The sequence below is a fragment of the Danio rerio genome, chromosome 16 (assembly GCF_052040795.2).
Source record: "Danio rerio strain M-AB ecotype USA chromosome 16, GRCz13ab, whole genome shotgun sequence".
Taxonomy (NCBI): Eukaryota; Metazoa; Chordata; class Actinopteri; order Cypriniformes; family Danionidae; genus Danio; species Danio rerio.
In genome coordinates this window covers 22672569-22816747 of record NC_141036.1, presented here as the reverse complement: position 1 = coordinate 22816747, position 144179 = coordinate 22672569, and the positions used below count along the sequence as shown (strand labels likewise).

The window sequence follows — 144179 nt, the reverse complement described above, 5'->3', positions numbered from 1 at the left end:
TAATTGTAATTTTAAAGTTGTATGTCATTTATAACAAACTGCCTGCAGTGTCTTTTTAATCTGTTTTTATTCTTTGCATATGCAGCTGGTGAATGATCTGTTTTCAAAGTCATGAGAAGAGCACGAGGCATTATCCATTCTTGTTGCAGTATTAAACTCAAGTAATGTAACATGGTCGTTATGACACTCAATCCTTCAATATCTGGATGTGGTTGCTGGGAGACTCTCACCATAACAAGGATGATCACTAGACTCCATAATAAGGGCCTAGAATAGAAGGATTGTTTTTTTTTTTTTTTCGTGTACTTGTGTATGTGTGACAAATGGAGAAAGGTTTCTGTTACTCAGAATAATTGTAAGCAGAGGCTTTCTTTGAGAATGTATTCCACAAAACATATGTGTAGATACCAAACATGTTTCTGTAACTAAAAAAAAACATTTATTAAATGGGCATCGTAACATTTTTTAAATAAACTGGGTTCCATACACAGTGGAAAAAACTTTACCTATGCAGCGCTGCTCCATCATTTCCAGGGGCTGATGGGAAAGCATTCGGGAGGGTGGACTGCAGAGGGGAATTGGCACTTGGATACCAAATTAACCTCTCGCAACACCCAAAGCAATCTATCAACATCAACTTGGCCCATGAACAGAGTTTTCCAGTGACCTGAATTCAAGCTTCTTGGAAGGAGAGGTTTAAAGTTAATTGGATAGCAGCCATTCAAACAGAACATAAAATGTTCTTGATTAAGCAATATCACACATGCTTTTATAAAGCACTTCAATAAACGAGAAGTTAATGGACTAGCTTACGTAATCAAATAGAACACATGCTGCTTTTCCATGTAAAAATAAATATTAATTTGCACAACACAAGTCAAAACTTCACTTTATAGAAATGTACAATATTGTGTACATATATAATATATTGTTTAGCATGTATGATGTTAAAAGCAACAGTCCAAGTACTGAGCCCTGCAGTACACTACTGAACTTGATTGATATCATATCTCCTCATTTACTGCAGGGCTGTCAAACTCAGTTCCTGGAGGGCTGTAGCTCTGTTTAGTTCTAACCCTGCTTCTACACATTTGAAGCCATGGTCACACTGGACTTCTCTCCCCATAGAAATCCATGAATACGCAGACCAGAAATGCAAGCTCGTGCAACAAGTTTCACAGTTTGCTGTTTTGGAAAGTTCAAGCTTGGTGAACTCTGATTTGCGACATGGCATCAAATGACTGCATGAGACTAATTGAAGTTTAAAACATGACCTCTCTGTACAGAAATATAAAATATGGACCAATCACTCGCTCGCTAATCATTTTGTTCAATCCCACTCCTTTTTACAGCACTGTACAACAGAATTTCACAAGCATAAACTCTAGTGTTACCATGGCATTACCTGCGTGTTTTAAAGGCTGCATTTACACTGCATGATTCAAGTGACTCTGTTCCGATAAAAAATAAATTAATTAAATAAATTCTCCCATGTGGCAAAGAGCGAATAAGTGTACCTCTGTAAACTGTGCCCATGATAAGTGCCTTGATAAGTGTGCCCATGTATGTGTAAGCAGGAAAAAATCACATGGATTCCGATTTACTCAAATCATATTCAGGCCTTGTTCATATGTGGAAATTTATCTGATATGAATCAGATCTGTGCACCCGTGTCTGCAGTGTAAGCAGGTACAGAGCATGCGGAAAGTATTCATAGAGCTTCACTTTTTTCCACTTTTTTTATGTTACAGCCTTATTCCAAAATAGATTTAATTAATTTATTTTCTCAAAATTCTACACACAATACCCCATAATAACAGCCATTTTCAGATCTCTCAAGAGATGTTTAATAGGATTTAGGCCTGGGCTCTGGCTTGGCCACTCAAGGACATTCACCGAGTTGTTGTGAAGCCACTCCATTGATATTTTGGTGGTGTGCTTTGGGTCATTGTCCTGCAGGAAGATGAACCGTTGCTTCAGTCTAAGGCCAAGAGCTCTCTGAAGCAGGTTTTCATTCCGGATGTCTCTGTACATTGCTGCATTCATCTTTCCCTCTATCCTGACTAGTCTTCTAATTCTTTCTGCTAAAAAACATCCCCACAGCATTATGCTGCCACCACCCTGCTTCACTGTAGGGATGGCATTAGCCTGGTGATGAGTGGTGCCTGGTTTTCTCCAAACGTAACATCTGGCCAGTGGTGTATAGTAACTAATTACAAATCCTCAAGTTACTGTAATTGAGTAGTTTTTCTCAGAAATTGTAATTTACTAAGTAGTTTTAAAAATGTGTACTTTTACTTTTCCTTGAGTACATTTTTAGTGCAGTATCTGTACTTTTACTCTCACTACTTTCCTTCAACCTGCCGTTACTATTTTTTCTTGTGTATGGGAATTAGAAAAATCAGTCCTGTCCAATCAAATCACACATAGAAGGTAAATTGCATCATAATAAACTACTTCAAGACATGTGCACTTTACATTGCAGCAAACTGTTTGGAAGCATTTAGTATCCAAGAAGATGTTCAAAATCTTTACACGCATTGACCCAGAGACTGTTTAGATCAGGGATGCACAAGGCGGTTTCTCAATTCCAAGAACGCAGAGAACGGACTTGCGTTCTTGTGTAGAACGGTCTTGCCAGGTGTCCTCGGAAGAACAAACTCAGGAGACCACGAGGACAGAGAACGCATCCTTTGAGAAATGAGATGCTGCGTTCCTCCTGATGGTCACATGACCTTCATGGGTTTTAAATGGTAAATCATTTAAACATTACAGCTTTCATACAACGATTTATTGTTTTTCCCCCATTTCAAAATATATACTTTGCATAAAAATATTATCAATATACTCTGCACAATATAAATAAAACAGATTTTAATACGAATTTCAGCAAACAAACACCCTTGTTGTGTTTATTCCTTTATTAAGATGTCCATGGTAATGTTTCAAGAGTTCACACTTAGCTGATGATTGATTATAAGCAAGTTTGGCATGCTGTCCCGGGAGAGAGCCCTGAGCTCGAAGGTTCTTGAGCCCTGGGCTCCCTCCCGTTTGGAGGAAGAGAGGGGAGCCTCGAGCTCAGGTAGATCTCGACAACTCCCCTTTTTATAATAGCTAAAGATTAAGATTGAAGGCTATTAAAAGATATGCTGCATTATTAGATTACCTGTATTGAAATTTAGATTTAACGATTAACTTGTTGTACATGTTTTTGAAATGTGGGAGGAAACCGGAGAACCCGGGGAAAACCCACGCAAGCACGGGAAGAACATGCAAACTACACACAGAAACGACCACCGGCCTGTTAAGGAACTAGAACCGGTGACGTTCTTGCTGTGAGGCGACAGTGCTAGTCACTGAGCCACCGTGCTGCCCTATGGAGGGAAAGGTGAAAAGGTAGGGGTGGAAGGGGGGATTCTTCAAATCGAAGATGACTGTAGTGAGAAAACCCTGGCTCTTTATAGTGGTTAGGAATGGCCTGATTGGTGGATCAAGCATGCTAATGCAGGACCAGCCGTGTTCAATCATAATCACGTGCTCCTCTCGAAATTAGTTTATGAATAAACTTCACTTCAAGAGTTCACACTTAGCTGATGATTGATTATAAGCAAGTTTGGCATGCTGTCCCGGGAGAGAGCCCTGAGCTCGAAGGTTCTTGAGCCCTGGGCTCCCTCCCGTTTGGAGGAAGAGAGGGGAGCCTCGAGCTCAGGTAGATCTCGACAACTCCCCAAAATGCTCCGCTCGGGACAGCAGCCGCGTATTTGAAGAACCCCCCAAAAGGCACAGGAGATTAATGCCATATCCGGCTGCTGAAAAGTGATACAGAAATAGCTTGGAGGAGCAACAGAGACTGGTGTGGGTGTAAAAATTAACTGAAGGTGCTTATGTATGACTATGTGTGCCCCCGGGTCCTGTTAATTGTAAGGACCAGCGGGAGAGTGAGTGGGGTAAGTGTAAAGGTTTAAAACATATGTGGTGAGTTTCGTAAAGGTTTAGTATAGTAGTGATGGAAAATGAAGCTGTAAGGTTCTGCGGAGCTGTAGCTGCAGATGAGAAGCGGTTAACTGATTAACCGCTTTGGCAGTCCAATGGGGAGTGTGTCAGTAATGGTATGGATAAATAGTAGTGTGCGTGAGCTCCGGTGGAGCGACACTGCTGCAGCAGTGGTGCAGGGGGGATGAAGCTCGGCTGAGCGTCTCTGCGACTGCAGAGGTGCGATGGTAGTCAGTACTAAGGGGAAGAATACGCTTCTGCAGCAGCGTTTTAACTGCTTTAGCAGTGCTGGGAGTGACAGAAGTGGTATAAGTGTAATGGAAGTGTGCATGAGCTCCAGCAGAGCGTCACTGCTGCAGCAGTGGTGCAGGGGATGTAAATGATGCTCGGCTGAGCGTCTCTGCTGCTGCAGAGGTGCAATGGAAGTCAGTATTTGTAAGGGAAATACGCCTCCGCAGGGACGTTTAACTGCTTTAGCAGTGCTGGAGAGTGTATCAGTATTGGGTTACTAAATGAAAGTGTATATGCGCTCGCTGAGCGTCACTGCTGCGGCAGTGATGTGGAGGGGAGTGATGCTCGGCTGAGCGTCTCTGCGACTGCAGAGGTGCGGTGGTAGTCAGTCCTAAGGGGAAGAATACGCTTCTGCAGCAGCGTTTTAACTGCTTTAGCAGTGCTGGGAGTGACAGAAGTGGTATAAGTGTAATGGAAGTGTGCATGAGCTCCAGCAGAGCGTCACTGCTGCAGCAGTGGTGCAGGGGATGTAAATGATGCTCGGCTGAGCGTCTCTGCTGCTGCAGAGGTGCAATGGAAGTCAGTATCTGGAAGGTAAATACGCCTCCGCAGAGACGTTTAACTGCTTTGGCAGTGCTGGAGAGTGTATCAGTAGTGGATTGCTAAGTGGAAGTGTATATGCGCTCGCTAAGCGTCACTACTGCGGCAGTGATGTAGAGGGGAGTGATGCTCGGCTGAGCGTCTCTGCGGCTGCAGAGGTGCGGTGAAAGTCAGTTTCTAAAGGGAAGTGCGCTTTGGAGAGCTGATTAACAGCGGTGTAGCAGATAGGAATCAGGCACAGTAGAGCAACTCTGTGGCTGCAGGGGTGCATAGGTATTCAGAGTCTGGTGCATTATATGTGTGAAAGCAATACATGTTCCCGCTAAGCCTTTACAGCTGTATTATAGCGGGGAGTGTGGTGATGGAAAATAAATTGATACTACAATGCAATGTAATTGAGTGGAGCTGCTGTAAAGGTGTGATGGTGGTCAGTATGTAAGCAATACGAGTTCCCGCTAAGCCTTTATGGCTATATTGTTGCGGGGAGTGTGGTGATGGAAAATAAATTGATGCTACAATGCAATGTAATTAAGTGGAGCTGCTGTAGAGGTGTAATTGTAGTCAGTATGGAAGCAGTACGAGTTCCCGCTACGCCTTTACGGCTGTATTATTGCGGCGGAGTGTGATAATGGTTAAATTGTTTTTTTTTTTTTTTTTTTTTTTGAAAAGTGTACATGTGAGCTCTTAAAGAGCTTCACTGCTGTGGCAGTGGGAGCTTGGGGCTACCCCTGTGGGAGTCCGAGCTGCGGAGAATGAGTGCAAGTGAAATTGAAAAATTATGAAGAGGAAGAGAAAGGAAGTTTAATAAAATAAAAAGGAAAGTTTAGTAAAAATGAGTCCTATGCAACTAAGACAGAAAGTAGGAAGAACAGACAGAGTCGTGCTGCTTGGAAACTAGGTTGAAGTCTGCAACCGAGAATCAGCTGGGCTTCTCTGAGGAAATATTGGCTGAGGCAAATTAAGGATTTAGAGGTGTTAGAGGACCAATGACAGAGTTTATATCTGTTGTTGGAAGACTGTTCAGGCAGGGCGTCACTGCTGCAGCATTGGTGCAGGGGAAAAAATAATCTCAGCAGAGCTTCTCTGCAGTTACAGAAGTGCAATAAAATCAGTGGTGCAGAGAATTAAGGCTAAACAGCCGTCTCTGCAATTGCAGCTCAGGCAAAGCTTAACTGTTGCAGCAGTGGTGCAGAGGGAGAATAAGGCTCGGCAAAGCGTCTCTGCAGTAGCAGAGGTGCAGTGGTACTCAGTATTAGCGCCTCACACGGAAATACTAAGTACTATTAGCAGTGATATTTAGAGATGAAAGTGAAAAAGGGGCTCAGCTAGAGCGTCACTGCAGTTGCCGTGATGTTAATGGGGTGTATAGTTAAGTGGAGCACCTAAACAGTCGATATTAGTAAGTTTTGAGTGCTCCCACAGGGACGTTAAATACTGCCTTTAGTGATATGTAAAGATGAAGGTGAATAAGGCATATGCTAGAGGTTCACTGCGGTAGCAGTGGTGCTTTGGGTGTGCAACTCTGCGGAGCATTTCTGCGGCTGCAGTGGTGTAGTGGGCCAGTATGGAGGCAACTTGTGCTCCCGCAGAAGCATTTACTGCTGTATTAGTGCGGGGAGTGCAACGATAGTGGTATTTAGAAAATTTGTAAGTGTATGCAAGCTCATTTAGAACGTTCCTGTTGCAGCAACTGAAACTCAAGACAACCCCTGAATTGGTCGGAGCTGTGGTGAATGAAAGTGAATAGAAGTATAGGATAGTTTAAATTTGGAGAGAAAAAGTTAAAGCTAGAAAAACAGGGAAGGGTAGTGAAGGAGCTCCTATGTTAAATAGGAAGGGAAATAGGAAGGAAATGACAGAGTCATACTTCATACCCAATAATGCATGATGGTGGAAGTTGGCTGGAGATGATCGGCTGGGCTTCCCCGAGGTGTTATTGCTCTTCTGTGGTGTAAAAATGCTAAGAGGTTTAGAACCAGGGCCGGAGTGGGACACCTTTTCAGCTCTGGAGTTTCAAGCCTCAGACCAGCCCACCTCAGTTCACGACTGACTATATTAAAATAAGTAAATAAATATTTCCAAATCAGTTTCTAATGGCACTATCATTTTTTTTTTTTTTTTTTTTTTTTTTTTATATAATGAATAAAAAGGCTGTGGTCAAGTAAATGAATTAAAAAAGTGTCACTGCTGAGAGCAACAGATTCTGGAGCTAGGGACACCGGCCCTCACGGCCAAAAAAAACGGACCGGCCCACCGGGAATTCTCCCGGTCCTCCCGATTAGTCAATCCGGGCCTGTTTAGAACAGGTGTGTGGGGGAACGGATATCATCCTGCATCCCTTCATCCTGCGAAGATAGATCAGATATGGTTAGGTGTATCGTTGAATTGAAATGTCATACTTAGTTCAGAAGACTTAAATTAAAAAGGCTAGTGTGAATATGGCATCGAGGGTGTGGGCTATGTGAGTGGAAAAGTGTCATTTGCAAAGAGCGTAAATGTATTTAGAAATGGATGTGGAGTGTAATAGGTTGGATGAGGGTCAGCTTCTGCAACCAGCTGACATGATCTCTGAAATGAGAAAAACAAGAGAGAATCAGAAATGACATTACAACATGGTACATGTATGGCAAACACAATGAATTATTTTAGCTGATAACCATGCGGGGCGTCTTAATAAGAGCATGGGCAACTAAGTGTGGAAGTGCCTTTGTTAATGCATGGTACGAAGCCTCATTGTCGCAACGAGCAAAGATAGTAGAGGTAGGCATTTGTCCCTCCTAAGGATAGCATATTAATTGGGAAATCTGCTCGTCTAGTGGTCCTGATGTACCTCTTGAAGACAGGGTAGGTGGAATTATAGTGGAGTTTAAACCCCTTGGTTGTATCTAACGCAGAGTCAATTGATGAAACATCAGACATGTCAGAAATGTCCTCCTCTCATTCGTGGAAGTCAAAGCGGGAAGTTTGTTTCTTTGCTGTTTTCACATCTAACCAACTTGCCATTATAAGCTTATGGCTTATAAGTGTATGGACATGAGTCACTGGGGCATATTACGATTGGACTACTATGCCTAATGGGTTGAATGTTTTTCAATAGCAGAGTAAACTTTTTAGAAGTTAAACTGCTATCAGATGTGGCTTTTTTTTTTTTTTTTTTTTTTTTTTTTGATTTATACATTTTATAATTATTTATTTTCTTTATTATTTATTTATTTATTTATGTATTTATTTATTTATCATCTGCCAACATCAAACCCTGAACTTAAATTAATGTCACCATTTAGTAGTAATTGTGTAAATGTAATGATAATCATCCATGAGCTTGTCATGAGAGAGGGTGGGACCATCTCAAATTTTTGAGAGTTCATTGGATGGTGATGCTTCTCCTTTCAGCTATTGGCTCGAAGGAGTGTTAATCAAAGTTGCAGAAAAAGGCTGGCGGCCATTTTGTTTGCCAGAGAACTAGTGTTATGATTGGAGACGCTACTCTATTGAATGCACCACAGCGACTAGTTTGGAGGATTAACATGGATGTTTATCAATGTATGCATAAGTTGTGGACTGATGTTTTAAGGATTGGATTGTCTAGAACCTTGATTGAGAGGTGAGTCATTCTATTCACGCTAGAATCATCCTTTAAAGATGGATGTTTAATCTTAGTTGTAGTTTGTGAGGCTTCCCCTTAAAAAGTGTCATGTATGTTATCGCTGGTGCACCCCTAGAAGAGAGTTCAGCTTGGATCGCAGGCATCGAGAGTTTAGGCAAAGTTCATGGATGGTGATCGAGTTTTTACTGTGATCTTGTTGGAGAATTGGGTTGAAGACACAGAGATTGCATTGTGTGAGGCAATTGAAGTAGAAGGTTGAGAAGTTGTAGCTGGAGAAGTTGATGTTGGAGAAGTTGTTGTATTTGGAGAAGTTGTTGTAGCTGGAGAAGTTGTTGTTGGAGAAGTTGTTGTTGTTGGAGAAGTTGATGTTGGAGAAGTTGTTGTAGCTGGAGAAGTTGTTGTTGTTGTTGTTGCTGGAGAAGTTGATGTAGCTGGAGAAGTTGATGTAGCAGTAGCAGTAGCAGTAGCAGTAGCAGTAGCAGTAGCAGTAGCAGTAGCAGTAGCAGTAGCAGTAGCAGTAGCTGCAGAGCAGTGTATTCTTCAAATCGAAGATGACTGTAGTGAGAAAACCCTGGCTCTTTATAGTGGTTAGGAATGGCCTGATTGGTGGATCAAGCATGCTAATGCAGGACCAGCCGTGTTCAATCATAATCACGTGCTCCTCTCGAAATTAGTTTATGAATAAACTTCACTTACTTTCACTCTTTCATTTAGGGAAACTCCTGAGGTAAATAAGTTAAATCTCTAAACTTTAATAATAAATTAGATAAAATGCTGCACTTCCCTCCTCACGCATCCTCTGTTCTTGCTAACTTGAGTATTGGAACTGATGCTGATGATGACGTTACACGAGGATGCAAGACCGCTGAAGAATGCATATTGAGAAACAGCCACATTAGCTAGGCCAGGTGCTTCTAATTGGGATTGACACAAAACTTTGCAGGACACCAGCCCTCCAGGACCGAGTATGGGCACCCCTGGTTTAGATGCATGTCGTGATGAGAAGATGATGGAAATTTACTGTATGTAAACCGAAATGGCCTTAAACACCCAGCAGGCACAAGACGTCAACATGCCGTCAGATTGAAATTGTACCCTAACGTCGTGGAGATGCTGCATTTTGTTTGGAAATGAAAATTGTGTTTACATCAGAACTCAACGTCGGCCCTATGTCAATGTCCAACGTTCAACCTAAAACCACCCAAATATCAATGTCTAATGATGTTACAGCTTGACGTTGTTTCGACGTCACCAACATAATATCTATCAGATGTTGAATTTTGGTTGCCATAACTGATGGATAAATGTCAGTATTTGACATCAATAGGATGTTGATTTAAGATGTTGGCTCGACATTGGATTTTGGTCAATTTCTAACAACCTAAAAATCAACCAAATATCAATGTCATTTAATGTCATTATAGGACATTAACATAATGTTGTCCTTAGACGCTGCCAAGCCATTAAATTTTGGTCACCTGACATCACAACCTAAATCTAACCTAACATTAACATCTTATGACATTGTGTGCCTGCTGGGCAATCACTAAATGCACTACAAAATGTTACGCTTACACACATCCACAAATTACATGTAAATACATCAACTTTTAACAGCATAATACTCACTTCTCCCTACTCATGAGAACTTTTAAAAAGGCTACTTTTTACTCCTACTTTGATTATTTTTTTACAACAGGTACTTTTACTTTACTCACACTACATTTTTAGGTAAGTAATGGAATGTATGCTTTTTCAATACTCTTTCCACCACTGCATCTGGCATTCACTCCAAAAAGTTCAATTTTAGTCTCATCAGATCAGAGAATTTTGAGAGTCCTTCAGATGACTTTTGGCAAATTCCAGGCAGGTAGTGGCTTCCGTCTGGCTACTCAGGCCATATTGGTGGATTGCTGCATAGATGGTTGTCCTTCTGTAAGGTTCTCCTCTCTCCACAGAAGAAGCTGGAGCTCAGACAGAGTGACCATCGGGTTGATCACCTCCCTGGCTAAGGCCTTTCCCCCCAATCACACAACTTAGATGGCCGGCCAGCTCTAGGAAGAGTACTGGTGGTTCCAAACATTTTCTACTTACGGATGATGGAGGCCACTAAGCTTATTGGAACTTTTAAGAGCCTTGTGCCTCGCAACAGTCCTGTCTCAGAGATCTACACGGAATTCTTTTGCCTTCATGCTTGGTTTGTGTTTTGACACTCACTGTCAACCCTGAAATCTTATATAGGCAGGTGTATGCCTCTCCAAATCATGTCCAATCAACCGAATTTACCACAGGTGAACTCCAATGAAGCTGCTTGAACATCTCAAGAATGATCAGTGGAAACAGAATGTACCTGAGCTCAATTTAGAGATTTTTCAGGCTTTTTATTTTTAATAAACTTGCAACAATTTCAAAAAATCAATTAGTCATTTTGGGGTATTGTGTGTAGAATTTTGAGGAAATAAAGGAATTTTATCCACTTTAGAATAAGGCTGTAACATTTTCAAAATGCGGAAAAAATGAAGCGGTATGAATATGAATATGAATATGAAAAACCATAGCAAATAACATCAAGACTTTTTCATTTCGGAACATACTTTATCAGTCTCAAGCCCTAAATCTCATACACGAGGACTAAAGAAGCTTATATACTGTCATATAGCACAAGTATTTAAGCATGCTAACGATTATTGGTTTAAAAAGGCCTAGATTAAAAAAGATGGGCAAATGATAACTTTTCTGTCATATATAGTTAAACAACTTGTCTAAAATAATAATAATATTAAACCCTGTGAACAGATTAAATACAGGAATGAAGAAAGTGCTCTTTTAGTATCAGCTGTCAGTCAACGCATGCTCATTTTATTTTTATCCTGGTCATTGCGCATTTGCCTTGTGTAAATACAGACAATCGGATATGATTCACTTTTAAAGGATGATGTAAGCAGGTCAGCAAAAAAATTGAATAGTCAAAATATCAAAATTGACCATCAAGATCTGCAGTGTAAATGCAGCTAAAGAAGCCTGAAAGACTCATTTAGTTTGATGAGGTGTGTTTAATTAGAAATAAGACTAAACCTGCGGTCACACTAGAGTTTAAGGTTGCAAAATTCGGTCATACAGCGCTGTGAAAAGGGGCGGGATTAACCAAGATGATTATACACAAAAAAAAAACGAGAGATTGCACCATATTTTTTCAATTTTTGTACAGAGGAGTCATGCTTTGATCCCCAATTAGTCTCACATAGTCAATCGATGTGATTTCACTAAGCTTGAACTTTGCATCGCAGCGACCACGAAACTTGACGTATGACCTTGTGTTTCCAGTCTGACGCATTCGTGTGCATATGAATGGAAATCTATGGGAAGAAAAGTCCAGTGTGACCACAGCTTTAACTGTGCAGAGCTGCAGCTCTAAGTTTTACACCTGTTAGACCACAAATTGGTAACAGTAATATGGGTATGATATGAACCATGCTAATGCCAAAAAAGATTTTCAAAATGCCATGATCCATTGTATTAGTTAAATATCCCCTATAACTTCCCCTCATGTCACAACCCTGCATCTTGAATTTTTCACTTTTAATGAGCCCTATAACATTTTGGTCATAAATCATGAGTGAGTGTTGTTCCATTAAATGTAATAAGGAAACTAATTCAAACCAAATGCCCTTTCTTTACCTTTTTTTTTTAAAGATTTTGCACATACACACAACTTGTTGTCTACTATTGGTGAAATAAAACAAGTGTTGAAGGCGAGTTAAGTATTAAAAATGGCAGAGACAGACGACTGTTCTGTTGTCACTTCATTTTACCTGAGAATTGCAATATGCTAATATTTTCAACAACAATTTTCTCCTAGGGCCTGTTTAAGAGAAAAGGTCAAGTAAAACTCTTTTTTTTTACAATTAGAGTTTACCCTGCAATGAGAAGAACGTTCGAGGTTACTAAAGTAACCCTTCGTTCCCCGAGGAGGGGAACGGAAGCACTATAAGTGGATTTGATTTGTAAAATCCACGCATTGGGAGGATTCGGATCAGAAGCCGCTTGTCTGGAGAGTATTGAACGGGCCAATGAATGAAATTAATTGGCAGCGTAAGCCTGCGCAGGTGTGCGACATCTGCAATTATCTCAGCATATAAGCACACCTGAAGCCAGCAGACGCCATCCTTTTAAGCTGAAGAGACTTTCAAACAGCTAAGGGACAGTCATTATGGCGACGGAGTATAGTACTTCCGTTCCCCTCCTCGGGGAACGAAGGGTTACTTTAGTAACCTCGAACGTTCCCCTTCGGGGGGAACTTCAGCACTATAAGTGGATTTGATTTGTAAAATCCACGCATTGGGAGCCCATTGAAAGCGCCATAATGACTGCACCTTACCAACACCCCCGATGAGGAGATAGTCAAGCAAGCGTGACGCACCCACATCATGGGGGGCGCGGTCCTCCAACGTGTCCCTGGCCCTAATTTATCCTACTTCAACAGAAGTTTTACGGATTTAGATATATTTTTTGGGAAGTCGTGAGCATCTAGATAATTCTAGGAAATACGACAGTACGTTGGGAAGCGTGCAATCCCGATAGGGAGGACGCTGCGGAGGCCATCCGTTACCCAAGGGGGGGATAGATGGCAGAATTTACATATGGACTAGCCCTAAAAAGGGGGAGTACGCATAGCAAAAGAGTGGTTAGCGGAGAGGGAAGACACGGGTCCGCCCAGGGGGGGGACTTAACCGTGGCAGAATAAGCATATGGGATCGCCTAGTGGGGTCACGCATAGCAGGCACCTATACCCAAAACGCGGGCTGACCAGCGGGCAGACCTACAACGTAGTGGGCCAGCAAGTGACTCCTCCGCTGAGTCAGTGCTGGGGGCCACGGAGGAATCTGCAGGGCTCACCTGACGGGGAACTTTACTGACAGATAAAAAAGGCGCACGTACCTCCGTGTTAGGGAGAATGGCGCAGCAAGCGTGTTTCAACACCCTACCGAGTTGTCTCCTCAATCACCAAAGGGTTACCTAATACCCTTGAGGAAACCGGCTCCACTCGCAGATTGTAAAACCTTGCAAATGTGTTGGGTGTCGCCCAGCCCGCAGCTCTACAGATGTCTGTTAGAGAGGCGCCGCGTGCACGCGCCCAAGAGGATGCAACGCTCCGAGTGGAGTGTGCACAAACTCCCGGGGGACACGGCTGACCTCGACTCGAATAAGCGAGTGAAATGGCATCCACAATCCAGTGGGATAATCTTTGTTTCGATACGGCACTTCCCTGCTGCCGACCGCCATAACAGACAAAGAGCTGCTCAGATGATCTAAAATTCTGAGTACGGTCCACATAAATGCGCAGAGCGCGAACTGGACAAAGTAAAGAAAGGGCTGGGTCTGCCTCCTCCGGGGGCAGCGCTTGCAGGTTCACTACCTGATCTCTAAAGGGGGTGGTAGGAACCTTGGGCACATAACCGGGGCGGGGTCTCAGGATGACGTGAGAGTAATCCGGCCCGAATTCCAGGCACGAGTCACTGACCGAAAATGCCTCCAGGTCCCCGACCCTCTTGATTGAGGCCAACGCAACCAGCAGAGCTGTCTTCAGGGACAGAAATCTTAGAGATACTGATTCGAGTGGCTCAAAGGGATCGGATCGCAGACTCGTGAGAACGAGGGCGAGATCCCAAGAGGGCATGAGAGGGGGGCGAGATGGATTAATTCGCCTAGCACCCCTAAGGAACTGGATGACCAGGTTATGCTTTCCCACGGTGCCGCCAGCTACCGCGCTATGATAAGCGGAGATGGCGGCCACGTAAACCTTGAGAGTGGAGGGCGACAGCCTGCTGTCCAACTTCTCTTGAAGGAAAGAGAGCACAACACTAATCTGGCAATTTCGGGGGTCTTCTCTGCGAGAGACGCACCATTCAGTGAATAGACTCCACTTCAGGGCGTAGGCGCGCCTCGTGGAGGGGGCTCTAGCCTGAGTGATGGTATTAACCACCGCAGTCGGTAGGTTACCTAAGTCTTCCTCGCGTCTAGGGACCACACGTGGAGGTTCCAAAGATCGGGGCGAGGGTGCCAGATGGTGCCCTGTCCCTGAGAGAGTAGGTCCTCCCTCAAAGGGATCCGCCAGGGGAGGGCCGTCGCGAGGAGTGAGAGCTCTGATATCCAGGTCCGGTTGGGCCAAAGGGGCGCAACTAGCAGAACCTGTTCCTCGTCCTCCCTGACCTTGCACAGAAACTGCGCGAGCAGGCTCACTGGGGGAAACGCATACTTGCGCATGCCCCGAGGCCAGCTGTGGGCCAGTGCATCCGTGCCGAGAGAGCCCTCGGTCAGGGAAAAAAACAACTGGCAGTGAGCGTTCTCGGGGGAAGCAAACAGATCGATCTGGGCCTCCCCGAATCGCGCCCATATCATCTGAACAGACTCGGGGTGGAGTCTCCATTCTCCAGGGCGTAACAGCTGTCGTGAGAGCGCATCGGCTGCACAATTGAGCGTGCCTGGGACGTGAATGGCGCGCAGCGATTTCAGCCGCGGGTGACTCCAGAGGAGCAGACGGCGGGCGAGCTGAGACATGCGGCGAGAGCGCATACCCCCCATGCGGTTGATATACGCCGCCGCCGCCGTACTGTCCGTCCTGACCAGCACGTGTTGCCGCTCCAGCACCGGTAAAAAGCGGTGGAGAGCGAGGAACACTGCCAACAGCTCTAGGCGATTGATATGCCAATGCAGCTGGGCACCCTTCCAGAGGCTCGCAGCCGCATGCCCGCGACACACGGCCCCCCAACCCGTGTTGGAAGCATCTGTTGAAACAACAACATGGCTGGACGCCTGTCCTAGAGGCACACCGGCCTGTAGGAACGAGGGGTCGTTCCAAGGGCTGAGGGCGCAGCGACACAGCGCAGTAACCGAGACCCGGTGTGTGCCCGCGTGCCATGCGCGTCTGGGGACCCGATCGTGAAGCCAGTGCTGAAGTGGTCTCATATGGAGCAACCCGAGCGGCGTGACGGCGGCTGCGGATGCCATATGCCCCAGGAGCCTCTGAAAGAACTTCAGTGGGACCACTAGTTTGCTGTCGAGCTCCCTCAGACAGTTCAGCAACAGGCGAGCGCGTTCCTCGGAGAGGTGCGCTACCATGGTGATCGAGTCCAGCTCCATCCCGAGAAAAGAAATCCTCTGCACGGGGGCGAGTTTGCTCTTTTCTCGGTTGACCTGAAGCCCCAGTAGGCGGAGATGCCGAAGCACCTTGTCCCTGTGCATAATCAATTGCTCCCGTGAGTGGGCTAAAATCAGCCAATCGTCGAGATAATTGAGTATGCGAATGCCCGCGAGCCGAAGGGGCGCTAGGGCACCCTCCGCGAGTTTGGTGAAGACCCGCGGAGACAGAGAGAGCCCGAAGGGGAGGACCTTGTACTGCCACGCTCGACCCTCGAACGCAAACCGCAGAAATTGGCGGTGGCGTGGAAGAATGGAGACATGGAAATACGCGTCCTTCAGGTCTATGGCTGCAAACCAATCCCGAGGACGAACGCATTGGAGAATGCGCCTCTGCGTGAGCATTCTGAACGGCAGCCTGTGCAGACAGCGGTTCAAAACGCGCAGATCTAGGATTGGCCGTGACCCACGGCTCTTTTTGGGTACGATGAAGTATGGGCTGTAAAACCCACTCTCCATCTCGGCTGGAGGAACCGGCTCGATTGCACCCTTCGCCAGGAGGGCAGCAATCTCCTCTCGCAAGACAGGGGCGGACAGGGGGCTGACCCTGGAGAAATACACGCCCGTAAACTTGGGGGGCCGTTTCGCGAACTGAATCGCGTAACCGAGTCTGATTGTGCGTATGAGCCACCGCGAGGGGCTGGCCCGCGCTAACCAGGCAGGCAGAGCCCTCGCTAATGGAGTCATCGCTACAATCGCTGACGTACCAGCGGTGGGGCAGCGCGGAGTGGGTGTGCTGATCCGGGAAGCACGAGGAAGAGCTGGAGGAGAGCGATTCGCTCTGGCTCCGCACCCTGACTCCGGAGAGGGGGCTGGAGGGCTAAGGGAAGGGAGACCGTCCCCCCAGCGCTCGTGAGCCACTGGCGAAGCACGTAGAGTCTGCGAGCCGGAAGGCAGCGCGTCCCGGACTGGCAGAACTCGTGCAGTCACATCCGGGGAAGGGAAAAAGTGCTCTTTTACTGATGTTTTGGTGGCACTGAAAAGTACCGTTGTTATCGGGGCCCCGCCCTCCAGCGGGGAAAGAGCAAGTTTCCTCTTCTCCGGATGGCCTGTCTCAGGGACGCTTCGCGGTCCGTTTACCGGACTTAACGGCGCCCTGGGCAGGAGGGGCTGCCTGCTTTCGAGGTGAACGCCGCGCCCGCTTGGCCGGAGGCGCAGGCGGGGGCGGGGCAGCACTCGTTGGCGGGCGCCCTCGGCGAGGAACAGCGGAGGTGGATGGCTCGGCGGGCGGAGCGGGCTTACGGCCACGCCGATAGATGACATTGCCCATCGCATCCGACTGCTCTTTCACCGCCTTGAATTCCTGGGTGAATTCACCGACGGTGTCGCCGAACAGGCCAGCCTGGGATATGGGCGAGTCAAGAAAGCGAACTTTGTCAACGTCGCGCATATCGGCCAGGTTTAGCCAGAGGTGGCGTTCCTGAACCACAAGTGTGGACATCGTCCTCCCCAGCGCACACGCGGCGGACTTAGTAGTCCGAAGAGCATAGTCGGTCGCGGTGCGCAGCTCATGTAATAAGCTTGGGTTGGACCCGCCCTCGTGCAGCTCGGCCAGCGCCTGCGCTTGGTAGCGCTGGTAGGTGGCCATCGCGTGCAAAGCAGAAGCAGCCTGGCCCGCAGCCTTATAAGCTCTGGCTCCGAGGGAGGCAGACAACCTACAGGCTTTGGACGGGAGGCGGGGCAAACCCCGCCACGTAGAGGCGCCGCGCGGACAAAGATTGACCGCGATAGCGCGCTCCACTGACGGGATCGCCTCATACCCCCTGGCAGCTCCGCCGTCAAGGGCGGTGAGGGCGGAGGCACACGCAGCACGGGCAGAGAAAAGTGCCCTCCAAGACTGCGTGAGCCTACTGTGCACTTCCGGGAAGAAGGGGACGAGAGGCTTCGAAGGCTTCGCCTTCTGGTCCTCTACGTAGCACCCATCTAGTCGGTCCGGCCGCGGAGCTGGGGGATAAACCATCTCCAACCCCACGGCCGAAGCAGCCCGGGAAAGCACGGCTAACATGTCCGCTTCAGGATCCGATTTGACAGCGCTCACCTGCCCGGAGGGGGCGAGCGGGTCCGGATCTTCGTCGGACAGTGAAAGCCCACCCTCCGATGCCGCGGAGGACATCTGATCTCCGGTGTCAGCGAGTGTGAGAGCTACCATCTGGTTAGACGGATCACTCTCACCACCCGAAGCTTGGATGGAGCGCCGTGAGGAGCGAGAGGTCCGCGAGCCCGTGGGCGGCGGATTATCTCCCGCTGAAACCCTCAGATCTGCCCGAGCGCCCGCTGCTTTTTTAGAACAGGAGGCAACTGGGGTGGCTCGCTCTCTTGCGAAAGTTAGCCGCGATCTTAGCTGTGCAACGGTCATGGCATCGCAATGACGACATGAACCGCCCGCGAGCACCGCATTAACATGCTGGACCCCCAAACATGCAATGCAGTGATCGTGTCCATCATCCGGAGCCAGGAAACCCCCGCATCCAGAAACGCACAGTCGGAGCGCCATCCTGAAAAGGACGTGCTGCACGACTGTGTTGCTCTTTTAGGAAAGTTGCAACTATACGCACCGCTCTGGAGGACCGGACCCAAAGAACCGCAGGCAAGGGAGTAACCCAGCTCGACCGTCTGCCACCGCGAAGACCCACTCTGGACCGGGAGACACACTCGTTCGCTCTGAAGTGCTGATCAGCAAGAGGAACCCTCATCGACTCACTCAGAAAGGATCTGAAGCGAAAAGGATGGCGTCTGCTGGCTTCAGGTGTGCTTATATGCTGAGATAATTGCAGATGTCGCACACCTGCGCAGGCTTACGCTGCCAATTAATTTCATTCATTGGCCCGTTCAATACTCTCCAGACAAGCGGCTTCTGATCCGAATCCTCCCAATGCGTGGATTTTACAAATCAAATCCACTTATAGTGCTGAAGTTCCCCCCGAAGGGGAACCCTAAGAATGTGGCGACCTCTGATAAAAAAAATAAGCCAAAGGAAAGTAAGAAGATGTTTTTTATGTTGCTGTGGAGTTGTTCCATGTCCTTTTCATCACAATGGATCCTTTTCACAAGACCATTATGACACGTTTAACTGTCATCATAACCTTAAATCCTTAAAGGGTTTTAATATATAGATTTTTTTAATAGCGTATGGACATTTATTTGCATTTTTGTATGTATTATGTTGTCTTTGCATCAAATTACCGCTTATGTGAGGTGTTTGTAATACAGAAAAATATTTGAGATGGGCTATTTAGAAAGTCCAATTTGCATACTTTCTTACTGATAGATCCTATTTGGAGTAAATACAAACAAATGCACTAGATCTATTAGCCCTTTAGCTCAGCTATATTTCATACTATTTAGAAGAAGCAGTTCTTTGCAAGAAGTGCAAATAATAATTAGATTATGTTTCTGTTGCACCTCAGTATTGTAACAGGATGCAATAGCAGGCGGTGTAAAGGATATAGTTATTCAAATAATAAATACTTTATGAAACACTCGTTAGACAATTCCACTTTCAGAGCAGTTTTAAAAAAATAAAAAATACATGTAATTAGAAAATTGAGGAGATTAAGACCCATTCTACCAAATCATGCGCTACTCCCATATACCTAGCTTGTTACTGGGTTAAATAAATCATGCAAATTCAACTTTTAGAAGCCGTTTGGACAGATCTGTGTGTATGCATGGTGTATCTACAGTCATACTGGAGTGATAGAAACACAAGAAGTCAAAAATAGGATTCAAATGCCAATTATTGTGAGGCCCACCAAAACATGCAGTTTTCCTCAACCAATATAGATTGACATGCGATGCGCGTTTTATGGTGTTTCATTAATGTGTATAATCATGTCCACAAAACAGAATTTTCAAGAAACTTGGATTTAAAGATTTGTTTCAACTCTTTGATACAACTCATAAAGAAGTGCTACACTTTTTATTTTATAGCATTTTTAACTATACTTTTTGGTTACAATTCCTTCAAAAACGTTTCATTTCAACAGGGTACACTGTAAAAAAAATCTCGTAATTTTAAGTTTTTTTCCAGCGTAAAAAAAACAACATAAAATATTTTATGTAAACGTTAAATGTTTACAGTAAATATTTGTAATTAAACGTCTATTAATTTACAGTAAATTTCTGTAATTTAGCATTCTTTATTCTACAGTAAATGTTAGTAATTTAACGTCCTTTATTTTGCAGTAAATGTCTATTTAACAGCTATTATTTTACAGTAAATGTTTGCAATTTAACAGCCATTATTTTACAGTAAATGTCTGTAGTTTAACGTCCTTTATTCTACAGTAAATGTCAGTTATTTAACTTCCATTATTTTACAGTAAATGTCTGTAACCTAACAGCCATTATTTTACAGTAAATTTCTGTAATTTAGTGTCCTTTATTTTACAGTAAACGTCTGTAATTTAACGTCCATTATTTTACAGTAAATGTCTGTAATTTAACATTCATTATTTTACAGTAAATGTCTGTAATTTAGCGTCTATTAATTTACAGAAAAAGTCTCATTTAACAGCCATTATTTTACAGTAAATGTCTGTAATTTAACGTCCATTATTTTACAGTAAATGTCTGTAATAAAGTGTCCAATATTTTACAGTACATTTCTGTAATTTAACGTCCTTTATTTTACAGTACATTTCTTTAAATTAATGTCCATTATTTTACAGTAATTGTCCATAATTTAATAGTTGCTATTTACAGTAAATGTCTGTAAATTAAAAGCCATTATTTTACAATACATTTCTGTAATTTAGTGTCCTTTATTTTACAGTAAACGTCTGTAATTTAACGTCCATTATTTTACAGTAAATTTCTGTAATTTAACGTCCTTTATTTTACAGTACATTTCTTTAAATTAATGTCCATTATTTTACAGTAAATGTCCATAATTTAATAGTTGCTATTTACAGTAAATGTCTGTAAATTAAAAGCCATTATTTTACAATAAATTTCTGTAATTTAGTGTCCTTTATTTTACAGTAAACGTCTGTAATTTAACGTCCATTTTTTACAGTAAATGTCTGTATTTTAACAGCTGTTATTTTACAGTAAATGTCTGTAATTTAACGTCCATTATTTTACAGTAAATGTCTGTAATTTAACATTCATTATTTTACAGTAAATGTCTGTAATTTAGCGTCTATTAATTTACAGAAAAAGTCTCATTTAACAGCCATTATTTTACAGTAAATGTCTGTAATTTAACGTCCATTGTTTTAAAGTAAATGTCTGTAATAAAGTGTCCAATATTTTACAGTAAATTTCTGTAATTTAACGTCCTTTATTTTACAGTACATTTCTTTAAATTAATGTCCATTATTTTACAGTAAATGTCCGTAATTTAATAGTTGCTATTTTACAGTAAATGTCTCTAATTTAACATCCATTATTTTACAGTAAATGTCTAATATAACGCCTGTTATTTTACATTAAATGAACGTAATTTAACATCCACTATTTTGCAGTAAATGTCTGTAATTTAACAGCCGTTGTGTTACAGTAAATGTCTGTAATTTAAAGTGCATTATTTTACAGTAAATGTCTGTAATTTAACATCTAGTAATTTACAGATAAAGTCTCATTTAACAGCCATGATTTTACAGTAAATGTCTGTAATTTAAGGTCCTTTTTTTCTACAGTAAATGTCTTTTATTTAACTTCCATTATTTTACAGTAAATGTCTGTAATTTAACATCCATTATTTTGCAGTAAATGTCTAATATAACATTTGTTATTTTACAGTAAATGAACGAAATTTACCATCTGTTATTTTACAGTAAATGTCTGTAATTTAACGTTCGTCATTTTACAGTAAATGTCTGTAATTTAGCGTCTGTTATTTTACAGTAAATGTCAGTAATTTAACAGTCATTGTTTTACATTAAATGTCTGTAATTTAACCGCCCTTATTTTATAGTAAATGTCTGTAATTAAACATCTGTTATTTTACAGTAAATGTCTGTAATTTAACAGCCATTATTTTACAGTAAATGTCTGTAATTTAACCACCATTATTTTATAGTAAATGTCTGTAAATAAACGTCTGTGTTTTTTTACAGTAAATGTCTGTAATTTAACCGCCATTATTTTACAGTAAATGTCTGTAATTAAACGTCTGTTTTTTTACAGTAAATGTCTGTAATTAAACGTCTGTTATTTTACAGTGTATGTCTGTAATTTAACGACTGTTATTTTACAGTAAATGTTTGTAATTTAATATCCTTTATTTTACAGTAAATGTCTGTAACATTACGTCCTTTATTTTACAGTAAATATCAGTAATATAACATCCGTTATTTTACAATAAATTTCTATAATTTATCCAGCCTGATCTCACGAGAAAAACGTAAGTATTTATGTGTTGGCAGTTTAGTGGCTAATTTGTTCAAATTGAGTTCAGTCGTACAAAGTTGTACGTTTTTAAAAAGTAGGCGTGGCACCTAAACCCAACCGTCACTGGGAAATGAGCAAATCATATTAAAATGTACAAATTATATTATACAAATTCAAACTAATTAGCCATTAAATGAAAAAGTTACGAATTGCCGTGAGATTGTGTTGAATTTATCAGCCGTTATTTTACAGTAAATGTCTGTAATTTAACAGTCATTGTTTTACATTAAATGTCTTGTGCTTTCACACCTGTGAATCGATTCAGTTGTGCCGAAACAAAGATTACAATTGTTACATTGTTGCTCTTTGCTCTTGGTGAAGTTCGCTTTCACACTGCAAAGTTTCTAATCGGACCAAAAGAGCTAAAACAAGTGCGGATCCTAGCGCGATTGCTGAGGAGGTTAGCTTCACAGAGTAAATTACCATGGTAACTGACTGTGAATATGTTTAATGGTGCAGTATGTTAGTTTGACACCCCGTGGTTGAACTAGATATTGCACTCCTGGATCAGAACAAAAGCAAGTGCAGGTTGCCAGATTGAGGACAGAAGAGAATGATTTAAGCCGTGTTCTATATAAAGTTTTATAGAGTTTTTGTCCTGACCTCCAAGCAGTGGCATAACGGACGGGCCCGCAGGGCACGCATCGCGGGGGGGCCCCGCGTGATTAGGGGGCCCCACGTCGTCGCGATTTTAAATAATTGAAAATCCAGGAACCGCAAAAATCAAACTCTTGGGAACAACTGTGGTCGGAACCAAAGTTCACAGGTCTGTATTCTCTGAATTCATCTCAAGCGGTGCACTACTTCGTTCTGATTGCTTGCCGCCGAACCGCGTCATAGCCAATGAAGACGCGCCGCTGTTTCTCGCCGCCAGTTCTCGTTAAAAAATTAATGACTTCTGGCTACTTTGACGCTCTCGCCGCTTTCGGTTTTTGATCGCTCCTCAGTTTGTGAAGGATTCCCCGCGTTGTCGCTCCACACCGCCTCCTTTCCCCGCTCCTCAATTTGTGACACAGATATATACACTAGATATCGCATAGGGACCCCGAGCATGCGTCTATAGCGCCGCCACATTGGTACAGTGCTCCCAGGACAAATGTCATTCAACAGCACTAGTCAGGACAGTGTTATTACGTGAAGATGCGGGACTTTAGCGCTGTCTACAGGTGTAGTAACGAGCAAACAAAGAAAACAAAGCACAAAGGCAGAACATTTCATAGGTAAGATTAAGTTTTTTATGTTTTTGTATGTTCAGAAATTTGTGCTAATCAGGTAAGTTAACGTTATTGATGATAATACAGTCACTTACTGCATTCACCATACGGCAAAGCAGCTCCAACTCGCACTAAACACTCGGCTTATGCTAGTTTTGTTGAATAAAATCAGCAAACAATGCAAAAGAAATATGACAACGAGATGCTGCGCTGCCAGAAACTTGTTTTATTGTCGGCTAGTGAAGGAGTCGTTCATAACGGAGGATTCATACACAAACAAATCACTCCTTCCGTCAGTATGAGAAGTGAAAGCAGGATAGGAGGTGTGTTTCAGGACATGATAAGATCAAATTTAACAGGGAGAGTGAATAGTACATTTCTGTACACACAAACACAAACGTGATGTAAAATTATAATTTTCATAATTACAAAAAAATTGCATACTAACATCAAGGAAAACTCCCGATCATAGATATATGTGTATATGTGTATATCTCTGCCCCCCACCCCCGCCTTCAACTAGCGGCCCCGTCGGTGATCCCTGCAGGGGGGCCTCCGCATTTTGCGCTACGCCACTGCCTCCAAGCAGCGCCTGACCCTGACAGCTTCTATTTCTCACAGGTGAAGAACAGAACAGAAAACTTTGACCTCAGGTAAACCTAATGTCCATGTGTTTTATTTGGTGTTTTTTAGTTATTTAGATATTTTCAAAGCGGAATATCTGACTTCAGATAAACAAGAATGTTTACTTAGCATGTTTAGCATGTTAAATATTTGCAAACATATGGTGTTTTTATGCTTTAGAAGAGTCAAAAATGTACATAAAGCACCTTTAAGAATACTGTAAATGGCTGTACTTTTATATTAGTACCCTATAGAAGGTTGATTTTAGACACCACTTACGATTAAGACATTCTGAGCTACAGACAAGAAGATTAACAGAAAGTTTCCATCCAGCTGAAATGGAAAGTCCTGGCCAGCTGCAGCGAAAATAAGACCCCATTTGAGCCCCAGGAAATGCAACATCACACCCTGTTCCACACGCACCCCCCTCTTCAAAGTCTCACGTTGGCATCTTCCCAACAAAAGTTCAAAATCAGATTGTGTTATGCAATGCATATGCAAGATATCGCCTAGCTCATCTGCAGGCAAATTACCGTAATCAGATTAGTGGATAAAGATATGGCTGTCTAATACGGTTACTGAACGGCAACCATCTAAAAAAAATCTCCATGTCCAGCTCAGGGTTCCTGCCAGCACACACACTTGTATATGTGGCTTACGGGGACTCTCCATAAAGATAACGTATGTCATACTGCCAAAAAGTTTTTACAGTAGTAATCATTATATGACCTTTGCTTACCCCTAAACCCAAACATTTTAGGAAACGTGGCAAAATTTGAAAGTCAAAAGAGCCCATTAAGTATGTATTTATTTTTTTTACGTTTAGAATTTCGAGCACATAAGGCATCTACTGTTAACCAACTTGCCAATATGACTTCCATATTATTTGTTTTTTCTACTATGAAAATCGGTGGTTACAAGTTTTTAACTTTCTTCAAAATGTATTTTGTGTTTACCATAATCAGATTGATTGTATTGAATTCAAAAGAGGATATTTTGAAGAAAGTTGAAAACCTTGACTTGCCAATTATTTGTTTTTCCTGCTATGGAAATCAATGGTTACAGGTTTTTATCTTTCTTCAAAATATCTATTTTTGTGTTAACTGTAATCAGATTAATTCTGTTGAACACAAAAGAAGATATTTTGAAGAAAGTTGAAAACCTGTAATCACTTACTTCCATATTATTTGTTTTTCCTACTATGGAAGTCAGTGGTTACAGGTTTTTAACTTTCTTCAAAATATTTTATTTCTTGTTCACCGTAATCAGATTGATTCTGTTTAAACACAAAATAATTTATTTTGAAGAAAGTTGAAATCCTATAACCATTGACTTCCATATTATTTGTTTTTCCTATGGAAGTCAATGATTACAGGTTTACAAATTTCCTCATAATATCTAATTTTGTGTTTACCATAATCAGATTGATTCGGTAAACCATTGACTTCCATATTATTTGCTTTTCCATATTATGGGTACATTTTCACATTTTGGGGTGAACTATATCTTTAAGTAACCATGTCATTACACAATTTTGTATTCCTGTAAACCACATAAACCATACATTCACATCGACATACAATTATATATAAAGGCAGTCTAAATCCACTGCACAAAATGTTTACCAGCTGAATGGTCAGTTCTCCAGACACTACGAAGAGTTTCTTTCCCGGACAGCATCCCTTCTGTCTTTGTCTGTCACCTTCTGTCTTCTCTGTAATCAATACGCTGTCAGTCACTGTTAGGCCAAACGCCCACATCTACAGTCTGAGAGCAGCAGAAGCAGAAGTGCTGATGTAACTGCGGCTGGCTGTGATCAACCCAGCTTACTCAGCTACAACACCTCGATGAGCAAACAAAAACTCACATGCAAACCAACGTAAACATCAACTAAAATGTTAGACACTAACCTTCGTATTTCACAAGCCAAAAACAACTTGTGGGAAAGGAACTAAATACTTAAAATACCCCTATTATACTGTTTTAAGGGTTGCAGATTTCGATTTGAAGTGTGTGCATCCAGACCATAAAAACGACGTAATTTTCTTGTTTATTACAATTTGAAGTTGTGAGGAGTAAACAGATGTTTTGTAAGCATATTTCATGAGTAACATATATTCTGTAGCACACACATGAAATAGCACAGTAATTTAACCTTCTACTGCACGCATGATAAGTCTATAAAAAAAAAGACTTTATTTTCTTAAAATGGCTTTGGAAAAAAATGTCTTTGTTTAAGGTACTTGATGAAATTTTGCCATATGGCAACAACATCCAACAGTGGATCTAACTTGATATTTGAAATCGATTTACAAAAATTGAATTAATATGTCATCATAACTAACTAGAGGTAATTTTTTCCAACTTTTTTTTTTTTTTTTGTGGATCTGACATAATTTGATCCTTTGTTTTTATTGACGTTTCCATTTGCATTTAGCAACTACCCACAATAAATGCGTCTGTCAAATCACACCACAGAAAACATTGCATGTCATGTGACTTAACCAAAGCACACCATTTGCTACACTAATCTTCTCTTTCCAACAAAAATAAAAATCAACGTTGGTCTTAAAGATATGGCATCATCATGCAGAAGAGGGTTAATTTGTGTATACATTCAGAATAATTCTAGTTTTTAATGTTAATCAGGTGTGTGCTTGGAGGAAAACTCTATAAAGTCCTTAAGAATCAAAATGCTACAGTTTACTACCCTTTGCTAATGGAAAACATAAGTTTGTTGCCAAACCCAAAAATTCTAACCTATGTTGACTGAAAGAGCTCAAACATGCTTTAAGAAAACACAATAATAGAAAAAACACTAACTTATTGAGAAAGCATCTTTATCAATTCGACAACACACACATGTAGTTTCTCACACATGATAATACAGAAACACAGCTAATAGTGCAGACCAAAACAGAAATATGTTGACAAAGAACTGCCCTTATAACCCAGCTGGTTCCTGTTTAGGGTTTATAGATTGAAAATCTATAAATTGAGGGTTTAAAAAAATAAATAAAAAAATCCTCACATCTCAGTTTGTCAACAACACTGCCAACACTTTTTAGGGGTCTCCGGACACATTTCCAATGTTGCCAATGAAAAAACTATTTACAGCCCCAAATCAGAAAAAGTTGGGACATTATGGAAAACGCAAATAAGAAAAGAAAGTAGTGATATATAAATTAACTTTGACATGTATTTCATTGCAGAAAATAAAACAAGCATTATTTAATGTGTTCCTCATGATTAAAATAAACAAGTATTGCAATTTTAACTACATAATGTGGTATTTTACAAAAGGTTTACCACACCAGTTCTGAGCCCATGTGGTGATACGGCTTATAGATGAATGACGATTCTTGATGCAATGCAGCCTGAGGGATGAGAGATCAGTTGTTCAGCTTAAGCTTGCACATGTCTTCATGCACTGAAATTCCTCCAGATTCCTTGAATCTTTAATAATGTTATGCACTGTTTAAGGTGAAATATCCAGATGTCTTCCTATCGTTCTTTTAGGAACATTGTTTTAAAACCTTTAAATAATTTTCTCGCATATTTGTTGGCAAAATGATGATCCTCTGCCTAGCTTTGCTCCTTTTGTACCAAGTCAAAATTACAATCACACAATAAATGCATTAACATTATTATTTAACTGCCCACATAGAAAGACTCCAGAGTTAATTATATCCATGGACGCTGAAAAGGCTTTCGACAGAGTTGAGTGGAATTTTTTATTTTACACTCTTAAAAAATTTGGAATGGGTGATTATTTTATTTCTTGGATAAAGCTTTTGTATACTTCCCCTTTAGCCTGCGTACGCACAAATAATTACTATTCAAAATACTTCCCTCTTGGGAGAGAAACAAGGCAAGGATGCCCACTCTCCCCTCTCCTGTTCGCTCTGGCTATCGAACCTCTAGCCATTGCCCTCAGAGGCAGTTCAATGTTGGGCATCACTGGGGGGGGGGAGTTGACCATAAATTATCCTTGTATGCAGATGACCTTTTGCTGTTCATTGCTGACCCGGCCAACTCTATCCCAGTGGTGCTTGCATTGCTAACAGAATTCGGCAAAATTTCAGGCTACAAAATTAAATCTGACTAAAAGTGAAGCAATGCCTATTAATAATGCTGCCTCTGAATACTCTTTATCTTCCTTGCCTTTTAAGGCCACTTTACACAGCTTCAAATACTTGGGTGTACAGGTGACAAAAAAATTTGAAGAGCTGTTCGACCAAAATTTTTCTCCATTGCTTAGTCGTCTAGCACATGATTTTCGCCGCTGGTCTCTTCTCCCATTATCAATAGTAGGCATAATCAGCTGCGTAAAGATGAATGTACTCCCTAAATTCTTATACCTTTTTTAGTGTATTCCAATTTTTATCTCAAAATCTTTTTTTGCTACATTAGATAGTTCTATCTCTCAATGTTTGTGGAATGGTAAGACCCCGAAGATTCGGAAGGACATTCTACAGAAACCTAAGGGCTTGGGTGGGATGGCCCTCCCTAATTTTTTGTCTTATTATTGGGCTGCGAACATACGATCCTTATTATATTGGAAAAATAAAAAAAATCTAGACGGTCCCCCACCATGGTTAAATATTGAGAACGCCTCATGTAGATCTTCGGACTTAAAAGCTCTCCTCTGCTTTCCCATCACGCTATCTCCACTTAAATACACTGATAATAAAATTGTGAAGACCAGTCTTAAAATTTGGATTCAGTTTTTACGTAACTTTGGCTTTCAAGCTACCCCTTTAACCGCCCCAATACATTTAAACCCATTGTTTTCTCCATCTACATTGGATGGAGCATATGCCTCTTGGAAGAATCAAGGGATACTCTCAGTAGCTGATCTTTACATCGAAGGTGTTTTTGCCTCATTTGACCAACTGAATGCATTGTATAACATTCCGAGAAATCATTTTTTTAGATATTTACAAGTACGCGATTATGTTCGTAAACATTTCCCAGGTTTTCCCAATGTCCCTCAACTATCGGAGATCGACAATATTTTATGTCTTAAAGCAAGCAGTAAAGGCCTAACCTCTAAACTAATATTTGTAATATAGTATTTTTGCAAATTTACAGTCTTTTCTAGGTGACAGTCTCCGCACCAGCTGGTCTGCGGACCTTAATATTGAAATAGACCAAGATACATGGGAGGCAGTTCTGGACAGGGTTCATTCTTCATCTATATGCGCACGTCACTGCCTCATTCAGTGTAAAGAGGTTCACAAAGTACACTGGTCGAAATGTAGGCTCGCACGGATCGACCCAACTATTGATCCAGAATGTGATAGGTGTCATTCGGGTTTAGGTACTTTAACCCATATGTTTTGGACATGCCCAGCTCTTTACTCATTTTGGGGCTCAGTATTTCAGTCTCTTTCAGCCATTACTTCTAAAGATATAGCACCATCTCCCATTATTGGCCTGTTTGGCGTGATGCCAGATAATTATGCATTACCCACTTACCTTTTAAACTTCGTGGCCTTTCTTACTTTGCTTGCTAGGCGTGTCATTTTATTATACTGGAAGAACCCTCAGCCACCCTCACATGTACGGTGGCTGAAAAATGTTTTGTATTTTGTAAAACTAGAGAAGATTAGATATTCCCTGCAAAGACCTAACAGAACAGTTGCCAAAATTTGGAATGCCCTTTATTTCTATGTTAAAACTCTTCAGCTGGATCTAGACTGATCACCTGAGCTTTTGATCACAATAGTACATCAGTTTGTAATCTTTCATCACTCGAAATGTAACATTTGAGATTACTGTATAAATGTAGACATTTGCCTCGCATTAATTGTTAATTTGTTAATTTGGTTTTATTTTATTATTATCTTCTTTTTTTCATTTATTTATTCACTTTTTTATCAATATGTTATTTGTATTTATATTTATATATTTTTTTCTATTATTATTTCTGTAAGGGTTGTTTGATATGTTTGTAAAATGGAAAAATGTTAAATAAATCATAAATAAAAAAACATTATTATTTAACTAATTTACCTGATTACTAGCCCTAAATTGTTCTTGTCCCAACTTTTTTTGGAATGTGTTGCATGTCTGAATGACAGAAAATAATGTATATGTACAAATGAAATGAAGCTGACCAGACAAAATATAAAATATGTTGTTTTCATGTTGTCTGCAATGTAGTACAAGTCAAAGTAAGTTTAATTATATATTTAAAACCATACTGGAAAATCTCCCCAGTAAAGATAAAGTGCCTCAACACAACTTATAAGATTATTAATTTGTTTTGCTCTAAAAACTGTTGTGCTTAAATAATGTCCCCCTGCAATCTGATGTGTCCAATAAATGGGACTCCCCACAATACAGGCTATAGTATGTTGATTAGCATTGAATTATTAAAGGGACAGTTCAAGCTAAACAGATAAAACAACAACAACAACAAAAAATAATCTGCCATTATTTACTTACCCTTCTCTTGTTTCAAACCTGTTTGACTTTCTTCTGTTAAACGCAAAAGAGGATATTTCAAAGAAAGCATGGTTACAAGTTTCCAGCCTTTTTCAATATATCAGCTTTTGCGTTTAGCATAAAAGTCTGAAACCACTTGAGGGAGAGTAAATCATTAAAAAATTTTCCTTTTTGGTTAAACTATCCCTGAAAACACCTGAAAATTTCTAGTATACCTAGCTTAATTAGCTGGTTCATGTGTGTTGAACCAAATAATGCAGGTTGGAACTAAATGATGCAGGACACCGGCCCTTCAGCACCGAGTTTGGGCACCACAGTTCTACGTAAATCTAAGATATGTGTAATAAAATGAAATGACACAGAAAAAACTATTGAACACATGAAGAAAGGGAGGTGTAGAAATGCAGTGAAAGCCCAGACTGCTGCTAAAATCTCTAAAGTAGTTCTTCAGCAACCCTCTGCCCTTTGTCAGTGTAAATGAATATCAGCTGCTTAAGTCCAACATCTACATTAGCAGGATGATGAAGATAAAACCAGAGTGGACATTTCAGCAAGACAATGATCCAAAACACAGCCAAGGAAACTCTCAAATGCTTCCCGAGAAAGAAAATTAAGCTGTAGAATTGCCCAGCCAATCACCTGTCTCGAATGGCAGATGACTCTCATATGGAGAATGAAGTCACATGCATTGCTCACATGTGATTTTTCTCACAGACTTCAACGAAGTGTAAAACTCTTGATGGTTCTGTGGGTCTTCTAATATCTAAACTGATATTTACTTTATATTTTCTATTGGATTCAAATCAGGTGATTGACTGGGCCATTCTACAGCTTGATTTTCTTTCTCTGAAACCTTTTGAGAGTTTCCTTGGCTGCGTTTTGGATCATTGTCTTGCAGAAATCTGCAATTTTACGGTTTATTTCTGGCAGCTGGGGTGCTGGAAAAAAAAAAAAAACGCAAAATAATTTACTGTAAAATAACAGGTTGAGTTACAGACATTGACCAGAAATCGAAATTTTAAGAAATTTCTGTAATTTAATGTTCCTTATTTTATGCAAAATTTCTGTAATTCAACAGCCTTTATTCTACGTTTTTTTCCAGCACCCCAGTTGCCGAAATAACCGCAAAATTACAGATTTTTTTTTTTTTTTTACAGTGTGGTTTGATCATTATCATCCTGCTAATGTAGATGTCGGAATGAAGCAGATATTTTGCATTTACACTGACGAAGGGCAGAGGGTTGCAAAAAATTACAGAGATTTCTGAGCTGCTGTCTGACCTTTTACTGCCTTTCTACACATCCCTTTCTTCATTTGTTCAATACTCAATACATTTCATTTTATTACACATAACTTCATTTGCAAACTAAATAGATTTGCTTAATGCTTTTTATATATGTATTTACGTAGTTGTTATCATCATCTGGTCAACAGCACGTTTAGAAATATGTTTTCTAAGGAAAATGGGGACGTGTGATCAACACATATTTCCCCCCCTCATCATGTTTGTTTATTCATCATGTCAAAATCTTCAAGGGTTTTTGTCCCCCTTCGTTAAAAATAAATAGACATGACTGTGTATAGCACTCCATACTGCTCACATTTCCCGAATTCTAAACAATTTAGGAAAAGAAAATATAAAGAGATTCATCAAAAGTCAGCTTTTCAAGCTTTTATTTGAACATCATTACAGGACAGTATCAAACATATCTGAACACTAACAGGAGATAACAACAGGACAAAACATTCAGTCTCTTTTTGTATTTGTTGTGCAATATTCGATGTTAACATCTTTCCTCTAATCGTACAAATATGAGGATAACAGTCATTTACAAGCGAAATGCACTTTTAACTCCAAAATCGGCCATAAATATAGCGAAAGGTGGCAAACTTGCTCTTTTTAACAAGAGTATATAATAAGAACATGCAGATGCACCAGGATAATAACTTCAAGACACTTATTTCCATATCTTTTCGATACAATATTTACAGGTAAGTCAGGAATATCACCCCAGTAATGTAAGCAAAGAGGTTTCTGTAGCAAATGCGTCATATAGCTTATGGAAAACTGGCTTATAGTTAGTTGATTTAAAAAAGGTAAAGGAACTCAAAGATACTTAAGCAAGATTTCACTGTGTATAACAGTAAGTAAGTGCTGTATGCTACACCTCAGGTCCTGTAAGGCTTAAAAAGCACGCCATAATAAATGCTGAGGTATGTTCAGACTGTACTTTGGCACTGGCTATAAATTGATATTTAAACTTTTTTGGGCATGAGAGTAACAGTCCAGCCTTTATCCAACAGTCTTTAAGCCTGAATAGCAGCAAAATGCTGCCCCTGCAATAGCAGACAGTACTAAATGTTCAATAACAGCGATAGAGTCTTCACATAAACTATTGTTTTTCCGACACAATCTCATTTATGCAAGTTGTATAATCTCGCTGGTACATTTCCGTACTGCTTACATACACAAAACGATGGCTAGGTTTAGCAATCTAGCATCAAGTCTATTAAAATGAACATGCGATTACACACAAAATCGTTAGCTTGTTAAACCTTTTCACATGAGGATGGTTTCTCCTCCCTGCTTTAAGATCTGTAGACCCATAACCTGAATAAACAAACCGTTTTGCGCTTTATTTCAAGACTACAAGAGGAATATGTGCACCCGACTCCACACGTGGAGATGGAGGGGTTCTGGATAAGTAATTTCCTGAGATATGATGGAAATGTTAGACTAAGTGTGACCCCTGCAAGACAAAACATTTTTACATCCTTAACTAATACTGTTAGACAGTAGTATTTGTAATATTATTATGGTTACTTTTTAAGTACATCTATGCAGCCATTAAGTAGCTTTGTTCAAAAAATAACACCCGCCATGCATCAAACTGGAGTAAAATGTGATTACGATGAACAATTACATGGATTTACTGGCCATTTGGGTCACTGCTGCGTTGCGTAAAGCCAGTAAGTTGAGTGTATGATTGGATTATGAGAGGTAGTGGTTTATTTAGGAAATCTAGTTGACATGATTTCATAATGCTTGTTATTTTGTCGCATTGCAACTTTGGCAAACACTGTACAACAACAGTACGTGAATAATGATGTGTTAATATGTAAACTAAACATTACTTTATTATAAAATAATGATGAACTAAGGTGCGCGCTAATCATGAACTAACTTTAACTATAACATGAATCACATGAGTTCATGTGTGAATATAGGCCATATTAATTATTTGTTAGTTCACAGTAACAATTTAGTACTTAAATTAAGATTTAAGTTTAAGCTAAATGCAACCAACATGATCTCATAAGCTGTTAATGTATAATTATGTCATGACTTTACTTGGAGGGCACATTACCATTAGCTCAACTCATGAACTCCTGTGTTTAAACTGTTTATGATGTTTACAGAACCCTTTTTTTTCTCATTCAGTATAAACACACTAGACAGATGTGCATAAGAAGTTCATGAGTAGTTAAGAATGGATTAATGATGATATAATTATACTTTAACATATCATGAGTTCCTGATGGTTAAATTATGCATAAACTAGTGTGATTATTAATACACTAATCAACAAACAATCAGGTACTAACAAGTTATTAAAGTGGCTGTTATTCACACTTGAATTCATGTTGTAGTTAAAGATTTGCGCATAGTTTTTGATTGGTGCATACATTAACTTATCAATAGTTCATAATAAAGTCATGTTTAGTTTACATATTAACACATCATTATTCATGTACTGTTATTTTAAGTGTTAACCGATTTTGTAATGATGTTTATTGAACGCAACAACTAAGTCTGATTCGCCAACGTATAACTCTAAAGCATCATTATCGAGCAAATTCATTCTTCTACTGCTTTTACTGAGACTGCATTTAATTGATCAAATCACATTAAAACAGATGTAAAATATTTGCTGAATTTAAAACAACTGTTTTGGTACTATTTCTATGAATATTTGTTTTCAAACATAAATAATTCGTGTGATTCTTCAAAAATCATTCTAATGTGTTTTCTAATCGAGAATCATTTCTGATTAGATAAAAAAAATTGAATGAATTGTCAGGTTTAAAAATAGTTGCACTGCTCCATTTTTATGGATAACAGATTTTACGTTATCATTCGGAAGTATATAAAATGAATATATACATTTTTAAATAATCAAGTATATATTTAATATATTAATATATTTATCAAATATATTTAATTCACTATAAATAAATAAATAAATAAATAAATAAACTGATAGTGAATATATTTAAAATATTATACATGATTTTATACAGTTGGGCCCATAAATATTGTAATTGAAATTTAGATTTAATTTGAGGGTATTTACATCCAAATCAGGTGAAAGCTGTAGGAATTACAACAGTTTGCATATGTGCCTCTCACTTGTTAAGGGTCCAAAACTAATTGGACAATTGGCTTCTAAGCTGTTCCATGTAGAGATGTGTGTTATTCCCTCATTATCCCAATTACAATGAGTGGATAACAGGTCCAGAGTTCATTTCAAGTGTGCTATTTGCATTTGGAATCTGTTACTGTCAACTCTCAAGATGAGATCCAAAGAGTTTTCACTATCAGTCAAGCAAGCCATCATTAGGCTGAAAAAAAACTAAACAAACTCATTAGAGACATAGCAAAAAAATTAGCCATGACCAAAACTGTTTGGACCCTTCTTAAAAAGAAAGAGCACACCAGTGAGCTCAAAAACACCAAAAGACTCGAAGACCATGGAAAACAACTGTGGTGGACAACCAATGAATTCTTTCCCTGGTAAAGAAAACACCCTACACAACATTTGACCAGATCAAGAACACTCTCCAAGAGGTAGGTGTATGTGTGTCAAAGTCAACATGTAGTCAAGAGAAGACTACGCCAGACTGAACACAGATGGTTCACCACAAGATGTAAACCACTGTTGAGCCTCAAAAACAGCAAGGCCAGATTAGAGTTCTAAAGAAGTCTTCACAGTTCGGGACAGATTAGTTCGAGATCAACTTGTACCAGAGTTATGGGATGAGAAAAGTATGGAGAAGGAAAGAACTGCTCATGATCCTAAGCAGTGAAGCATGGTGGTAGTAGTGACATGGCGTGGGCATGTATGGCTGTCAATGGAACTGGTTCTCTTACATTTATTGATGATGTGACTGCTGATAAAAGCAGCAGGATGAATTTTGAAGTGTTTCAGGCAATATTTTTTGCTCATATTAAGCCAAATGCTTTAGAACTCATTGCATGGCGCTTCACAGTGCAAATGGAAAATGACTCAAAGCATACTGCAAAAGCAACCAAATAGTGCAATGTTATGCAATGACCAAGGCAATCCCCTAATGTGAATCCTACTGAGCAAGCAATTCACTTGCTGAAGACAAACTGAAGGGAAAATTGCCCAAGAACAAACAGGAACTGAAGACAATTTTAGTAGAATCCTGGTAGAGCACCAGCAGGAATAAACCCAGCATCTGATTATGTCAAAGTGTTCCAGACTTCAGGCTGTAATTGACAGCAAAGGATTTGCAACCAAGTAATAAAAAGTTAAAGTTTGATTTATGATTATTATTCTGTCCAATTACTTTTGCACCCTTAACAAGTTTTGATTTGGATGTAAATATCCCAAATTAAAGCTGACAGTCTGCAGTTGAAGGACATCTTGTTTGTTTCATTTCAAACCTCTTGTGTTAGTGTACAGAGCCAAAAATGCTAGAAATGTGTTGATGTCCAAATATTTATGGACCTAACTGTATCTATAAAACTGTTTTTATTTTGAACTTTCTATTGTACAAATCTCCTAAAAAAAGTATATTGTGTCAAACTTATGACATAAAATGTGAAAAAAAAAAATCTCTTTTGACAATAATAAGAACCGCTACCAATGCTTGATCATGATGGAGCAACAAATGATCACTTTAGAATGACTTCAGAAAGATCACGTGGCACTGAGGCGGTTGGGGTTTTGAAGATTCAACTTCACCATAACAGAAATAAAATAACATTTAAAAATATATTCATAGAGAAAGTACTACTAGTATTTCCTGACGTTTTGTTTCATAATTACTAGAAATGTTTGTTTCAATGCTCGCAATTAGAGCTGCACAATATATCGTTTCAGCATCGATATCGCAATGCAATCATTCGCAATAGTCACATCGCGAGCATGCGTAATCTTGAGCCTAGATTATAGTTGATCATTTCGTGAGTGTTTCTTGAGGCCTCTGACTTTCTGGGGGTTTTAAAAGCATTCAGACCTAAGAAATTGTTCTGTACTGTTGTAACAAATTATTAACAATTAAATTATTTATAAAACAAAGACTATGCGGTATCCTTTTTACATTTGATTATCCAGTTACTGTACACCAAAATACAGTTTGACTCATTGGATAACAATCAAACGCCATTTATTTTATAGGTATGTTTTTCTTTATTAAATTTACCTACGCTTGTAGACTGTTTCTTATATTTAATCCACATGTACAGAATCGTCCCAATCTAAAATGGTTAATTATTTCCAAATAGTTATTCAACTCATGTAATGGAATTCCATTCATATCGCAATATATATCGCAGAATAAAAAAAATATTGAAATGTTTGATTTTGCCAAAGTTGTGCAGCCCTACTTGCAATAAACGTTTCAATAACAACTGAAATCATTTTGCTTGATTTTAAGAGCCAACAGCTTTTCCCCCTCCAGTTTATTTCTCAGTTTACGAATGATGGAGCTGTATGACAATAAGCTAATTTTGGACCCAGTTTTCCAAAACTGTACTACCCCTAACATACATCTTTGATATTTAAGAGAAGATACACTTTTAGGTTTCATCCGAGCCTAAGTCTAAAATCTTATACTATTCTTCAAGATGTAAAGCTGCTATTGTTTTATTTTCTCAGTAATGATCTCTGCTGCCGTCTTCAGTAATCTCAGCCCCATGCTTAATATTATAGTAACACATCACATTCCACAAACAGAGCACCAAGGTGGACCAGGAGAAAATGTCTTCCCTCTGAAACAGTACACAGTACTTTGAGGTAATGAGGAGTCCTTCAACCATCTCCACGAGACACCCGCCTCTCCCGTTTACAACCACATTGGCCCAAATTGTCTCGCCGGTGCAGAGCGGCAGACAACAGAGGCTGAATGAATGGAGAAATGCATCCTAGTAGAGTTTCTAGGAGCCCACGCCGACCCGTGGCTCCTTTCCCAAATGAGCTACAGTACATGGCTTCTTAGCTAATGTGTGTGTGTGTGTAATGATCCCCCTCAATGTTTTCGCCTCTGATTTTTTCTGCTGAATCCAAAGTTTTCAGTGTTGTTGTTTATATGGATCTCGCCAGTTGAAACAATACATCGCCTTTTTGTGTCCTCATGTGAAATACTTGCAGTTTGTTGAGTCTATGAAACAGTCAGCAGTGCACTTGAGGTGCCCATAGGATCTGTGGACAGGAAGAATTAGACATTTTTTATTTGGAGATTTTGCACAAAATTAGTTTTTTTTATAGAATTTAGGTTTTTATAAAGTATTGACTAATAATTGGTATTGAAAGTAGTTAATGATCAGGGCCAATTTTATCCTGTCAATCAAAGAGTGAAAGACCTTGAATTCATGCTTATTAAACAGGAGATAATCTTGTATTGATATTTTTGATATATTATTATTATTATTATTATTATTATTATTATTATTATTATTATTATTAATCAAAGTGTTTGCTGGTTAAAAGAACACATTTTTGGAAAAAGGCTTATTTTACAAGTCAAAAACCATTCAGCCAATCACTTGGCCTGGTATTTTTGGCTTTGACCTAAAAAAAAACAGCAACTTTCATTTTTCATCAGTCTTAGTACACAATGTTAATATGCTAATAGTCTAATCCAATTAAATGATTTATGCTAAGCTAACGTAAGCATGCTATTGCCAGACCCTGAGATCGGCTGTATAGATTTAAAAATAGTAAAACTCAACTGTTTAACTCTTGGGGACTTGTAAAATAAGCCTATTTCCAGAAAGAAAAAAAGTGGAGTGTTCCTTGCTAACTTTTGCTAGTTTTGTTGGCTTGTGTGGAGTGTTTGAATAATTTTAGTGCAACTACTGTAGCGTCAACTTATTTGTTAGAATACATAACTTTGTGAGTTTTCAATTATTGAGAGTTTAAATCTGTACTTTTATATTCATCATAAAATTTTTTTCTTACCCAGGCAAAAAGGATCTGCATGTGTGAAAGCCAAAGTCCTTTCCATCACACTCTTCAGCCTCTTCGTAGCGATATCCATCCCCACAATATGCAAGTTTGCATTCTGAGAAGGAGAGGGAAATGTATGTGAAATGTACAGTTAAAACAAAAACACAGCTCTGGCTACTAGAATATATTCTAAATATGCATTCTTAATTTACCAACAGCCACCTTAAAAACTAAAGCAGTAAAAAGATGATAATCAGTAAGTTGCTCTTCCACAAACTGAGGTAAACGCTTGTATTGTGCCGTACACACAAATACAAAACACCAGGCTTTTATATAAGAGATAAAACCATGCATTAGTAGAATACATTTTAGCCATAATCTAATAGTGTGAAATACTTTTACTTGGTATGTTTTTAAGGCCGGCTTCTGTAAAATTTAAACTATTTGGGCACAAGAAATGATCAAGTTTGCTGCTTTTACAAAGATGAATTGTGTTTAATTATTTATAAAACGAAGACTATCCAGTATCCAGCTTTATTTTAGATATGATAAATTAATGTAATGTTAGATTCCACCGAAAACCTTAAAGTGCTGTTAGTTTCATTTTATCTTTATGCTGTTGTTCATAATCTTCGTAATTCATTCGCTATTTAATTTTTAATTAGGCCTACATTTTTAGGATATTTTACACAGTTGCACTTACCGACAAAAATAACCACGATTAATGTAAAATTAATACTTATTTCCAAACAGCTACTTAAGTCATATTGTGAAACTATATTCATATGGTAGAAATACAAAATATTGCAATGTCAGTTTCTTCCAATATTGTGCAGCCCTACCATACATACTAGAACAGTACTAGTAGCTCTTAACCTGTACTTTGTACAGCAATTAACATCACCCTTTTGGTCACACTTTTTTTTTTTGATAGACTGTTTGCTGAATTTAGGTTACATTGCATCTACATGCCAACTAATTCTCATCAGATTAGACTGTTAGGTTGGGGTTAGGGTTAGTGTAAGTTGACATGTAATTGCAAAGTTTCTTATAGTCAGTTTCTTATAGTCAGTTAAATGTCTGTTGAAGGAGCAGTAGCAACATATATTATTTACTACAGTCTACAGACTACAGACAGTCTACTAATACTCAAATGGACCATCAAAATAAAGTGTTAGCTCATTTTTTTTAAACAACAAACTGTCAATAATAGTCATTTTGTTGAACATCAGAGTTATATTTTACATCATGGTTTTTGGAGCAGAGATCAAGGTCATAAAGTGCAATTCTAAAGCTTGAATAGTAGGCAAAACATCCACGAATAATGAACTCCTGACTGTTTCTAAAAAAATCAAACAGATACATGAATCTAATAAAATGTGAATACTATAACTAAGAAACAAGAATCTTTTAACCATCAACTGTGCACTATAATACTCATAATTCCAGGAATTGCTGTGATTTCTTTCTTGTTTTGGTATTAACACATTTTTCCATTGAATTTATGAATAAATAGACACAGTGTGTTGATCAGCATAAAATAAATGACCTACTGTCCATTATTTAGTTTTTAACATGGTTGACAATAAAAATAAAATAAAGTTAAATGCAAAAAATAGAGATTAAACTGATTTAAATTGGATCATTGAATTAAATGAGAAGAAAGAGCCCACAGAGCGATATGAGAGATGTAAACCTAGTGCAGCTATGCATGAAATTGAATGCCTGGGATAACAGCCAGTCATACAGTTCAGAAAAATATTTGACCGCAGAATGCAGTGATCGACCAATAAGAGATGGGCAGCGTGTAATGAATTAGGAGAGCATATGTTTGGGTGTTATTCTCAGCTTCACTTGCTATACGGGAATACGATTATTCTTCCATTCCCATTTTAGAAAACACTCTTGCATTAAACTGCATTACAGCGTGTTGTTGGGAATAAGCTGTCATCTGGAACACCGTCGTTTTCAACTTGATACTTACTGACACAGCCATCTGTGACCACCTTATTTCCGTCATCACACTCCTCTCCGTTTTCAACTTGCACAATGCTGTCTCCGCAGAATCCCTCCGGATCAGGATCGCTCTCCATCGACTGGAACGGTGTTAACTGCAATCACACAGACTTTTACAGTGCTTGCAGACTAAAATCACCACACACGTAAAACTATTAAGACAATCTGTGCTCGAATTGGGTGGTTGGCACATGTTTTAAAATGCATTGTAAATTGAGTACTTAAAAATGTTTACGGTTTTACAACCGCATTAGAAATATTATATGGAAAATTTGAAATTTATTTTATTCATCAAAATTTATGCACAATCAATCTTACTTTTAGAAAAAAAAGTATTTATGTTACACACTGGCATGAATTAAATTAAATTAAATAACATTTAAGTTAAAGGAGTAGTCCACTACAATATCATATTTTAAACTTTAGTTGATGTGTAATGTGGCTGTTTGAACATAAACAACATCTCTAAATGTAATATGATCAAAGTTCAATGCAAAGGGAGACATTGGCTTTTACAGGGTTAGCTTTGTGAAGCCTACAGTGAACGAAGTTTGAGGATTACAAAAAAAATAAATCCAAGTTATTGAGATCACAAATGCTTCAGGTTACGCACATTTACCACACGCACACAACCGGCACAGCAATTAGGCGTAGCCAGGTGCACAGTAATGTTATAGCAGTACTTGAAAGTGTTTTTATTTGCTAAAATTGATCTATTACAATGCATAGTTTCTAGCGTTACCTGTATGTTGTTGCGAGGACATAAACAAGGATGTAAACAACGGGAAATGCTGTTTGGCACTGTTAACAATTTAGCTACAAATTCTTACTTATCCGTCAAACCACTCTAAACACCCACAATCTTCAGCAGCGCTGCAATGTGTTCCTATGCAGACGCTTTCCCTGCATTCTACATCTCAAATAATAAACGCGCAAAAGATATGTGAGCCTTTCATATGTCTTACTGATGCTTATCCTGAATACATGTGAAAGACACTTGTCAGATGTTATTATAGAGAGCAGGCGTGAGGTTCAACTGTGTCCTCTTCATTTTCTGTCTGATTCAGACACAAACTGATAAGGCTAACAGTAACACCTACTCTGACTGACAGTATTTACAGAGCAGAGGCAAAGCATGTGCTTGTAATGGCGTGGCGCTTTCCCTGGTGATGTGGAGCCGATCCACAAGTCACAACACATTATTTTAGCTGATCAATCAGAGCCTCTTGAGGGTGGGCATTTCAAAAGAACTAAAAAGTATGGCCATCGTTTTTATTTTAGCTGAGTAGCTGTAAATGAAGAGTTCAGATGCAAAAACCTTTAAATGCCACGTGGAATTTTCTCCTAAAATTAGCTTTTCTGAGCCTCCTATGTTTATGTTCAAGTATTTTACTTTAGGCAATAAAAATCTGTCACTAAAAGTAAAATTTCTGAGCCTACATACAAGAGTCTGAGAAAAAAAGCTAATTTTTGAAGAAAGTATCAAAAAACATTTAGAGGTTTTGCATCTAGACTCTTTATATAATCAAACATATATGAAAAACTACTGTGGAAGCCCCAGTATAATAAATGGACTAAGCCGAAAAAGAAAATGAATGAATGAATCAATAAATTAACTTACTGCAAACAGATTTTTGTGATTAAATCTTTAAATTAATTTAAAATAATTAAAAATGTACAAATTGGATCTGATTTTACCTAAATATGCATTTATTTAAACGTTTGTTTGATTTTAACATACAACTGAAAAATGTTTGAATAAACTAGTAAATTTTTAGAACAAAATTAGTAAAGAAAAATTTATAAAAACAAAAATAATGACTTTATATAGCACCTCAATATATAAATACATTTGAGTACTATTGAACCCTTGAACTTGCCAGTGATAACACTATTCTCCATTGGTTGAGCTGCAAAAAACACTGATGAAAGCAAAACTTGTGGCTGTGTCATATGCCAACTACCCATATATAAAGTGTCTTTTGTTTACAGACGTGCACCTGAATTGGCATCCAGCCGCCAGTGTCTTTGAAGTAAAGTGACCTCTGATCTTTACGAAAGGCCAACGCGTTTTCAGTCTGGACACGGTTCAGCTCCTGTTCATTATTCACCACAAATATCTGCAACACAGAAGCAAAATCTCATCAAATGCCTCAACGTGGACTGTCAAAATTAATTACGGTTTCAAAAAAAAATTTTGTTTCATATCATCCAGCAAGAATCAACACAGAAAAGCCCACATGTACATATCTGGAAAAATCAGAAAATGTAAAAAAAAAAAAAATAGCTAGTGTACTGCTATAATTTTATAGCAGTTACTGTACCAAAGAGGCATCGTAAACTGTGGGGTAGCACAGGGCTCAGTTCCTAGTGCCCTGCTTTTTACACTGCATTTACTGAAATTCTGTTATCTGACCTTAATGATTAGGCTCAGTTTGTAATATTGACTTACTGCAGGCACTCTGGGATAGATACTCCAGTGCAGGTGGTCCAAAGAGGGGTTGGCTGGGACATTACAGCTACAGCGACCCGGACTACCTTGTTGTCCTTTGTCTCCTTTTTGTCCGACCATATACAGTCCTGAAGGACAGATAAACAAAATAAATGTCACCACATGTGATTTCAAGTAATGGAATGAGTTTAAGAGCTACTAAACCTGGCCCTCATCTATCACGAAGAGAGAGCAATTGAGTTAATATGCACAGAAACCAAAACAAGACAGCAGCTGTCCTTTGAATAAAGTGATGACATAATGTTTGTAATTCTGCAAGAAGCTTGGCAGATCTGTCCGTCAGTTAAGGGCATGATGTCATGACTTCAGTCTCCTTCAGGGCTCCTGTTTCAATCTAAGATCAGGTTGCTTCTGAAGCTAAATAGACCAGTAGTGGGATTTCCTACAGTGATTTAAGATCCATGTGCTTCACCTTCTGTGAACGTCAATGGCTAATGCTGCAATAACACCATGTGATCCTAAACAAATGCAACAGATTTAAAGAAATATATAAAAAATGTGTATTAATCTTTGTTTTTTTTTTTGTAAATAATAATGGACATTAATCAAATCTAACTACAATTAAATAATTCTTATGGAATTATTTTTATTAATCTATGATGTATTTAATGTATAAAAAATAGAGCAAAGCCTTTTAATTACTAACAAATAAAAAAGGGCCAGGACACGGAGGCAGCAGTCTCAGCAGGGAACCCTGAATTTCCATCTGTGACACTGCTGCCAGCTCCTTCAGGAGATTCCAAAGCAATGCCAGGCAAGCCGAGAGACATAGTCTCTCCAGCGTGTCTTGGGTCCTTTATAGGGTCTCCTCCTGGTGGGACAAGCCCAGAACACCTCTGCAGTTAGGCATTCAGGAGTCATCTGAACAGATGCCTTAAGCACCTCAACTGGTTTCTTTCGATGTGGAGGAGCAGTGTCTCTACTCTGAGTTCCTCCCGGGTGACAGAGCTACTTACCCTATCTTGGAGGGTGCACCCTGGCACAGAGATTGTTTCTTTTCAGGCATTCCATAAAGTTTATTACCATACACTCTCAGAAAAATAGGTACACGGTGGTACAAATAATGTTCCTTGAGGAACAGTTTTGTACCTTTCTAAAAGTTATCTTATATGGTACAAAAAAGACCTCTTATGAAACTGTTTTGCACTTTTTATGGTACAACTAAAATGAAAGTACATAATTTTTCTCATAAAAAAGGTACATAAGTGTTAGACACCTTCTTTATTACAATATCTGTGAAAATAAATATTACTGGAAAGGCAAACTGATTTATGAATGATTTCCATATTAAAACTTGAATTATCATTTAAAAGCATGTTTAAAGAAACTCATAACCATTAATTATTAGGTTCTATAATACAATAATACAAAACAACTTGTAAAACAAATTTTCATGTGAAGCAACACACCCCTAAAACAGCGACCTGTTTACATGCCTCCAAAATTATACTTTTTAACATATTATAATAAAAAATCTGAACTGTGTTTTGACCTGAACTTAAACTGGCACACTCAGAACAACCATAATATTAATATTAAATCTTAAAAAAAAATGGGTAATTAAATAAATGTTTGGTAAACATTTTTGACACTGTTAAGATACAAATTGTATTGTCACTGTAGCGGTAACTTCATGGATCAGATGTGTCCCTTTGATGAAGACACATTTATTGTATCTGCAGGTTTTAAAAACCAAAGGTACATTCTGCTTTCCCATGATACAAATCATGTCCCTAAAGGTACAAACTGCAATGGTACAAATTTGTCTCTTTGTCTTGAGGTACATTTATGTTCGATAAAAAGGTACTGGCCCAGTGACAAGGGTTTGTACCTTCTTTGGTACAACTTTGTACCATTTTTTCTGAGAGTGTAGGAACATATATTGATTGTGATTGACTGAAACCTTTGCCTTTTGCTTTGCCGAACAGACCATTACATGGACCAAATTACTGCTGCTGCTGTACCAATCTATCCATCTCATATTCTATCAAAATACGGAGCACTCACACTTGTCAGTTAAACCAGGAAACGTGCCTGGGCATGGTTTGGACAGCATAGTGTGAGTAAGCCCTAACTCTTACCAATATGCATCTGAAAGTTTGACGTGTAGCAAACAGCCAATTACACGACACATGACATGATCATCTTGAGTCATTTTTCACAAAGAAGTGTAATTCACTTTTCTTTTGAAGATTTAAAGATATCAATGTAAGGAATTGGATGATTTTAAATACCTTTACAAGGCAGAAATAAACACTTGATTGTTTGAGAAGACATCTTGGAGAAAATATTATCAAATCAATGCAAATGTAGGTTCATAAAAAGCTTAACAACTGTCATGTTAAAAGCATGATATAAATGTCATTAAAGCAGCTATAAATGTTCATTAATTCATTTTCTTTTCAGCTTAGTCCCTTTATTACTGAGGGGTCGCCACAGCAGAATAAATCACCAATTTATCAGATTTAGCAGATGCCATTCTAGCCGCAATCCAACACTGGTAAACACCCATACATTCTTGCATTCACACACATACACTATGGTTAATTTAGTTGATTCAATTCACTTGTACCACATGTCTTTGGACTGTGGGAGGAAACCGGAGCACCCGGAGGAAACCCATGCAAACACGGGGCTTGAACCAGCAATCTTCTTGCTGTGAGGAGATCGTAATATATTTTTTATTTATATTATTAATATTAACTGACAATTCAAAGCTATTTGAATCTGTAAAAAAATATTAATAATTCATATAAAATATATAAAATAAATCATATAAAATAAATCAATTATTTGCAACAATGTACAAATTTGACTAACAAATGTTTTTAGTGTAAAAGGTATTAATTGGAGCAAAAAAGTTCCAGTACAGGGACTGGAAGTGGCTTTGTTTCATAATGTAACATTTCTCACAGCTGATTGGTAGAGTTTAGGTTTGTGATCGGTAACCCAGAATGATTCAGTTACTGTAGTATTGTTTAGTTATTTTACCATGCACAGCATGTTTGTTCAAATTAATGCACCTTTTATGAGACTTTTAAATACTGTTCTTAAAACTAACATTTTAAATACGAGTTATATGCAGAATGTCACAAATGTATTAGGACAGGCATTAAGAAATTCCTTCCACATAGGTCATACAAGACTTGAGTTTTGTTAGTACTTGTAGTTTATATATTGTATTTATTTTACCTGAGGCGGACACTCCAGGAGGGCCAGGATGACCAGGGGCCCCAGGAGGGCCTCCAGGTCCCATGGGTCCAATTGCACCAGTGTCACCTTTTGACCCCTAAACCAGAAATCAATAATAACAGTTGTTTATTTCCAATGCATTTGCACTGTGTTCATGGTGCTGTTAAGTGTGTGAGGACGGACCACCTGCTTTCCTCTTTTTCCTGGGCGGCCAGTGGGTCCCCTGTTTCCCGAGCTTCCAGGTTCTCCTTTAGGGCCCATTTCACCCTGAGAAATTATTTTACATTGAAAACCAAAATTAGAGATTAATCTACAATTTAAACTTGGGTAAAGAATTAGCAGTGTGAAACATGCGTGTTGAATGTTTCTAATTTGAGAGTTTATTATATTAATATGTGAATGTGCAAATTTGTTAATGTTGTAAATTAACAAATAACAAATACTTAAACTACTGTAAGTAGTTTTTCTGAGAAATTGTAATTAGTTAATAGTTTTAAAAATGTGTGCTTTTTACTTTCCTTTGAGTACATTTTTAGTAGTATTTTTATTCCACTACTTTCCTTCAACCTGCAGTCACTACTTTATTATTTCCTGTCTATGGGGATTAGAAAAATCAGTCCTGTGATTCCTGTCCAATCAAATCACACATAGAAGGAAAATCGCATCATAATGAACTACCTCAAGACATGGGCGCTTTATAATTGCAGCAAACTGTTTGGAAGCATTAAAAGGGTCCAAGAAGATGTCCAAAATCTTTAAACGCAATGACCCAGAGACTGTTTAGATGCATGTCACTAATGAGAAGATGACAGATGTTTTCTGTATGATGACCAAAATGGCCTTAAACCTAGAAGGCACAAAACGTCAACATGACGTCACATTTGTTGCATTTTGTTTAGATATGAAAATTGGGTTGACGTCAGAACTCAAAATCAGGCCAACATCAATGTCCAACATCCAACCAAAAGCCAATCAAATATCAGAGTTGTGTTGTGTGGATGTTACCACTATGATGTCTGTTAGATGTTAGATTTAGGTTGCCATACCTGATCAATAAATGTCAGTATTAATACCAAGTAATAATACTTTTACCTAGGTATGATTTTTCAGTACTCTTTCCACCACTGCTCCTCTCACAGATCAATCATAACCTTTAGCCAATCAATTGTGAGCTCAGTGTTCAAGGAATCAGAACTCGGTGAAAGCGGTGTAATCATTGCAAGCTCGCATTTGATTGGCTAAAGCAGGGGTGAGCAAACTCTGTCCTGGAGGGCCAGTGTCCTGCATAGTTTAGCTGAAACACTAATCAAACACACCTGAACATGCAAATCAGTCTCTTCAAGATCACTAGAAATCTATAAGCAGGTGTCTGTGATTAGAGTTGGTGCTAAACTGTGCAGGACTCCGGCCCTCCAGGACCGAGTTTGCCCATCCCTGGGCTAAAGGGCTACCTTTTACCAATTAACTGGTAGATTCTATTAAACGTTTTGTATACACACTTTTAAATCTGTAAATGGTGCGAATAGTCATTTTATGAATAAGTATTTTTAGGTAACACTTTATTTTAATGGTCAGTTTGAGTATTGGTAGACTGTCTGCTTATTATCTGTTGATAGTGCTCCTTCAAAAGACATTTAACTGACTATAAGAAACTTACATGTCACCTTACACTAACCCTAACCCCAACTTTAACCGTATAATGATAATCTAATGAGAATTATTTGGCATGTAGATGCAATGTAAATTAAATTCAACAGAGGGATAATCAAAATAAAATGTGAGCTATTTTTATATTGTGCAAATGAATTATTTTTGTAAATATTTATAAATATTTTGCGCACATGAATTTGGATTCATGAATGTGACTATGGCTATGCATGTGTAAATTGTGTTGTTTGCTTGAATTATTATTGAAACTAATCTAGCTTTATAGAAACATGGTGGAAGTTAACCCTGGGTCTGCTTTAGCCAGGCTTTAAAATGTGAATGTAAACGTTTAAAATGTGACATGTTATTCCATTAATATTTGAAAACAGAACACTGCATTAATACAAACAGTACTTACTGTCAGGGTGTGATTTATACATTGAAGATCACTTTTCGGTAATATTATTTAATGTAATACATGCTTCAGCAAATCAAATTAAAAGACATCTATTTTATTAATGCAATATATTTAATTTAATTTTTTTTGTGTGATACTTTGTGTATTCTGACCAACAATATCCTGTGATTAGCCATGTCAGAGGTTACTGTGGGTTAAACTGTACACTCTCAGAAATAAAGGTATGTGAGCGGTCACTGGGGTGATACCTTTTCAAAAGGTACAGATTTGTACCTAAAAGGTCCATATTAATACCTCAAGAGTACATATTAGTACCTAAAAAGTACAAAGTGTTCTAGTATATACTTTTAAGGTACCAATATATGTACCCTTTAAGTACAAACGTATACCTTTTGAGAGTGTACAAACAACACATATAATTTTACTTTACTTTGGTTATATGTAGAAACAAACACATAGTTTACAAGTAAAGCGTTTTTGTGAATACTTACGCAACAATTATGCATTCATAGTGCTATAATCCATTATAGGGGTGGTCAAATGTATATTTAAATTATCTATAATTTATTTAGTAATAAGTATTTAAGATCAGAGCAAACTATTTCTATTTAGAGGATTGACCCCCCACTCTTGTTGTTTTCATGTCCTTCAGGGGGAATCAAACATTAATTAGGGTGGGCAATCCCCCCTAAAGCCCCCTGTATTTTACATCCTGCTTGCTGTGCTATAATTTGTTCAGTATAAAGTTAACCTCTTTAAAGCACATTTTGTTAATCTTGTCAATGACTAAAATGCAATAATATTTCCAGTACCTTTTGTCCCAGCATTCCAGGTAGACCCATTGATCCCTGAAAAGGTAGAACAAGCCATTTGTGTACTAAAACTAATTATATGTTAGACAACTTACAATTTGCATTAAAACACAACTTACTCGGTCACCTTTTAAGCCAATTTCACCTCTGAAACCTTGTGAACCCTAAACAACAACATCAAGTAATAATGAATGTACACGATATAATAAACAATTCAATGATGAGCAACAGGTAAACAATCTAAAGAACGACAATATAATGGCTTCAGAATGGTAAACTTACTTTTTCCCCTTTAAATCCATGTAAGCCCTGCATCAATCATAAATCAACAGCATTCAGCACACATTTATGACAGCATTACAACTTTAATTCCAATACACAAAGTAGAGACTGTTTAGACCTTGGGTCCCATTGGTCCTCTAGCCCCTGGCAATCCCATCAATCCCGGGTCACCTTTCTCCCCCTGTTAAAAATATACAGAGGTCAAACATCACTATGAGCTAAAGAACAATCTGTGATCGTGTCACAATATGGTGTCCTAATGTATAGAAAAAACTAAATACACAAGACATGTCACTCGCATCTTTTTGAATGGGGAAAAGTGTAACGGTCAATATGGTGAATAAAGCCCCACCTACTAGTTCAGGAGCCAATCATCGATCGCTTTATTGCAAATAAAGCCTGCTTTCTGGTAGAGGAGCCAATCATCGATTGGTATTTGCTTATTTCACGTGGCCGCCATTTTAAAGAACTAAAGCAAGGCTGCGGTGGGAAGAAACCCGGAAGTATAGGACCAGCACTGTAAACATTGCAGTAACATGCTTTGAACTACAAACCTCCAGCTGTTGCCGAGATTTCAAAATGCAGAAATGGTGTAAACATTACTTTAATATCATTCAGTAAGTGTAATTAAAACAATTAAAAACAATTTAGCATCAAACAACATCACAATCTCTTTAAGAGTAATGGGCTTAAGTGTCCTCCTAGGCTTCAGTTCATGGCACCAGTTAAACACCATGGGGGCGCTTTCTTGCTTCAGCCTATGTAACCCGGTGAGCGATACAGCACTGCAGTCCTCTGTAGCACACCCACGTGATGTCTGTAATAGTGTGCTCCCACTACTGAAGTTTTCAAACCTTCTATTTCCCGCTAACATTGAAGCGCCGCTGAGCCGGATGATTTGACTGATCTTTACGGCTGCTTCACGCTCCAGTCTTTGTGTATCTTTGTTTGCACTCAGTTTACCGCTCTTCATCTAGTGCAAACACAGATACACAGAGACTAGAACGTGGAGTAGCCGTGAAGATCAGTCGAGTCATCAAACAGATCGCTCGTTTGTGTTTGTACTCCGTAAACAGCGGAGGGTGAACTGATGACCTTCTCGGCCAATCACAAGCATTTCTGTAGAGCACGTGAACAATGGCAAATCAACGCTGTTTTAAGAAAGCCATCAATAGTGCCTTAAATGTTAGCAGGAAATTGACAGTTTTTCTTTTAATTCAGTATCATGGAAAGTCTAATATAGTGAAATAATCAGTTTATTAACTCGAGTTTCATAAAAGGCATCTAAAACGTGTGTTTGGGAAAGAAAATGCTAGCTAACTAGTGCAATTTCCCTTAACTTAGCTAAAAATGAGGTCAGATATCCCTTTTTATTTTGAACATTCATTCAGAACAGACCTTCGGGTCACTTTGAAGGCAGTGAAATTATAAATTTGTGTCACTTTATCTTTGCTGATAAGATATACAGCCGAGTACAAAACGTTCCTATGTAACTCCCAATGATACTTCTGGGTTTCTTCCCACCACAGCCTCGAGGTTGCTTTTTAAAAATGGTGGCCACGTGAAATCATTCTACAGACCGAGGATTCTCTGGGGGAGGGGTTTGGACCAGACATGAGTTTCTGCAGATTGTGTGTGAATTGGATGTTTAGAAATTAAACTAAAGGCACAGTTGTTGTTTAATTTTATTGGGGATGCCTAATATGAAATTCAATGGTACGCTTGGAACCAGTTTTGGAGAATTTGATGTTTCCCCATTCAGACAGAGTTGTTTCAAAGATGGCCGCCGAGTGAAATGGCTTGCCCTAAGGCAGGCATGTCCAAACTCCTAACTCCTGCAAAGTTTAGTTCCAACTCCAATCAGACACAGCTGGGCTAGCTAATCAAGCTCTTACTAGGCTTTCTAGAAACATCCTTGCAGGTGTGTTGAGGCAAGTTGGAGCTAAAATCTGCAGGACACCGCAGAGAGGTCTGGATACAGACCAGGTGCAGTGCAATCTGAGTTGCATCCAATGCTTTTTAATACGCTCACCTAACCCCACCCCTAACCTGTCACAGTGACATCACTCACTCCATTGAGTGCATTGTGTCTGACATGGCATCGCTGGGTGATGCAATCTCAGCGAATCTGTATAGGGCTATAACAATTAAATGTTTGATTTACATTCAAAGTCTATACCTGATTATAATGAAGATATAAAGACAAATGCTCCCACTATTATTCAAATGTCTAGGGCCAGCAATATATATATATATATATATTTTTAAAGAAACAATTTTTCTATTTAGTTAAAAACACACTCAAGTACATTCATGTGTTCTTGTTTTAAACGCAAGCACAATACTTTAATAAATATGAATATTAAATGCTAAATATTAAATATTAAATATGAAAATATATAATGGTTCAGGGTTATTACAGTAGACTCAAATAAAATTAAAATATTCCTTTAAAATGAACATTAACTATATTAAAACAATATTTTAACAATTATATAGCTTGTAGCAAAATCAAAATGTAAAGTTAGTAAATAAAAGAAACTATAAATGAAAAATGTTATTTGAGTACCATATTAGTATTTAAAAATTATTTCTCTCTGCATAATGAAGTAACTGCTGATTAAAAAATACATTTTTACCATCACATGAATAATTAACACAAATTCTGCTTACTTTAGGCCCAGTTGGTCCTTGCCATCCGCTTGGTCCCTGACGTCCTGGAAGACCAGGAGGACCAGTGCGCCCCTGTAACACGTCAATTATTAAAATATTGTAACAGCAGTGAATGTCAAAGTGTGCCTAATATTCTTGATTAGGCTTATTTGCAAAGACACAACATTATGATGTATAATAATAAGTCACCAACAATATACTAAAATTTGGTAAATAAATGTGCTATTCTCAAATCTGGTAAACATTCAGATTAGCCGATGCTGACTGGACTAAATCAAAAATCCAGCCAAATTCTGAATCATTTTAAAGCTGGATGTTTGTAATGACAAAAACGGAACAATTCAATTGATATTTTAAATTAAGAAATTGAGTAAACATAAATAATAAAAAAATGGAGGTATATTTTAAATTATGATAATTTCTTGGTATAGCTTGAACTTTTTCATAGTGTATCTGAATATCAGCTCTGCAGGCTTCCTCAAACATCAGAAGTTGTATACTGTAGGATAACAACAATGGCAGTGAGTGGCAAACAAATGGCAAACAAATTGAACCACCCAACCATCATGAGCACAACTCAAGCATGACTTCGATGGTAAATATAGATTACAGTAACAAATAACTGCTGATCAGATGAATTCAGATTGGTCACCACTGAAAAGTTATGTTGAGTGTGTTAAAGTTCAGTTCTGCTCTTTTTTCAGCAAATTCTCATCATAAGCATCTAAGTGCAGATGCAACATAAATGATTCATCTAGAGAACATATGTCAAACTCAAGGCTCATGGTATCATTTAATGTATGTGAGCATGTGATTCACAGAAAATACAAAAGAATAAAAAAAAATTTATGAATTCAATGCAAACTGGTTGACACAAATGATGTAGAACATGCAATGTGTTTGCAGCGAACACACAGATATAGCCTCAGTCGCATCTTTCTTGCAAGTTCGAGTTATTCAACTTCAGTGGAAAAGTTTTGTGAAAAACATTCCGCGGGTAAACTAGATCAAGTGATGTGGTGCTTTACACTTTTTTTGTACACCCAGCATTATAATAAGTCCATGCTGCTTTATATCGTATGTTTTGCTTTGACGATACTTGCTTTTTGAGGTTCAGAGGATAATGTTGTTTGATGACAGCCACTGAGACCGCTGGCACACATGATGAAAATTTAAAACCAATCTAAATAAATCAGAAACTGAAATTAGAATTGTTGACGACCAGTTTCTGCATTGGGAATCAATTAATTTAGGTGACAATAACTTTATGTATGAAGTACATTACTCATGGCATGAATGGTATTATTTAAATAGGCACAACCAATATCAGTTAACTGAGTTATGATATGGTCTTTTTTTTATTAGGTTTAATTCTTTTACAAATACTTCACTCTCATGTTGTTTTTAACGTTTTTAATTTATAGTTATTAATTTCTATTTTTTGGTAGTTTTTCGACGAATGTTTTTATTTAATCTTTATTACATATACCATGAATAATTAATAGCTTTGATTTAAGTTAACAACAAACACACTGATACAGTTGATCAGAAATTGTTATGCTCCACGTTAGTTTAATGTATACTGATTTTTCTCACCCTCCTCTTTCTGTTCTCACTTCACTCTTAGGTTACTTATTGGTTCAGTTAATTGCCCATTGACGGTACCAGTTCCACCAATCCCTGGACAAGCCATACGGATTTAAAGATCTGGTGGATCAGTGTGTGGTATACACTAAGTCTCGGTGTACATTTGTGCTCCATGCATCTGTGTTTTGTCATGCTAAGTCTGTGATTTATTGCTTCAGTTTTTCTAATGTAATTCGAGTTTACTTGTTGAACTTTATTAGCTTTAAATAACTGCTTTGATGGTTGCTGTCTGATGCTAAACTGAGCAATATGATATCTTTCTTAGGTTTGCTTTAGTTTAGCTTGTTTTTGTTAGATTAGCCCGAGTGTTTTGCCATCTAGAGTTTTGTAGTTCAATTAGTCTAGTTTGAGTGTTGTGTGGACTGAAGATGTCAGGTTTTATTTTCATAATATATTTTTGACGCCTAGTTTAAACGTTAGATTCAGAGGATTGTTTTGTTTTGTCAATTTATTTGATTTGGCTTACATTCATTGTCTTTATTTATAAAGAATATTGTAAATGTTTATGACCTATAATTATAGGGACACAAAGTTAACATTAGGTCTTCTGTAAAAGATCTGGGTGTTATGGTAGACAGCAACTTAACTTTTGAAAAGAATCTCCCATGTCACAAAAACCGCCTTCTTTCATCTTAGAAATATCGCTAAGTTACGAAGTTTGCTATCCATCTCAGATGCAGAAAAGATAGTTCATACTTTTATGACTTCTAGGCTGGATTACTGTAATGCTCTGTTTGCTGGCTGCCCAGCATCCTCTGTTAATAAACATTTCAACTAGTACAAATTGCAGCTGCCAGGGTTCTTACCAGGTCTAGAAAATATGATATCACCCCAATTTTATCCTCCTTACACTGGCTGCCAGTTAAGTTTTGTATTAATTATGAAATATTCCTTCTTACCTATAAATAATCTAGCTCCTGTTTATCTAACCAACCTTCTGTCTCACCACAACCCAACCTGCTCCTAAAGATCTCAAAACTCAGAGCTTCTGGTAGTACCAAGAATAGCAAAGTCTACTAAAGAAGGTTCAGCCTTCTCATTTATGACTCCTAAACTCTGGAATAGCCTTCCTGATAATTTCTAAGGCTCAGACACACTCTCTCAGTTCAAACCTAGATTAATGACCTATCATTTTAGTAATGAGAAATTCTGGGAGTTTTCCAGAAGACAGAACAATATGGGAGATGGGAGGGAAATGTGTCTGAAATAAGAGAGACTCCTGGCAAACACAGGAGTGTTGGCAGGTATGCTTTATTAGATTCACAGGTATGTAGATACTCATCCCGAGGCCCCTAGAGATTATGCAGCGCCATTGATGCAATCCAAGAGCTGTGGAGAAATGATGCCAAGGTATCTAAAATCTTGGACCAGGCCGTATCCAGAGCTGATGCTGTGGTGTCATGGAGGAATGGAGTGCATGAGATTGATTCCTGAAAGACCACAATGACAAATGAGTCCTCGCATTGATCCTGTGGGCCAGCTTGTACACCAGACGATGACCTACACACCTGCAGTTCTCCACCATGGACATGAATGCTTATCTCTTTATTATTAGCCCCTTTCAAACAGTGATACCAGATGCCGGTAAATTCTGACATCATTAACCAGAAAAGACCTCTAAACGGCTGTGCTTGTGTTTGTAAACATTTGACTACATTACAAACTCTTCGGATGGATCAGTATTGAGTACAACTCCAATGAAAACAAAGAGAAACACTTTCGCATGTCGAGATCTTCATGATATGTGTGTGTGCTGGCGCTATGGGCGCTCACGGGCACACGCAAAGCTTGAAGGTAAACAAACAACGGATTATCATAAACATTTTATCGATAATTATTTACTCAAGTTAGCATTAAGAAGGAACATAGAAACGTTATCTGACTAACATCTAGCAGCTAAAGGTGCCTGGAAAAATATTCAAAGGCTTTTATTCTCATAAACCGCGCGCACGTGAATGCGTCTGACTGTTCTAATTGGCTAAAGCAGGCGTCTCACGTCAGCACGTTCTAGACGTAAATTTCTGCTTCATCTTTGATCTGTCGTGCACATTACACATCTCACCTAAATGTTACAGTATCTCTTTTAAACACCGTAAATTTTAAACTGAATGCATGTGGCCAAAGTTAAAGAACAAAAATGTTCTTTGGAAATTGAATAATTACACTAATTTCAAGGCTGCGTGGCCTTTGTTCCTTTCCCAACACTTCCAGAATGTAATCTGTGCAACACTTAAAGATGATTGGCTGCTCAAACACAGGACAAAAGGACAAGGTGAGGACAGCATGTCTTCTGAGTGCTCCGAGGGACAAAACGGCCATCAGGAGAGTGAGAGAGAAAAAACAAACCAAACTCCATCAGTCTCCTGGCTTTAATTAAATTATGTGCTAAGGGGCAGGAGCCGGGGATTGTGGGAGAGCGGATGATTTATTGGGCTGCCCCAGCACTAAGCTAAATTACTATGCAATGCTGCAAAGCTTCCAACGCCAGCATTCTCTGAGCCTGTCTGGAGTCAAACAATACACCAGCCCACACAGAATCCTGTGAAGGTTTAGTGGCTTCTCAGTTTACCAGACCCAGATGCGTTCCAGGAAACCACACAAAACCCACAACATGATTGAAGGACAGGAGCTATGGAGATGTTCCATTGTGGATTGACCTTAATGATGGTGATCACAAGAGTCCCCTGATGTTTAGCTCTGATAGAACATCATGCAGAATCATGTTACATCTGTATCAGTCTAAAGTTGCACGTACTGTGTGTCCCGTTTGTGCATCTCTCTGTTTTTTTTTTTTTTAATCCACTTATTGCAAAGCAGAGGACATTGAGTCTCACCTTTTGTCCAGGTCTTCCAATTTCACCCTGCAATCACAAAACAAAAAGAGAATGTCCTTTCATTAAATTACTCAATAAATAAAACTCTTCTTTTCTGATTTTCTGATTCTGATCTGTATTTGTGTTAAAGGCATAGGGCTCTATTTTAACGATATAGGCACAAAGTCTAAAGCACAGGGCGCAAAATCATTAGGGGCTTGTCCGAATCCCACTATGGCATTTTAAGAAAAAGGAAAGGAAAAAGGAAAAAATACAATCTGTGCAGTGATGAATGATCTAACAGGGTTGTAATTATTCTCTTAATGAGTTATTGGTATGTTTTGACCATAAACCAATCAGAGTCTCAACTCCCACTCCCTTTAACAGTCAGTTGTTTCGCACAATGGCGCATTTGATATTTACATTTACATTTTTTTGGACCTTGTAAGTGGAAAAATGAATGCTTCACTAGCGAGAGAAGAGTGAAACAGAGCATGTGCAACACAAGGATAAAGAATGAGCCTCCTTCAATTGGCCTTTACTTTCACTTTATCTTTTTCTCTTTCGTGGATGGCATGTTGTACACTCCACTAAAGACATCAATTAGCCTGCATATTTAATTTTGTTTGTTAAGCTAAAAATTTTGTTTCAAAACTATTTCTAAAATCAGTTCTAATTTTCAGCAAAAGATAATAATGAAGTGTGATCAAACAACGGAGTTATAAAACCTGACAGGTCTTCTTTTATACTCCACAGTAGAAATATGGTCATACAGGTTTGGAATGACATGAGTGTAAGTAAATAGTTTTCATTTTTAGGTGGACTTTAAATATATCACAAGGACTGCCAATTGACCTAAAGGTATCTTCAAGGTACAGCATTTGGAATGTTAATAAAAAAAGAAGAAATCTAACAATCTCCACAAATGTAAACCAACCAAAAGGTGCAGTCACAGTTATAATAAATGAAGGAAAAATGTATTTAGGCCAAAGAGTAAACAATGGTTTAGATAAAAACTATAGCAACAAAACTTGCAATACTCAAGGGTAAATATCACTTTTGGCATTTGTGACAATGTTATTTAAGACAAATAAATAAAACAATCTAACACACCTTAGTTTATAAAGTAAGCAACATTAGCTTTCAAAGTAATGCAATTACAAAACAAGTCTGTAGGGATATCCTGTCATGACCTTAAAGTACATTTACAGTAATAGCTTTAAATATCAGATTACCGGAGACATCAAGGTTACAGTATATGCATTAGATTGTACCAAGTAATAGAAGTAGTTAATGGGTTAAGGCTTGGTTTAGTGAAAGGTTCAGTGTTAGTTCCAGTAATTAAAAAATATAGTTCTACCATGATATATAAGGGGTAATGTTCACTCTCAAAAATAAAGGTACGCGAGCTGGCACTGGGGTGGTACCTTTTCAAAAGGTACAAAATTGTACTTTAAAGGTCCATATTGGTACCTAAAAACTATATATTGGTACCTACAAATTTTAAGAGAAACACTTTTGTTCTATTTAAGTACTAATACCCTTGAGGTATTAATATGGACCTTTAAGGCACAAATTTGTACCTTTTAAAAAGGTACCACCCGAGTAACACCTCGTGTACCTTTATTTCTGAGAGTGTGGGCAGTTGTTCTAGCAGAATAAGATTATTAGCCGCCCGTCATGACATCTAACCCATACCTGCCAGCACAACCATTTTTCCCTGAAGTTTCCCATATTTCAGACCCATCACCCACCACTTTTCTGTTATTTCTGGGTAAACTCCCAAAATTTTACCCCCCACAGTTTTCTTGGTACAGTCTGTAACACCCTTGGGTGGCCAACTTTGGTATAGTATTCAATCATAGTGGTTGCCCGAAACCTAATCCATAGTACATTTAGTAACACCACAGTATAGTTATTAACCTGCCCGGTAATCAACAGTGTTATTCAGATGCACCTCACTCCCGAACAACCCCACTCCACCCCAAATGTTGGCAGGTATGATTTAGACTGTGAAAACAACTGCCTAGATGTACATTATTACGGTTATTACACAAAACAATAAACTATTTTAAACTCTTTTATTAAAAATAAATTCACAGAAACAAAATGGCTGAATGCAGCCTTCACTAATTACCGAAAGATAGAGCTGTGATGCGATGTGAAAGATAAGCATATTGATATGAATGTATATAGTCAAAATGATTTGGAGTACCTGGGGGAGACATTAGTTTTTGCAATTAGTTTCAGAAGTTGTTATCTGATAATAGCTTATCTTAGAATGTAGCGATTGACCAAACAGAATCAAGTATTCCAGAGAGCCGTGTAATAATAATCATCATGTTATATCAGCCTAATTTCTATCACCGTTGTCTTGTGTTTTCATGCATATAAACATGAGGATGCGTCATTCAATACCTTATCTCCCTTTGGTCCCTTTGGTCCTGGCAGTCCAGCAGGACCCTGTAATAACATGAAAACAACTGTATAATGTTTCACCAAGACCTCTTCAAATGTCAGATAATATTACTATATAAAGCCAAAGCAACTATAAAAAATGTATTCCAACACTATAAAAATGTCTGTCACCAAACTGGCTTCCCCATTACCACCCATTGGTTAAAACAATACGGCTAATTACTTTCTAAACTTGTGTTTGCAGCTAAGTGAACATAAGAGCGTTCAAAAGAACAACTATACAAAGTCAAAGCTGTTAGCAGCTGCACTATGACAACAGGATTTTTTATACTCTTGGCTGACATCTCTGTAATATTCACTACATAATTAATAACATAAGACAGAGATCAAACTGGATTCACAGTTGACTGAACTTGAGGGGATGGGATGAACCCTCTCTTGGGGTTTCGAGTGTCTGTCTGTGTCTCTCTCTCTCTCTCTTGGGGTTGTTTCTAAGAATGGTACGATGGAGCAGAGCCTGGCAATGGAAAAAAGTCTATTTCCATCTGGTCTAAATGTGGAGTGTTAATGGTCGCTGTGTCGTGAAAGACCAAACTGGTCACATCCGTGTCACTACAGAAAGACGTCTGGGGAACTCACACGCGTCTCACATGCTGAGAAGGTTATGAAGGCTAATTACAGCGCTGTAACTGACCGTTGTGACAACACAGAGCCCTGCTTCCTTCAGCAACTATGCAAACTTCAATAAATTTTCATGTGACATGTTTTTACTTTAGATTTTAGTCTGGCAGGGATTGTTTACTAATATAATATAATATAATATGAAAATATTGTTATCATCTACTCACCCTCTACTTATCACAAATCTATTTAAGTTTGTTTGTTTAGTTGAAGACAAAAGATGGTATTTTGAAAGATTTTGAAAACCAGTAGCCGTTGACTTCCATAGTACTCTGGATTCTTCAAAATATGGTCTTTGACAGAGGAAAGATATAAGAAAATAATTCTTTTGTGTGTAAACTATCCCTTGAAGTTCCACTAAAAATGAACAAGTATTTTTCTGTTAACCACAAAGGTTCATATTTGGAACAATGTTAGTTACCAGAAAGTTGACAGTATCCAATGATGTTAATAGTGCTTTTTTAACCTATTATGGAAAGCAAATGCTAACAAACTGCCTTTTTACCAACATTCATCATATACAGTTGAAGTCAGAATTATTAGCCCCGTTTGTTTACCCCCACCCCCATCCCCCACCCCCAATTTCTGTTTAACGGAGAGCACTTTTTTTAAACAAAATAGTTTTAATAACTCATTTCTAATTACTGATTTATTTTATCTTTGTCATGATGACAGTAAATATTATTTTTATAGATATTTTTCAAGACACTTCTATACAGCCTAAAGTGACATTTAAAGGCCTAACTAGGGTAATTGCAGTAGGGTAACTAGGCAAGTTAGGGTAATTAGGCAAGTCATTGTATAACTATTGATTTGTTCTGTAGACTATCAAAAAAATATGGCTTTACTGTGCTAATAATTTTGACCTTAAAATGGTGTTTAAAAAATCTGAAACTGCTTTTATTCTAGCTGAAACAAAACAAATAAAGCTTTCTCCAGAAAAAAAAATATTACCAGACATACTGTAAAAATTCCCTTGCTCTGTTAAACATCAAGAGAAACAAATTCAGAGGGGGGCTAATAATTCTGACTTCAACTCTACCTTTGTTTGCATTCAGAAGCAGATTAAAAACTCATAGAGGTCTGGTACTGGTGAAGGCTGAAATAATGTAAAAATCTTGAATTTTTAAAAGAATCATCTATATACACCTACAAAATAGTTATTAGATCTCTTGTGAAATTTTCCCAAGTGATGCTTAACAAAGCAAAGAAATTATTTCCAATATTTTCTATCATATTTTTATTCTGGAGGAGTATTTATTTATTTTAGTTTGACTGGAATAAAAATATGTATTATAAACATTAAAACTACTAAGGTTAATATTATTAGCCCCCTTAAAAATGATCGGCTATACAGAACAAATGATTGCTGTTCAATGACTTACCTAATTAACCTTCTTAAGCTTTTAAATGCTCATTATTAACTTTATTATTAACACTTTAAGCTCAATATTAGTATCTTGTGAAATACATAGTATAATAGTATGTACTGGCATCATGGAAAAGATAAAAATAAATAAGTTACTAAAACTATTAGGTTTAAAAATTTGGTGAAAAAAATCTAATCTGAGGTCTTTAAGTATAAATTATCAAATCACTTGTCCACCAGTTTTAAGTAATTTGTTACAAAAATAATAAAAAATGTGTGTGATGTGCAGCATTGGGTGCACTTTAAAGAAACTTTAAAAACAAAAAAGTAATTAATTACTCATTACATTATTAAAATTGTATTTAAATTATATTTTTAATTACTGTGTCTGAAAAGTAACTCAATAAGTTATTAAATTACTTGACTCAACAAAACTTCAACTTCAAAAATTCAATACATAAATGCACTACATATAAATCTCAATACCACATACGCAATAGAAATTAAACACAACGACTTAAATCAAAGCCAGACAGGACAATTTAGCTTTATTAAATCAATATAACACTTTAAAAATAATAAACATTGTATGTATCAAAACAAAAATAATTTCACACATGCCAAATATTGACAAATTTCCTACTAATTTCATTGTTTCTCAAGCATGTCCATTCTACTTGATCAATTCATTACTCTGCTTCTCTTAATTGATTTGTCCAGCATTGTTGATTTGATCTAGAGTTTAACAAGTACATTATAAGTAGGGCTGGGCAATTTGGTCTAGAATTAAATGAACATTTTAACTCAATTACAGTTAGTGAACAATTATTTTTTTTATATTATTTTATTGCCCTGATAGATCACTGATAAATTTAGTAAACATGCTCACAGATTACAAGTAAGAGATTTTTGAATGAAGGGTGCATTACTTGATTTTAAAACAATTAAAGGAAACACACACTATCTACTATCTATTATTATTTATTGAACGTTGAACAACCAAGTCACCTTTTTCTTTAAAAAAGTGAAAATAAATACCATGCACTTTTGGAAACAAAATAAATCAATTTCAATGTTTTTCATAGTAGAAAAAATTACATAGTACTTTTACATAGTAACAAGCAGTATCTCTTCCAAATAAAATAACTTTAGTATATCCTATAAATAATGCTTTAAACAGTGCATTTATACATATTCTGTTAATAATAATTTTGATGTAATTAATCATTTTGTTGTAATGGAAAAAAAAGGCGTCTCAAGGCATCTCTGATGCAGCTTCCAATACCCATCAATGTAGTGCAAAGTAAGGCTTATTTCCAGATTTTTGAGAGGTGGATATTCGACCATGCGAAGGCTGAGCCAGACCATACACGTGTGCTCAACATAGATGTCTTAACAGAGCAGGGTCAAGTGACTCCACTCATGGTAGGGACAGTAATTGAAAAAATCAACATGGAAAAATTTGATCAATTATAGGTTCTGAATGACGATTTCCATTACAATTTTGAGTCCTAACTATAATTTACTATAATTAAATTACCTGAAAATAAAAAGTAATCCCTTACTTTATTTTCTGACAGAAGTTAATCTATTTACAGTAACTAGTGACTTTGAAACAAACAGTGGTGATATGCTATTTCTATTATTTCATTGATAAACCTTTTGTCATTGTAGATCAGGGGTGCTCAAACTCGGCCCTAGAGGGCCGGCTGCCTGCAAAGTTTTGTTCCAACCCAAATCAGATACATCTGGGCTTCCCTTTTTTAACCAAGCTCTTACTAGACTTTCTAGAAACATCTGTGCAAGTGTGTTGATGCAAGCTGAAGCTAAAATCAGTAGAACACCAGCCCTCCAAGACAAAGTTTGGGCAGACCGGCTGTAGACCATTACATTAAAACTCTTCTTGAAAATAGAGTATAAAAAGATCAGTGAACAGGGTGTCCACAGTGTCTTAAAAATCAATTGATAAATCAATTATGAGAACATTAATGTCCTTAAAAGGTATTGAAAAGTCTTAATTGTAGACTTGTAGAATTGTAAAGTTTTTAAAAGGTCTTAAATTTAGTTCAAGCATTGTCCAAAGTTTTTGACTCCAACAAAGCATAAATAGATTTATTTTCCTGCTAATATTATTAACAGTTTGCTCGATCCACGTGTTTGGGCGAGGATGCGTCCGGCCAAGCTCCTCCGTCAGAGTGATGTCACGTAATTTGCGACAAACGCAGGAAGTTGATGTGACACTCACCACATGACGAGGTCTTAAAATATTCCGAAAAGGTCTTTAAAAAGTCTTAAAAAGGTATTGAAATTACCTTTAGGATTCCTGCATATACCCTGGTAAATATAAAGAGTTTTTAAAGAGAATCTTCTCTCTTATACACACTTTTTAAAACCATCTCTCCACATTAGCTTGTTTTAAATAAACAAATTAGCATCCAAACAGAAGCACAAATCACTATATCACTATCATCATCTAAAATAAAAAACGTTTATAAATATATTGTGCTTAAAATGCATACTAATAGATCTTACATCTGGTTTAATAGTTTAGGCCCGTAGTTTCTATAATCCTTCTATAACATTTACATCACATCTGAAGCACATACCTGTGGGCCAGGAGGTCCTGCTGGTCCTGGGGGCCCAGGAGGCCCTGAAGAACATGTGTGGGTTGTAGGATTGTGCTTCTCTTCTGTGAATCCTTCATTTGCTGTAACACTAGTCTCAGTCTTTGTCTAAGACAAGACATAAAAAATTACATCTGATTGATTGAATGATAATGAAACAGGAAAAGGGTGAAGTAAATACCATAGATGGAGCAGGTTGAGGTGCTTTCAATGCAATCTGCAAGGAATCACATCATTACTGCACAGTAAGCTGACCTGACTGTCCAGAAAATAAAACTGCTTGGTCATCATTTGAATGGTAAACTATTAAAGATTAAAGAGATAGTTCAAACTAAGATTTAAAATCTATCAGCATTCTTGTTCCAAACATGTTTGAGTTTCTTTCTTCTGTTCTTCTTCAACACAAGAGAAGATGTATTGAAGAATGCTGGGAAAAAGCAGCTATTGACTTGTGCTCCGTCTATGGACGTCAATGGTTGCTTTTTATCCCCACAACACTTGTTTTGTGTTCAAAAGAAGAAAGAAATAATTTGAGGGTGAGTAAATTATAAATATCCTTCAAAAAGTTACAAAAATCCTTCAATATCCTTCAAACTTTAAAGATTTGAAATTGAAATTGAAAGGAAATACTACACTTTCAAACAAAATCAATCAGACAGATAAAAACAAAACAGCTTTGCTACCATTCCATAGGTCCATAGATTATGAAATTGGTCTGAAATTGCACGTTTTTTAACAAGCGATTGATTTGTATCCCATATCCTAGTGGTTCACAATCTGTGATCCGTGTACAAATAGTGGTACACATGCTTCCTTCTAGTGGTACGTGGAGGAATAGCTGAATAATTAAAGTAAAAAATGCACACACTTTTAACTCTTTAACGTGTAAGATACCACAGATGTGATCAGTACAGTGATTTGAATAGGCTAAACCTTTTATTTTTAATTTTCTAATGTTTGTTATGTATTCTATTGTTTTAAGCTAATTTCCTCCTCATATTTGTAACGGTTGTTGGGGCGTATCTCATATTTTTTTCTCCCAATGTTGACAGGTACAGTTTAATCACTTGCTTTTCTGACACAATTAGCCTACTCTAACGTGCAGTAAGCAGACCAATTTCTAATTTAAATATGTAAAATACAAGTTATGTTCATATTTCAAAGATATACAAATAAGTCATATATTTAAAAATTTATCAAAAGGAGGTTATAAATCAATATGATGACATATAGGTTATATTTATGAGGTTTAAGGAACTTTCCAGTTGTTGAGGAATCGGCTACTACATGATAATACTTTACATTCAAGTACAGCAGTTTTCTTTTTACTTTTTAGAACAATGGGTTCTTTAATTAACTTTTAAAAGCACATTTTTACTTGGTAAAAAAATTGGTAAAAAAAAGTTTGGGAACCACTGCTCTAAGCCAATGATTTCAAAAATAGTTTCTATTAGTCTTGAACACCTTGATTAGTTGGATCAGGTGTGTTTATTAAGGTTGGAGCAAAACTGTGCAGAGCTGTGGCCCTCCATTAATCGAGTTTGAGACCTATGCTCTAAGGTCAGACAGTGGAACAACATCCAAACCAATAACACACATTTAGCAACATGAATAGACTGGAGAATCAAGTTACAGAGCTGGTACAGATGTATCTGCATCCTGTATGATCACTCGCGGGGATATTTTAAATACTCTTAGTGGGTTGTGGAAGTGTCCCCATGTTGCACAGCATATTTTAAAGTTCTAAACATTATTTTCAATGAGTGCCCCCTACACCGCCAGCACCATTTAGTGTCTGTCTGCAGCAAATAGAAAACAATGTAAAGATGTGGCATGCCGTAGTGGTTACGGCAAATCTCTACCTGTCTCATAGCTGCCACAGTTGTTGTGCTTAGGGGTACAGGTGGGCAGCATGACACCTTTACAACCCAGCTCACTGCAGCAGGGGGTGTCAGAACCTTTTTGTCCTCAAACAAAGAACAAAAAAGCCCTCCGTTGGAAGTGAAACCTTGTCCAGTGTGTGAGATCTTCAAAATCTCTCTCTGCTACTTGACCCTTGAGCTTGATTTATACCTCTGCGTCGATTAATCTGTGCAACCCACAGTGCATGCCTTGCGTGCTGCTGTGCTTCCGTGCACTGTTTGTGTTGCTCTGCAATAGCACTTCCAAAACATTAGCTGGCAATGAGGTTTTGTTCCTCTCTGTCGAGTTTCTTAGCTGGTATTTAGTTTTTTTTCTAAATGCTACCTAAATGCTAAGTTTCTCAAACTTGCCCATTTTGCGGTGGGAACCAGCAAACGTGCAACAACTTAGGTGAACACAAAACAAAACTTTACATCTGGAGCTCCTTCACGGGACTCGACACTTGTAAACACACGCTCCAATGGGCTCGTGTGGCTCTCAGTCCCACCTACACTCGTCAGCGATACCAAGCCGACCAATCACAGAGTTTGCGCTACACGTCGTTGCGACATGTAGTTACATTTTTTGAGAGGTGTGCATCAGTGTGCACGAGAGCTACGTGACAACGTGAAGGTGTGCCATGCGCTTGACGCAGAAGCATAAAACAGCCTTTAAGTCTATTCATGTTGCAAACTTGGAGCTGTTAAGTAGTATGCTGATCCACTGTCTGACCTCTGTGGATGTGAGATATGAATCAATCACTCACAAAGAAGGTGAAATTCCAGAGCACGCACATCTATTGTATAAACTCCGAGGACCAATGGTTGCTCAAGGGTATTTAGATGCCAAAACAAACTCTACCAAAGGTTTTGGTGAGGTGTTTCGAATTGCTTAAACGAACTCAAAACACAGCATTCTGGGCCAAATTTGTCAAAAATTTAAAAACTTTATGCTGTTATTCGATTTTGTTGGAAGTACCAACCCTCCAGCTCTACCACAAACACCTGTCTAGACTTGCTAAATGATTTATGAGAACCTTTTATTTTAGCAAAAGCTGTTAAAAGCAATTAGTTACTTGTCTTAAAATTTGAAATTGTTGACCTTTATTTTTTTGATTTTTATTATGCACTCACCGGCAACTTTATTAGGTACACCTTACTAGTACCAGGTTGGACCACATTTTGACTTCAGAAGTGCCTTAATCCTTCAAGGCATAGATTCAACAAGGTACTTGAAATATTCCTCAGTTGCTGCAGATTTCTCTGCTGCACATCAATGACGGGAGTCTCTCGTTTCACCACATCCCGAAAGTGTACTATTGAACTGATATCTGGTGACTGTGGAGGCCATTTGAGTACAGTGAATTCATTGTCATGTTCAAGAAACCAGTCTGAGATTATTCAAATCTTATGACACTCCCGCTGGTCATCAGAAGATGGATACACTGTGGTCATAAAGGGATGGAGATGGTCAGCAACAATACCCAGGTAGGCTGTGGCATTGACACGATGCTCAATTGGTACTAATTGGGCCAAAGTGAGCCAAGAAATTATCCCCACACCATTACACCACCACCTGCCCCTCACTGGATATTTTCTCTTTTTTGGACCATTCTCTGTAAACCCCTAGAGATGGTGGAGCATGAAAATCCTATTAGATCAGCAGTTTCTAAAATAAGATCAGCCCATTTGGCACCAACAACCATGTCACGTTCAAAGTCACTTAAATCACCTTTCCTCTCCATTCTGATGCTCCATGACTGTTTGAACTGCAGCAGAACATGTCTACATGCCTAAATGCATTAAGTTGCATGCCATGTGATTGGCTAATAAGAAATTTGCGTTAATGCAGTTGGACAGGTGTACCTAATAAAGTGCCTGGTGAGTGTGGCTCATTTACATCATTTTAAGCCAGGGTTTACTAATAATTTTTTTAAGTCAACTAGAGACAAAAAGTAACATTTACTGACATTTAAGTAAAGTCAACTAATCGCTTACTGCAATGAGCAATGCTAGTCCAAAAACACTGTATTTGCAGTTTCAGGTATACACACATAATTCGTTTGACTTTTATTTACATTTATTGATGACAATGATTAATGACAATGTAAACAGCAATTTCCGTTGCTTTACTCTGAAATGAGTGAAGTAAACAACCTGTAACCTACACATCAGATGCAGGATCTCGATCAGTGGTGGTGTATCAAGACTCACCAGAGACCCCTGCCTCCACAGTGAAGGGGGTGGGGGAAAGAGAGGGGGTGGAGGTGGACTCAGTAAACAGCAGGGGTTGAATTTCTTCCTGGTTTCCAACAACTGATGATCTAGATGAGGGGAAATGAGGTTCATGAAAAGCATGTCAACAAACATATGGTTGCACTCCACTGTTTTAGGAAATAAATAACAGACTGAAACACGTGAGAACTGAAAAATACTTTAGTGAATAAGAGCGTTATGAAAAGTCCTCCATCCGAACGTCTAAAATATACAGTTCATAAATATTTGGACATCGACACAATTCTAACATTTTTGGCTCTGAACACCAACATAATCCATTTAAAATTAAATGACCAAGATGTGCTTTAACTGCAGACTGTCAGCTTTAATTTGAGGGTGTTTACATCTAAATCAGATGAAGACTGTAGGAATTACAACAGTTTGCAAATGTGCCTCCCACTTGTTAAGGGACCAAAAGTAATTGGACACAATAATAATCATAAATCAAACTTTCAATTTTTAATATTCGGTGGCAAGTCCTTTGCTGTCAATTACAGCCTGAAGTCTGGAATGCTTAAACATCAGATGCTGGGCTTCATTGCTGTTGGTGCTCTGCCAGACCTCTACTAAAACTGGCTCCAGTTCCTGCTTGTTCTTGGGGCATTTTCCCTTTAGTTTTGTCTTCAGCAAGTGAATTGCAACCTCAATCGGATTCAGCTCAGGTGATTGACTTGGCCATTGCATAAAACTCTACTTCTTAACCCTTCAAAAACTCTGTGGTTGCTTTTACAGTATGCTTTGGGTCAGTCTCCATCAGCACCGTGAAAGCATTTGGATTAATATGAGGTCACTGGTGCGTTCTTTCTTTTTAAGAATGTGCCAGTTTTTTTGGCCATAGCTAATGTTTTTGCTATGTCTCTGATGGGCTTGTTTTGTTTTTCAGCCTAATGATGGCTTGCTTGACTGAGTGAAAGCTCTTTGGATCTCATATTGAGAGTAAACAGCAACAGATTCCAAATGCAAATTGCACACTTGAAATGAACTCTGGACCTGATATCTGCTCATTGCAATTGGGATAATGAGGGAATAACACACATCTGGCCATAAAACAGCTTAGGAGTCAATTGTCCAATTCGTTTTGAACACCTTTACAAGTGAGAGGCACATGTCACAAAAACTGCCTTCTTTCATCTGAGAAATATCGCTAAATTACGTAATATGCTATCCATCTCAGATGCAGAAAAGCTAGTCCATGCTTTTATGACTTCGAGACTGGATTACTGTAATGCTCTATTTGCTGGCTGCCCAGCATCCTCTATTAACAGACTTCAATTAGTACAAAATGCAGCAGCCAGAGTTCTGACCAGGTCTAGAAAATATGATCATATAACCCCAATTTTATCCTCCTTACACTGGCTGCCTGTTAAGTTTCGTATTGAATATTTTAATATTACTTCTCACCTATAAAGCTCTAAATAATCTAGCTCCTGTTTATCAAACCAACCTTCTGTCTCGCTACGAACCAACTCGCTCTTTAAGATCTCAAAATTCAGGGCTTCTGGTAGTACCTAGAATAGCAAAATCAAGTAAAGGAGGTCGAGCCTTCTCTTTATGGCTCCTACACTCTGGAATAGCCTTCCTGAAAACGTCCAAGGCTCAGACACACTCTCCCAGTTCAAAACTAGATTAAAGACCTATCTGTTTAGTAAAGCATACACTCAATGCATCACCTAGCGGGTTCCACACTGGCTTCTGCATCTTGCTTATATACACTATGAACAGCAGCTACGCTAATTATTCTCTTTATTCTCTATTTTCACCTGGGGATACTCATCCCGAGGTCCTCAGATTAGGCGGAGTCACTGATTGGATCCAAGACCAGCGACGTGATGATCCCAAGGATTCCATATCCGGGACAAGGCCATATCCTGAGCTGCTGCTGCGCTGATGGTCGTGGGGAGTGGAGAACATGAGTCTGATTCCAGCGACGCTCCAGGGACAGACGAGTCTTCATTGAGGCCATCTTCCAGCATAAACCACGGCGAATGAAGTTCTGCACAATACTTTTGGCCAGCGGAGAAATTAAAATGGTCGTGCCCAACTGAGTCTGGTTCTCTCAAGGTTTTTTTTCTTCACTCCCATCAGGTGAAGTTTTTTTTCCCTCTCCGCTGTCGCCACTGCCTCGCATGGTTCAGGATTGGTAGAGCTACGCATCGATGAATTTGCTCTTCAGTGTTTGAACTCTCAGTAATGATTAAATCACACTGAACTGAGCTAAACTGAACTGAACTTAAACACTAAAACCTGAACCACACTGTTCCAGTTACTGAACCACACTGTTCCAGTTACTATGACCATTTATGTGAAGCTGCTTTGACACAATCTACATTGTAAAAGCGCTATACAAATAAAGCTGAATTGAATTGAATTGAATTGAACATATGCAAACTGTTGTAATTCCTGCAGTGTTCACCTGACTTGGATGTAAATACCCTCAAAATAAAGCTGACAGTTAAAGCTCATCTTGTTCATAACATTTCTAATCCATTATGGTGGTGTAAAGTCCAAAATGTTAGAATTGTGTCCATGTCCAATTATCTGTGGACCTAACTGTATATTGGCGAATGTGATGAAGATTCTCTTTTTAAAATCTGACAACCACGATTTGTTGACATATTGATAAGCATACTGTTTGTATTTACATTTGCTTCTTTTTAAATATTCAGCTGTAAAAATGTACACCTAAAAATTAAGTTTGTTGTTTGTTTAAACTACTTACTTAAAACGAGCTGAAATAACACAAGAGGTTTTAGGGCACAATTTAGGGTGCTTTCTCATCTAGACTTTTGTTTCGGAACCGGTCTAAACAAACTCTGGAGTGGATCGATTGTAGTAAGAAAGCGATATGATCCGAGCTCGACTATATCACAATGTTTTATGGATATGTAATAGTCCTACAGCTGTATGAAGAGAGGATTGTGAGTAGGGTGGAAAGTAATTCCTGACATCCCAAGTCTCCTGGAAGTTCCGGGAGTCTCCCGCAAATGCAGAGACTTCTGGATGCCTGCAAATGAGTGATAATTTCCGGTAATCGCGCGTCTGCCTCTCGGCCCTCAAATACGTTGCGCACCCTTCTCACCCCTCCCCACTGCATCCCTCCTCACTTTTTGGACACGTGACGCATACCCTGTCAAACACCACTAAACCACTCCCCTGACAGCTGAGCGGGACTCTGCAAAATAAACCATGATACTCTGACCGATGTGAGGAGAGTTTTTTTTACACGTGACTTGTTTTAGCTGTTTTGGTCCGTTTAGAAACTTTGCCGTGTGAAAGCGAACAGCACCAAGAACAAAGAGCAACAATGTAACAATTATAATCCCTGTTTAGGAACAAATGAATTGATTCACAGGTGTGAAAGCACCCTTAATTGTTTTATGTTCGATTACATAAAAGCTAATAAGTTAACTTAATTCATACTTTAAAAGTGAAGCTCTGGAAGAAAATTAGGAGACCCCTTCAAAGTTATTATTGGCTCTTTGGATTTACCATTTTATCCATATACTTTAAATTTACTTTGGATTTATTGAAGGAATGTGTTTTGTGTAAAATGTACAATCAGAATTTCAAAATAAGAATGCTAATTAGAGCATTTCTTTGCAGAACATTATCAATATTTAAATACATGTGTAAAATATGCATAAGAATATCCCCTAACATTTAAGTTTAAAAAATATATATATATTCTGACACATTTTCTGCAAATAAATTCTTTAAATAACATTCTTATTTGATGTTTTTAAGCATTTTATCAGAAGTTTATAAAATAAAAACTTATTTTTGTGTTGATGTAATAAAGTAAAACCCCACGTCTGGTGATGTTTAAGCATTCCAGACTTTAGGCTGTAATTGACTGCAAAGGATTAGCAAACAAGTATTAAAAAGTGAAAGTTTGATTTATGATAATTATTCTGCCCAATTACGTTTGGTCCCTTAACAAGTGGGAGGCACATTTGCTAATTGTTGTAATTGCACTGTTCACCTGATTTGGAAGTAAATACCCCTTAAATTAAAGCTGACAGTCTGCAGTTAAAGCACATCTTGTTCGTTTCACTGCAAATCCATTGTGGTGGTGTATAGAGACAAAAATGTTTGTGTCAACGTCCAAATATTTATGGACCTAACTGAATTTTGGAAAATGTGATTAGGAAGATTCTCTCTTAAAAATCTGACCACTACGATTTGTTTATATATTGATAAGGATACCGTCTGTATTTTCATTCACTTCTTTTTAAATACTTAGCTGTAAAAATGGACACTCAAAAGTTATGTTTGCTGTTTGTTTAAACTACTTATTTGAAATAAGATGAAATAACACAAGTCTTGAGTTTTTTTTTAGGGCACAACTTAATTGTTTTATGTTTGATTAACGTAAAAAACTAACAAATTAACTTAATTCCTTCATGTTGCCCCAATACAAATTGCTTATGTGGCATTTTGACTGTGTTTTTTTTAACTTAGATTTTTTTTGACGTATTCAATAAAGTTCATACTTTAAATGTGAAGCTCTGGAAGAAAATTAGGAGACCCCTTCAAAGTTATTTTTGGCTTTTGGATTTATCAATTTATCCATATACTTTAGATTTAGAGTACATTTGTGTACAATCAATCTTCACAATTTCAAAATAAAAATGTTAATTAGAGCATTTATTTGCAGAACATTTTGAATACATAAATATATTTGTAAAAAATGTCCCCTTAATATTTAAGTTTTAAAAAAAAGTATTTTATCCTGACACATTTTCTGCAAATAAATGCTCTAAATGACATTCGTATTTGATTTTTTTAAGCATCTTAGTTATAAAATAAAAACTTTTTTTTTTTTTTGGTGTTGAAGTAATAAAGTGACCATATGCACACAATAAAACTAATCAGTTCATCAACACGCATCAATAATAATAGTTCAGAAATATGCTAACTTTGCAAAAAACAAGCAGCCACTTCCCTAATTAAACCTTGCACTGCAGTACTGGCCGACGAAACTGAAACACAGCCATTTTGCCATTAGAGATAACAACCAGAGATAATTCATTGATGCTTGTGGGGAAATTTATTGCAAAATTTGTGTCATGTTTTTAATTCACTCCCATCCAGACTCCAAATTTAATTTAAACTCAAGCAAATTCTGCAATAAAAAAAGAAAGTTTGCACAAAATACTTTATTTAAAAGACAACAGCAGTCCTCAAGTTAAAAGTACAAATATTCTGCCCCTGCATAAAACACAAAGACATCCTGAAATATTATTTAAAGCTTAAAAACTTCCTTAAACATATATTATTGTGTTTATTATATTTATATAAATATAATTATTAGTGTACATGTAATCTCTTATGGCTACACTCTCAAAAATGTGTTAGCTGTTTGTTCAAACTACTTATTAAAATGAGTTGAGCGTCACATTTCCTAAAGCTTTGTGGGGACAACTTAATTGTTTCATGTTCAATCCACTTACATTTAACTTAATTCCTTCAAGTTGTCCCTACACAAATCAACTGTATGGCAGTCAACATTATAACAGATGCAAACAAACTCTGCACAGTCTCAGAAATAAAACACATAAACAATTTAAAAATAAATAAATAAGCATGTGCAAAATATAGTGACGTCTTACCTGTTGGAAAAGGGAATAAGTCATCCACGTATGAGAAAGACAACACATAGCAGAGAAGTTGAAAACATAGTCCAAATGTGAAGAGAATCATGCTGCCGGCGTGCGCTCTACCTCCAATAGCACCCAATACTGATATGAAGCAGTCCAGCCCTCCCCTCTCTCTCTCTCTCTCTCACACACACACACACACACACACACTCACACTCACACTCACACTCTCACACACACACACACACACACACACACACACACACACACACACACACACACACACACACACACACACACACACAAGACCCACGCCTTTAGAAGCGAATGCCAGCCAATGTCTGTTACACCTCTCTTCGCGTATTGGCCCTGAGCTAAATATACAGGAGGCAGTCGGTCAGCTGCCCTCTGTAGCCAATATTAGCCTGTTACTACTGCCAGCACTGCCTTTGTTTCCCCTTCCCAAAATGGACAGAGAAAACAAAACAGTGCGAATAGAAATGACATTGAAGTGACTGTGTTTTTTTTGTGACTACTGCTATCCATTTAAGTCATCCAATTAGCTTCAGAGAAGCTACACATTAATGTTTATTCATCAGTGCAATAAATATTGGTGCGCATGCATTCAGTGACAGAATTAGCCTAGTGCGCTGTAGTGGAATATCACAGATGCTTTCCAGAACACCCCTCGTTTATCTCGCCCTCCCTCTTAGTGTTTTCTGCAGGACGTATCGACCACCACTGAACACAATTTATTGGTGCCTTTACTTTCCTGGAGAATTAATGATAGGGCAATTATGAAGAGGGTCGTTTAAAGGCCTGATGGGAGATGCAGTCTGTGAATGCCTCCAATCAGACAGAGTGCAGAACGAAGAGAGAGAGAGACAGAGAGGAGTTTTACTGAGGAATCACATTTTAATTTTAAAACACTTTTACAAGATATAACTTTGAGAAAAAAAAAAGCATCTCATTTATAAAGCATTAGCAAATAGTTAATTCATTATTCGTTGAGCATTACCTCTACATTAATAGACGTCAGTAAGCAGATTATAAATGCAGATGCAAATGCTGAGTCCTAGTCTTAATGATTATGTTTTAATAAGTATTTTTTTATAACTAAATTAAGTATTGTATTATTTATAAACCAGTTATTTAAGAATAGTTGATGCTATTGTAAGATCATTTAGAATGAGTTAATAAATGGTTATTAAACTGTCCAAATTAATATATATGCAGTTTTGTGCAGCACTTTATAATAACTACACACTAAGAATCATTTATGAAGCATTAGCAAATAGTTAATTCATTATTCGTTGAGCATTACCTCTACATTAATAGACGTCAGTAAACAGATTATAAATGCAGATGCAAATGCTGTGTTCTAGACTTAATGATTATGTTTTAATAATTATTGTTTTCATAACTAAATTAAGTATTGCATTATTTACAAACCAGTTATTTAAGAATAGTTGATGCTATTGTAAGATCATTCAGAATGAGTTAATAAATGGTTATTAAACTAATCAAATTCATATTTATATATATATACTATTTATTATTATTATTATTATTATTATTATTATTATTATTATTCAGGCATATACTAAAGGTATATTTGTATTTTAATAAATACTTTATTAACTCAATTTCATGCAGTTTTGTGTAGCACTTTATAATAACTACACACTAAGTATCATTTATGAAGCATTAGCAAATAGTTTATTCATTATTTGTTAAGCATTACCTCTTTATTGATAGATGTTAGTAAGCAGATTATAAATGCAGATGCAAATGCTGTGTTATTGACTTAAAAGTACATTTATAATGTGCTTAATAGTTGTATTTTTACACTTTACTTTTTAATTGCTCATTATTAAATTCAGTATTGCATTATGTGCAAACCATTTGTATTCAAGAGAAGTTGGTGGCTTTTAAAATCACCCAGAATGAGTTAGTAAACATTTAATATTTTATTATTCTGGCGTATAGTAATACTTACTATGTGTGTTAATAAATGCTTTACTAACTCAACTTCATGCAGTTTTGTGACCTAATCTAAAGCGAGGACTGTTTCTGCTTCATGAATCCCTTATAAATGACAATTAAAGGCTCAGCTATGAATCAAAAAGGAAAAAAAAAGGAAAACAAACGACTATATTCATTTCTATTCATTTGAAGATACACAGTTGAAACAGTATCAAATGAAAAAAATAAATCTTTGCAATCTTAACTAAAATAAAATTACAGGACAGTTTGAACATCGCTTAATAACTTTAAAATGTTGTATCATAATATGTTTTAAATATTATATTATTATTTTATCCAATTTTATATAAATGTACTTATTTTTTAATTGTATTTTTAGAAATGCAATATTTATAGGATAGTAAGCCATTAATTTTCATTTATAAGGGATTTTTAAAGCATTAGGTCACCAAACTGTTAACAAAGCATTTATCACCATTATTATATGCCTGAATAATAAAATATATAATTGTTTTACTTACACGTTCTGAATGATCTTAAAATCCACCAACTACTCTTAAATATAATTGGTTTGCAAATGATGCAATACTGAATTTATCAGTGAGCAATTAATGAGTAATAAAGTATGAACAACATACAACTATTAAGCACATTATAAAAAGCATTTGTAGCTGGATTTATAAACTGCTTATTAACTTCTATTATTAAGTTCATGCTTAACAGATAATGAATAAACTATTTGCTATGCTTAAGCGATGATTCATAGTGTGTAGCTATTATCAAGTGTTACACATAAGGCTGCTGTGAGAAAATATATTTTAAAAATAAAATCATTTCCATTACAATAACAATTTACAGAAATAAATGTTTCCTATGCAGATTTCTTAGACTCCCTCGCACAGCGTTCTTATTTTCCAAAGCCAAACTTATAGGGATAATTCACCCAAAAATGAAAATTTACTCAACATTTACTCTCCCTCAAGTGATTCCAAACATTTAATAGTTTCTTTCTTCTAAAGGAGATATTTTGAAGAAAGCTGAAAATCTGTAACCATCGACTATCACAGGAAAAAACATAATATTAAAGACAATGGTTTCCAGCTTATTTAAAAATATCTTCTTTTGTGTTTAACAGAATAAAGAAACTAAAACAAGCTTGGAACAAGTAAAGAATGTGTAAAATATAGTTCTGAGTAAACTGTATCTTTTAGCACCTTTCAAAAACTTTCAAGGAACATTTTCAAACTTTTCCAGCACTTTACAAGATGCTTTTCAGATGCTAGTTGTAATAGTATTCAACATTCTTTTTTTTTTCTTTTTTTGATGACGTTTGGCTCCAAGCTCAACATTGATGAAATGTCATGTTTATTGTGATTAAATGTCATTACACACATCTTAAACATGTCCACTTTCATGTTAAACTAATATTCATTTTTATTTGAATGCATGTTTCTTTCAATGTACCTATTTCAATGGTTAATCAATGCCTATTTAAAGCAATTATAATAAAAGCAGCACAATTGCATTTTCAAGCCGTTTCAAGGAATTCACAAAGCACTTTATTTTAATCCTTGAAATCACAAGAAAACAATTCAAGCATTTTCAAGGATTTCCAGCACCCGTATGAACCCTACTCACACATTTGTCAGTGAAATGGTTGTTTTATTAAGTCTTTTAAAATAGTTCACACCCGGAAACGGGTGAAGATGGTGTGATCTGCCAAGACTAAAGAAGCTCTTTTGCTCTGCAGTAAGGCAGCACAGTAATGATGGGTAAGGCCAGGAAGAGTTCAATTAACCAGAGATTCAGATGAGCTTAAACAGAAGGCCACTGGAAAAAAAAAAAAACACTGACCTCAGATTAGAAGGTTTTATGTACTCATAAAATAATCAAATGTATGTAGTCGTAGCTGTAAAATGTTCCTTAATTGGTCGTTTCTTTTAAAGAAAATACAAATTCAAAACAAATTTTTAACCAACCTCATGTCATTCCAAAATTGTGTTACTGACTTTCTTCTATAAATTAAAAAGAAGTATTTTGAAGAATCTTGATGCTACCATGGGAAACCATGACTCTGATACACAGCCCATCTGTGATTTTTTTTTATCAATTATTTCTCAAGTAGAGAGAATTTTTGTTGTTGTTGTTACAGAAATATGTTTTTTAATATTTTTTTTTAAAAATATAATAGTTTTGATATTTCCAATTACAATTTTGATTTGACTTTGCCACGATGATAGTATACATACTATTTCATTAGTTACTTTGCAAAACAATAGTATTCAGCTTAATTTTAAATGCTTAACTAGTTTAATTAGAGTAACCAAGCAAATCATTGACCAGGATAGCTCTGTAGATATTTGGGTGGATCAATAAAAACACTTTCATAATAATCACACGTAATTTTGATGGTCCATTTGAGTATTAGTAGACTGTCTGCTTAATATTTGTTGATATTGCTCCTTCAACAAACATTTAACTGACTATAAGAAACTTTGCAATATCATGTCATTGCATGTCAACTTACACTAACCCTAGCCCCAACCTTAAACCTAACAGTCTACTTACTATCTAATGAGAATTAGTTGGGGCATGCAGATGCAATGTAACTTAAATTCAACACACAGACCATCAAGATAAAGTGTGACGTGAAAAAATAGTAAACTGTGTGAACAGTGTCTTGGTTTTTACAGTGACATCTTGTGAAATTTCACTGCCTTTGGATTATTGCAGGAAATAAACTTTGTGAATTAAAAATTGTTTACATGTTTTGTTACAGGTTACTTTATTTGTTACATTTACAGTTTTGATTGTCATCATTTTAGAGGCTAAACAAAACAGCAGTAACAACCATTAGGCTTCCATCAACTCATTCAATTCTATTTAGAATCTTTTTTTAAAAAGTTTGAAAGTGGAAATAGTTTGCAGAAATACAACAACAACAAGACTGTAAAAGTGGAATAGTGTGTACAAGGGTTCAAAAACATCGATTCAAAATATATTAACTAATTAAAAATGGTCAAATAGTCAAGAGTGAAAAAATATCTTAAAAATATGTAAATATTTTGAGCTTTATCAGGCATTTAACTATTTAACCCTTTCAAAAAGCCCACTGACTTCTGGGTGACTGAACTTGATTCCAGGTTTCATTAATAATTTTTATAAAACTGCATGAATTGATGTTGTATGAAAGCAATTCTTCAAAAACAAGTTACTTTTATGACACCGGGAATGCAAAGTCATGCGGGTTTGGAATGGCATGAAGGGTGAGAATTACTCTTGTTAACTTTTTACATAAAGATGTTGAATGGAAGTTCACTTCAGGTCCTTAAATGATTCTGTTTTTTAATGACGGTTTCTTTTTATAGGAAATGGTGCCACCTGCAGTAAATCGACCAAATGTAGTGTAAGTAGCATAAAGTCCTCCGTTGAGACATGATGTGATTTCTTCCTCTTCCTTTCAGCTTTTAAAGATTTGAACGCGTCAGCCAAGGAAACTCCTAGAAGATAAAAAAACAAAGCAGAATAGATTTAAACTCAGAATACATCTTGCAGTTCTGATCTTTTTTCCATTAGTTCTGGTTTAAATAATGCCATCCTATCCTAACAACCTTTTACAACTGACTTACTGACTACACATTTGGGTAGTTTGAAAAACAAAATTTTAATATTTATTGTAGTATTGCGAAAATATAAGGCTCACTAAATGTATTGTTTTATTATTATTTTTAAATATATATATATATATATATATATATATATATATATATATATATATATATATATATATATATTTATATTTATATATATATATTTTTTTTTTTTCCCCATTTCAATGAACATCAGGTCAGGACAAGTGTGCTTCCTGAACATTATACCAACATTAAATACCAAAAACATACATGAGTGCTGGCATAATCTTGACATTTACTTTCAAAATCATAAACAATAACATAGTAACATTTTTACTTAAATGTTGAGGTTCTTTTAATATAGATTGCACCTTGTCAATAACAAACTTTATCTTCATCTTCCTCATCACTTCACATATTGTGCACATCTGAAAAGTTTTCATCTGCTATATGCTCAAGAACTTCAAGATCTGTATATTCTGCATATAAAATTGTTTCAGCAATGAATTAGTACATAGATCTAGTTTTTTATATAGAAAGTTAATTACTAGAGATTTAATTAGAGTAACATTCAGAGTTTGAACCCATTGTACATCCAAATAGACAGACATATTTGGAAAAAAAATCCTGATCTAAAGCTTGCAAAAGTTACAAATTTTTTTTAGGCTTGGCCAGGTTCCAAAGTGTTTTAAACATGCTATTATTCAGCCACTCTTAAAAAATAGTCTTGATCCTGCTTCACTTAACAACTACAGGTCTATCTATATCTAAATTGCGTTTCATTTTAAAAGTTTTAGAAAGAATTGTCGCCATGCAGCTGAATACCGTTTTAGAGGCTCATAATATCTTTGATAAATTTTAGTCTGGTTTCCGTAAGCATCACTCCACAGAAACTGCCCTTCTCAGAGTCTCAAATGGTATTTTAATGGCTGCCGATGCAGTAAAATGTTTTGTGCTGGTTTTGCTGGATCTTAGTACAACTTTTGATACTGTCGATTACAGCACTTTAATTAAGAGGCTGCATTCGCTTGTGGGCATTACCGGGTCAGCACTGAGTTGGTTAACCTCCTATCTTGCTGACAGGAGTTTTTCTGTGTCCATAAAACCTCATATGTGAGACTCCGCTCCTCTGTCCTGTGGTGTGCCTCAAGGTTCTGTCTTAGGCCCTCTTCTTTTTAATTTATATATGCTCCCTCTCAGCAAGATTATTAGTAGTTTTAAAGGTATATCTTACCACTGCTGTGCAAATGATGTACAATTATATTGTTCTTTTAGCCCTGACAGGCTAGACAAACTGTCTCTCTTGCAGGATTGTTTAGTCTCCATTAACAAATGGATGGCAGACAATTTTCTGCAACTGCACCCTGATAAAACAGAAATGTTAATTTTTGCTCCAGATAGAATCAACCTAATGATGAGGCAAGTTTTTGGAGGTTTGTAATTTTCAATTTGCAGTGATATTAGAAATCTTGGTGTCATTTTTGATTGAGCTCTGTGTTTTAATAGCCATGTTAAATCTGTTGTTTGTACATGCTTTTTAAACCCAAGGAACTTCGCAAAAATCAGAGATATTGTGTCAAAGGAATAAATGGAGATACTTGTCCATGCCTTCATTTCTTCACGATTGGATTATTGTAATGTTCTGTTCACTTGCCTGAACAAATCCTCTATGGAGCGTTTGCAAGTTGTGCAGAATGCAGCAGCAAGGCTTTACACTACAGGAGGTCACACATTACACTCCTGTGCTTAAGGCACTTCACTGGCTTCCTATAAGTTTAGAGTACATTTTAAGATTCTGGTCTTAATATATATAGAGCTCTGATTGGTCAAGCACCCCCATATATTCAAGATCTTTTACGCAGTCATTCATGTAGCAGGACTCAGAGGTATCTGGCAAAGACCTGTTAGCCATTCCTAGAACTCGTCTTAAGACTAAAGCTGACCGTGCCTTCTGTGTGGTGGCCTCAAGGCTCTGGAACTCTCTCCCGGTAGCACTGAGAACTCTGGGATCAGTTAAACTTTTTAAAAAGCATTTAAAGACACGCCTTTTGGTCAAGCTTTTAATTAACAGTATTAGTGTTTCTGTATTTGGATTTTTAATTAGTTTTAATATGTTTTAACATGTTTTCTTTTGTTTTCAAGTGTTCTTTTAGTTGTTTTCTCTAATTGTAAAGCACTTTGTCACTTAATGTCTGGGAAAGGTGCTATATAAATAACCTTTACTTACTTGGTAAAACTTTACTAAGTGAAATCCATCTTTTTTTACATACAATCTATGAAATAACGTCAAACATATCAATAAATCTGAATAAAAAAAAATTGTGAATGTGGCATACACCTATGTCTGGAGTAAAGTGATGCCATGCTGCTTTTCAGTGTATTGGATTTTTTTTTTTCAAATTACAACATGCCGAGCCTTACTGAACTCACACGATTTCAATATACTATAATATTCTAAGTGAAGCTGCTTTGACACTGTCTACATTGTAAAAGCGCAACAGAAATAAAGGCGAATTGAATTAAATTGAATTACAGATATTTGATTGGATGAAAATCGTCCACTCGCATGGACTGCAGGCTTTAAATTAGATGAAGATGACAGGTCATGTCTATTGTAATGACACAGGGTCCAAGAGGATTAAAAATATCTTCTTTTTTGTTCAACAGATAAAAGAAGTTTAAAAAGATTTGGAAATCTTCAAGGGTAAGTAAATAGTGAGTTAACTATAATTTTTGGGCGAACTCTCCCTTTAAAGAGATTATCCGTTTCTTTTTCAACCTTGAATAAACTCAACTGAAGTGGACCCTGTTTACTTGTGAATGCTTGTGTAACACTAGAAAGTTTCCATTCATTGCTGGGGAAGCCCTTTGACTGACAGAGAGAGTTTCTGTGCTCCAGCTTGCCGTGACAACCAATCCTTCAATACATCTGCGTGAGGTTGCCAAGAAACACCCAGCACAACAAAAAGAGGGCACAACCTTCATTAATGGGGTCTCATAACTGTCAGGAATAGAAAGGTCAGTTATGTTTAAGGTGTGTGTATGTGAGGGGGGGTGGGGGGTTTAAACTAGCGTGAGGATGTTAGCAATGAAACCTATAGTTAGACGCAGATTCCAATCAAGCATGTCAGAAACTCCACAGCACTCTATTTTTAATAATTATGTCTATCATTAGAATTACTATATCAAATAACACACATTCAATGGAGAGCAATCATTCATTTTCTGTTCGGCATTTTCTGTTCGGCATAGTCCCTTTATTAATCAGTGGTCACCACAGTGGAATGAATCGCTAACTTATTCAGCATAAGCTTAACACAGCCCTTCCGGCTACAACCGATCACTGGGAAACACCCATACACTCTCAATCACACACATACACCACGAACAATTTGGCTTACCTAATTCATGTTAAGTACATGTCTGGACTTTTGAGGGAAACCGGGGCCCCCAGAGGAAACCCACGCAACATGAGGAGAACATGCCAACTTCACACAAAAATGCCAACTGACCCAGCCGAGGCTCAAACCCCCGACCTTCTTGCTTTTTTACTTATTTATTTTTTTTACATTTTAGCCAATCGTGTAGCTTTTTGTGGAGTTTTTTTGAGTTGAGTTAACTGTTACCCAATTACTGCACTTGACATAAAAGTTGAGTCAACTCAAAAAGCTCTGCAGAAAGAAAGTTTTGGTCTTGGTGTTCTATGTGCTTGCTGCAGATAAAGTTCAGAGAAGATGCTACTAGTTACAAGTGAGGGTTTTAATGAGGACTACAACAACATTGAATAAGATTAAAAGGACTTGTTTTCAAAGCTGTAATGGCCCATTCACAAGGTGCGTTGGCTTCAAGGCTTCACTTTGAATGGGTGATGTCAAGTGTTGCCGAACTGAATTGTGGGTCTATTGGCGCCACTTCAGGGGTGCTGTTCGAGCATAAATTGGGAATTTCTCAACTTTTAAAGCTCCAACGATAGCGTCAGCCAATAAGATCACTGTTTGTTAATACACCAGCTAAGACAGTAGCCGATTGCTGACTAATTTCATTGGCTGACACTGCTACGACAATCGCATCAGCCCCAACCTCAGACACACCCTGTCAAGTGTTGACACTGAAGCCCCGTGTAAATCAGGTGTAAACCCCACAGCTCCACTGACAGCACAAAATAACACCAATAACAGGCTGGCTGGAATGTGTATTTTAAAAAAAAAAAAAAAAAAAAAAAAAAGTCAATATCATATTGACAAGTCAAAATGGCTTGTTCCAAAGAGCCAACCCCGCAACCATACGGGACTAAGGCCAAAGAAGAAGAATCACATTAAAAGAATTGCTGCCATGCAATGCAATTTGTTTTATTATTATTATTATTATTATTAATAAAATAACATGACATTTGCCATTGAATACTAGTAAACAAGTCTTTCAATTTGATGTTATAAAATCAACATTATAATGGTACAGGAATTATCTTTGTAAAATGTATCTTATTATACAGTCAAACCTGATCTTGGGCTTATGTGTGTTTGTTTGATTGGATTTGTTCTCCATCTTAGTTATTAGTTTAATTATAGACTAACTCAGTAGTTTTCAGCTGGTTTGGCCATGGACCCACATAATTCCAGTCATCAAGGTATGTTTTCCCATTTATATATATATATATATATATATATATATATATATATATATATATATATATATATATATATATATATATATATATATATATATATATATATTTATATATATATATATATATATATATATATATATATATATATATATATATATATATATATATATATAGCTCAGTGAAATGTTCTTTGATCAGTTATATATAACCTGTTCATCAATTGGTTTTAGTTGTTTACCTGATTTATAAAACAGTTCGAAGACATAATTATGTATATAAAAATGAAAATCTAACACAGAAAATCTCAAAAAACCTTCTGTATGAGGAACTACTTTCTTCCGCCATTCACTCACATCTACAGCTGGTCAGATTAGCGGAAACTCTTGCTAATTCACCAACGTCACTTTAGAGCTGGTATTTGAATGATTCTCTAGTATCTCTAGCATCCAAAGTGATGACAAAACGTTAGATTTTGCTCACATTTTAGGATTATAAGTCTGAACGGCATGAAATGCCATCAGTCTACAGAAATTTCCCAGAATTTCTCTATTCAAATCAGGAGATCACAATAATTAACCCTAAAAAAGCCAAAGCAAAGCAAACACTACTAGATTACTATGGCATAAATACATTTACATTATACTCTAACAGACATAACTTTAATATACATCCATGTATTTGCATTACCTGTTGTTTGCGGTCTGAAGTTGGGTCAATAAGTACATTGAGAAGGCTGGGCATCTGTGTGTTCTTCAGACTGTCTTGTAGTGCGGTGCGCAGTTCCTCCACTGTACGAACCAGATACCCATGACCACCAAATGCGCTCATTACCTGCTCGTACCGAGCCTCAGGCAATAGGGTCACCGGAGGAGCTCTAAAACATACATACACATCAGTCTTTGTTAGTACATTTCACAAGGCAAAAAAAGTGACTTCAAAAATGTTTTTGTAAAACAGTTCCGTTGTGTTAAACATGCATTATATACTTACAGTATATTTTCTTGTCTGCTTGTGTAATGTACTATATTTGATATATGTAAACATATAGCCACACTTTACTACAAGGTGTCAATGGTTAACGTTAATGTATTTACTAACATGAACAATAATTCAATTTTAAATATAATTACTATATACAATACTTGCATATAAATTTTATCTATTTTTTTTTCCATATATTGCATTACATTTTTATTCTTACAATGATAATATGAATTAATCATGTTAAATTTATTTTATCATAGTGAGGTAAAAGTTTATTTTGCCACACGGTCCCTATGAAGTTTGCTTTATAGCTTTTTATAGAAAGGTGTTTTTGGGATCTCTATTTTAGAATGACCCTAGAACTTTCCTTTTAGGCCCTGGACTCACATGGTGGTCATGTCTCCCATCTTTTCCATTGCTTTCCATGTCTCTGGATCCACTCCACTGTAAATGCCATTGTTATTAATTACAATGATGATGATGGGCAGTTTATACCTATTCAGAATTAGAAAATAAGGAATTACTACTCAAAACAATTGACCAGTAGATGGAGCTCTATGTCTTACGTTAAGATAAGAGCACTTAAAGATCTCCCATTCACCTGCACATGGTCTCTGCCTCCATGCCGGAGAAGCCGAAAGCACTGTCTCCTTCCACACACACCACTTTTTGGCCGAATCTCTGCGCTTGCTCCAGAACTGCTGCTGCGATGGCAAAGCCTGGACCTACCCCCATAGTGCCAAAAGTACCAGCATCTAACCTGTAAAAGACATTAAAGGAATAGTTTACCTAAAATAAAAAGGTACTCGTTATTTACTGTCCCTTAGTAGTTTCAAACCTATGGGCCCTATCATACACCCGGCGCAGTGTGGCGCAAGGCGTGACGCAGTAGTCTTTTGGTAGTTTAAGCTTGGCGCAACAGTCGTTTAGAGGCGTTACGCTACGCTGTTTAAATAGCAAATGCATTAGCGCTCATATGTACGCCCATAAGCATTCTGGTCTAAAAAGGAAGGCGTTCTGAGGCGGACCACTGGCACGTCGCTATTTTGAGAAACTAAACTAGATTTTTCATTAGACCAAAACTAACCCGGTCTAAACTCCGGCGCGGAGTTGCGCCTCGCTCACGCACTGCTTAATACGCACAAGAGAGCAATAGGCAAATATCTTTACATATGAAAAAAATTAAATATTAAGGATATATATAGGATATAATAAGAATAGATATAGAATATAAATATAAAGGATTAAAATATTACAAAACATATTATTTTCTAGACTACATAAATATGAAAAACCACTGCTTTTATGTCTTTTTCATCTCGGGAGGCTTTTTCAGTTCATTCATAAAAATTTGCTTTTGTATAATGTTATTATTATTAGCAGTATTATTTATTATATCCATATGTATATTTGTTTTATTAAAAACAAGCTTAGATTTGCCCACCTGTCAGGTTTTAGACCATATGGGGCAAAGCATGTGTTTTAGGATATAACTCAGGTTTTTGAGCACATTTTGCTATTATTATTCATTTATTCGTTTGCTGGAAATTAGAACTGAATTTAGAAATAGTTTTGAAACGAATATTTGCGCTTAACAAACAAAAGTATTTATTTATAGACTAATTGATGTCTGTGCATAAAGGTTTCCCTATCCAAGAGCGAAAGTGAAAGTAGATCCATTATCTCTCATTCTCACGCAGTTAAAAGTTATTCTTTCTGTTAAAAAAACTGTTAACTGTTTGCTTGTGAAATGTTCATTTTTTCCACTTAGACTTACTTTGCGTCCTGTAAATAGCGAATGCGTTCTTGGCGTGACGCAGCTGACTCTTAAAGGGAATGGGAGATGAGACTCTAATTGGTTTATTCTTAAAAAACACCTATAACTCATTAAGAAAATAAACTCAACCCTTTTAGACCATGCGCCGAAGCGCAAGGCAGATTTCCCATCCTTAAATTAGCAAAAACGCGTCCTGACACGCCCTGAAAGCATTTGCGCCCTACATTTTGCGTTTTGCGCATGGACCGTCAAAATAGAGCCCTATGTGTTTCTTTCTTCAGTTGAAAAGAACAACTATGAATATTGTATAAGGCTGAAAGCCTGTAACCAAGGACTTCTATAGGGAAAGTCCTTGATAGAAGAGAATAGTTTCCAGTTTTGAATTGACACTGTTTCTATTCACTATGATCTTTTATGTGAAGCTGCTTTGACACAATCTACATTGTAAAAACGCTATACAAATAAGGATGCATTGAATAGAAATTTTATCCAAAATATTGCAAAAAAATAAAAAATAAAAATAAAAAAATAACGTAATTAGAAATACTCGCATCCAATATCTTGTTTGTCATGGGGGACATGTATGAAATGTTTCTGAATGAAATTGAAAGTGCCAAAGTCGACTGCTAAAGTGGATTATATGAAACTCTGGAGGAAATGTGAAGAGCACGGTGGCGTAATGAAGTTAACCATACTTTGCGCTGTAACATGTAAAACGGATCATAAAAGGAACATTCAAAAAGCAACTCGTGTAAGGAGCTTAATTAAATTATTGTCTTATTCAGATTAAGGTAAATCATTTGATTACTGATGTCTATTCAAATATAGCTAGTTCTGCTACAACCCTGATCAAACACAGCTGATCCAAAAATCATGACTCTTGAACATCTTGCTTAGTTGGATCAGCTGTGTTTGATAGGGCTGGAGCAAAACTGTGCAGAGCTGTGGCTCTCCTAGAACTAAGTTTGAGATCATTGTCATGAAGGTTTGAAATTAGTAAAAGGTGAGTAAATGACGACAGAATTTTCGTTATTTTTGGGTGAATTATTCTTTTTAAGACTAGAAAACACTCAATTAAGGGCATACTCACACTATGCTATCCGAACCATGCCCAGGCTCGTTTCCCGGATCGTTTGAGAAGTGTGAGTGCTCTGAATCGGGCTCAGGCGCGGTTCACTCGGCCGGCCCTGGCTTGGTTGGAAGAGGTGTGCCAGAGCGTGGTTCACTTGGGCTTTGGCACGGTACACTTGTGTGTAAATGCAAAACATACCTGAGCCCGAAACTGAAAGCAAGACGTGACTTTTAAGCGAAAGCTCCATTTGGAATATCTAATCATTCTTACTGTTCAATGAATGCAAACTGTCGTAGTTTATTAAAGAAGCAAACCCCTCACTGCACGAAAGCTGCGCACCTTTAGCAAACCTTCTAATTCCTGCAGCACGAGTACTTTATGATTGTTTATGAGCGTCAAAGTGGCTGATCTGTTCGGTGAAATATTTGACTGCAGGTCACTGCATCTCAAACGATATAACTAAAGAAATCTGCATTCTTAAAATACTATCCAATATATTCATTTTTAAATTAATCTACAAAAGCACAATCCAAATTTTTTTTGTATTCAGCACAAAGTGTGCTACAATAATATGTGAGAAATATGGATGTACATATTTGCTTTTTTTTTTTTTTAAATAAATATTATGCTTGGTTAGTAGAGTTTGGAGAAAACAATTTAGCTGAATAAAGGTCCAAAAAACACACTGAATGGGCCTAAACGAGACTTTAGAGTAAGAAGGCTAGAATGTTTACTTCACAATTATGTGAAAATTATTCTGTTCTCTCATTCAAAGAAAACGTTACAATGATTTACATTTTGTAAAGTCTGTTTTGGGTCAGCATATTGTATGCGTGGGTGTGACAATGATCATGAATAATTCACATCTGAAGAGCAAAAGACACTCCACCAATTGCCAATGTTCACGCATCAAAGGCATTGTGAAGTAAACAAAATGTTTGCTGTATTATGACCATGTAAACACTACAGGTTAACAATATATGTGCATTTATACAGCATTCACAAAAAATATATATTTGAAATAGTATAAAACATGTTTGCAAAACTGTTAGGCACAATTTTATATATAAATATAGGCACAATTGCTTTCTTGTACCCACAACATTAAAAACATAGCCCCATCTCTTTCACTAGCCACAAACCATAGCTAAATATAAATATCAGTTTTCATCACAATCAGGATCTTTTCTACTCCTTTGATTGTGCATGTTTCAAAATATTTAACTTATGAAGAAGGATTCATAGTACCAAATAACTAATTTTCAGTCCTTCGTATGAAAAGAGTATAATGTATTTGTAAGCTGCCAATAGTGTCTCTCACCTGTGCCGAGGGAGGTGATTGAGCAACATGGTGCGGCCGATGTCCATAGTGTTTGCTCCCTCACTCACTATGATGCAGTCTTTAGGAAGGAGCTCCGAAATGTGGTGAAATGCAGTGTAGTAGTTCATAGGCAGAGTCGTCTGCAAAGAAAGAGCCTGGGAAACAAACAGTTTACTTAACAACATAAATGTGAGTGTACCTGTATATTCAAAAAGAATGTATTTGTTTATTAAATAAAAATACATAAAGCTCACCTTTGTTATCTGAGCATTGGCAGTAATTTTCTCTCTTAGTGTCGCCCACCACTGTGAATCAGATGGAAATCTCCAAGACTCTGATCTTACAGTCTCCAACAGCTTTAAATAATGTAGAAATGAAGATTTAATAGGTTATTTCATGAAAAAAATTTGACTTTCAGCTATTCATATAATTTAACATACAATTGCCGTTATATACATAACCAAATGATTTGGAGTTCTGTAAAATAGTAAAGGAAATATTTATTTTTATACAAAAAGAAGATGATTCTAATACAAACAATACACAAAGTATTCAGACCCCCTTAAAATTTTCAGGCGCTAAAATTATTTATTTATTTTAAGTTATTTTTTTCCTCAATGTACACACAACACTCCACAATGACAGAAAACACAGAATTGTTGACATTTTTGCAGATCTATTAAAAAAGAAAAAATTAAATATGGCATGGTTCCAAGTATTCAGACCATTTGCTGTGACACTCGTATATTAAACTCAGGTACTTTCCATTTCTTCTGATCATCCTTGAGATGGTTCTACACCTTCATATTAGTCCAGCTATGTTTATATGTCTGATTTCATGGCAATTAATGGTAAAATCTTAGAAAAGATCAAATTATGAAAACATCAACCTGCAGTCTTGACACGCTCCCCACATCATTCTTTAAAACAGTTTTTACCTGTGTAGAATTGGATCTTCTAAAAGTGGTAAATGCTTGACTTCTCACAGGGATTTTTCCAAACTCACTTAAAACTGCAGTTGATAAACCCCTTTTGAAGAAGAGCAACCAGGATAACACCCTATTGAGCAATTACAGGCCAATCTCAAATCTCCCTTTCATTGGCAAAATCATTGAAAAAGTTGTTTTCAACCCGGTTAACAAGTTGTTAAACTTCAAGGGGTGTTTAGACAATTTGCAATCTGGTTTCAGAGCACATCACAGTACAGAGAGCGCTCTTATACAGACAATCAATGATATCCGCCTAAATACAGATTCAGGTAAAATAACAGTGTTGGTACTGCTCGATCTCAGTGCTGCATTTGACACTGTTGATCACAGCATACTTCTGGATAGGCTGAAAAACTGGGTTGGGCTGTCCGGGGCGGTCCTCAAATGGTTTAGATCTTACCTTGAAGGGAGAGGTTACTATGTCAGGTTACAAATGTCATTCAACTGCACTAGTCAAGACAGTGTTATTACATGAATATGTTGGACTTTAGCGCTGTGTACGGGACAGTAATGAACAAACAAAGAAAACAAAGCACAAAGGCAGAACATTTCATAGGTAAGATTTAGTTTTTTACGTTTTTGTATGTTATGTTTTGTCTCTTATTGCATTCACCATAAGGCAAAGTAGCACCAACTCACACTAAACACTCGGCTTATGCTAGTTTTGTTGAATAAAATCAGCAAACAATGCAAAAAAAAATATGACAACGAGATGCTGCGGTGCCAGAAACTTGTATTATTGTCGTCTAGTGAAGGAGATTCATTCACAAACAAATCGCTCCCTCCGTCAGTATGAGAAGTGAAAGCAGGAGAGGGGGTGTGTTTCAGGACTTGGATTAGTACATTGGGTGGATAGTACATTTCCATACACACAAACACAAGCTTTTTGCCAGGAATGCATGTGCGATTACTTATCCATCAATGTAGAAAAGTGCTGATATTTTTTAAATTTTGTAATTTAAAAAAAAAAAAAAACCTCCTGGAAAACTCCCGATTATAGATATGTGTATATGTAATTCTCTGGCTCTGGATGGCCACAGTCCTCCACTGCAGCTTGCTCCCACGTTTTTTTCAAAGGAGTGCTACCCTGTACCAAAAAGGTGGTTCTAGTGACGCATTCCTTCTAATAGACAATAACAGGGTAGGCAACATCTGTATACATCTATGGTCGGTGTCACTGACGCCCACCTCTCAAAAAAAATAACTGCACGTCGCAACGACACGTAGTGCAAGCTCTGTGATTGGTCGGCTTGGTAGCACTGACGAGTGTGGGCATGGCGAGAGCCACACGAGCCCGATGGAGCGTTTGTTTGAAGGAGCTCTGGATGGAAAGTTTTATGTTTACCTTAAGGTTAAAGCTGTTGCACGTTCGCCATTTCCTGCCTCAAAATGAGCCCGTTTGGACCACTTGTACATTAAGGAAGCGTTCAGAAAAAACTAAACACCAGTGAAGAAATTTGACAAAGAGGAACATAAACACCTCACTGTCAACTAGCTTTTCGGAAGTGTTATGCCCAGAAGTATGAAAGCACAGCTACGCTCGTTGCATGCGCTGTGGGTCACGCTGGTCACTTGACGCAGAAGTATAAACCAGGCTTAAGGGGGTCTGATCAGGAGACCTTGGGGGCCATTCAACTAGCCCACAACGACCAATCCATTTTTCAGGAAACTGTTCATCTAGGAATGCTCGGACCTGACACCCATAATGTGGTGGTGCACCATCTTGCTGGAAAAACTCAGGGAACATGACAGCTTCAGTACATAAAGAGGAAAACACATTATCATGCAGCAATTTCAAATATCCGGTAGCCTTGAGGTTGCCATTGATAAAGAATGGCCCCACTATGTTTGTTTTCTATGGTGTGAAGATACACTATGTGCAGCCCCTGAAACTACGGATATTGGAAGCCTGTGCTGTCATTTCTCTTGCGGTGTTGCTATCAGGGTGTGAAAAGTGGGAGAAGAGGGTTGTATTGACAATCCAACACAATGGGCAGCACATTGAACACATTTCAAAAGTGGTCAGAAAGCCAAGATGGCCGACTTCAAAATGGCCACCATGGCCACTACCCATCTTGAAAAGTTTGCCCCCTCACATATACTAATGTGCCAAAAACAGGACGTTAATATCACCAACCATTCCCATTTTGTTAAGGTGTATCTATATAAATGGCCCACCCTGTAGTTTTTTTTTATTTTTACATAAAAGCTATGTTACATTACAGCACCGATAACTGTAAAATCTAAGGTATTCAAAAGTATTAACATTTATCGGATTTCAAATTGTTTAACACCCACCGACTCGTTCCAAGCAGGGATCAAACCGAAGATTCCTGTATAGGAGGCAAACTGTCAAGAGGAGGTGGCTATAGGAGTGAGGCTTTTTGTGCTGCATTCGTCTGCTGGCCTCCGTTACACACTATGCCAACAATATGCAGTGGCCTTTTTAAATAAATAGTTGTAAATAATACACTTTAGTATGGTTCAGAAACTTTTAACTCTAAATTACTATTGTATTTTAGTTGAATTACTGGTGCGTGAGACCGGTGCAATGCTTTGAAACAGCAGAAATGTATGTAACCTACGCCTAATCTCTCACTATATACTTTACTAACTCACAAGAATGTTTAAACCTTTGAATAAAAATTTGAAGTAGTCACGTTGGTATAGGCAAAAATGAAGCTTCAGAAAATCACTAATCACGTGATTATGGCATAAACAATCAAGCTCCGGTAAACTGCTTCACTGCGAGATGTATATATTTTTTTCACATCACTAACCAGAGCCATTCCTAAGACTGGCCGTCCAGCCAAACTGTGCTATCGGGGGAGAAGAGCCTTGGTGAGAGAGGTAAAAAAGAACCCAAAGATCACTGTGGCTGAGCTCCAGAGATGCAGTCAAAAGATGGGAGAAAGTCATAGAAAGTCAACCCTTACTACAGCCCTCAACCTGCTTAAGGGCAGAGTGGCTCAACACATAAAAGCCAGCATAGAGTTTGCCAAAAAAAGGACTCCAAGATGGTGAGAAATAAGATTCTCTGTACTGATGAGACCAACATATATCTTTTTGGCCTTAATTCTAAGCGGTATATGTGGAGAAAACCAGGCACAGCATCATGCTGTGGGGATGTTTTTCAGCTGTAGCTACAATCCAGGGGAACATGAATCTAACCAAATACAGGGGTACTGCGACTATTCTTGAATGGCCAGAGCCCTGAATTAAAAGCACTTGAGCATCTCTGGAAAGACCACTTACTTTTAACATCCAACATGACAGAACTGGAGAGGATTTGTAAAGGGAGAAATGGTAGAGGATTCCCAAATCCAGGTGTGAAAAACTTGTTGCATCTTTCCCAAAAAGACTCCTGGCTGTATTAGACCAAAAGTGTCTTCTACTGCTTCTACTAACTACTAAGCAAAGAGTCTGAATACTAAGGACTATATGATATATCAGTTTTTCTTTTTAATAAATCTGCAAAAAATGTCAACTGGTCTGTTTTTCTGTCAATTGCGAGTGCTGTATGTACATTAAAGTGTAAAAATGAGCTTAAATGATATATACTGTAACAAAGATTGAGAAATACAAGGGGATCTGAATACTTTCTGCACCCACAGAATATAAGCCATAATGGAACACGAAACTCTGTTTTTATGCTAAAGTTTACAGAAATTTGGTTAAAAGTAACATTGGAACTAAAATTGAAAAAAAAAAAAACTATTAAAACAGGAGTCTTTCTCGGGTCCTGTTTTCTCCTGTTCTTACAGTGAGTGAGATATAGTATAATTAAAATACTAGTTCTAAAGTAACATTTTTTGAATTAGCAATGGCTTTTGCTGTTTACATTTAGATACTTATGCTTGCGATACTTATAAAAGTATAAAGTACGCACATGGATATTTTATGTAAAATGATCAAGGTGACACTGTAGTTTACCTGGCTGGTCACCATCTTTATGTCTCCAAGTAGAGCAGATGCAGCTCTCACGTTATTACTCAACTCTTCAGCACACAGATCCACCTAAAGAACATCGCAATGCACCATGAGTGTGATGGACGAGGTAAATGAACATTACAGTGATGCTGCAGCAACTTCCTCAGCGTTAAGGTTCTAACTAACCTGAATGATCTTTACATTGGCACTGAATCTGGGTGGAAAGCCAAAGTGTAGGATCCAATTAAGTCTGGCACCCAGCAGCACTATAACATCAGCCTGCAACAGAGCTCTGAGAGAGAGAGAGAGAGAGAGAGAGAGAGAGAGAGAGAGAGAGAGAGAGAGAGAGAGAGAGAGAGAGAGAGAGAGAGAGAGAGAGAGAGAAAGAGAGAGTGAGATGTGCATTATACTGTCACATCAATCAATAAGAGATTTGGCACTAATTACACAAGCGCACACACACCTGGATCTGGCTGCAGCAACACAGTTGGGATGGTCATCTGGCAGGACTCCTTTCCCCATTGGTGTGGGAAGAAAGGGGATCCCAGTGACCTCCACCAGTTCCCTGACCTCCTTCTCTGCCCTGGCATACGCAGCACCTGGAACAGATGTTTCAGATATTTTTCATTTAGCCTTCAGCTTCAATTAATGCTCACAAAAGCTTAAAAAATGCTCACACATAATGTTGTTTAAATATTGCTAATAATTATTATTTTAAGGCATCTGAGTCAAATCAGACTAACATCTAAAAAGATAAAAGGGAATAAGTACAAAATATAATGTTTTCAGTGCAACAATGCTCAACATGGCATCCCAAATGGCGTGCCAGACAACATCCTACCCTGGACCCCCGACACAAAAGAGCCAACCTCCAAACACTACTCCAGGCACGCGCTACTCTAGCTCGCAAAATGGCTAGTAACGTTAATGTAGTCCCAGACATCCCAAGTCTCCCGGAAGCTTTGGGAAACTCCTGGATGCCCGCAAATAAATGATATTCCTCTGGAAATCGCTCGTCTCCCCCCGGTCCTTAAATACGTTGCACACCTTTCTCCACCACATCCCGCCCAGCTCTTCAGGTACGGTGGGCACAACTCACCCCCGCTACTCAGGTACATCGCACCCACATACCCCCACGCTCTTCAGATATGTTGCGCACCATCACCGCAAAAAAGAGAGTGGTGGGGGAAAAAAACATCTGAGAGATCTTAATCGGTAGTGAAAATGTTGGGTTTTAAGAAAATGTTAAATGTAATAATGCCCCGTTACATTATTCCTTCATAAGCCCATTTCAGCCAGATAATCCCTGCTTTCAGATCCACTGAAATGGCAGGTGACAATCAAATCAAGCAGATCTGTGCTGTCTGAGGAAAAGGTGGACACTCATCTTTCTGAAAAAAAAAAAAAAACTTAAAAATGTATTGAAACAGATCTATTTACAAACTAAATTGTTATTTTCTTTTTAATTGTTTAAATGCTACAATATTATATTTATTTATTTATAAGCAGCTTTTTGGTTTTGAGTATAAACAAGGATTTGTTTTACTTGCTGCTAAGCAGAAACCCCGGAAGAGCTCTATTACAGTTTAAAGTAAAAGAAAGAAAAAAAGGATCATACTTTTATGATGTTAGTTTTATTACATAAAAAAAAAAAAATCAGGAAATCCTCTGGCTTTTTTATTTTTTTGCTATATATATATATATATATATATATATATATATATATATATATATATATATATATATATATACACACACACACACACACACACACACATATATATATATACATATATATATATATATATATATATATATATATATATATATATTTATACATATATATATATACATATATATATACACACACACTCACACACACACATATATATATGTGTATATATATATATATACACACACACACACACATATATATATATATATATATATATATATATATATATATATATATATATATATATATATATATATATATATATATGTGTGTGTGTGTATATATATATATATATATATATATATATATATATATATATATATATATATACACACACACACACACACACACACACACACATATATATATATATATATATATATATATATATATATATATATATATATATATATATATATATGTGTGTGTGTATATATATATATATATATATATATATATATATATATATATATATATATATCAGAATTTCACGGTACTATAATACCTCGGTATGAATGGCACGGTACGGTATTTATTGAATAATTTACAAGAAAAACAAAACTAATGAAAAGACTCGAAAAAAAGTGCCAAAAGTGTTTATTTACCTTAGCACTGAACATATCAATGACATACAAATTAGCTATCTATCTGTAAGTTTCGAAACAGGAACTTCAATTTTTCAATTTTAATAACAAAAAAGTATTAAACCATGTAAAAAAATAAAGTATTAATTTAGTATTGTTGAAAACTCATCACATTCAACATTTAATCACCCACTTACTTAAGGCAAGGCAAGTTTATTTTTATAGCACATTTCATACACAATGGCAATTCAAAGTGCTTTACATAAACAAGAATAAAAGAAACAAGTAAAATAAAAATAAAAACAAAAAATAAAAATGTGTAAAAACAAAACATAAAAACAGGTAAAATGTGATATAAAAGAATGAAGAAGAAGAGAAAAACATGATAGTGCAATTTGTCGGACGCAGCACAGTGCTCATTCAGTAAAGGCACAGCTAAACAGATGTGTTTTCAGTCTTGATTTGAATGTGCCTAATGTTGGAGCACATCTGATCATTTCTGGAAGCTGATTCCAGCAGCGAGGGGCATAGTGGCTGAAAGCTGATTCACCCTGCTTTGACTGAACTCTTGGAACTTCTAGTTTATATGATCCTAAAGATCTGAGTGATCTGTTAGGTTTGTATTCAGTCCTAGACCATTAAGTAATTTATAAAAAAGTAATAATACTTTAAAATCTATTCTGAATGTAACTGGCAGCCAGTGTAAAGACCTGAGGACCGGTGTGATGTGCTCTGATTTTCTGGTTCTGGTTAGAATTCTGGCTGCAGCGTTCTGGATGAGCTGCAACTGTCTGACTGTCTTTTTAGGAAGACCAGTGAGGAGTCCATTACAGTAATCCACCCTGCTGCTGATAAAAGCATGAACAAGTTTTTCTAAATCTTCACTAGAAACAAAGCATCTGATTCTTGCAATGTTTTTGAGATGATAGTATGCTGATTTACTAACTGCTTTGACATGACTGTTGAAACTCAGATCTGACTCCAGAGTCACACCAAGATTCTTGACCTTATTTTTTGTCGTTTCACCTTTAGTGCCAAGGTATGCATTTACCTTGAGAACCTCATCTTTGTTTCCAAACACAATCATTTCATTTTTCTCTTTGTTTAACTGAAGAAAGTTTTGGCACATCCAATTGCTCATTTCATCAATGCATTGGCTGAGGGTGTCAATGGGGCTGTAGTCATTAGGCAGTAAGGCTAGATAGATCTGAGTGTAATCAGCATAGCTGTGGTAGGAGATTTGGTTCTTTCTCATTATTTGGCTTAGAGGGAGCATGTAAAGGTTGAACAGGAGAGGTGCCAGAATCGAGCCTTGTGGGACTCCACACGTCATGGGTGTCCACCTCGACCTATGGTCACCTATACTGACATGGTAACCTCTACCTTCAAGGTAAGATCTAAACCATTTGAGGACCGTGCCAGATAGCCCAACACAGTTTTCCAGCCTATCCAGAAGTGTGCTGTGATCGACAGTGTCAAATGCAGCACTGAGATCCAACAATACCAGCACTGTTATTTTACCTGAAAATGTATTTAGGCGTATATCATTGATTATATTTATAAGAGCGCTCTCTGTACTGTGATGTGCTCTGAAACCAGATTGAAAATTGTCTAAACACCCCCTTGAACTTGTTAAACTGGTTAAAAACAACTTTTTTCAATGATTTTGCCAATGAAAGGGAGATTTGAGATTGGCCTGTAATTGCTCAATAGGGTGTTATCCAGGTTGCTCTTCTTCAAGAGGGGTTTAACAACTGCAGTTTTGAGTGAGGTTGGAAAAATCCCTGAGAGAAGTGAAGCATTTACCACTTTTAGAAGATCCATTTCTAAACAGGTAAACACCGTTTTGAAGAATGATGTGGGGAGCGTGTCAAGACTGCAGGTTGATGTTTTTATAACTCGCACAATCTCTTCTAAGATTTTGCCGTTAATTGCCATGAAATCAGACATAATGTCTGATTTCTTAATTTGTGGTTGAGCTTGTTTGATATCGACACAACTTGACTGATTGGATGAGCTGATTGCCTTTCTGATATTATTAATCTTATCAGTGAAGAAATGAGCAAACTCATTACATTTGCTTTCAGAGAGTAGTTCACCTGGAATCCGACTGGGGGGGGGGGGGGGTTGTGAGTCTCTCTATTGTTGCAAAGAGTGTACGAGCATTATTTAAGTTGCTGTTTATAAGGCTTGAAAAGAAAGTCTGTCTAGCAGTGTTTAGTTCCATATTAAAGGCATGAAGACTGTCTTTATAGATATTATAATGGACTACTAATTTCGTCTTTCTCCACATACGCTCAGCTTTTCTGCACTGTCTTTTCATCATTTGTACTCTAGGTGACCTTGTCCAAGATCCCTTTTGCCTGCCAGTCATCTTCTTGACTTTAACAGGAGCGATGTCATTTATGACATTCTCAATTTTAGAATTGAACAAATCAAGGAGAGAATCAACAGAGTCTGCAGATATGCTTGGTGCTAGCGATATGGCCTTCATAAACTGCTCACTAGTGTTCTCATTTATGCATCTCTTTCTGACAGAGACAGATCTGTCTTTAATAGCTGGAGTGATCAATATATCAAAAAAGATACAGAAATGATCAGATAGTGCAACATCCTTAACAACAGTTGATGAAATATGTAAACCCTTAGTTATAAGTAGATCAAGAGTGTGTCTACGATTGTGTGTGGGTCCTTGAACATGCTGAGTCAGATCAAAAGTGTTAAAAACAGTCATCAGTTCTTTACCAGCATTGATTTCTAGATTATCAATGTGAATATTAAAATCCCCAGCAATACTAAAATAATCAAATTCAGAGGTTACAATTGATAACAGCTCTGTAAAATCCTCAATAAAAGCTGGAGAATATTTTGGAGGTCTGTAGATAATGATCAGTAAGATGCGTGGAGCACCTTTTAGTGCTATACTCAGATATTCAAAAGACAAATAGTCACCAAATGACACTTGTTTACACTCATACACATCTTTAAACAGGGCAGCGATGCCTCCACCTCTCCTATTAGCTCTGCAAACACTCAAAAAGTCAAAGTTTAAAGGAGCTGCTTCATTCAGAACTGCTGCGCTACAACTGTCATCTAGCCAAGTTTCATTTAAAAGCATAAAATCAAGGCTATTTGTGTTGATAAAATCATTGACAAAAAGTGACTTATTATTGAGTGATCTGATGTTTAAAAGCGCTAACTTAACAGTTTTAGCTGTTTTTTCTATAGTAGTCTCAGATCTACATTTAATAGACACCAGATTTGAATGATTTGCTATACGGCCTGATGAAGTCTTTGGTTTTCTGTCACTTAACACAACACATATCTGCTTAGAGAAAGCTACAGACACACTGGGTTCCTGCTTGTTCTGAAAACATTTGATAAAGACACTGTTATCTAAGCAGGTCCCCGACACACATCACAGAGAGCTCTTGTGTTCACCAGCTGAAGATGGGGCGTTGTTGTTTGGGCCCTGGCGGTGTGGCAAAAATCGGAGGGCTCTTCCAGGTGGGCTCATAGGTGGTTGTGGAGCAGGCCCCTTTTTGGTTGGTAACTGGGGGCTTGCGGCAATGGAGTGTGAAAGTTTAATTCCAGCATACACCAGTTCCTCCATCTTTTTTGAAAAACCCAAGAGTGGTGAACATTGTGACAATGAGAACGTGTCCGGTGACAGAGGCTGTGCATCTGGAGATTCTGTCTGCAGAAATATGTTTTCCTGAGGATCATTTTTGAGTGACGAGATTTGATGCTATTCTGATGCGTCACAGTCTGCCTGTGTTGAGCAGAGAGCAACTGATAGTGTTTCTATCAACATTGGGTGTTTTGGCTGCGTGGCATTATCACTGTCCTTGGGTGATTCGTCAGCCACAAGTCCACTCAGGAGCTGATTTGAGGTCCTGTGGTCATCCGGACATTTGCTAGGTGTGTGTGTACAATTCAGTTCAGTGGCATACACAGCTGATGGATGATGGATGATTGAGGGAGAAAAAAATATTGTCCTTTAGCAACTTTGCACCAAGTTTGTTTGGATGAAGGTCGTCTGATGTAAACAGCTGTCTTTGGTTCCAGAAGAGATTGAAGTTGTCGATGAAATTCAGTCCTTCCTTTTTACATGTTTTCTGTAGCCATACATTTAGACCAAGAAGCCGTGAAAACATATTTGTCCCTCTTGCAGGGAGTGGTAAAGATGTTTTTTTTTTAAGGAAAATTGTCATATAACTATAATCTGGTAAAAGCTGGGATCTCTGGGCATGTCCCCAGCAACAGAAAAAAAACCCTCTCATTTGGGACTGAGGTTTCTGGGACAGAGAGATATGATTTAGCCAAGGTTGACAGCAGTGGGTAACATTGTGCATTGTCTTTCCACCACTTAACAGGACAAGCCATGTGTGAGATAGAGGTCTCTTTGTGGTACAAGTCAATGTCTGCATCAATCTAACAAGTGTGCTGTGTTCTGCAGTCCCCATGACTGTTTTTAGTCGTATTCTCCGACTTATATTTCACCACAGTCTGGCAGTGCCTGCATATTGCTTTTTTCTTTGTGTCACCTTTTCTCCTTTTTCGTATCTTTTTAGAAAGAAACCGAAATGCTTCCACATCCGATTTAAAACCCGCTTTAGGTTCGATCATTTCCAGCTCTTTTTCTTCCCCGCTACTAGCAACACACTCTATTGACCTTATTCTAAAATGCGGAAGTACGCCTGTTTTAGCGATTGTCTTAGAACTTCCGATTCAGTCGCCTATGGGAGAAATGACTAGGAATAATAATCAAACTACTTGCTCTACAAACAAATGTTTGCATGACTATACAGACCAAGTAGAATAATATAATAAAAAAATATCAAAATGCAACAAGCAGCGCAATGAGCAGTTTTTAACGTCAAAAAATGAATGGAAGTGAATGAGACCGGAGGTCTTAAGCCAAAAAGATTCAAATGGCATCGCCCACTCGTCGGCAGAGAATAAGGTGAATTTCCGCATTACTGGATCTGTAGTGACAACAGACCCCAAAGGATGATGGCCACGCCTAGGCTGATGGGAATTGTAGTTCCCGCTACCTCCCGTTCGCTTCATTTGCCTAAGCAAACTTTTCTCAGAAATATAGTTTTATTGAGTCATGCGCCTACATTAATATTGAAAAAAATTACTATTGCGGTATGATGGTATTTACAACATTGTTACATGCCTAATATACACATACACACACATATATATATGTATATATATATAGACATGCTAAATAATGTTCATGTCTGGTGACAGGGCTGGCCAATTCTGGAGCACCTTGACCTTCTTTGCTTTCAGGAACTATGATGTGAAAGTTGCAGTATGAGAAGTGCTATCCTGCTGAAGAATTTGCCCTCTCCTGTGGTTTGTAATGTAATGGGCAGCACAAATGTCTTGATACCTCAGGCTGTGTATGTTGCCATCTACTATGCAGATCTTTCGCACACCCCGTACTGAATCTAACCCCAAACCATGATTTTTCCTTTACTTAACTTGACTGCTTTCTGTGAGAATCTTGGGTCTATGCGGGTTCCAACAGGTCTTCTGCAGTATTTGTGATGATTGGTATGCAGTCCAACAGACGATTCATGGCAAAAAAAAAAAAAAAAAAAAAAAATCTACCTTATGCCACTTTTCTAAATGATCAACTAGAAGTCAAGTTATTATTTGTTGCTCTTACAACTGGCCTCAACGACAAGACTTTTGTCAGGTAGTGTAGATTAAGATTGGACTTATAAGCCATTTCAAGCAATTTAAGGTTTTAAAGCTTGAAGTTTAAAATGGTTTTACTGTTTAAGAATTTTTTAAAGATTAATTAAAAGCCGTTTACATTTTGAAGTAGTTTCAAACACTAAGTTATAGCCAGTTTCAATCTTATTAAAATGTACATTTATTTTTAATGTTTTTTTTTTTCTTGTTTCTGTTGAACAAAATAGAAGATTTTTTGAAGAACATTGGAAACTGTTAACCATTGACATCCACAAAAACATACTATGAAAGTCAGTGGCTTGCTATTGGTTTGCAAGAGTCTTCCAAATACCTTTGTGTGTGTATGCTTGCGTGCGTGTGTAGAGTAAATAAGCATAATGTATATAATAATATATATACATACACACACACACACACACACACACACACACATATACACACATATACATACACATATACATACACACACACACACACACACACACATATATATATATATATATATATATATATATATATATATATATATATATATATATATATATATGTGTGTGTGTGTATATGTATATATATACACACACACACACACATACATATATACATATATGTATGTATGTATGTATGTATGTATATATATATATATATATATATATATATATATATATATATATATATATATATATATATATATATGTATGTATGTATGTATGTATGTATGCATGTATATATATATATATATATACACACACACACACACATATACATACACATATATATACCACAATGATGCCTCTTGTACTGTACACTGTCTTATCATGTTTGGGAAAAAGCATGTCATTTCCTATAAAAAAAAAAAAACTGTCAGAATTTGCCAGAGGTATGACATATATTTTCACTAATGGTCAACATGATTCGACATACCAGGATGAGCCTTTGATTTTAGCTTTACCGGTAATATCTGCAGCTATTTCCTTTCCGCAAGATTACAAATTATTATCATTCATTCATTTTCTTGTCAGCTTAGTCCCTTCATTAATCCAGGGTGGCCACAGCGGAAGGAACCGCCAACTTATCCAGCAGGTTTTTACGCAGCGGATGCCCTTTCAGCCGCAACCAATCTCTGGGAAACATCCACACACTCATCCACACACACACACACACACACACACACACACACTCATACACTACGGACAATTTAGCCTACCCAGTTCACCTGTACTGCATGTCTTTGGACTGTGGGGGAAACTGGAGCACACGGAGGAAACCCAAGTGAACGCAGGGAGAACATGCCAACTGAGCAGAGCCGAGGTTCGAACCAGTGACCTTCTTGCTGTGAGACGACAGCACTACCTACTGCGCCACTGCGTCGCCTACAGATTATTAGTGTTAGTAAATTATTACATTTTGTGAACTGTTTACGTTTGTCACAAGTAATAAAACGATTGTAATAAGCTGGATAATGCACATCCAGTTGTTTTCTCCACTTCCCATTGGGTTGCCGATAAGCCTGTTGGGCTTTATTTTGCAAGAACGAACAGCTAGATGTGTATTATACCTTACATAACACCTACCAACTACCAAAGAAGACACCAACAATGAGCACCCAGAACGCCCTAGTAAATGCACAGCAAAAGCCTAATAAGCCTAAATGCACACAGCCTAATGTGCATTCAAAATACCCTAACAACCAAAGCAATCTGTCTGGTTTGAAAAACCTTCAAATTACTTGAAACTGCTTTTAATTTATAACTTGTATGTTAACATTGATAATATAAAACTAAAAATCAAACCCACTATTTACTTAACACTTAATACTTTAAACTTTAAACTATGAAAACTAATACAAAATAAAAAAAACTATCCAAACAAAGTTTGTAAAACTACTTTCAGCTTAAACTGGCTTCAAATATCAAGCTTTTAAATTGACTTTATCCCTTTAACTTTTAAGCAGCTAAAACAATACAGAACAATTCACTGAAAATTTTACATTATGCTTATTTACTCTACACACGCACGCAAGCATACACACACAAAGGTATTTGGAAGACTCTTGCAAACCAATAGCAAGCCACTGACTTTCATAGTATGTTTTTGTGGATGTCAATGGTTAACAGTTTCCAATGTTCTTCAAAAAATCTTCTATTTTGTTCAACAGAAACAAGAAAAAAAAAAACATTAAAAATAAATGTACATTTTAATAAGATTGAAACTGGCTATAACTTAGTGTTTGAAACTACTTCAAAATGTAAACGGCTTTTAATTAATCTTTAAAAAATTCTTAAACAGTAAAACCATTTTAAACTTCAAGCTTTAAAACCTTAAATTGCTTGAAATGGCTTATAAGTCCAATCTTAATCTACACTACCTGACAAAAGTCTTGTCGTTGAGGCCAGTTGTAAGAGCAACAAATAATAACTTGACTTCTAGTTGATCATTTAGAAAAGTGGCATAAGGTAGATTTTTTTTTTTTTTTTTTTTTTGCCATGAATCGTCTGTTGGACTGCATACCAATCATCACAAATACTGCAGAAGACCTGTTGGAACCCGCATAGACCCAAGATTCTCACAGAAAGCAGTCAAGTTAAGTAAAGGAAAAATCATGGTTTGGGGTTAGATTCAGTACGGGGTGTGCGAAAGATCTGCATAGTAGATGGCAACATACACAGCCTGAGGTATCAAGACATTTGTGCTGCCCATTACATTACAAACCACAGGAGAGGGCAAATTCTTCAGCAGGATAGCACTTCTCATACTGCAACTTTCACATCATAGTTCCTGAAAGCAAAGAAGGTCAAGGTGCTCCAGAATTGGCCAGCCCTGTCACCAGACATGAACATTATTTAGCATGTCTGGGGTAAGATGAAATAGGAGGCATTGAAGATGAATGCAAAGAATTTTGATGAACTCTGGAAGTCCTGCAAGAATGCTTACTTTGCCATTCCAAAATGCTTTATTAATAAGTTATATGAGTCATGGCAGATATGTATGGATGCAGTCCTCATGCAAAACATTAATTATTTTTCCACTACACCTTGACTTTATATTTTATACTGTACATCATTTCGGTTTAGTGAAAAGACTTTTGTCAAAGCAAAGTAAGACCTTACTGACCTAACTAAATAACTAAAAATCAAGACATGACCATGTTTCATTTTGGTAAAATAAGCCTAATCTAGAGGCTTTTGCCTTTCATATAAACCACTTGATCAACTAGAAGTCAAGTTTTTATTTGTTGTTACTGAAACTTGGAAAGGTGACAGTACTTTTGTTATTTAAGCTTTTAAAAACACTTTAAACTTTGACATTTAGGTTAAGTTTGGACTTCTTCAAATGTAATGTTTTTTTAACCTAAATTAAAAATGACTTCAACTTTAAACTTTGACATTTATGAAGAAGCCTTTTTTTCCATTTATTATTGTTCAAGAGAGTTTTATAAATAAATTTGAGTTGTGTTGAGTTTAAGCTTTTTACACTACTTCAAACTTAAAATCTACAAGCGTCAAGCATTTCAAAACTAGTTTCTAAAGTTCTGAAGACGAGTTTCTCAAATCAAAATTGATCTCGTCAAACTTTTCTCTTATTTCATCTAGTTCAGCAGTATGCTGCATACCTTTGCCAATGATGATCAGAGGACTTTGAGATGTTTTGAGCAGCCTGACAGCCTGTGTGATCTCCCTGCAATCAGCCTGACTCACAGGAGGAGCGGGACAACAGGAAACAAACCTGGAGAAACAAAAATAAAAATCAAGACACTTCCATAAATGCAATGCAATACTGCACATTTCAATCCGATGGTACACATCATAAGACAAGGGCGATAAGAATTGCTAATATTGTATTTAAGTCTAAACATAGCCCACCTGACAGTGGCCCGGTCTATTTTGGCATTAACCATGTCTCCAGCTATGTCAATGTAGCACGCTCCTGGACGGCCATAAATACTGCTCCTTACAGCCTAAAACACACAAATATCCCAATCACTGCCGAACATAGTAGACTGTATATTTTGCATACACTCAATCCTATTTAAAGATTCTACGAAATGTCTGGAAAAATGGAAAAAAACTTTATTATAAGTATGAATTTAATAAATGTTTCAGTCTCATTTAATGTAATTTTTATAACGCTTCTATTCTCATTAGTTCAACTGTCATTTTAGTTTCAGGTTGTTTTAAAAAATATACTAGTTTTTTTATTTAAATAAAATATTTTTCTAAAATATATTTATATATATTAGATTAAATTCAGTAACACTTTAATTTGATGGTCCATTCTGTTGATATGGTCCTTCAACAGACATTTAACTGACTATAAGAAACTTTGCAAGTACAGTGCATCCGGAAAGTATTCACAGCGCTTTACCTTTTCCACATTTTTTATGTTACAGCCTTATATTATAAATGGATTAAATTAATTTATTTCCTCAAAATTCTACACACAATACCCCATAATGACAATGTGGAAAAAAAACATTTTCTAAAATTGTTGCAAATGTATTAAAAAAAAAAAAAAACCTGAAAAATCAGGAAACCGTGCAAAAGTATTCACAGCCTTTGAGAGAAGCTCTAAATTAAACTACGGTGCATTCTGTTTCCACTGATCATACTTGAGATGTTTCAGCAGCTTCATTGGAGTTCACCTGTGGTAAATTCAGTTAATTGGACATGATTTGAAAAGGCATACACCTGTCTATATAAGGTCCCAGGGTTGACAGTGCATGTCAAAGCACAAACCAAGCATGAAGACAAAGGAATTGTCTGTAGACCTCCGAGACAGGATTGTCTCGAGGTAAAAGGCTGAGGAAGGTTACAGAAAATCTTCTGCTGCTCTGAAAGTTCCAATAAGCACAGTGGCCTCCATCATCCTTAAGTGAAAGATGTTCGGAACCACCAGGACTCATCCAAGAGCTGGCCGGCCATCTAAGCTGAGTGATTGGGGGAGAAGAACCTTAGTCAGAGAGGTGTCTGAGCTCCAGCGTTCTACTGTGGAGAGAGGAGAATCTTACAAAAGGACAACCATCTGTGCAGCAATCCACCAATCCGGCCTGTATTTGTCATTGCATTTGGACTATCTGTATTTTGTGATGTCTGGAGCCAGCACCTAAGCTTTTTCCTCATCATAGCACATGTGCTGCTGAAGATGTGACAATAAAAGTGATTTGATTTGTATGGTAGAGAGGCCAGATGAAAACCACTCCCTGCCTGGTATTTGCAAAAAGTCATCTGAAGGACTCTCAGACCATAAGAAACAAAATTCTCTGGTCTAATGAGACTAAAATTTAACTCTTTGGAGTAAATGCCAGGTGTTATGTTTCAACCCTCCTGTTTTTCCTGAGATTCTCCTGTATTTTACTGTTCATCCCGTAAAGGTATTTTCCCGTATTTTCAGTCTTTCTCTGAACAGCCAAGCCTCCCTATACGCAACCCATACTGTCCAAAACACCAGGGGTCACCCCTTGCTTTAAAACGTGAGTCTTCAGTGCTTTCGCTTTGTTTAGGATTGAAAACACGTATAAATGAATATTAAAAACCTTTTGATTACAGGTGGCTATACAATCCTCAAAACAGTCATATAATGGTGCATGACTGTCAGCTGACACGCTCCATAGTGATAAACAGATGCTGTTTGCCCAAACAGATTCTGCACACACGATTTAAAGCGGAGAGAAAGTCTGGCTTTTGGGTGCGTGTTTAAACAGACATACAAACATAATTTAATAAAAATAACACATAAACATGTTAATCTTGATAGGTTTTTTTTTCCAAACACAACTAATTACGTCTTAAATGAGCATAAAAAGTAAGGAATGCAGTCGAATGCTTTCATTATAACATTAGATGTGGGGATTTTTAAAGTGACACTTCTTTTTTAATGTAATAAAAAATATATATTAATAAATGAGAGATTCATTCATTGCTCTTTAATCAGAATGTGTTACAGTGAAGAAACGGCTAATGAGATTGATAGCTTGATTCCATTTCATTATAATAGCTATTAATTTTAATAAGCTGAACTGTTTGCTAATGTATTAACTGCTAATGTATATATTTATTTTTCTTTTGTTAATTATAATTTTAAAACGAATTACCGACCATTAAGGGGGGGGGGGTTCCTCTTATCATGGTGGGCAATGTTGATAGTTATGAGAAAAGCAGGCACCACTCATCACCAGGCTAATACCATTCCTACAGTGAAGCATGGTGGTGGCAGCATCAGGAACTTGAAGACTAGTAAGGATAGAGGAAAAGATGAATGCAGCAATGTACAGACACATGCTGAATGAAAACCTGCTTCAGAGTGCTTCTGACCTTAGACTGGGGCGAAGGTTCATTTTCAGCAGGACAATGAAGCATAGTAACTGCCTAGATATCAATGGAGTGGCTTCACAACAACTCGGTGAATGTCCTTGAGTGGCCCAGCCTGTGCCCAGACCTAAATCCTATTAAACATCTCTGGAGAGATCTGAAAATGGCTGTACACCATCACTTCCCATCCAACTTGACAGAGCTTGAGAGGTACTGCAAAGAGGAATGGGCAAAAATTCCTAATACTTATGTACATGTGATTTTTCAGGTTTTTAATAAATCTGCAACAATTTCACTTTTTTCACAATGTCATTATGGGGTATTGTGTGTAGAATTTTGAGGAAATAAATGAATATAAATAAATGAATAAATAAATTTAATCCATTTTGGAATAAGGCTGTAATATATATATATATATATATATATATATATATATATATATATATATATATATATATATATATATATACACTGTAAAAAAAAACTAATTTTACAGAAAAAATCTCTAAATTTTTTACAGTAATTTTACATTATATTCAAAACTTAGTAAAATGACAAACAATCTCTCTAAATTAACCGTTTGACTTTCATTTTAGGTACTTTATTATTAAAGACAAATTACCGACAATTTTGTTTTTTATACAGGGAAATTACAGTATTATTTATACAGTATTTTTTCTGTTATTTTAAATTATATTCAAAAGTTCGTAAAAATTACAAACATTCTGTAAATTAACAGCTTGACTGTTATTTTATGTACTATCTAATTAATGACAAATTACAGCAATTTGTCTGTTTTATACAATAAAATTGACATATTATTTACAGTGTTTTTTCCTGTTTTTTTTTAAATACATTTAAAATTAAAGTAATAAATTGTAATTAAAGCTGCAAGCAGCGATGATAGGGACCTCGCACCCGGGCTCACCGCCGCCCGGTGGCCTCAGGATGACAGAGAACATCGAACAATATTAATTTATGGCGATATATATAAAGAACCTGAGAAAATCACAGATTTATGCCAAACTTCCTCCTGTCAGCAGGTGGCGCTATAACTGTGTCTCAATATTATTATGTAGATGTGTTCAGGAGAGGACTTTTATCCACCATGTGAAGTTTCAGGCTGATCAGACATTGTGTGGTTGAATTATGAGCCAAATTGCCTTCTGCCAGCAGGTGGCACTATGACAGACTCAATATTGGTATGTAGATGTCTTCAGGAGAGGAATTTAATCAACCATGTGAAGTTTTAAGCAGTACAGACATTGTGTGGCTGAGTTATAAGCCAAACTTCTTGTAGCCAGCAGGTGGCGCTATGACATACTCAATATTATTATGTACATGTGTTCAGGCGAGGATTTTAAACAACCATGTAAAATTTCAGGCAAATCAGACATTGTGGGGCTGAATTGTAAGCCAAACTACTATCTGCCAGCAGGTGGCGCTATGACTGACTCAATATTATTATGTGGATGTGTTCAAGAGTGGACTTTTATCAACCATGTGAAGTTTCAGGCTGATCGGACATTGTGTGGCTGAGTTATAAGTACTTCCTAATCCATGGCGAAGCGTTGAGGTTTGTCATGCCGCCACGGACACGCCCCTCTGCGAAAACTCTAGATCTTCACAATATATAATCGCTAGAGCTTTCAGATGACACCACCCAAATTTGGTGCTGAAACGATAAAATTTGTGGGAGGAGTTTGTTACACTGTAAAACGTGCCATTTCCTGTGGCCAGCAGGTGGCGCTATAACTGTATCTTGATATTGTCATGTAAACGCGTTCAGGTTAGGACTCTTATCAAACGTGTGAATTTTGAGGCAGATCAGATAATGCATGCCTGAGTTATAACGACTTCCTGTTTTGTGGCGAATCGTCAAAGTTTGCGAGGCCGCCACGGACACGCCCATCGACAAAAACTCCAAAGCTTCGCAATTTAACATCGCCAAGGCCTTTAGATGACAAAACCCAATTTTGGTGTCGATCGGATCAAATTCCTAGGAGGAGTTCGTTAAAATACAACGCCTGAAAATGGCAAAAACGCCACATTTTCACCACAGGAAGTTACAAATATCCGACTTCCTGTTGGGTTTGAGATATGGCTCCAAGAGATTTTTTCGTATGTTTTGGCATGTTTGAGGTGTGTGCCAGTTTTCGTGCATGTGCGTGATTCATGGATCGGGGGCTCGTCCGTTTAATTTTTCTAGGTGGCGCTGTTGAGTCATTTTGCCACGCCCACTTCAATATTGTTATGTGGATGTGTTCAAGAGATGACGTTTATCAACCATGTGAAGTTTCAGGCAGATTGGACATTGTGTGGTTGAGTTATAAGGACTTTCTGTTCCATGGCGAAGCGTTGAGGTTTGTCATACCGCCATGGACACGCCCCTCTGCGAAAACTCTAAATCTTCACAATATATCATCGCTAGAGCTTTCAGATAACACCACTCAATTTTGGTGTTGATACGATAAAATTTGTGGGAGGAGTTTATAACTCAGTAAATCATGTCATTTCCTGTGGCCAGCAGGTGGCGCTGTAACTGTATCTGGATATCGGCATGTAAACGTGTTCAGGTCAGGACTCTTATCAAGCGTGTGAATTTTGAGGCAGATCAGATAATGCATGCCTGAGTTATAACGACTTCCTCTTTTGTGGCGAATCGTCAAAGTTTGCGAGGCCGCCACGGACACGCCCATCGATGAAAACTCTAAAGCTTCGCAATTTAACATCGCCAAGGCCTTTAGATGACAAAACCCAATTTTGGTGTCGATCGGATAAAATCCCTAGGAGGAGTTCGTTAAAATACAACGCCTGGAAATGGCAAAAACGCCACTTTTTCGCCGCAGGAAGTTAAAAATATCCGACTTCCTGTTGGGTTTGACATATGGCTCCAAGAGACTTTTTCGTATGTTTTGGCAAGTTTGAGGTGTGTGCCAATTTTCGTGCATGTGCGTGATTTGTGGATCGGGGGCTCGTCCGTTTAATTTTTCTAGGTGGCGCTGTCGAGTCATTTTGCCACGCCCACTTCTGAAGCCCATAACAAACGTAAATTTTCGCCACTTCTGAGGCGTGTGCAAAGTTGCGTGAGTTTTCGGGCATGTTTAGCCCCTCAAAACCGCGATTCATTCCGCGGAAGAAGAAGAAGAAGAAGAAGAATTAAAGCTGCAAGCAGCGATGATAGGGACCTCGCACCCGGGCTCACCGCCGCCCGGTGGCCTCAGGACGACAGAGAACAGTGAACAATAACAATTTAAGCCGATAAATATAAAAAAACCTGAGAAATCCACAGATTTATGCCAAACTTCCTCCTGTCAGCAGGTGGCGCTATGACTGTGACAGTATTGTCATGTAGATGTCTTCAGGAGAAGACTTTTATCAACCATGTGAAGTTTCAGGCAGATCGGACATTGTGTGGCTGAGTTAAAAGCCAAACTACCTGTTGCCAGCAGGTGGCGCTATGACTGTGACTCAATATTGGCATGTAGATGTCTTCAGGAGAGGACTTTTATCAACCCTGTGAAGTTTCAGGCTGATTGGACATTGTGTGGCTGAGTTATAAGCAAAACTACCTTCTGTCACTAGGTGGCGCTATGACTGACTCAATATTGGCATTTAGATGTCTTCAGGAGAGGAATTTAATCAACCGTGTGAAGTTTCAGGCAGATCAGACATTGTGTGGTTGAGTTATAAGGACTTCCTTTTTCATGGCGAAGCGTTGAGGTTTGTCATGCCGCCACGGACACGCCCCTCTGCAAAAACTCTAGATCTTCACAATATATCATCGCTTGAGCTTTCAGATACACAACCAACCAAATTTGGTGCTGATATGAAAACATTTGTGGGATGAGTTTATTACTTTGTAAATCATGACATTTCCTGTGGTCAGCAGGTGGCGCTATAACTGTATCTGGATATCGGCATGTAAACTTGTTCTGGTCTGGACTCTTATTAAACATGTAAATTTTGAGGCAGATCGGATAATGCATGCCTGAGTTATAATGACTTCCGGTTTTGTGGCGAATCGTTAAAGTTTGTGAGGCCGCCACGGACACGCCCATCGACAAAACCTCTAAAGCTTCGCAATTTAACATCGCCAAGGCCTTTAGATGACAAAACCCAATTTTGGTGTCGATAGCATAAAATCCCTTGGAGGAGTTCGTTAAGATACAAAGCCTGGAAATGGCAAAAATGCCACTTATTTGCCGCAGGAAGTTAAAAATATCCGACTTCCTGTTGGGTTTGAGATATGGCTCCAAGAGACTTTTTCGTATGTTTTGGCATGTTTGAGGTGTGTGCCAATTTTCGTGCATGTGCGTGATTCGTAGATTAGGGGCTCGTCCATTTAATTTTTATAGGTGGCGCTGTCGAGTCATTTTGCCACGCCCGCTTCATTATTGTTATGAGGATGTGTTCAGGAGAGGACTTTTATCCACCATGTGAAGTTTCAGGCAGATCGGACATTGTGTGCTTGAGTTATAAGGACTTCCTGTTCCTTGGCGAAGCGTTGAGGTTTGTCATGCCGCCACGGACACGCCCCTCTGCAAAAACTCTAGATCTTCACAATATATCATCGCTAGGGCTTTTAGATAACACAACCCAAATTTGGTGCTGATACAAAAAAAATTGTGGGAGGAGTTTGTTACGATGTAAAACATGTCATTTCCTGTGGCCAGCAGGTGGCGCTATAACTGTATTTGGATATTGGCATGTAAACTTGTTCAGGTCAGGACTCTTATCAAACGTGTGAATTTTGAGGCAGATCTGATAATGCATGCCTTAGTTATAACGACTTCCTGTTTTGTGGCGAATCGTCAAAGTTTGCGAGGCCGCCACAGACACGCCCATCGACGAAAACTCTAAAGCTTCGCAATTTAACATCGACAAGGCCTTTAGATGACAAAACCCAATTTTGGTGTCGATAGCATAAAATCCCTAGGAGGAGTTCGTTAAAATACAACGCCTGGAAATGGCAAAAACGCCACTTTTTCGTCGCAGGAAGTCAAAAATATCCAACTTCCTGTTGGGTTTGAGATATGGCTCCAAGAGACTTTTTTGTATGTTTTGGCATGTTTGAGGTGTGTGCCAATTTTCGTGCATGTGCGTGATTCGTGGATCGGGGGCTTGTCTGTTTAATTTTTCTAGGTGGCGCTGTCGAGTCATTTTGCCACGCCCACTTCCGAAGACCATAAAAAACGTAAATTTTCGCCACTTCTAAGGCGTGTGCAAAGTTGCGTGAGTTTTCGGGCTTGTTTAGCCCCTCAAAATCGCGATTCATTGGAGAGAAGAATAATAATAATAATTAAAGCTGCAAGCAGCGATGATAGGGACCTCGCAACCGGGCTTACCGCCGCCCACTGGCCTCAGTATGACAGAACAGCGAACAACATTAATTTAAGCCAACATATAAAAAAACCTGAAAAAATCACAAATTTGTGCCAAACTTCCTTCTGTCAGCAGGTGGCGCTATGACTGTGAGTCAATATTTGCATGTAAATGTCTTCAAGAGATACAATTTATCAACCATGTGAATTTTCAGGCTGGTCAGACATTCTTTGGCTGAGTTATAAGCCAAACTACCTTCTACTAGCAGGTGGTGCTATAAATGACTCAATATTTGTATGGGGATGTGTTCAGGAGGGGAATTTAATCAACCATGTGAAGTTTCAGGCAGATCAGACATTGTGTGGTTGAGTTATAAGAAATTCCTGTTCCATGGCGAAGTGTTGAGGTTTGTCATGCCAACACAGACACGCCCCTCTGCAAAAACTCTAGATCTTCTCAATATATCATCGCTTGAGCCTTCAGATAACAACCAACCAAATTTGGTGCTGATACGAAAAAAATTGTGGGAGGAGTTTATTACTCTGTAAATCATGACATTTCCTGTGGCCAGCAGGTGGCGCTATAACTGTATCTGAATATTGGCATGTGAATGTGTTCTGGTCTGGACTCTTATTAAACATGTGAATTTTGAGGCAGATCGGATAATGCATGCCTGAGTTATAATGACTTCCGTTTTTGTGGCGAATCGTCAAAGTTTGCGGGGCCACCACGGACACGCCCATCGACAAAAACTCTAAAGCTTCGCAACTTAACATCGCCAAGGCTTTAAGATGACAAAACCCAATTTTGGTGTTGATTGGATAAAATCCCTAGGAGGAGTTTGTTAAAATACAACGCCTGGAAATGGTAAAAACGCCACTTTTTTACAGCAGGAAGTTAAAAATATCTGACTTCCTGTTGAGTTTGAGATATGGCTCCAAGAGACTTTTTCCTATGTTTTGGCATGTTTGAGGTGTGTGCCAATTTTCGTGCATGTGTGTGATTCGTATATCAGGGGCTCGTCCAATTAATTATGGTAGGTGGCGCTGTCGAGTCTATTTGCCACGCCCACTTTAATATTGTTATGTGGATGTGTTCAGGAGAAGACTTTTATGAACCATGTGAAGTTTCAGGCAGAGCAGACATTGTGTGGTTGAGTTATAAAGCCTTCCTGGTCAATGGCGAAGCGTTGAGGTTTGTCATGCCGCCACGGACACACCCTTCTCCGAAAACCCTAGATCTTCAAAATATATCATCGCCAGAGCTTTTAGATAACACAACCCAATTTTGGTGCTGATACGATAAAATTTGTGGGAGGAGTTTGTTACTCTGTAAAACATGTCATTTCCTGTGGCCAGCAGGTGGCGCTATAACTGTATCTAGATATTGGCATGTAAACGTGTTCAGGTCAGGACGCTTATCAAGCGTGTGAATTTTGAGGCAGATCTGATAATGCATGCCTGAGTTATAACGACTTCCTCTTTTGTGGCGAATCATCAAAGTTTGCGAGGCCACCACGGACACGCCCATCGATGAAAACTCTAAAGCTTCGCAATTTAACATCGCCAAGGCCTTTAGATGACAAAACCCAATTTTGGTGTTGATCGGATAAAATCCCTAGGAGGAGTTTGTTAAAATACAACGCCTGGATATGGCAAAAACGCCACTTTTTCGCCACAGGAAGTTAAAAATATCTGACTTCCTGTTGGGTTTGAGATATGGCTGCAAGAGACTTTTTCGTATGTTTTGGCATGTTTGAGGTGTGTGTCAATTTTCGTGCATGTGCGTGATTCGTGGACCGGGGGCTCGTCCGTTTAATTTTTCTAGGTGGCGCTGTCGAGTCATTTTGCCACGCCCACTTCCGAAGCCCATAATAAACGTAAATTTTCACCCCTTCTGAGGCGTGTGCAAAGTTGCGTGACTTTTCGGGCATGTTTAGCCCCTCAAAACCGCAATTCATTCCGGACGAGAATAATAATAATAATAATAATAATAATAATAAACGGAGCAATTCCAATAGGGCCTTGCACCGTTCGGTGCTCGGTCCCTAATTAAAGCTGCAAGCAGCGATGATAGGGACCTCGCACCCGGGCTCACCGCCGCCGGTGGCCTCCGGATGACAAAGAACAGCGAACAATAATAACTTAAGCCGATATATAAAAAGAACCAGAGAAAATCACAGATTTATGCCTAACTTTCTCCTGTCAGCAGGTGGCGCTATGACTGTGTCTCAATATTGGCATGTAGATGTGTTCAGGAGAGGATTTTACTAAACCATGTGAAGTTTCAGGCTGATCAGACATTGTGGGGCTGAGTTGTAAGCCAAACTACCTTCTGCCAGCAGGCGGCGCTCTGACAGACTAAATATTGGCATGTAAATGTGTTCAGGAGAGGAATTTAATCAACCATGTGAAGTTTCAAGCAGTTCAGACATTGTGGGGCTGATTTGTAAGCCAAACTACTATCTGCCAGCAGGTGGCGCTATGACAGACTCAATATTATTATGTAGATGTGTTCAGGAGAGGACTTATATCAACCATGTGAAGTTTCAGGCAGATCGCACATTGTGTGGTTGTGTTATAAGGACTTCCTGTTCCATGGCGAAGCGTTGAGGTTTGTCATGCCGCCACAGACACGCCCCTCTGTGAAAACTCTAGATCTTTACAATATATCATCGCTATAACTTTCAGATAACACCACCCAGTTTTGGTGCTGATACGATAAAATTTGTAGGAGGAGTTTGTTACTCCGTAAATCATGTAATTTTCTGTGGCCAGCAGGTGGCGGTATAACTGTATCTGGATATTGGCATGTAAACGTGTTCTGGTATGGACTCTTATTAAACATATGAATTTTGAGGCAGATTGGATAATGCATGCCTGAGATATAATGATTTCCGGTTTTGTGGCGAATCATCAAAGTTTGCGAGGCCGCCACAGACACGCCCATCGACAAAAACTCTAAAGCTTCGCAATTTAACATCGCCAAGGCCTTTTGATGACAAAACCCAATTTTGGTGTCGATCGGATAAAATCCCTAGGAGGAGTTCGTTAAGATACAACGCCTGGAAATGGCAAAAATGCCACTTATTTGCCGCAGGAAGTTAAAAATATCCGACTTCCTGTTGGGTTTGAGTTATGGCTCCAAGAGACTTTTTTGTATGTTTTGGCGTGTTTGAGGTGTGTGTCAATTTTCGTGCATGTGTGTGATTCGTAGATCAGGGGCTCGTCCGTTTAATTATTATAGGTGGCGCTGTCGAGTCATTTTGCCACGCCCACTTCAATATTGTTATGGGGATGTGTTCAAGAGAGGACTTTTATCAACTATGTGAAGTTTCAGGCAGATCGGACTTTGTGTGGTTGAGTTATAAGGACTTCCTGTTCCATGGCGAAGCGTTGAGGTTTGTCATGCCGCCACGGACACGCCCCTCTCCGAAAACTCTAGATCTTCACAATATATCATTGCTAGAGCTTTCAGATAACACAACCCAAATTTGGTGCTGATTCGAAAAAATTTGTGGGAGGAGTTTGTTACGATGTAAAACATGTCATTTCCTGTGGCCAGCAGGTGGCGCTATAACTGTATCTGGATATTGGCATGTAAACGTGTTCAGGTCAGGACTCTTATCAAACGTGTGAATTTTGAGGCAGATCGGATAATGCATGCCTGAGTTATAACGACTTCCTGTTTTGTGGCGAATTGTCAAAGTTTGCGAGGCCGCCACGGACACGCCCATCGACGAAAACTCAAAAGCTTCGCAATTTAACATCGCCAAGGCCTTTAGATGACAAAACCCAATTTTGTTGTCGATCGGCTAAAATCCCTAGGAGGAGTTCGTTAAAATACAACGCCTGGAAATGGCAAAAACGCCACTTTTTCGCCGCAGGAAGTTAAAAATATCTGACTTCCTGTTGGGTTTGAGATATGGCTCCAAGAGACTTTTTCGTATGTTTTGGCATGTTTGAGGTGTGTGCCAATTTTCGTGCATGTGCGTGATTCGTGGATCGGGGGCTTGTCCGGTTAATTTTTCTAGGTGGCGCTGTCGAGTCATTTTGCCACGCCCATTTCCAAAACCCATAACAAACGTAAATTTTCGCCACTTCTGAGGTGTGTGCAAAGTTTCGTGAGTTTTTGGGCATGCTAAGGCCCTCAAAATCGCGATTCATTCCGGAAAAGAATAATAATAATAAACGGAGCAATTCCAATAGGGCCTTGCACCGTTTGGTGCTCGGTCCCTAATAAACGGAGCAATTCCAATAGGGCCTTGCACCGTTCGGTGCTCGGTCCCTAATAATAATAAACGGAGCAATTCCAATAGGGCCTACGCACCGTTTCGGTGCTCGGTCCCTAATTACTTGCTCTGTAAAAAAAAAAAAAAAAAAAATCGTGAAAAAAGGTCAAATGACTGGCAGCTACGGCTGCCAAACAAAAACCATAAAATTAAGGTAAAATTTCTTTGTTGAAATAAAGTTCAAAAAGTAATAAATCTACAGATATTTTCATTAAAATGTTTACAGAAAAACACTGTTATTTTACAGACTTTTCCTAGATTATTACTATCAAATCCATTTAATAAAGTAACACACTAAGAGGGCTCACATACACCTGTTTCAGATTCTGCTGATTGCGCGCGCACACACAGTCGGAGGATCGTTATGAACTGATTACATGCACTTTAAAAGCAGCACAGGCGCATGCACCAATTGCATAGTCTTGTTATACTGCTACTGTGAACATTAGAATGCGTTTCTCTTCTTTGGCCTTGCTTTGTTTGTTAATTGTTTACGTTGTTTGCTGCCAGGACTAATCATTTGCTTGTTAATTGAACATGACTCTGGATTCCCTGCATACATCTGTTTCCAGGTTGCCCCTGTGTTGACTTTTGCTTACCTGACCATCTCTGTGTAATAAACCTGCATTTGAATCTGCACTGCTTTGTCAGGGTCCCCTTCATGTTACAGTTCCATTTAATTTAAGATTTGGAACTGAATTATTTCATACAACTTAAACCTCTACATGTTTTAAAGTAAATACTATTCAATAAAATGTAAGATATGGTTGTGAGAATTTTACTAAGTTGTATCTCGTTTGATGTTTATTCCAAACTTTTTTGATCCAAAATACAACTGTTAAATTATGACCAAGAGCAGAGTGTTTCTCTGTAAAACTCTTATTGTGTTACTTTATTAAATGGATTTGATCATAATAATCTAGGAAAAGTCTGTAAAATAACAGTGTTTTTCTGTAAATATTTTAATGAAAATATCTGTGGATTTATTATTTTTTGCACTTTATTTAAACAAAGAAATTTTACTGTAATTGTATGTTTTTTGTTTGTCTGCCAGTCATTTGACCTTTTTTTTTACGATTTTTTTTTTTTACAGTGTATATGTATATATAAATATATATATTGGAAAATGTAAAGTGCTATGAATACTTTCCGGATGCACTGTACATGTCAACTTAACACTAGCCCCAACGTAACAGTCTACTTATAATCGAATGAAAATTAGTTGGCATGTTGATGCAATGTAACTTAAATTCAACAAACGGACCATCAAAATAAAGTGTGACCTAAAATTCTGGATTAAGAATTATAAGAATGTTCAACTAATAATTACATTTATTTTATTTCAGCTATGTTTTAGTAAATAAATGTTATTTATTTATAAGTTCAAACACTAATTACTTCAAACATATTAGTTTGCTTTTTGGGTAAACATGCTCTAAGGCAGGCATGTCCAAACTCAGTCCTGGAGGCCCAGTGTCCTGCAAAGTTTAGTTCCAACCCCAGACAGACACACCTGGGCTAGCTAATCAAGCTATTACAATAGCTGCGTCCCAAATCGCATACTTATGCACTATTCTACGCCATTTTGTAGTATAAACAGTGTAAGTAGTGTGTTCACACTGAAAACTCTAAAAATCATAAGTGCACTTTAATTACCCAGATGATGCACTCATTCAGCTGCTAAAATTAAGTGTGTAAGGATGGACACTTCACGCACTCAACGACCGCAGGTTTGCATACGTAGCGGAAGGGGCGGAGCTATCGGACGCACATGTTGGATAACTTTATTTATTTTGGATGGTGAAAGCAAATTTCTCCAACGAGAGTGATTATAGCGCCTCCCGATGGTGAATGCGGCAATACTCATGGCAGGTATTATTTGATAATTCTGTTGTTTATTTCACTGATTTGGCAACCGTCAAACGTCATTAGGGAAACGGTTTGAATTTCCGCTTAGTAAAAAAAACATTAGTGTGCCATTTGGGACACCACTTCATACATAAACTATCCTGTTGAGTGTGTAAGTGCATAAGTACATAGTGCATGAGTGCATAGTGTATAGTGTGCCATTTGGGACGCAGCTTAGGCTTTCTAGAAACCAACTTGCCGCAACACACCTGCAAGGATGAGCAATAATCTGCAAGACATCGGCCCTCCAGGACGGAGTTTGGACACCCCTGCCCTAAGGGGTTTTCACTAGAGCATGGGTAAACAGCTAAATTTGTATGTCTTCAAAAAAGATAAGTCTGTATTGTATCTAAAAAAATTAATACCTATAATTCCCAACAGCATATCAAACTTTTTACTGTTTGCATCCTAAAAATGTCATTTTATCAAATGACAGACAGACATGACCTGCAAGATGCAAAACAATTTTTTTTTGATGTGCCCCAAAATAAAACAGAAATTCAATGTACTTTTTCAACTACAGCCGGGATCATCTCAAGGCTGCTGGGTCGAGCAGAAAACTTGCTATACAAACGACAAGCTTCAACCTGATGAAAAAGAAAACAAGAAAATAGCTTCAGTCGATAAGTGACACTTAACAAAATAAATATAACATGCTGTTTCTTAACTTAAACTTAAACTGAATACAAAGATATATGAGATAACTCTGAAATTACTCAGAATTATTTTTAAATTGTAGGATAATTGCCAAAGCTATCAATACCATAGGTTATGTTTGTTTTGAGGCAAAGCTAAACATTTGCTAGCAACTGGATAATACCTGAGGGAACTCCTGAAACGCTCCTGTGGTTTCTTGGTTTCTATCGGATGAGCCACCAAGCACAATGACAGGCCTGTACATAAAAAAAAAAAAAAAAAAGAGTGAGAGGAGAAAGAAAGAGAGAGAGAGAGAGAGAGAGAGAGAGAAAGAAATAGAGAGAGAAGAAAATTTCTACAACAAAACAAATAGCCCATTTGAAAGCAGTTCACTTTAGTTTAAGTGAATTCAGCTACCAGCAGTTCACGTTAGCATTAGCCATTCCTCCTAGCGCATGAATCAGGCCAGGCCCAGACACCACTAGACAGACAGCTGGCCTGAAAAACAAATAAATATATTAATAAATACATTTTTGAAGACAAAAACCAAACAAATAAGCAACAAGTTGAAATATTCATACCGTCCAGTCAAATATCCAATGGCAGATGCAGCGTAGCAGGCCTGGTAGAAGAAAAAAGATCCCAACACTAGTAAACACAGATTTAGAGTTTTCTTGTTAAAAAAAAAATTATAATTAATTAATTTTAAAAAATAACTTTTTAAATTGTTTTTATAAATAAATAAATGTTAAACTAAGAGTCTTACTGCTTGTTCATTGCGCATGCCAACATACTTGATGCCAGCCGCTTGCGCAGCCATGGCCACCTCAATGATAGGCACACCAACAATGCCAAACATGTACTCCACATTCTGCAGATAGAGTTGAGTCAGTGTTAGTAGACATAAAGAACAGGCAAGCTATAGTATGTTGAATATTAATGTTAATCTTCACAATAATATACAATATATTTTACACCAGGTAAATGAAAGAGTATTAAAAGGTTACAAAAATTGTAAGAAAATATAAGTATATAAAATAAAATAAAAAATAATATGATTGAAAGAAAAATGTTATAAACAACAAATATAACAGAAACTTAATCTTAAGAAACTTAATCTTAAAATATATTGTTATTTTTATAATATATTTCTTTTACAGTATTATGTATTTTATAAACATTTAGACATGAAAATATACTATAAACTTTTGAAATATATGCGATATGTGGTCTAAAAGACCAAAATTCTCTTATATGGGCTCCATTAATGCATTGCCTTCTTGTAGCAACACAGCAATATACTGTACACTCACCAGACACTTTATTAGGTACACCTGTCCAGCTGTTCATCAACACAAATTTCTAATCAGTTAATCACATGGCTGCAACCCAGTGCATTTAGGCATGTAGAATTGGTCAAGACGACCTGCTGCAGTTCAAACAGAGCATCAGAATGGGGAAGAAATGTGATTTAAGTGCCTTTGAACATGGTTGTTGGTGCCAGATTTGCTGGTCAAAATATTTCAGAAACTGCTGATCAACTGTGATTTTCACTCACAACCATTTCTAGGGTTTACAGAGGATGGTCAGAAAAAGAGAAAATATCCAGTGAGCTGCAGTTTTGTGGGCGCAAATGCCTTGTTGATGCCAGAGGAGAATGGCCAGACTGGTTGGAAAGGTAACAGTAACTCAAATAACCACTTGTTACAACCGAGGTATGCAGAAGAGCATCTTTAAACACACAACCTTGAGGCGTATAGGCTACAGCAGCAGAAGTGCACATCGGATGCCACTTCTGTCAGCTAAGAACAGGAAACTAAGGGTACAATGTGCAGAGGCTCACCAAAATTGGACAATAGAAGATTGAAAAAAACTGGTCTTATGAGTCTTGATTTCTGCTGCAACATTCAGATGGTAGGGTAAGAATTTGGCGTCAACACCATAAAAGCATCCATCCTGCCTGGTATCAATGGTTCAGGCCGCTGGTGGTGTGATATTTTCTTGGCACACTTTGGGCCCATTAGTACCAAGTGAACATTGTCACAGCTTTACCTGAGTATTGTTGCAGACTATGTCCATCCCTTTATGACCACGGTGTACCCATCTTCTTATGGCTACTTCCAGCAGGATAACGCACCATGTCATAAAACACAAATCATCTCAGACTGGTTTCTTGAACATGACAATGAGTTCACTGTACTCAAATGGCCTCCACAGTCACAAGAACTCAGTCCAATACAACACCTTTGGAATGTGGTGGAATGGGAGATTCACATCATGAATGTGCAACCAACAAATCTGCGGCAACTGCATGATGCTATCACGTCAATATGGACCAAAATCTCTCAGGAATATTTCCAGTACCTTGTTGAATCTATGCCATGACAGATTACAGCAGTTCTGAAGGCAAAAGGGGTCCAATGAAAAACTAATATGATGTAACCCAAAAATTGGTCAGTGAGTGTACTCTAAGTAAATGTATTGTAAGTCTAAATGTATTAGTAAATGCTAAAACTAATACTACCTACATAAACAATCTTGACGCATTATCCATTTTCAGATCAATATATTCAACCGTTCATGAATGAAACATTTACATTTATAGTACATTTAGCAGACGATTTTGTCCAAAGCGACTTACAAGCATTCAGTGATTAAACAAAAATAAATTACATAATATATACTTTTTCTTTCTTTCTGTGCTATCATATGGAATATTTCACAAATAATTTGTTATACATTTATCCCCATTCCTGTTTTGATACTTGTTTGACAGCTATGGTGCGCATGCGCAACACCTTTAACACACTGTCCGAAGTTCAACAGCACAAGCGAGAGACCTATTTTGTTGCAGACAGTAACAAAAAGTTTTTAATAACTCGCTAGAATACAAAGGTTTTTTGTAAAGATACTCACCTTGCAAAGGCTGGACCAAAGCACAGAAAAGAAACATTGTGAAAGCACTTTTACGAAGAGTAAGCAGACTGACCTGATCTTTCAGCGCCGCAGCGATGAGTTGAGCTCCAGTAACTTCATCCATAACTACTTTTACAACTGATTCATTTCACTTACTAACACAAACATCCAGTGCTCACCGTCCTGCAGCTCTTCTTCTGTGCTTGGTGAGGATTTAAAACTAAAAAACATGCGCATGTCTCCACCTACTGGATGTACTGCTGAAGCATGGCAAGCCGGTTTAACATTTATTCAATAAAACGAAAACTATTTTTCACAAAAGGCAGTGTCTATTAATCCATCAATAAACGAGACGTCATACCAGAAATGTACATTCTCTGTCCCTGAAATAAAAACATAAAAGTAAACAAAAAGTATTCCATCCCAAAAATGTCTAAAATGGACTGCTGGTTGATTTCTGTTAACTGTTCTGTAAATGTCATTCATTTGGTTCTCAGATTTTTGTTCTTTATTAAAACACTTTAGAAATACACCCTCTCATTGTCTTTTCCTCAGCACAATCGAACCTACAGCTTTAATAATTTTGTCATGCTTAAAACTGTTATTTAGAAACAAACAAAAAAAAAACTTCCGAAATGGCAAGTTTAAGTTGATATCATTCACATCAATTGATTTAAAAACATGAAATTATATTTACTAATAAACACTATTTTACAATTATCCCAATTTTACTTTCAGTCACATTTGTATTAAATCTGACATCATTTGATGGAGAAGCTGACAGTGATCAAATATGCATTCTATCATTGAATTGTGTGATTTTATGATTGTTTTTGTATAATTTTTTTGAGGAAAAGCGTAAGTCAGGCCCTGACCGATGACATTTTTTATAAGTGAAAATGTACGTTTCTGGTAAAATGTCTCAAACAATACCCAAATGAATGACAAAAAAAAAAAAAAAAAAAAAAAACCACTACAACAACACGTTCACAACGTTGATTATTAGGAAGCCATTTCTTAAAATGATACTTAATGAATATTAAAGCTACACATTCTCTAACAGACTGTGATATCAAATTCCACTGATGCGATGCTCTAAAAGAAAAACAAGCTTGACCAAAAGAAGTTTTTTCTAAGTGGAATAATTAGTTGCTTTCTACAAGTTTCAACTGAATAAAGTGAGATAGACGAAAAGAACCTAACCATGCATAATCTTGTAAACCACACAACCATTTCCCAACTAAGCAAGCTATGAGTTTTTAAAAAAGTACAATGATGAAAACTAAACCGTTTTTGCATCTAAAATTGTAAGTGCTCATTCATATAATAATTCCAAAGGTTTTAAAATTGTAGATTTTGTCTTAGACAAACTTATCAGACAATAGTTGATATGAGAGAGTAATAGAAACATTTTATTTTAGGAACTTTTGTTGACGTCAAAAATGTATTTATTTCTTGATATAATCATTCCGTAGCTGAATGATTGGAATTTGACAGTTGTGCTGACAACGAGCGGAGTAAATATTAATCAATAGGACTGCAACCAGACTAGACAAATGATTAAAGACAATGCCTGATCATGTAGTTCTACGTACCTCAAAGAACTGAACAAGGAATCCTTTTATTCTGTATTGTTCCCTTGCTGGAATAAATCTGAAAAGATGAAAGAGTTGGAATCTTTTTTGATCCTGACAGAGAGGATCGTAGACTTTAAATACAATTTTTGCAGCCTTATTTGATAAAGAATTTCTAATAAATCCTAGAAATGACTAAATTAAAATTGACTATAGATACCTTTTCTAATGTGTTTTAAAGCTAAGTCCAGATAAACTTAGGTATTTATATTCTGAAACAGCTTGAAATTTCTCTGTGAAGACAACAACATCCTGTTTTGTACCTAGTCCTTTAGAAAAGTACATGCAAGCTTTTTTTCTATTTGATTTCAGGGAACACTGAATCAGAAATGCTATTAAATTTGTTAAACCATTAAGTTATTTATAACCTCTTCAACATATAACGGTCTATTTTCCATACCAGTATGCTTGCATTTTAGTTTGTTTGTTGTTTGTTCAATTACTTAACCCATTAAATAGTAGTATTTATTCATTTGACAATAGTTATTACTACCATTAGATAGTAGCTATTGAATATGTGTAACTATTATGTTGTTATTAATAACGGATTTCAAAACTTTTCCATAAACTTCTTTCAGTTTTTTTTTTTTTTTTTTGAGGCATGTTTCCACTTTAAAATATTTTTTCTACTATTTTTACATATGTGAACTAGGCCATAACTGTCCATTTTTGAAAATTGAGATTTAGATATCCAAAAAAGCCAAATCTTTCCAGTGATTTGTTAGGAGCTGAAAATCTGGAACTCGAGGGTTCAATATATAAATAATAATAAATAAATCTTGAGAAATTTTGAGAAAGTTGCCCTCAAAGATGAGTTTTTAGCAATGAATATTAATTACTAAGCATAATTTGAGTTTTTATATATTTACTAAACAACTAAACAAAACGCTATTCCCACAAATATCCCTGTCCAAATTTAAGCTCACATATGGTCTATACATTTAGTTATTCTTTCACAACTAGTGATTATTAGGTAAAAATACTAGTTCTTAATCACAAGATACCAGCTAATATCATGTTACACAGATATTAGTCATTATTCTGTATGCAGCCTATTTAATAGTACTGATACAAACTTATTAGACACTATTACTTGATTCAGAAGTTTTTAGTAACTATTTATTTGGTAGAAGTGAAAAAATGTAATGGTAATCTGTTACTATTCGGATATCAGCAATTCAGTCTAATTGGTGTGGATTTCAGTTGTGTCAACATGTTTTTTTAATGTTAATAATTATAATGTTTATTTGTTTTACACTACATTGTAATGCTACATCATTAGACAATCATACTTACTTGTCTTCAGCATATTTCTTTACAAAGCAATAAAGAGATTATGGACCAATTTAAAGACATTTTCTTACAGTATTACAAACAAGATCTGGCTTTTTTTTTTGCTTAAAAGTTTCTAAAAAACTTTTTTTTTAATTTATAAATAATAAGAAGAATAAGATTAAAATAACTAAATAATAAACTAAATATGATTGTAAATTCTTCTAAATAAATAAAATATATCTAAAAAAAAGTAAATAAAATAATGCAACAAAACCGAAATACATTTTTATAACAAAATATTAAAATAATAAACTAAATATGATTGAAAATTGTTTAAAATAACAAAATGTTCAATTTTTTTATTGAGTAATGAAACAGAAACTGCATATTTAAAAAATAACTGTATACATTAATAAATATAATCACTATTAATAATAATTGATTAAAACATTTTCAGAAAATTGAGAAATAAATTTGCCACAGTTTTATAAACAAAATTCCAAACATGATTTGCTTACTAGTTTTTCTAAAACATTTTTAAAATACTGTTTTACTCATGTTGCATTTCTTTATCATGTAAAAGAAAAAAAAACGTACAGAAAAAATAAACAGGCAGACATTTCAGATTTTAATTTTAATACGCAAAACACCATTACAGATTTCAGCACTTCCTAAACTATCAAGATCTGCAACAAAACCCGATTTACACGTTCGACGTAATGAAATTCAGATAAAATCTTTCCTTAAACATCATTAATGTCATTATGAAGAAAGAGGTTGTACTTGTCATAACCATTGTTTTCCATGTTGCTGTTTTTGTTCTCCTTTAAGTTTGTTTTCCTGGCCATGGCTTGAGCTTCACTCTCTCTACCTTCAAGATATGACTGCAGGATCCGGAAAAACTGCAAAGACATTGGAGAGATGGATGACAATGTTCATTTATAAAGCAGATGATGTTGTTTCAATATTAGTAAATGAATAAATGAAGCTCAACAATACCATGAGAATAAGTACACAGTATGATGTAGAATATGCATGTGTAAAATTGTTGATAATAACTGACCTGTATTTGTGCCTTTTATTTTATTTTTTTTGACCAAATGGAACACTCCAAAAATGACATTTGCACTTTTTTGCACTAATTTGAAATGAGCTGAAACAACTTAAATGCTTTACGTTTAATCCACTTGAAATAGTAAAAACTAATAAGTTAACTTAATTCTTTTATGTTGCTCTAACACAAATAGATTGTGTGGCAACCAGCTTTTTTTCTACAGTGTCTGGGGTTTGCCAACTTTTTACACAGATTTCAGATGAACAAAACTTTTTGTTGTTGGTTTATTTTTTATTGTTATATTTTGATCTCATGTACATTTTACTGCAGTACCATTTATGTTTGAGTCATTTGCATAAGTTGTTTTACTCTGATTATATTTTTGAATAATTTTAGTTGCAGATGTTATAGCACATCACATTACATCAAATGAAAATGAGAAATATTTGCTTACTAACTAACTGGAATAAAATTGAAATACTTTTTAAATACATTTTTTATATACATTTGAGTATTGTGTTTTAAGTTGTATTTAAATACAACAACGCTCTTTACAACAACCCCTCAATGCTTCAATTAAGTAACTAACAAACTAACAATTAAACTAACTAACTAGCATTTAATTTGTAATGGTATTAAATAACTTTTGTTTACAGTACCGTAAAAAAAAAAAAAAAAAAAAAAAAACAGCGGGTAGGATTAAACCTTTTTGCACCAGTAAATGTTTAAGTACAATAGTTGTGATGATTAATGTTTCAGAACGTAAACTGTTTCTTTTTAATTTTATTCCTTTTCAGTTTTAAATGATGATAATGTGATGACAAGTTTGACTGCATTAAAAAAAAAAAACAATAGTCCAAGTTTAAATAATATAAGATAATCAAAAAACGTTAGAAGTTTTATGCTGATAATAAACAAGAGAAGAAAAAGCACAAACACTGATTAAATGTACATGTAATTATGTGAGGTGTATGACAGGTATGTGACTGTTATGGGTAAGAAAAGGATGGATTAAAAAACTATATAAGAAATAACAACAATAATATGGAAGTATTGAACATGACCATTCATACTATATATTATGAAACATATAGTATGAATATATAGGTTAGGTTAATTAAGCAAGTCCTTGTATAAAGATGATTTGTTCTGTAGACAATTAAAAAAAATTTTACTCTTAGAGGGGATAAAAAATTTGACCTTAAAATGGTGTTTTAAAAAAAATGTAAAACTGATTTTATTTTAGATGAAATGAAACAAATAAGACTTTTTCCAGAAGAAAAAATATTATCAAATATACTGTGAGAATGTCCCTGCTCTATTAAACATCATTAAGGAATTATTTTTAAAAAAATTAAAAAAATAAAATTAAAAATAAAATTAAAATTCTAATAAAAATCAGGGGGGTGTAATAATTCTGACTTTAGCTGCATATTATAGATCTTTACCTACCCATAATATAAACACACACAGTTGATATCAAAATTATTAGCCCCCCTTTGAAATATGAGTGTTGCTTAATGGACAATTGATAAACACTTTACTTTTAACTAATATCTGATTTCTTTAGTCTAAGCCATGGTTACAATGCATAATATTCTTCTTTAAATCTTCTTTAAGATATTAGTATTGAGTTTAAAGTGCAATTTAAAGACTTAACTAGGTTATTATTATGTAAATAGGCAAGTAAGGATAACTAGGCAAGTCATTAGACAACAGTGATTTGTTCTGTAGGCAATCAAAAAAAAAAAAAAAACATTCTCAAGGAAGCTAATAAAATTACCCTTAAAATAGTTTTTAAAACAGCTTTTATTCCAGCCAGACTTTCTCAAGAATAAATATTATAGAAAAATATACAAATATTATAAGAAATACTGTAGAAGATCTAATATACATCACTTAAAAAATATATCACAGAAAGATGAATCATTTTGATGTCAACTATATATACACATTAAATATGGCAATAAGGCTCACCAGGGTCCGGCTCTGTGGGTTACTTAGAGACTTCCACTCTTCATTGGAGAGATCCGACTCAACAGAAACCATCAGTAGTGTCATGAGGGCCAGTACTGTCAACCTGAACACACACACAAAAAAATGACAATCCAGACAGCCAGCATATAAAGCAACAACATTCGAACGAAAGAAACTCACATGTCTGCAGCGCCTGTGATCGCGGGTCAGTCTGCCTTCGATTTGCCTCTGTTATCCGAAAAAGCTTCCTTTCCCAGCTTTTATACACAGCATAAGAGGAATGCCATACATGAACAATTTGCACCTTCTGGCAAATTGGCATTTTCTTTTTACTGAAAAGAAAATCTGGAGGGCCATAATTGATATAATTAACTTACCTTACAGCGTCATCATGGCTCCCTTAGAGACGTGCAACTCAGAATAGCCTCTTATAATGGTGCGGATATTTCTGGCTTTAACCTTTAAAGGGCCACAACAAATGTAGAAACTACCGGACATGTTAGTCAAACGCAGCTATAGGAAATATTTTAATGAATATGAGTGAGGACAAGTGTTGATGGCCAATTATGGTTTCATCTTTAACAACCGGTGGTGTGAAGGTGGAGAGAGATTTCTGAGAATTTTTTTTTAAATGCACATCCTACTGATAATGATAAGAAAATGACATCAATTAAAAAGTTCGAATAGAATAGAATAGATTATTATTTTTTTTTTTAACCGGATTAAATTATTTTGATTTGAAAGTACTGAAATTTGAAACTGAAAGTTCAGTTCCATTGGTTTGATTTAAAAGTCTTTTTTTAATATTTGTTTGTGATTATTCTGTGATCATTAATTGTTTAAAGCATATCAATCAAACTGGATTCCTGGAGAGACACAGCTCTAGTTTGCGCCAACACTAATCAAACACAGCTGATGCCACTTATCAAAGTGTTCATGACTCTTTTGAACACCCCGATTTGTTGGATCAGCTGTGTTTGATTAGTGTTGGAGCAAAGCTGTGCAGAGCTGCGGCTCTCCAGGAATCCAGTTTGATAGATATGCTTTAAAGGGAGAGATCAAGTTCACCCCAAAGATGATTTACCTGTTTGAATTTATTTATTTTGTAGGCAGTTTTTGTAGCCAGAAACCAGTAACCAGTGTTGAGGCAAGTCACTTTTAAAAGTAATGCATTACAATATTGAATTACCCCCCACAAAAAAGTAACTAAAAAGTTACTTTAAGTAATCATTACATTACTTTTGAGTTACTATTGCAGTACTTTTTCTGACCTAACTAAGGCTTGATCTGTTTTATAACTTGCAGCATATTGTTGTTCTTTTTTTTTTTTTTTTTTTAAATAAAGGAGCTTTGCAATTAACAGTGCACTGTATAGTTTGTGTTTTCCTTAAAAAAAACACACACATCAAAAAAGAATGCAGGATAATCTTATCTTCTGAGAACTTCCTGACCCTGTCTGCTTGCCATTTAAAGATTAATGAAAGTGTAAAGCAACCTGTTTGCTAATTTTGTGCTTTTTGCCTTATTAGTGAAGTAAAACCACTGTCCATGGAGACAATCCCCTTTTCCTTTTCTTTGATCTGTTTAGAATAATCAGAAAAGTTCATTTATTCATTCATTTTCTTTTCAAGTGAGGGTCGCCAGAGCGGAATGAACCGCCAACTTATCCAGCACGTTGTACACAGCTGCAACCCATATCTGGGAAACACCCACACACACACTCATACACTACGGACAATTTAGCCTACCCAATTCACCTGTACCACATGTCTTTCGACTGAAACCCACAGAAATGCAGGAAGAACATGCAAACTTCACACAGAAACACCAAATGACCCAACCGAGGCTCGAACCAGCGACCCTCTTGCAGTGAGGCGACAGCACTACCTACTGCGCCACTGCAATGCCATAAGAAAAGTTCCATCGCAAAAATATAAGGTTCTGCCACCTTGGTTTCTGCCTGTTCCTGCATTCTCTCATTGTGTGCAGGACAACATGACTACATACATTTTAATTTAGCTATATATTTTTAAAAGCTGATTAATTAAACCAAAAAGTAACTTGCATTAAATTTTAAAAAAGTTACTCAAATCTTATTGCTTAATCTTTAAAAGTAATGCGTTACTTCAGGGGTCCTCAATTGGTACTGGGCCGCACAAGAAATCATTAATTATTTCTGTTTTATTTATTATTTTAGTCTGAAAGATCTTTTATTTTGGAAAGTCTTTTATTTTAAAAATTGGTTGTATTCTCTCGCTTACATCTTGCTCACCTGAACACCAACCCAGAAGCAGCAAAATGTGTAAGATTTAGATGCCTTTGGAAAGTTTCTTTGCTAAAAGGAAAAGGCCCAGTGAAGGACCCACGAACTGCCAAGGAATAGATCTGCAACCCTCAACAAAATCAAGTGAATCCAGCCTGGCTGTGCAAAAAGATCAACAGCTGGAGATCACAAATGATGGTGGCATTTTAGTTCGCATACCGCGTCTTTTCTAGAGTTTGCAGCAAGTTCATTACTTCTAATGGAGGTGTGCCTGCAAGCAATGTGAAACGCTCACGCCTTTCAGGCGCCCCAAGTTGAATGACTGCTGCGAGGAGTTCACTGCGAGTCACATGACAAGAACTGACCTTTAAGGAATATACACAATTTAGAAGACTAATTATCTTAGACAAACACAGAACAGCCAAACACTGCATTGCTTTGTAATTTTGTCCATAAATAAAGAGTGACAGCTTGTTATCCTTCAAAAAAACGATTGATGGTCACCTAGCAACCTTCTGGCCACACTTAACAACCCCCTGATCACTTTTAAAACTGTTAAGCGTTTACTGGTCTGCAGTGAGGACAACTGCGTTACGTTACTTGGAAAAGTAATATTACGTAAATTGCATTAACTTATATAATGCGTTACCCTAACACAGCCATTGATTTCCATTGTATTTTCTTCCTGCTTTGGATTTTTTTGTATATTTATTGCCACATCAGCAAACATTTTATGCAATTAGGTCATATTGTTTTAATATATGATGAATGATTTTATACAATCAGAGAAATGTTTGATATTTTCCCAGATTAAAAGTTTATGTTTTTGTAAAATGCTACATAGTTGACGTCTTAATGGCTTTTTATCCAGTATTTTAATTGTCTGTAAAGAGAATGAGTTTTAGCTTCTTTTGTTTGCCTGTGACCAGGTTGGTAGACAATAGGTTATTTGTGAAAAAATCAAGTGCGTAAATATGTCTGCAGTGATAAGTGTGACCTTAACCAGAAATTAGACATATTAGATTTGGCATGGCTACAGACCTTTTCGATTTACAATTTGAAGTTTAATTTTGTGTCAGTTAGGACCACAAGAAATTTATGTAGATATAGGAAATATTTTAATGAATATGGGGAGGGACAAGTCTTGGCGACCAATTATGGTTTTATTTTTAACAATCAGTGGCGTTAATTTTCTGGTATCTATTTTTAATGCACATCACGCTGATAATGATAATAATAAGAAGAAAATGACAAGGTTTAAAAAGTTCAAAGGTTTGATGGTCCATTTGAGTATTAGTAGACTGACTGCTTAATATCTGTTGATACTGCTGCTTAAAAGACATTTAACTAACTATAAGAAACTTTGCAAGTACATGTCAATTTAAACTAACCCCAACCTAACAGTCAACTTATAATCTAATGAGAATTAGTTGGCATGTAGATGCAATGTAACTTAAATTCAACATACAGACCATCAAAAAATAGTTGACTAGTTTGAATCTTATAATCCAGGGCCATTTTAGACAATTTGTTCAAATTCTGTAGTGGTTTCCTAATAGCTGAATAAAAGGTACATGTTCTTCCATGTGGATCTTCATAATTCAATAAGAGAGAATGCGAAAAAAAAAAAAAAACATTAAAAAAACATAATTTTTGAAGTCAACAAGTAAGATCAACTGTTTGGGTTCCAATCTTCTTCAAAATACCTTGTTGTGTTCAACAAAAAGGGTTGTATTATTATTTCCTTTTAAAAACTGAGCAGTGAAATGTGAATTAATGTTATGAAAAATATCGAACAAAAACTTTAGGCTCAGAGTTCATCTCAGTTTGAAACACTCAGACCCCAAAAAGTCATTACATTATATAGACTGAAACGATAATATATAATGATTGGCCAATACATTTATTAGCATTGAAGTGTCAGCTGTTACAGTAAGAAATTATCTTGTAATTTAAAGTGTGGTTATTAAAAGAGCTTTGTTCTTTGCGGAAAAGTATAGTATATTCACATATATATATAAATTGGCAAAATTAAACAACACAATCCAGATGAAAAAAAACATATATCAGACATACTGTGAAAATGTCCATGCTCTGTTAAACATCATTTGGGAAACATTAAAAAAAAAAGTATAATTCTGACTTCAACTGTATATATAGTGTGTGTCAAAAATAAGTATAGACTCGCAAGAGTGGTTTTTAAATCCTCAGTCCCTGATTTTTCTGCTGCTTTTGACACTGCTTAGCATCAAAACCTCCTGTCAGCACTCAAGACAATGGACATCTTATCAAATAGACAGTGCAGTGTTTTGAGTCTTACCTGTCATTCAGGCTGGAGGAATGAAGTGTCCAAGTCATAATATTCAGCTTTAGGGTTGCCTTAAGGCTCAGTTGGTGGATCACTTCTTCTTTCCTTCTGTTTTGTAACACTTGGATCTGTCATTTAGCTTGGATTTTCCTATCAAAGGTCACTCCTCAGTCCTCGATTTGTCTGCTGCTTTTGACACATGCCTCATGAAAGTTTGCACATTAGGAAATAGTGCATTGCTTTGTCTTACCTCTCAGACATGTCAATCAGGTTGTCCTGGAAGGATAAAGTGTCCGAGTCATATTATTCAGCTATAAGAATGCCTCAAGGCTTAGTTGTTAGACCACTTCTCTTTTTCTATTTGCATCATATCTATATCACTGGATATGTCACTTAGTATGGGTTTTCCCATCACTGCTAGTGTCATTCTCCTTTAGCATTTGATCTCTTGGATCTGTCATTTAGTACAGGTTTTCCTACCACCACTATATGCTGATATAACTCCTCCAATACCAACTTGATGGCAGCTTCTTGAAATTACTTCAGCATGTCATTTCTTGGAATATGAAGCAAGGATTACATTCAACGTAACCTTGTCAAGACAGAGGTGCTCATAGTTTTGGTCTACCCAACACTTAAAATCACAACGGGGCATTTTGTCAACTTCTCTAGAACAACCAGGAAGCTTGGAATCACGAATGATAACGATGACAAGCTAAACTTTACAAGCCACAGAACTGTCTGGTTTTGCAGATTTGACTTGTACTATATATGAAAGATTAGATGTCCACCTACAGTATGAGAACATGCTACACACTTTTTCTATCCAGTCCACAGCTCTTGTTCTGTCCAGGCTGGACTAATCGCAATGATTTCTTGGCAGGGCTCCAAGCCAACATTCTCAAACCTCTGTAATTGATCCAAAAGGCTGCAGTAAGAGTGTTTTTTAAAAGGGGTGGTCCACTACGATATTATATTTTTAAACCTTAGTTCACGTGTTAAGTAGCTGTGTGAACATAAACAACATCTTTGGATGTAATATGCTTAAAGGGCCATGAAACCCCCTCGTTTCAGCAGGGCGTTTTCACACCTCTACTAGGGAAAAAGCCAGAAAAGTGAGCGTGTCCAGCAGTGTTTAGGGGGGAGTGTCGGAGGAGCAAAAGAGGGATGGTGTGGGAGTGTCTATTTGGGCACGCGCTGAGTTTCAGAATCAAAACAAACACACACACACACGGGAGAAAGGGACTGTGTTTACATGGACATCTGTAGTCGAATTATTTGCCAAATTATCAAATGGTGGACTTTAACTGCAGTTTGGCTCTTTCATTCAGGGAATTCATTTATGCCCCTCGTGACAAACGAGATATTTGATTCGAGGAACTGCTCTAAGCATGTATTTTTCATGCAGTGTTTGATACCGCACGGCGAATGAGAGAAAAAAACAACAACTGCATTTCTCTGCAACTTAGATGCATTTGGCAGGTAGTGTCAGAAAGCCGCGAGTGTTATTCCGGTCACAAAATGTGGTGAAAATCCTACACAACGGTAATAGTTTGGTTGTGGTGCTAACATGTTTACACGGTGTAATAGTTAGTTCGATACGAACAAAGCACTGGTCGCTCACTTACCAAATCTGTAGTGACAGGACAATCACCAGCAACTAGAGCCGCGTCTTTATTAAGAAGAGACTACAAGCAAATCCAGATCTCCATTTGCAGAAGAGAAAAGCTTTCGGGTAAACAATGTTCCTAGACACGCAAGTTATTGTCGCACGTCACGTCGTGTATACTGTAATCCACGCGTGAGTCCAGCTGTGCTGGATATTAATGAAGTTGCACAATAGAGCGTGCTGATTGGTTTGAACCAAGCCTTACTTATGCATTAATGCAGCACACCCTTAGATGTAATATGGTATACATAGGTACAGACGTCCAGTCTACACGCTGGAATACACGCTAAGATCTCATGGCCATGACGCAGCTTCAAAAATGTGTTTCAAACCGGAAGTACGAATTTGCTCGAAATAACTCAAAAACTACCAATTTTCACTTTTTAGTGAAATCTGTGTCCTAATACTGTTTATAGCAGTGTGGGACACATATACGACTGTCAACAGCTCAGAAAATGTGTTTTGGTGTTTCGTGACCCTTTAAAGTTCAATGCAAAGGTAGACATTGGCTTTTACAGAGACAGCTTAGCAAAGCCAACAGAAAACAAAGTTTGGAGAATTACCAAAAAAATACACAGGGCTAGTGACATCAAAAGCACTTCAGGTTATGCAGGTTTCCGGGCTTCCAAAGCACATGACACAAAGAGCAAAGTGCTTACAAATAAATTCAAATTATGTTCCTAAGAATTATAAAAAAATATTTAGCAAGCATTTGACAAAGGAGAGCTTCAACAATCTCTCCCAGTTCAGTGCTGGATTTGGCTAAAAACTCCTAAAACCATAATAGAAGAAGCTGTGGATTGTGAGCCACAACCAGTAACTATTTTTATTTGTTAAAATTGATCTGACATGTATCGTTTCTAGCGTTAATGGTATGTTGTAGCAAGGACGTAGCTTGGCACCGCTAACAATGTAGCTACAGATTCATATTTATCAACCACTATAAACAGCCACAATCTTCAGCAGCACATCCTCTCTATCTTCTTCTTCTCATTTCCTGCATTCTGCATCTCAAATAATCTCGCAAAAGATATGTGAACATTTCATTTTACTTACACATGCTCATTCCAAATATATGTAAAAGACGCAAGTCAGATTTGACTTCAGCTGTGTCCTCTTTGTCATTTTCTTTCTGATTCACGCATAAACTGATATGGCAAAGAGCTACTCTGACTGTTTATATGAAAAAGCAATATGATTTTCAACAAATGAAGCATGACCACACATTGCTTTGTATCTTATAAACACAACCAAGGATTAAAAATACACTCTGGACCACCCCTTTAAAAAGTCTGCCATTTACACCATGCCTAAGTAAATGAGACTTTTTACAGGGTCTACCCCTGTAGCTCTTCTGTTGTTTTGATTGGCTATTTATGCCTTCATTTAGTCTCTTAAATAAATGTAAACAATTTTTTTTTAATTTAAGATTATTATCCAGCTAGTGAAAAACATTCAACACAGAGAATAAAAGTCCAATCGTAATATGCGACCCTTATGTCCATACACAAAGTGTCATACGCAAGTTGGTTGGATGTGAAAACAGCAAAGAACCAAATTCCAGCTGACTGTTATGAATAGGAGGGAATTTTTGACAAATGGAGTAACGTTTCATCTATTGACTCGGTGTCAGATACATTTGCATTTTAAACATATCTATTTCACTAAGGGGTTTTAACTCCACTCCACTATCACTTCACTCAGTCTTCAAGAGGTACTTCCAGGACCACCAGACAAGCCACACCCCATATCCTCAGCTCTCCATCCATCTGCCATCCCGTAGGGGGACAAATGCCCACCCCTACCATTCTTTTACAGTGCGACAACGAAGCTATTGTACCATGTATTAACAAGAGGCGCTTCCATTCACAATTTTTTTTTGTCTTTGGGAATTAGAAAAACCAGTCCTGTGATTCCTATCCAATCAAATAGCACACAGAGGGTAAATGGCATCATAATGAATGACCTCAAGACGTCCAGCAAACAGTTTGGAAGCATTAAAAGTGTTCAAAATGATGTCCAAAATCTTTAAATGCATTCACCCAGAGACTGTTTAGATGCATGCCACTGATGAGAAGATGACAGATGCTTACTGTATGATGACCGAAATGGCCTTAAACAACCAGCAGGCACAAGATGTCAACATATCAGATTGACGTTGTACCCTAATGTCATGGACATTGCATTTTGTTTAGAAATAAAAATAAGGTTGACGTCAGAACTGAACGTCAGGCCAACATCAATGCCCAACCCAAAACAAACCAAATATCAATGTCTAATGATGTTACAGCTTAATGTTGTGTGGACGTTATTACTATGACGTCTATCAGATGTTGGATTTTAGTTGCCATACCTGACGAATAAATGTCAGTATTTGTCGTCAATATGACGTTGGTTTAAGATGTTGACTTGACGGTAGATTATGGCCACTTTCTAACAATCTAAAAATCGACCAAATATCAACGTCATTTGACGTCATAATTGGACATCAAAATTACGTCTTTAGACGCTGACTAGACATTGAATTTTGGCCACCTGACATCACAACTGGAATCTTACCTAATATTAATGACTTATGATGTTGTGTGCCTGCTGGGCAAGAACTCGATGCACTAAAGAATGTTACATTTACACACACACACACACACACACACACACACACAGACACACACACGTACAACTTGCATGTAAACACATCAGCTTTTTACAGCATAATACTCACTACTCTTGAGTGCTTTTAAAAAGTCTACTTTTTACTCATAATCTGAGTAAGTATACAACAGATGATTTTACTCTACTTGCACGACATTTTAGGCAAATAATGGTACTTTTACTCGAGTATGATTTTTCAGTACTCTTTCCACCACTGGTTATTTCATTTTTGTTCTGTACCGTTTTCTTAAGGACTTGACAACAACAACTTCAAATTACTGAACTCATTTATTTATTTAATCAACCATAAAATATACAGGAATCTCTTGTTCCGAATAGAAGGACAGCAGTGGCCATCAACTGCACCAATCACTCTCCTTTATTTCCACAAAAAAAGACTGGTAATAAAAGAAGAGCGATGCAAACAGATTTCTGCTGCCCCCCTCTCAGACGGGAAGCTGTACTGAACAGGTTTCCAGTTTCAATCATTCCAAAACTCAAAAGCATGAAAAGAGACAAACACAGGGTGTTTTTTTTCTGACAGGCCATCACAGAAGTATCGAGTGGTTTCATTTGCTAATTCAAAGCGAGCAAACCTGCCCAAAAAACGTCATGTTAATAAGAGCCAGAAAAAATATAATATATATTTATATTCATATATCAACATACAAAGAGATCAAATGCTGTTCTACCATTGGTTTTTACACAGTGTTCCTCATCCTGGAGCAAAGCATGCTGGGAGCCGTTTGCCTTTCGTTTTCAGTGCTTTTTTCACAGATGTAGTGTTGAACTTCTTGTGCATCGTAGAATTTGTTCTCTCGAGCTGCCCCTTCCCTCCATACAGTAATTTATGAAGGCACAAAATGATGATGAAATGCGGAAAGTAAAAATAAATACCAAAGATAAAAAGAATAATTTATCCTAAAACTGAAGATGGAGAGAGGTGTTAGCTGTTTTTTTTCTTTTGTTTTAAACTCATGCTTGTGGCCGAAAGCATTACACAACGCTGATGTTCATATCCTCAAATTTCACCTTTGCGCTTTAGAAACTACTCGATTTGTTTTCCCCCCTCGAGAGGGTCAGAGACAGGTATTAAAATCACGTTTGTTTAAAAAATAAATCATTTCTTTCCCCCAATAGTTGATCAGAAGTGCACACCGACTGGAAACTGTTTGAAAGCACACAAATGTCCCAGTTATGTTTTGTTTTGTTTTTTTAAAGCGACTGATTTAAATCATCCCTCAAGATCTGAAAAATTATATATGAATCCGTGTTTGCAATACGACAGTGTCAAACCATCCTGTGCAAAAATATTGGTCCCCAGGCTGCTGATTCCTTGTCTTGTTATTGCCACATCTGGAGGTCCGTCCACCTATTCCTAAAATTTACATAGGGCAAGATGCATTGGCAGAGGTTGAGCTGATGGATGAGGAAGGCCAGCCTGCTGCGCCACGTGTGTGTGTGTGTATGTGTAGAGACTGTTAAGGCTCTGCGGAGTGGCCGGCCGCTGGGTAATTAAGACAAGATGTGCGCCTCTGCTTTTGTTTACCTCAGTAAGTCTCTGAGTCGGAGTCGTTGAGCTCCTCGTCCTTGTAGAAGCCGTCGTGGCGGCCAATGCTGTTAAAGCTGCAGTAGGAGCTGTGTTCGGAGCGGAGCATTGGTAGGCTGTCGAAGGTGACGCTTTTAGTGGGGCTGGTGTAGTGGTTGATGGCACTGAATGTGAGCGTGGGCACCGAGCCTCCGCCAGGAGAAACTGGCATCATGGTGGCCAGGATGAGCGCCAGGCAATCGGCCACATCTTTGTTAGGAGCGCAAGCCAGGGCCGGAGTGTAGCCTTAGGGAGTAATAAAGATTATTAGGAACAGATGAAATAGTCAAATTAAATAGAAATAATGTTTCTTCTCAATCAAATTTTTACTATTTTAATTTGAAATTGTGAACACAAAAAATATGACAATAAACATACCACAGAGAGCATAAAAAATACATGTAATAAACATAATACAGGAATACGAGAGTTTGTTAAATAATAATGCCTCATATTTTTGTAAAAAAAATAAAAAAAAACTTCTGTACTTAAAGAGCCCCTGTTATGGATTTTTTTATAACTATATTCCATGCAGTGTGTAACACAGTTCTAAGTGAATGAAAACATCCAGCTGAGGTTTAAATCTATAAGTGTGCCATGCATAAAACTATTGATTCTACAATAAAAAATTTAATAAAATTCCATTTCAGTTGGAAGTACATTAACATATGAATGTCTCAGCAGTTTCTGGTTCATGCTGGCCTTAATTTGTAGACAGACCAATGAATTAACAGACACATTTCCAGAAATGTTAAATTGACTCCTTGTTGTTTATACGAATCATCTTGTTTTCAAATGTGTTTTGCCGTTTCATGTTATTGTAGATACAAAACATCGTCATATAGGAGTCGCCGACCCAGGAAAACTTGAACCTGCCCTTCCCTCTAAACACTGGGGTTTGGGAGGGTTGAACATGAGTGACCACTGTGAGATTAAGACTCAATTCTATTTTTGTACCCCTCCTAAAATTTAAAATGTACTCCTAAGAATTGGGCAAGCACTACAGCACCTGCACCTGCACACGTCATCATATGTCATCGCAATATCTTGCTTCAAATGAGATCAGACGATGGCAACTGCTGTAGTTATTCCAGTTGAGTTATTTATTGGTATTTATCTTCAGGAAATCACTGAAGGCAAGTTATTATGTTATCATAACAATCTAATGTGACAATAAGACCGTAATAATGTGCATTTAACAATAACATTATAGCAGACACAGTAAAAAGCCAATTCCCAGCCACTAGACTTTTCTGACAGAGTATTTGAGTGTTATCGAGTATCAGAATGTTGTGGAACTGCTAAACAGGAGTTATGATTATGGATTATAGATTGCAAAACTTAGCGGTTTTAATTTTAGCGTCTGTTTTATACTAATTTGTAGATCTTACGTCAGGGTGTAACTATATGCCGTTGTGGCTGGGGTATTTGAGGAAATTTTTTAACCACTTGGTTTAGAGTGTGTTCCTGAAAAATCTTCATTCGAAGGTGTAATCACCTCTTCCCCTGGGCCTTCAAGCTAAAGAGAATTGGGACACACCTACCCCTTGACGTGAATGCGCAAAATGAGAGGTTGGGTAAGGGGAAGGGCTAAGGGGTAGAATTGGAAGTGGGCCTAAGTTTTCATTTATGAATCATTTAAAGTTTTAACTTGTGCAGCTATTTTCAAAGCTATTTTTAACTGAATAATTTATAAATATAATATCCTAAACATAAATATTTTGTAACTATTAATGCCTTTATAGTCACTTCTGGCAGTATTTAATGCATCCTTGCATTAACAAAATAAATATAAAATACATTTTTCATAGGTAATGTCCATGCAGTCAACATCTAGGTATATACAAGAAACACTAAAACATTGCATCTCTGAAAAGTAATATTAATATTAAACAAAAATAACAAACTATTTCTTTAAGGTTAAAAATCGTACTCATTTACCATTTTCATCCACGGCAAGCACACTAGCACCCTTAGCAAGCAGTTCTTGGACAACCACAGTCAAGCCATTCCTGGCAGCCACATGCAAGGGCCTGGAAAACAAGAACTTAATATTAGATTTCCTGCACTACATTTAAAACACATTCTCATTTACATAATCTATATGTTGACTGTACGTTTGTAAAGCTGCGTTAGTGGAATTGATGAGGTTTCTGTCGGTGATCTTCTCCAAGATCAACAAGGCACTGGTTTCATGACCCTAGAGAAATAAATGAAATACACAGTGTTTAATAAACAGATGATTACATTTTCACATCACTTTTTTGGAAATAAAGTCTAGTAAATGTTAGGGTTGTACCGATTTGGTACAGGACTTTGGTTTGATGCATGCATGTACCAAATACAATCCAAAATACAAATACAACCAAATACAATCCTTATTATTACATGCAAAAGATCCATGGTTTAAAATCAAGTTCCCACACAGACACTAATTGTGGAACCACAAATTTACTTTTGCGCAGCACACTTTTCCGTTGCTCTTCTACAGCTTACTCTTGTCTGCATACCCTAGATACTTTTTGAAATCAAGCAAATGTTGCCATTTTCTTTTTAAATGGATTCGGATATGCCCTTAATGCTTTTGTGCCATGCGCTTCAGACTTTGCACCTAGATCATTAACATAGAGCCCAGTAGTGTCTTTTTTCTTGACCTCATGCATATTGCGAGTTGGCTACATGCACTTATTTACATTCACAGTACACATGGAATAAAATAAAATCTTTTAAGATACAAATTTCATTCTGCAGCAATGATATATACCATCATACCACCCAGTGCTAATTTAAACATGCTAAATCTACACAAAATGTCATTTCCCATCTTGCCCCATGGTTTCATTCGAGGAATTAAGACACAAGAGAGCAGAGTGTTTGTTACCTTACTGCAGGCCAGATGGAGAGCAGTGTTTTTGTTGGCGTCCTGTAGCGTGAGATCTGCTTTAGCACTGCTCACCAACACCTCTGCCAAACAAACAGACATCGTGACACATCAAACCCAAACACACACCTAGTTAACCAGAAACATTTAAGGCATCCAGTGTCAAACTCCTACCAACTGCATTAGTCTGGCCGTTCTCAGCGGCCATCATGAGCGGGGTTTTTCCTCCAGCATCCACACAGTTCACCTGTGCATTGTGGCCCAGCAGGAGCTGCAGGCACTCCACATGATCGGTGAATGCAGCAGCGTGAAGAGGAGTCCTGTTGCAGACAGAAAACAGTTAAAGTATAGACCTCAGTCCCACTGAATGTTATTTAATATGATATTTATGCGTTAACCTATGCAGGATTCAACACTATGGATTTGATTGGGCCAGTGGTTCAGATTTTTACTTGCTTTTTCAAAAATGTTTACTTGCCTCACCAAAAAAAGTGAATAGCTTTTTCTTAGTCACATATTTTAATTAATGTCAAAAATAACGTCTGTAAATCTAGAATTTAAACATTTGTAAAATTTTACTGAATTTGTAAGGAGCACAATTTTAAGGTATCATGCAAACAAAAATAGCTGTATGCAAAATGTGCAGGTATTTTATTGCAAATCAAAAGGTGGCTGACCTGCCAAACTGTCAGCAAACTGTGCAAAACATCCCTTCATTTGTTTTTGTCAAGTTGTACCCACATAAATGTCTGCTTAAAGACATTAGAAACAGACGTTTTTTCTTTAAGTCTCATAATTCGATGTTGCTGTCTCTTTGCTTTTAAGTTAAGATAAAAAATATCATGCTCACAACATCCAATCAGATAAGAGGAACTAAAAAGCAATATGAGGTTTACAGCTTCACAGAGAAGATGGCATTTAAGGGCTTAAAAGCACAAACTTATCGATTTCAAGACTGTATTTGCATGCATTGGACAAATAGTCGCAGGCAAATTTAACTTTAGAGACAAGGCAACACTGGCTCGATTGCATCAGTAACAATCCTGTCTACTGTCCCGAGTGTCTCGCATACTGGCCCCGGTCATCGGGCAGTCCTTATTGAGGAGCCCTGATATGAAAAGTGTAATATCTATAAAGTTCATAAAACAAAAAACAAAAACAATAAACTGATCAGATTTTAGAAAAAAAAAAATGCTACTAAGGTAAAACAGAATACTTTTTTTTCCCAAAAGCAAAGCTTAAGATTAAGGAATAACAGCTACATAATATTTCACAGAAATATTATTTTAGCATTATTTGAAAACTAGACTTTAAAGAGAGTTTGTTTTATTTTGTTGTAGCAAAGTTGTTTCTAAAACATTCCATTACATTTGACAAGAAATTACATAGTACTTACTATGTACTGTTCTTTGCAAAATTTGCTAACATTGACTACCATTTTGTTATGTTGGTGGCTGTTTTTGACCCATTGATTTCCATTATTATGACTTTTTTTAATGCAACAACATGTCACCATATAATTATGTGTTTTTTTATTGTTGGTGGTTTTCTCTGTAGGGAAGAAGTACAATTTGTCATTTTTACTGTGGACATCAATTGCAGTGGAAAAAAAAAAAAAAGCTTAGTTTCTGGATTTTATATGGAGTTATATGGATTAAAGTATGTATGTGTGTGTGTGTGTGTGTGTGTGTGTGTGTGTGTGTGTGTGTGTGTGTGTGTGTGTGTGTGTGTGTGTGTGTGTGTGACCTCT

General features: G+C 37.1%; 4 protein-coding genes across 7 annotated transcripts in view; all 4 read right to left on the bottom strand.

The window, feature by feature from the left end:
* Positions 1-37161: 37161 nt before the first annotated feature.
* colq (collagen-like tail subunit (single strand of homotrimer) of asymmetric acetylcholinesterase) lies at positions 37162-73543 on the bottom strand. 2 transcript variants are annotated; one of them, XM_087286903.1, is made up of 18 exons: positions 73408-73543; positions 67733-67842; positions 63799-63834; positions 63600-63725; positions 58944-58988; positions 56547-56573; positions 52066-52137; positions 49511-49573; positions 49393-49419; positions 49230-49274; positions 49111-49146; positions 46420-46500; positions 46234-46330; positions 42982-43109; positions 42530-42649; positions 40498-40624; positions 38526-38628; positions 37162-37766 (listed from the first exon to the last, which is right to left on the bottom strand). In XM_087286903.1, exons 1-18 carry the CDS (start codon positions 73496-73498, stop codon positions 37697-37699), a joined length of 1404 nt encoding a protein of 467 aa, XP_087143029.1. In that variant the 5' UTR covers positions 73499-73543; the 3' UTR covers positions 37162-37696. The 2 variants fall into 2 exon arrangements, with proteins under 2 accessions (XP_087143029.1, XP_087143030.1); XM_087286904.1 differs by lacking the exon at positions 63799-63834.
* Positions 73544-76729: 3186 nt separating this feature from the next.
* hacl1 (2-hydroxyacyl-CoA lyase 1) lies at positions 76730-123298 on the bottom strand. 2 transcript variants are annotated; one of them, NM_213085.1, is given in 17 exon segments: positions 78148-78881; positions 84328-84514; positions 85012-85119; positions 85226-85384; positions 88795-88949; positions 89049-89150; positions 93717-93800; positions 93900-94005; positions 94177-94312; positions 105358-105470; positions 105608-105702; positions 120086-120163; positions 120397-120469; positions 120630-120710; positions 120794-120834; positions 120979-121083; positions 123202-123298. In NM_213085.1, coding segments are annotated over 17 exon segments (1707 nt in total). In that variant the 5' UTR covers positions 123253-123298; the 3' UTR covers positions 78148-78848.
* A 3354-nt stretch (positions 123299-126652) lies between these two features.
* Positions 126653-129301, bottom strand: nwk (neuropeptide WK). The gene is given in 3 exon segments (NM_001326479.1): positions 126653-126939; positions 129069-129171; positions 129249-129301. Coding segments are annotated over 3 exon segments (264 nt in total). The 5' UTR covers positions 129251-129301; the 3' UTR covers positions 126653-126780.
* Positions 129302-138229: 8928 nt separating this feature from the next.
* Positions 138230-144179, bottom strand: part of ankrd28b (ankyrin repeat domain 28b) — a 71624-nt gene continuing 65674 nt past the window's right edge. The window contains exons 24-29 of one of the 2 annotated variants that reach the window (XM_087286870.1): positions 142604-142749; positions 142430-142512; positions 141666-141748; positions 141490-141581; positions 139510-139794; positions 138230-139338 (exon numbers count right to left, since the gene is read on the bottom strand). In XM_087286870.1, coding sequence (XP_087142996.1) covers positions 139511-139794; positions 141490-141581; positions 141666-141748; positions 142430-142512; positions 142604-142749 — 688 coding nt within the window. In that variant the 3' untranslated portion in view covers positions 138230-139338; position 139510. Of the gene's footprint in view, positions 140889-140994; positions 141582-141665; positions 141749-142429; positions 142513-142603; positions 142750-144179 lie in introns of both variants that reach the window. The other variant, XR_015511251.1, reaches the window with a different exon arrangement.

Coding starts and splice junctions, on each gene's coding strand:
- colq (XM_087286903.1), bottom strand. CDS start 73,498: ATGATTCTCTTCACATTTGGACTATGTTTTCAACTTCTCTGCTATGTG. Junction 63,835..67,732: donor TGTGGAGGCAGGGGTCTCTG/GTGAGTCTTGAT, acceptor GATTCCTTGCAG/ATTGCATTGAAAGCACCTCA. Junction 37,767..38,525: donor TGCAGATCCTTTTTGCCTGG/GTAAGAAAAAAA, acceptor TCCTGTCCACAG/ATCCTATGGGCACCTCAAGT.
- hacl1 (XM_087285537.1), bottom strand. CDS start 94,235: ATGGGGAAAGGAGTCCTGCCAGATGACCATCCCAACTGTGTTGCTGCA. Junction 85,120..85,225: donor GAGGCAGAGACCATGTGCAG/GTGAATGGGAGA, acceptor AATTCTGAATAG/GTATAAACTGCCCATCATCA. Junction 78,882..84,327: donor CTTCAGACCGCAAACAACAG/GTAATGCAAATA, acceptor TTTATCTTCTAG/GAGTTTCCTTGGCTGACGCG.